The sequence below is a fragment of the Suillus fuscotomentosus genome, assembly GCF_016647785.1.
Source record: "Suillus fuscotomentosus strain FC203 chromosome Unknown F5891scaffold_20, whole genome shotgun sequence".
Classification (NCBI taxonomy): Eukaryota; Fungi; Basidiomycota; class Agaricomycetes; order Boletales; family Suillaceae; genus Suillus; species Suillus fuscotomentosus.
The window spans coordinates 11,297-138,265 of NW_024539532.1; the positions used below are offsets into that span (position 1 = coordinate 11,297).

Genomic DNA, 126,969 nt, shown 5'->3' on the forward strand with positions numbered 1-126,969 from the left:
CACGGAGTATTGTCAGTGCAGTATCATGAGTGCTCGATAATGGGCGGCTCCTCGCAGGCAATAATGCGGCAGTGCTCATTATTGGCTGAACTACACATCAATCTTAACATGTATTACATAAGTGTTGTGCCGCCTGAGGCTTTGCTATTTTTTTCTATAAGTCACTGCAGTTCTTCAGTACCTCGGGATGTCAATGTGTAATAGTCAAGAGGCTAACACCAACACCCAGGGATGAAATGCTGAAAGCGGGTCTCCTACTGCTGTCCCTGCTATTTTTGTGCATACAGTACCATCTAGAGCGCCAGTGGTGACAGAACCAAGATGGAACTTTCTCAACAAGATCTACGTACACTCAATTTTCTCCAAGTCCTTTGTTTTCGCCAGGGAGTTGAAAGGAACCAATGCTGGTGACATTGAGACTCAAGGTATGTTTTGACTTTTTATCATTTTTCTATATTCTTACTGCGAAGCATCTTGCACTCCTGCAGTTACTATCTCTTGCGCCTACCTGTTCTCTCGTGAACCAATCAATGTCTATGGACCTATACTTCTGGTCCCTCGCGCCCATTCTCATGCTCACTCTAACTCTTTTGTTTGTGCTCGCTCTCTTGCACCCGTTCATGCTTGCTCTCTCATACCTGTTCTCTCGTGCTAACTCTCTCCCACTTGTTCTCTCATTCCGTGCCTCATCTCTCATGCCCTCCTACTTCTCGATGTCGCTCGGTATTGATACCATTAACTGCGGCACCATAACAAGCGCCTGCCACGTCACCTGCATCTTTGCGCACTGTCCACCAGCCGGTCCTTAAAAAGGTTCGAGGCTTTGCTCTCAATGCTGGCGACTTCGGTGCGTTTTGTTTGCCCTTGGACTCTACTTGCTTTGCGCTTATAGAAACCTTCATCATCGCTCTGAGACCTACTCACTTCTCATCGCTCCATCTCGTCCACCGGCCAGGCCTTGAAAAGATTCGAGGCTTTGCTGCCAATGCTGGCGGCTTCGGTGCATTTTATTTGCCCCTTGGACTCTACAGTTCTTCATTGGGGACCTTGTCTGCAATACAATTTGATTATTGAATCATGTCAGATCTAGTAGTGCAGTACTAATTTTTCTACGATACAAGAGTATGTATGCGAAGGAGTGATTATGTGTGTGCGTCTCATTTTGTGTGTGTCGCGTCTGTGCAGTGTGTGTGAGTTTTGTGTGTGAAGAATAGTTGAACAGATCCAGTGCCATAATCCAGCGCCCATCAACAAGAGACCCACACACCGGCAGTTTGCAATGTTCTTACTATAGATTTTGACACAATAAAAATATCACTAACAATTCGAAACAAATCTTGCATAGTGAAAAACTCCCAAACCGCCAGTGTGCCATAATTTTCACTTGTCAAAGTTTGATGCTCACCGTGAGCTTACGGCACTGGTGATCTCAGAACTTGAACATTGTGTTTGGACTAATACTGCATTTAGACTAGGATTTAGACTATCACGCTAAAAATAACACCCCCTCGGAGGTTCATATCCAGTGAAAATCGACAAGAATGATGTGAATACATGTAGATATAGATCGAAAAAAATATGAGGGAATGAAATTTTTCGTTATGTTTCGACCTCTTTAGAAAAGTGGGACTTTTCGAGACAAAAAACGATAGAGACCGAAACGAGCTTCAATACGATTTTAGTTGGCTTTAGATGGGTTTTAGATGCAAACATGTGCTGAAAATGTTCCAATTAGATGAGATGAATAGGTATCGCTATGGTTAGGTAGTGGTATTGCTGTGCCTGCGCCCGCCTCCGCCATCCCGACATCCCGCCATCCCGCCTCGTATCCATCCGCTACTCCTCGTCTGCATCATCGCCGGCGCCGTTCCTTTCAGTTGGTCCAGCTGAGCCGAGCTAGCAGGCAAATCATTGTTAGTATGAAGATACTCGCGGATATCATGAATACCATGCACCTGTAGAGCCACTTTGTGCTTGTATACCTTCAATAATCGTGCTAGTCAGTAGATAGATGACATCAATACAAAAACGACATACCTCTTTGTCAGTCTTCGATAGACCGTTCCAGTAGGTTGCAAAGACACTTGCTGGTTCTTTCTGATGGCTGTTCGATTGCCATTCGAGGGCACAAAGATTCCTATAATAATAATAGTGTTAGCCTTACTTGCTGTGACTGCAATAGATAAATCTTACCGTGCCGTGATCTTCAAGCTCACACGCATGGGCTTTGTGCTCAGCTGACGCTTCTTTGCAGGTTGGGCCTTCGAGTTGATTGCACCAGGAATGGGCTCCGTGGGGGTCACTACCAGGAGTTCCATCTTGACAGTGAGGGAAGCTGCATTGGTATCCGATGGGTCATTGGATGGAGGGGTGATGATAGTTGGCTCGGCGTTAGTCGTTCCAGAAGTGGCAGAGTCAATGGAGGCAGGAGCTTTCTTTGGGATTGGCTTGGGGCGAGGTTTGAAGACAAGATTAGAACTAAATTAATAGTATCAGTAGAATGGAATGATCAATAGAGCGATCACTTACAGAGGATTGTTGACCTCCACAGTAATCACTTCCTTCTCTTTTCCTTTGTCAGTACGGGGAGGTGGGGTTGGTTCACGTTCTGGTGATGCGTGTCAGCGGGATTTCATTCTCAGTGCAGGGTGAGGCAGGTGGCATAATCTACAACAATTAATAAGTAAAACAGGAGGAAAATTTGACTTACCGGTGCAATATACAAATCATTATCAGGGCCAGTTAAAAGAGGTGAAGGTGAGAGGTCCTCCACTTCGACTCATTGTCTTTTCAACGCTGGTTCTGCGACAGGGTCGATATCAATGTTAACTCATTTCTGAGAAGTTGAAGATGAGGAAGGAGGGGTAGCCTGCAGGTGTTGAAGAAGATGAGGAAGGGGGGGTAACAGCAGGTGTTGCAGATGGTGAGGAAGAAGGAGGGATAACAGCGGGTGTCGCAGATGGTGAGGAAGAAGGAGGGGTAATGTTGTTGTCATCGTCGGCAGTCTCTATGTCTTCGGACTTGACATGACTGCTAGTTTGTTTCTTGATGACGTGGTAGTTGTACCATTGGGAATAGTTGTCGATCATTAATTTCATAGCTTTCCAATTGTCAGCGCATAGACGGAGTTCAATGTAATGTTTGCGTAGCATGTGAATAAGCCAATGTAGGACTTTGAGCGATGCTTAGCCGATGGATTCGGGCGCGAGACCTTGAGATTCGAGTTGTCAAAAAGATGACAGCATGAAAAGACGGATGGTTTTTGCCCATTGTGCAGACACCAGCTGGCCAGCTTGGTCTTGCAGGTAGGTACATGCTACATTGATGCCTCATGCCATGCGTGTGGCTCATCGCTTTTTCCCAGAGGATCCAGGATTGGCTGATGTACTTGACGGCATGTTCTCCTGCCAGTCTTTCTTCGTCCATGATCTGACCAGTGGGTAATCGATTGCATTGAGATCATGATCAGAATCTTCACGAGCGACGTCCAAAAGAGTAGGTTTTCGATCCGCAGTACTGTCACTTGCAACCGACAAAGAAGAACTTGATGCAGTCGAGCTGGCAGAACCTCGACTGTTAACAAGTATGGTCCTGAGAGAAGATATACCATGACATCATTGATCGCATCAGCAAACATGGTGCGCATATATGCGCATGATATAACTAGAACTTACTGCAATGTTTCGCATTTCATGTTCAGACACAAGTTTCATTGACGAGTTGTGTTTTCTCCGACTGGAGAAAGGTGACTGTGTGCTGGAGTTCCGATATCTCTCACCTCAATTGTGAGATCATGTTGACGTCAGGATCATTGGGAGATAAACGATCCTGATCAAGAAGAGCCCAGAGCCCTTCGTGCAACATGGTAGACTAATGACATGTGTATCTCATTAATGTAACAAGTTCTCTATCATAGAACTCACGGTATTATTGGTATCGCAATCACACCGGGTATTTTGAAAATTATGTGAGCCACCGGAATTAAGTTGTGAATTAAAAGAATGTTGTGGAGAAATTTGAGACATGAGGAGATTGGCATATCCTGTCAGGTGAAGTCGTTGTGTCGGGCATAATGATGGTATGATGAGAAGGGGCACTGCGGTACAAGTCAAGAAAGGAAACTTTGGACTAAGTCCAATTCATTCTATAGTATCATCAATTCATCCTACATCCACTCAACGAGTTTTAGATATGTCTTTTGATCAGGATATTGATGGCTATGATGCTGATACTAGGTATGTTCTCCATCACTTCTAACACTGTTATCACTAATGTATCTTAGCATATCTTTTTCAGACAGTCGTTCCAGCACACCGAAGATGACACCCTCAGATGATATGTTTGTCAACCCAGCATACTGGCATGCACATCCAGAGAAAGAACACTTGATCAGACAGCAACTGTTGTGAGTCACTATTATATGATTATATCTCGGTTCAACAACTTATATTGAAGGCATCACCCAAATACTATGCCTCCCTGGCCTGACGAGCCCGAAAGCGACCCACCCGAGCCAACACTGCAGCAAGTCTTCACCCCTCCTCGTGTGGATGATCCTGAAAGTGTTACCGAGCCTGAAAGCGACCCACCCGAGCCGACACTGCAGAAAGTCATCACCCCTCCCTCGTGTGGATGATCCTGAAAGCATCACCGAGCCCGAAAGCAACCCACCTGAGCCAACACCACAGCAAGTCATCACCCCTCCTTGTGTGAATAATCCTGAAAGCTGTCACTGAGCCTGAAAGTGACCCACCTGAGCCAATGGCACACTCGTCCACTATCACCAGACCAGTTCTCTCCACGCCCAAAAGTAATATGAAGTCTATATTTGCAATGCCAAGCCCACCACTGCCTGGATCAATTTACTGGAAGTACATGTCGAAGGAGGAGGATGAAGCATGGTACGATCGATTGCGTACAGACATGAATTTTCTTGTGGTTCGTGCAATGAAACGAGAACTTGAAGAAGCTCTTTAGTGATGCAGTAGTCAGATAAATAAACATGCTTGCATCTCGTATAAAAAAGTAATTGAACTCATTCTTCGTCAAGAATACCCTCCTCTTCCACACCACTCATTCTTATAATGTCCAACCCTGGTCGTTAGAAAAGAACACCATCAATACCCGGAAAATTATGAGGAATCATAGCCACCACAGACTGTATAGTATGAACCTCGACAAGTTTCAATGAAGTGTCTCCACAATAACGACAGGCAAAGACCATTTGCGACGAGTTTTCAAATAGATCTGTGTGCGGCTGGCTGAATTCAGATACGAAAGCAAAGGTCTTCTCTTTGTCGTGAAGCATCATATTGAAATAAAATAAGACTTCGGCAACAGTGGTCTTGCCGTCAATCGATAACTTTAGTGTACGTGTCAATGTATAATACTAATAGAGTGACCATGAAAAACATACCTTCACATTGTGTGCCATTCTTGGTTGCTTGGACATAGCATTTTCCTTCCATGCAGACCGTGTAACTTGCCCATTTGGAAGGCGAAGACAAGCCCATCGAGTGACGAGAGGGGCGGAGGTAACATGAACATTGTTGTTGGACAGGTAGCGAAGTAATACTTGAGCCTCACAGGGACGTACTGCATGAGCTGTTCTCTCTCTTCACCGCAGCAGTAAATATCCCTGGCCGATATCCAACGAGCCCTTCAGGGAAGCATTATCTGATGGTTCAATTGTTGGTATGATAGCCTTGATGGTGTTGACTTGACAATGACGGGCAGCACGTTGAGAGAGATTAGCGTAGACAGAGGAGTTGTGTAGTCATATCTCTTGAGCTAGGTTGCCAATGGTTCGCTCCATCGTCCATTGTGATGAACAAATCGGTGGTCCCTTGTTGACTGTCTCACCAGCGATATGTGTGATTGAGTGGAGCCATGGTCGTACAAAATGAAGCCGATCGATCCGGCGCTGGTAATAGAGCTCTTCGAATTCATCTGCGAAATTAAGAAGGTGATGGTGGCCTTCAATGAGATCAGATCTAGATATGTGGTATTGTTGCATTAGACGTAGTCCCCAGGCAAGATGGCAAAAATGTGACCAATAGGGCTCAGGCAGAATGCCATAGAGTGTAGCTGGTGCCATCCCATACAGGTAGAGAAGCCATTCCCAGGCCTTATACCCACTATTGATCTTCTCTGCAGGGTTATGAGGAGGTCGATCAAATGAACCTGGCAGAAAGGGTGTTGCATCTGTGATCAGAGATCCATGTGCCTTCCAAGTCGCCTTCGTCAGAACAGCCCAGGCCCATGTGGATTTATCATCCGTAGTCTCGGCTCTAAAGGTTCCTCTCCAGAGGGGTAGAAGGAGATCACCGGTATTGATGGCAGCGATGTGCATGATGTCAGAGCCAAAGCACAGCGGCACCAGCAAAATATGGTCAGTGTCGAAGCCGCAGAAGATGCTTGGTTTCATAATGCCTGTCTCGAGGCGTGCAAGCTCATATTCGGCCATGTTGGAACAGCGGATCACACGCTTGTGAGGTTCTGTTCATAATTGAATGATCCAGGAAGGGGAAGCCAATCAATGAAGAAGTCGGGGTGATTAGGTTGATCAGTACCTTCAGGTTGACGTAGGGCAGGATAGTATGTAGGTGCACCTGGTTTGTGTCTCCCTGGGAGTCCACAATAGAGATGACATGCGAATCTGCCATGGTGACCCACGAGGCCAGTAAGAAATGCCATGCCGGGGCCGTCAGCTGTTGCAACAAAGAGAAAGGGATTAGATTGAAATAGAGCCTTCTTTGCGCCATCCCAAATTGGAAGCCCTTCTGTCTGAATTGCGCGAAGATGGTGTAGGCCGGGGAAAATGAAAGAATCTAGATTTTTGGGTTTTTTGGGGCCAGGAATGATACCACCCGGGAGTATGTACTTCTTCTTGTACCGGACGTCTGGCGCATGATCGAAAATTACCCAAATATATATCCAACAGTCGGATTGTTTGGATTCATAGAGCTGGGCACCATCGATCGAGAACATAAGAACCGCATCACCATCTTTAATTTTGCCAGATTGGCACGCGTCCAGATATTGCTTCCCATGAAGAACATCTTCATATACCTCCGGAATGCCGTCGGTTGTCTTCAATTCGTCAATGATCTTGTTGGTGTACTCCTGGCGCCATCGCATCTTCTTTGCCTGGTCTGGATGGCGCCATAGGGCCTGAAGCTGCGGTCCAGCAGGAAATGTGTCAAACATTTTCTGAGCTACCTTCTTGTGAGGTGAGCTCTTTTTGGCGTCCCATCGATCTTCTCCACATTGAGGACAATGATCGAGCTCGGTGTATGGACCTGTGAATGCGAGACATGTGTTGGTACACATGTCATTAATGATCGGGACGACACCACTAAGTTCACAGACAGCTTGCTTAACCCGGTAATGACTATATACATCATCTTCGGGTGTCGTTCGATCGTGGCCTCGCGGATAAGATTGTAAGCAGCGATTGTTGTATTTGCAAAGTAATATTTTAATGTAAGGATAAGATCAGGATCTGACATATTGGGGAGTTCGCAGGGAGGGTTTCGAAGTCTGTCTAGTGCATCTGGAGGTAGTTTAGAGTGTGCGTCGTCTAGGGATGCTTTTCGGAGAGCAGTAATGAATGACATCGAATCCTGGGCATCTTCAAGGCATGCCATCTGCTGTAGCTCGTCCAAGTCCTCATCCGTCCAGCCCATGGTTCCCAAGTCAGTGTCCGCACCCTCGAGATCGACATCATCCAGGGGCATGTCTTGATTGAAGTTCTCAGGTATATTGTCCTCAACACGAGCTTCCTCTTCCTCCTCCCTGTCCTCGGGTCCCATATCACCAAAATTGGTGTCCTCGAGGTGATCAAAAGCTCCATCGAGTGCGTCAGGGCCTGGAATATTGTCAGCAGCCTCAGGTATATCAAAATCTTATTATTCATATCAGCAAATTGATATTGATCACAGGGTTATGAACACACCGTCTTCTGTGCCATCAATCCGATCATCCTTGTGCTTCGATATGGGTGGCTATTTGGGGTGATCAGAAGCATCCAGAGGACGCTTGCTAGACAATGGCACCGGTATAGGAGCTGGAGTTTGTGCAGGAAGTGGTGGGGGGAAAAATCTAGCGAGTCTGTTGGGTTTGTGCCGGAAGTAAGTAGTTCGGGGTACGCACTTGGGCTTGCCTTTGTTCTTCCCAAGGCAGGCATCACAATCGCATATGTAAGTATCAGTACCATTTGCAAGTCGATGTATGCCAGCCTCGAGGCTCTCGGAGGTTATAGAATTCATATAGCTGTGTGATCGCGATCAAGGAAGCATATATGCGCAATTGCAATGTTAATCTAGGCATAGCTTTGCAATTTGCAAAGTGTCGTTTGCAACATTTGCAGCAAATACACTGCAAATTTCTTGCAAGTTTGGACTTTGCATTTAATTTTACAATTTGCATTTTTCCATCTCGAATTATTTAGATTTCTATCTATATCATTTGGTACTTAGACGTGTATCGCTACCTATCTGCCTCATTCTTGTCAATTTTCACTGGGGTTCATCACTCCAGTCGTGTCTGGATGTCATTGACTTGCCAAAAGTTCAATGGCTCGCGCGAAGCTCTTTCTATTTACAAAATCGCAGCCGCCGAAGATGAGGATGATGAACTCATCGGGCATGTAATTGTTGTTGCCATTTGCTTTAGCCGAGGGCCTGAGAAAAAATGTGAGGGAGCAACAAGCTTTAGTATGGTGAATGTTTTCAACTCTAGCACCTTAAACTGTAACCAGTTACCGGTTACTGATAGTATGGAACCGACAAAGACCCTCCACTATTAATGCAGGGGACGAAGACCAGGGACTCATCAATTTACTGATGCGGAGAATGATGAGCCTGAGGAAGCATCTAACATGTGGTCTTCCGAGACTATACTAAACAGGACTTGTAAAACGATGCTTGAATTAATGGCACCATGACCGGTCACAGATTACCGATAGTATGGAACTGACAAAGACCCTCCTCCACTAACGCAGGACTGTTTTTTGTTTTTCTTGATGAAAAGTCTCGGAGTTGTCATAAAAGGAGAACCTTCGGAAGCAGGTAGGGTTGATGGTGCTATCAATATGCTAGTAGGTGTTACAGATGTTGCTGGTACAGGTGTTGGTGGTGTTGGTGAACTGGTGGACGAGCTCCCGCCTCCCCAAAGTTTGCGAACACCATTCATTTGTAGTATAATTGGCAGGTCGGCCTGCCTGCAGAGAGCAGTGCACAACTAGCCAGCGAGCCTTGGGAAATCCGGTATTCATTCATTAGGTATTGTTCCGGGGCGGTTGTTGATAATTGTTGAATTCAGAAGATTAGGACAAACTTTGACAAACAACCCATCGCATGTGACATGATGTGGTTCCGCTAGAAACTTGAATGCGGTCCGGAACTAGAATCCAGGTCAAGCCTTTCTCCTGCTAGTCGAATGACACTGAATTAGGAATTATGGCACACCGACGGTTTCACTATGCAAGATTTGTTTCGAAATGTTAACGATAAAGTTGACATTTCTACCGTGTCAAAATGTATAGTAAGAATGTTGCATAGTGAAACACTCCCAAACTGCCGGTGTGTGGGTCTCTTGTTGATCGACGCTGATAATCACTCAGACCTTCCTTCCTGAGTCAATCCCTGAAAAAACAAATACCCACATCGTTCATACTGACAAGACCCCGGACTCTTCCCTAGATGTTTTTACCTCCTTATTATGCTCATCTGTGTTTTTCTTCTGTCGTTGTCTCTTCTTTGTCACTGTTGTTATTACCAGGCCGCCCACTCGCGTTGCTGACATCTTTGGATGTCGTATTACCATCAATGCATTACATTAACGAATACATTCAATTGCCAATTTAAAAATATCACGAACAGTTTGAGAGCTTGGATGAAATCTAGTTGGCGCACTGGTTTATGTGAGGCACGAGATTTTGGAAACGGATCTAGTTTCTGAGGAGTCAAATGTATTCGAAAGCAATTCTCTTGTTCATTGTACAAACAAAGTCTACTCAGAATTCATCATTGCTCGGATCTGTCCTTCTCTTGCTGTGCTCACGATTTCAAAAGAGCAGTGAAATGGTTCAGGCTGACTTCGACAGAGTTAGCCCGCAGGTTATTGGATGTATACTAGGTCACTTACGCCGTTAAGCCGGTGGTGAACTTTGGCTTCACCTCAATCCTGTGTCCATTTGAGTCTTTGGCATGATCGATGCGCAAGACAGCGAGTATGGCAGCAATCGCAGTCCACAGACTGTACTCTGCAAACCAACGACCTACCAAGGGAATTTGTCATTCTCAGCACTGCCAAATCCAAATCATTGATCAGCCTACCAGGACAAATACGTCTGCAAGGTTTAGTGAGTGATTGAAAATGACAGCAAGTGTAGAATATTCACCTGCCGTGACCAAAGGCAAAATGGTTGGCGACAGGGCTCTTCAGCTTCCCGTCAGCAGTTAGATGGCGACTAGGGTCGAAGTGCGATGCATCGGGAAATATGTCTTCATCCCGAGACAGTGCCCTGAGAAATGTTCAGCTCAAACCATTACATGCACTCCACCCTGACATACCACTGATTGACTATTACTGTTGCACCTGAATGAACTACAGATGAGCCGACGGCAACCTTGACTCATACCACTTCGAACCTTTGGGTATAAAATGCCCGTCGTAAACATCATCATCTGAAGTTGCACGTGCAAATCCTATGCAAGGGGTAAATCATGCAAACACAAAGTTGTATTACTGCCGACAAACCTAGGGGGGCGGGAGGATACCATCTCATGACCTCGCGGAGAATGGCATCAATATAGGGCAAGGACGCCCTGTCATTAAGGCACGGCATTTTATTATGCCTCACAACTTGATCAATTTCTGCACGAGCCAGGGCTTGGACGTCAGGATAGAGCACCATAGCCAGCAGGAATGTGTGCAATACGGATGCAGTCTGCCGGACATCAAAGCAAGAATCAGGACTGCTCAAGTGGCGACTCACGGTTTCCATGCCAGCTAAGAAGCCGAATTCCCGTCAATAGATGAATTCTGTCCTGGTAAATAAAGATTCTTACCTATGTATCCTGTCAACGCAACAGCCTTCATTATATCTTCGTCGCCGTCATCGTGAGGTTGGCTGAGACAGTCAGTGAGTAATGAGTGTGAAGCAGTGCCATTTGCCTTCACGCAGACAGATCAGGCGAAATTTTCATCCATGACTGTGCGCAAACGTACCATCTGTGCCTTCACTTCGTTGAATGGCTCGTTCAAAAGCTGTTGAGATAATTCTTTACTGCGTCCCATCAGGGAATGTGCTCCACCGAAGCACCAAAACGGTAACTTTTCGACTGCAACCTCATGCTAAATATTCAAAATGATGTCGTCGACAAAGGCACTCACGGAAAGGGAAGGCTGTGAACATGGCAGCCTTCTCGGGAGTAAGAATCTGTTTTGCAATATCAACGAGTTCGTGCGCGCGGGTAAGATATGAGCCTTCATTGCCATGAGCAAGGTCTCCGTATGTCACGGCTATGATTACGGTTCCCGTGTATCTGTCACAAGGATTGATCGTCAACTGGACCATACGTCACAACGACACCAGTAGATTAGGTACGAACGTTTCAGCGTGGTGCTGTAGGTCATCAGTGGCACCTAAAAGATTGATGACTAGTCTATTTGCATGGCGAGAGTATATCTCCTGGTATGATGCCGAGACTTCGGCCTTGAGGACTTGATGGAAGATCTTGCGATGATGTCGTAAAGTCTCGCCGTACGGAAGCGCTATAGTAATGAAATTCAGTCCAGCTCTGCGTCATCAGTGGATGAAGAACAAATTGAATGAAAACCGGCAATGCATACAATTCGTTGGTGCGAAAAACGGGGCGAGCAGAGTAATTGAGAGAGCGTTTTTCCAGCAACTCTTGCGCGGTGATTTCGGAGTTTATGATGACCAAGTCGATCCCAAGTATGCGGCAGAAAATGATTTTTCCTATGATTAGGTATGAAATTGAATACAAGAAATTTGCAAAGAGGCCATTGGCCTACTACCAACCATATGTCTTTCCCCACGCAGTATATGTGAGCCAAGGTCGTTTAGTATCCAATTGTAGCACGTTGCCCAAAAATGGTATCGGACGAGGGCCAGGTGGCAGAGGTAAAGGGTGGACACGTCTGCGAATGAGACCCGAAGCGACACCCAGGGCAATAACGCACGATATCCCTAGAGTGAGAGTAGCAGTGGAGAGCATGGGAAGGGATTACAGCTAACATCATATCGATAGGCCAGAATCCATTTTGTTCATTCACCGCTTTTGTTTAGTTGTGGAGCTGGCCAAACAAAAGGGTCCTGCCTATTACAACTTCGTCGGGGCGAGATACCCCAGAATGTCACTGGACTGCGCAGCTTTCTCATTCCACACTGTCTTCCGACGCCATTCTCACTATAGTTGGAAACCGCCGTCACATTCCTGCAGCAGCCATGAAGCAACAATGGATCACTATGTCTGTCCAAATGTCATCGAAGGCAATAGTACAATTCACTAATACAAGCCGCCGAACTATCAACTGAGTTCTTCGGCTCTCTCGTCTCATAGGCTCTGTTGTCGGAATACAGCTACAAATCGTTACTTGACATCTACTGTACAGCTAGTGATAGACATTGGTATTGATGCTCATTGATGCTCCTTCAAATTTCGACGCTCTGCTCCCTTCTTTGCCTTTCCTCGCCCGCCGAATCAGTCGATATCAGTGTGCAGTCCAGTACCATTCTAGGGTATCTCAGCCGACAAAGTATCGTAATAGGCGGGACCCTTTTGTTTGGCCAGCTCCACAACTAAACAAAAGCGGTGAATGAACAAAAATGGATTCTGGCCTATCGATATGATGTTAGCTGTATAGCCGCACCCAAGACATGTTGGTTCGTCTTCATATAAGATCGGCAGTTTGCAAACGATGGACCATATCGAAGTGTCTTCGATAATTCCGTTATCTATGGAAAGTCCGGTAACCAGTCAGTCTATATAAGGCGGTACATTTAGAGTTGAAACTCTCGTCCAACGTTCAAGCTAAAGCATCATTTTACTATCCCTGAGTATAGTATAGTCTCTAACAATGTGTTGGATGCATTCTCGTACGTACGCTATCTTGGTTAGTGCTGCCGTAACACTTACGAGTATGTAGTGCCTCAGTGGCATAATCACCCAATGGAAATCGTTCATCGTGCGTAACTCAACTAAAGATTAGTGAGACTCTAAGTAGATTTTAGGATTTTCTGGCGGCCTCAGCTCGGTTAGAAGCTCGAAAGGCTCGGATAATAGCATTCACAGGAAATTCTTAGGCCATTCTGTCAGTGGTTAGTAATATAGTCTTACAACGTCTCGGAAATGCCCGACCATATGGGACGGAGAGCTCATTTCGAACTGGATAAGGACTCAGTCATGCAGGGCGAGTATACTAGAAACGAAGACTAACATTATCAAACGGAGTCGCGTCCTGTAGCGAGGCTGAGCGGCTGGGAGGCGAGGGCGACGTAGCAGGGAACTGAGAGACGGTCAAATCAACCCCAAAAAAACGAGATAAGTAGATATCAGACGAACATTCCATGGCTAGCGAGGTTGTAGAGGAGGAACTGAATTCGTTCAAAAAGTAAAGTGAAAGAGTTTGCGGACATGACGAAGGAAAACAGGTTGTTGATGGTCTATTGTAGGCGAATGGATTTGATGCCTGGGGAAAGATGATACAATGACAAGCCGTCTCGTTGGGGTTCTGCGTACGACGGCATGACGACGGGTTGTGTCAGACCGTTATGATTCACGTGAATTGGCGTAACGTGATAATAATGGGATACATACCTCAAGTAAATGCTGGAGAGGAGCATCAGTCTTCGAGAGAAGGTTAGTTCACAAAAGATGGATTCATGTGAGCCGATGCGTACTTTGGGGAGGGTAGACTGTATAGCAAGTAGAGCGGGGGTCGGGTTGTGTATATAGACATTGGATTCATCGTAAAACGTGCAAGCCAGTCGAAGTGAGTCAGGTGAGAACATGAGAGCTTCCAGGACAAGGTCGCCATCAAAGGAGGCAAAGAACTGTCGAAGCTAGAAGGTCCAAATATTCATGGTTTTGTCATAGGAAGCACTGTTGAGAACGTCGTCAAACAAGAGTGCAAGAGCAAGGTCAGTGTGCCCTTGGAAGGGAACTCCGACAGTCTTCAGCGTCGACGTGTCAAGTTCGTAGATAGATACATGGATCGTGGCTCTGAATGTTGAAGTCGATTATTAGCGCGCCTGACTTAGCATCCATAGGACCATAACAGTGCACGGCAAAGAATAGTCTGCACAGATCAGCACCAGATATTGGGTGCCATGCTACTGAGTTACCTCCTTGCTCTGTATCCTAATTCAGTGTCATTCGCATAGCAGGAGAAAAGCTTGACCTGGATTCTAGTTCCGGACCGCATTCAAGTTTCTAGCGGGAACCGCGGCATCATCATGGTCACATGCGATGGGTTGTTTGTCAAAGTTTGTCCTAATCTTCTGAATTCAACAATTATAAACAACCGCCCCGGAACAACACCTAATGAACGAACACCGGATTTCCCAAGGCTCGCTGGCTAGTTGCGCACTGCTCTCTGCAGGCAGGCCGATCTGCCAATTATACTACAAATGAATGGCGTTCGCAAACTTTGGGGAGGCGGGAGCTCGTCCACCAGTTCACCAACACCACCAACACCTGTACCAGCAACACCTGTAACACCTACTAGCATATCGATAGCACCGTCAACCCTGCCTGCTTCCGAAGGTTCTCCTCTTACGACAACTCCGGGACTTTTCATCAAGAAAAACAAGAAACAGTCATCAGTAGCATCCGTCACTGACGCTGGGAACGGTAACGACGCCAACGGCTCAGACCGCTCGGCATCGCCTGCTTCATCCCGAGTCACTTCTCCCTTACGAAAACCAGTCCCAACCCCAACCCCAGTCCCAGGTCCCTCATCTCCAAGAATTTTACCCCCCCTACAATCAAGAACGTCTACCGCTTCAGGATGGAAACGTACCTCAGGGTTACTCAATATAAGAGACGACCTCCTCATGAGTCTTCTCACAAGCGAAGCAATCGTAGAAAGTCGCGAATGTGAGATCTTAAGCGGGGAAGAAGTCGAAGAACTCAAAAAGGTTCGATTTCCATTCATCCACTCGATCTGCGCCTTTATATTTAATTTAAATAAACTGTTTCTTTAGGAACACCAAATTCTTAAGATTCGGCTCGCTGCAGCACAGAGGAAGCTCAAGTTAGAAACAAAGATCCGCGATGCAGCTCTATCTCTTTCAAAAGTGAACATTGCACACAAGAAAGTCTCAAAAGCTACAGACGACCAGCTAGATGCTGCAGAACGCAGAGTCAACAGCTGCGCAGACGGAACTATGGCGCGTTTCAGAACGTGCAAACGAAGTCGAACGAAAACTTTTGGAACATCGTACAGGCGTGCTTGGTTTCTCTGTCGCCAAGATGGAGAGAAAGATGACGCCTAGTGGAGATGCATCGGGTTTGAACACGCCCAATAGGAGTTCAGCCTTTAGTCCCGTTACGACTACTTCTCCACCACCGAAAGCGCGATTCGACGGCGCACACCTATTCGCGGGCCACGCCGACGCACAAATACCCAAAGCCCCACCATCCGTCAATGACGTTGTCGCGCTCGAAGACAAGCTCCGCGCTGCAACTGAAGCCCTCAGCATTGCGAACCAGAAACAAGCTGAGATGGCACGCGAATTATCTCACCTCCGTCTCGAGAAGGAACAGATTGAGACGACGATGGGTATGGAACTTCAGACTGCTGAGGAAACTGTCGCTGCGCTAGAGCAAGAGTTTCCGCGTCTCGAGGAGCTGAATGCGAAATGTCAGGGATTACTCGAGGAACGTGCGCAGTGGGAAAAGGACAAGACTCAGTTGGCTGCAAGGGAAAAGGAGGTGGAGAGGCTGGAGAGGCGGTTGGAGGTCTTAGAGGAGCAGAGCAGCGAAGCAACTGAAATGGAACGCGCACTCTCAGACATGCAGGCAAAGTGCGACGCGGAACTGCAGAAAAAGGATGAGGAAGTCGCAGCGCTGAAGACGGAGTGGGAGGATGCCAAAGAGGAATGGGAGGCGGAGAAAGCTGTGATGGAGGAAGATAAACTTGCAGAGCTTGGTGCCCTCCAGGATGAGCTCGAGGATGCAAGAGAGGAATGGGAGGCGGAGAGAACTATGTTGGAGGAGAACAAATTCACAGAGCTTGGTGCGTTGCAGGATGAGCTGGATAATGCGAGGGCTGGTGGTGAAGCACGAGCAGAGTTGGATGAAGCTACCGAGACTACTTCGGACTATCATGCAGCTGCATGGTATCCAGATGTCCCCCGATACATCCTTGCAGGGTCTAATTGCCTCGGTCGCGTCACATCTTGAAACGCTAGCAGCTGCGCTGCAGGGTCATAGTGATAGGCATGCACGCCTTGGAGATGATCTGCGAGTGCACGTGGAGAATAACGAAGCCCTCTCAAAGGATCTGGACGCCGTTCGCCTAGAAAGAGGACAACGCACAACTTGAAGTCCAATCCCTTGAGTCACGAGTCAAGGTAACATTTTATCATTTCCCAGCATGACAAGCGCTCATATTAAATACAGGAACTCATCGATACCTCGTCAACACCTTCCGAACCCCCAGTCGAATACACAGGGGAAGCAGCAGACATCATTGCCATTCTCCAACCCATCTGGAACATCCTCCCCGCGCCCGAACTTCGCGCCTCGAAACTCAACAGCAAACGACACCTTCGAAACCCTTCCATGGTCTCGAACACTGGCGGATCATCCCCATTGCCATCGCCATCCAAATCCACCCTTTCTGACATGGACGTACGCGCGCTTAAAACTCTCTATGACACACGCCCCCAACCTCCTACTCCTACTTCAGCAACCAGCCGTTCACCCCAAAAGCAGAATAAAGGCACATTCAGCGTCGAAGCGTTTGTCTCGCGCGTTCAAGCGCTTGTCATAGATGATCGAGCACTAATCGACAGACTGATCCGATTCGCTCAAGCACACGACCTACTCAAGAAGAACGCAGAACGGGCTCAAAAACTTGCACAAGAGAGTAATACAGCGCTAGAGACGTATCAGCGGCAGGTATTAACGCTTGAGCGGCAGAATGCTTCTTTGGTGTCGAAACAGAATGCATTGTGAGTCTTTGTTTGCTTATTTGATTTGAGTGGATTTTTGAACGGTTTTGTTTGGGTAGGATGGATGAGATACGTGACCTACAGGACGCTATCGAACGTGCGGTCTGTGAGACCCGCGAGATGGAGATGCATGCTGCGGATCAAGCAGAGACGTGTCGACAGCTCACAGAGGCTAATAGCTCCTTGAGCGCTAAAACGCTTACGCTCGCTGAAGAAGCTGCTGCAGCGCCTGAGAAGGTACGCAAGCAGCTTGAAGCCCAACTTGCGGAGTGCACAGAAGCTTTGAGGAAGGCGAGAGAGGAGGTAGATGGGATGAGGATGTCGGAGCAGACACAGAAGATTGCGTTGTTGGACGAGCTTAATTCGGTTCAGACGGAGAATGGGAATTTGAGGGCGCAGTTGAGGGCGAAGAAGTGAGTGGGTTGGGTTGACATGCATATCTATGAGTGTATGAATCGTTACGATTTGTTAAATTTCTCGATATAAGTAGATATAGTTCCAGTGCTCGTATAAACGAGCCTGAAGTTCCCGCGCTGGCATTTTTTCGGCCAACGCGCTACTTATATACCAACATCATTTGTATTACTACTACACCTTATCGAACCAAACCTCGGCTCGGTCTTTCACAGTCGTGTGCGTTCGCTCCCTCTCTGTGACTTGACCCACCAGCCCGAACAAGCCAAATCCAACAACCTTTCCATCTTCCACGATGAACTCAGCCGTAGCCTCAGAGGTCCCTATTTCCGCTGTCTCAAAGGGTGTACTGTCGCGCCCATATCCTTCCGGGAACAACGAGGTGTACTGAATCACGAATGTATTTCCAGACCGATGCACGCCTCGAATGTGGGACGACCATACACGAGGCCACGCTGCGAACAGCTGAGGCGACTGAGGAGCGCTTGACTTTCCTGCATCTACCGTAGTAAAGTCAGAGATCACGTCTTGACAATACAGGGAGCTGCCGGAAGGACTGCAAAAGGTGATGGGTGGGTATCCAGCGCCGGCGTAAGTGCCCGAGAACTCTTCGAGTGCAAGTTCCAAATCAACGACGTTTTCTTGGATTGGTTTCTCCTCAGGCGTGTCGGGTTTACTGGAATGGTGATAGGTGAGTAAAAGGGAAAGGTATTTTGCAATGAAAAAAACGAACATCGGTGGTGATGGTTTTGACCGCAGGTTCAAAGCTGCGTCCATTATACGGTGTGAGATATTCACTACAGGTGTTGCTTTATCGCCAGCCGTTGGCGAAAACGACGACTCCAACATCGTCATTTGGAAGGAACGAGACTCGCGTGGAGAATCCTGGAACCGAACCTGTATGGTATACGATCTAATAATCCGACATCAGTCATCATGCGCAATAACGGGATGAATGTTCGTTACATCATGGCCCAGGTAAGAGTATCGGAACCAACCCATCCCATACCCTTCAATGGAGAGCTCAGGATCATCTGAGGCGCTGATGGATAAGGAGTATGACTGCGATGCGTTTCCATACACAGACAGCGGTATAACTGCGACATTGTTGTGCACACCCTTGTTGAGCCACAATGCAACCCATTTTGACTGGATGACAACAAATGTCTTCAGTTGTAAATCGAACGAAGGCGAAAAGCACCTGCCATATCTACGGCGCTCGAAATCACACCGCCTGCACCGGCCATCAGCGCTACCATCTCTTCTGTGAAACACTCGGGCAAGAGTCTCCCAGTGCTGGTCCATCCCTGAGTGAATCTCCCGGTGTTTCCAGCCTTTGCGGGTGAGAACGTGGAGGAAGACATTCCTAGTGGCGTGAAGATGCGATCCTCTACAAAAGAGGTGTACGTTTGTGCGGAGTAGGTTTCAATGATGTGTGAGGCTGTCGTGAACATCTGTTTGGAACATTATAAAGATGTATTTAGCGCTTTTGCCAAGATCGCGTTACCTTGTTGTTGTACGACCACTGTTCCCGGAGTTCAAAAGCCGGCCTTAGATAGCGCATGCGCGATACGTCATCTTTCGGGGTGTCATGTGGTCCATACGAGTAGTCATGACTAGCTCGGGCTCAATAGAATCTTGTGCTGGAGCGAAGAGTTTGAGTCGAGCTTACCGAGGAAGGCCAGATACATGAGAGAGGATGTCCTTTATATTAGCTTTCTTGGACGCCCAGTCATCCATCAATTGCCATTCTCCCGGAAGGATATCTTGTACCAAAGTGTGCCAATTGAACTCCGAGAGAGCAGGGGGAAGCGGCGTAACATTTCTTCCATATTCGTAGTCATCCATCAAAATTCCAAGAGCGCTCACGCAGAAAGCCTTGGACACAGACGCCATGTGGAATAACGTCTGGAAATTGCAGTTTCAGAACTCATACAGGAAGAAGCTTGAACATTTCGCACGTCTTCTGTTGTCTTGTCGCCGTCCTCTGTCATGTTTCCCCATGAACGAAATTCCGGTTCGCCGTACTTTGGGACGATTGCGACAGAAAGTCCAGTGATGTTCCAAATATCGAGGGTTTCCTGGATAGAGCTGAAGAGCTCTGAAGTGATGATCTGACCATTGTTTGCTCCAGTATAATCAGTTAAGAACGATAGCTGGGGAGGATAGATGAATGGCTGGCTCAAGAAGCCTAGTACTACACTCAGCAGTTTAGCCATGATGATGAGAAGGGGGTAGCAGAATGGTTACTCGGTTGGTAAAAAGTTTTGCAAGGTCTTGCGCTCGCACGAGACTAGAATAGCAAACATTGTGGGAGAGAGCTGAAATAAAAGATAAGAGGAAGCCTACCAGCGTATAATTATCTTCATGCCTACCGGACCGTCTTGACTCGAAGTCGTTCAACGATGTGCAATATCTGAGTTTGATGATTCGTATAGCCAAGATAAGAAAGCTGACAGCTGATCTTGGACCTGTGACTAGGTGGGCACCACTGTCATGACCAAACTTTCCCTTGTCGAAGCTCATTTAAAGTCTAGAAGGGTGACATACATAGGCACTGAATGATGGATTTCGGCCTCTGCCTGCATACAGGAGCGAGATAACAAGTGGCTCACCTCGGTCGAACTGGAACAGCACCAGCTGGTCCCCGTTTCTTTTGCTGAAAGCCAAGAGGGCGTGGCTATTGATCTAGGGCTTACTGTGGCAGTGCTTGGCTATGATGTGACGATCACAAGGTAGTGTCAGGGCCTCTGCATCATGGGCTTATCGTCGACGCGAATAGACATTTTCAAAAGGGCCGATCGCAGGTTGGGAACATGCATAGCCTTTCCGATTGCAGGGGTGATCTAGATGGCCTTATCTTCAGCTCCAACGAGTGTGTATCATTCAAGTTTGTTGTACATTGGTGAGCGGGAAATATAATTTGACCGAGGAACGTTACTTGTAGCGGCGTGACTACATTAGGCAATCATGACATGCTCCCTACCGGCCTAACTTCTTGCTTGACCTCGGCAAGTTTGTATATCAATCAATCAATTGAGAGGCGCTCGCTTGAGTTGCTCACTCCATTCCTTAAACTTCTCTTCACCTTTTCACCCCACCATCGCTTTGCGGGTGCATTGTATCCTTGCCCTTTGTCCTACCCTTTTTTGTTTTTTTCAATTCGGATTCAGTTTAGCCTCCCATTTCCGCCTACAATAATTCGGCTTTACTTTCACCATGCCTGTCAATTATCTCCACAAGTACGACAACTTTTTTGTCTCTCCTTCTTTGCTCACAAAATTTTACAGGATATTGGCTGTACCTCGAGCAACTTCAAACTGCGAGCCTGCTGACCCATCCAATACCATTACGGATCGCCTAAACACACTTCTCAACTCTTCTGGTTCAGGTTTTGTCTTGAGCCTCTGTCCTAGCACCCAGTATTTCATACAGGCCCCCATTCTTTTCGCTGCTCCCAATCAAGAGATCAGCACCCTCGGTCATCCCACGGATGGCACCAGAGCTGTCTTAGTAGTTAGCGGCGCTGTCACAAATGGTACTGGCCAGACGACCGCCGTTGATGGCACTTGCGCTAATTGCGACGGTATCATATTACGAAACATTCAGGTAAAATCATTCACACTCCATTATTTTCCCTCGAACTAACTGTTATCCCACAGATCAACGGCACGCGGGCTGGCGCGCCTGCCATCAACGGCGGTGCAAATATTGAAATGGGCGGTCCAAACTCGGGCCAGCTTATCGAATATGTTCATTCTTATGACCCCAGGAGCTGGTCATGTCTCCATGTCAGCGAGGGAACTTTGAATTGCAACAATGCTACCGTCCAGAACAACGATATTGGACCCGCCGGATCAGATGACTTCCAGCAGTGGGCTGACGGAATTAGTGTGGCATGTTCAAACAGCGTTGTTCGTAACAACATGGTCAATAATCCGACGGATGGAGGTATTGTACTATTTGGCTCTCCAGGCACTCTCGTTGAGAACAACACGATCTGGGTCGAGAACGTAAGTGATATCCTCCATGCCTTTTTGTTGGCTTCTCACGGTAATGCAGAACACACTGCTTGGAGGAATCAACATGGTCGACGTAGTGCCCTTTAGCGGTGATTATAAGGGAACTGTGGTCACCAACAATACCATTATGGGTGGGTTCGCCACCAGTCCTGACACAGGGTCGGCCACCGATGGTACAAACAACCAAGATGTCATCATCAAGTACGCGCAACCACTTTTTTTCTCATGTCTCGGCAGGGTGCTGACAATAATAATTTAGAATCGGAATTGCAATTGGTCCCCGAACTTGGTTCGGGAATGAGTATCTCAACAACGTCAGCACTGGCGGGACAGTGCTTAATAACAAGCTCACTGGCGCATTCAGCTATGGCATTGCCATATCCTCTGCAACCAATTTTACAGTAGAAAATAATGCCCTCGTTGGAAACACTTCTTTTATTGGGGCACGGGGTCCCAACTGCACCACTGGTGACCCAACACCTTCTCCTGCAGCCTTTGTTATCGATATCAACAACACTGCGCAGAGCACGACTCAGTCAAACTTCCTGGACAACACCAATGGAGACGCGTTAACCTGTGTTCTCCCCCCTGCTGGTGGAGACTACTGGCCATTCGGTGGGAACCCATCGTCTTCAAGTTCGCCCACTAGCCCCGAACCGTCGACGAGTAGTCACTCTTCAACTGGTAAAATAGTCGGTATCGTACTAGGTGTCATCCTTGGTATCCTCCTTGTGGCCTTCGTTGCATGGTATATCCGTAGATGGGCCGTCAAGCGTGCGGATGATCGCAATCACCTCAAAGCTACGCGGCACAATCAGAAGGGATATATTCGAAGCACGGAACAATTCTGAACCTCTCGTGCATACATTCCTACTTCTATCCACGCTCTATTCACCTGTTCTGTTCATTGTAACGTGGTACTTTTTCACAAACATTCTTCTGACGATCGATAGGTCGCCAGGTATATCTGTTCCCTACCTGGATCAATCGGGACGCTACTCAACCTTCATATTGTATTGCTTATAGCGTGTATCACGTGCATATCCGCCAGTACCTTCGAGTTCTGGTAGTACATACCCTACTCTTACATGCTACCCCCTTAGGACTTAGAGCTTAGAGTTTTACCCAATTTATGCTTTGATGATATTGTGCCAGTCAAATGTTTGAGAATGACTAAGCAGGCTGCTGAAATGGTGGCGCGGGTGATTTCAGTTCCATTACCCGCAACTCAACACGATCAAGTCGCTCGACACAAGTTCAGCCGCAAGTTTGTTTCTCTCTCAAATTCACGCAATCATGACCACAGAGAAAGGGTAAATACAAGCTTTATCTGTCTAATCATTGAGCTGATAGTCGTTCTAGGTTTCTTGGGGTCACACCACCAATCTCGACGGCCGAATCGACCGAGAGGGAAAAGGAGGTCACAGCGACCTTGATGGAGGAGCTGAGAAGACAGAATACTTTCGAGAGTGTGGAGGAGGCCCGGCTCAGGTAGGATCAATACTTTTTTGCCTTCATTGAATGTCGATGCGCGGACGGCTCTCCGAGAACCTCGTGGGTGCTGCGCTATCGTTGAAGATCATTGGATGCGCACTTCATGGTTCTCGGGTTGTTCTTCGTGTCTGGCCTTTTCAAGTGCATCCTCTGGAGAGGCAGGCGATGCTGAGGTCGCTTTCGATTTTCGCAGGGAAACCGTGCTCGGACGTGTAGCTGCCGTCGTCAAAAAATTTGTGTATGAGGTGTCCCTATCTCGCGGACTTTCGGAGGCAGCAGCGAACGCTGCTGGGGGGAAAATATTTACCTTTGGTTCATACCGTCTCGGCGTTCATGGACCTGGGTCCGATATTGATACTCTTTGCGTTGTCCCTAAACATGTATCTCGCGAAGACTTTTTTGAAAAGTTCGAGCCGATGCTTAAAGAACTAGAGGGTGCTACGGAGGTATCGGTGAGTTTGATCTGACAGTACTGGTTTCTGCGACATGGACCGATGATGACGACGATGATTAGGGTGTGCCGGAAGCGTACGTTCCGATTATCAAGGCCAAAATCTCGGGGATACCATTAGATCTCCTGATGGCTCGTCTGGCGCTATCATCTATACCAGATGATCTGTCATTGAAGGACGATAACCTTTTGCGAAATCTAGACGAGCGATGTGTGCGAAGTCTTGGAGGTAAATCTTACTTTCCGTATTGTTCGCTCGTATTCATATGCGCATAGGTTCACGGGTGAATGATGAAGCTCTGCGTCTGGTACCTAATGTTGAGGTCTATCGAGACTCGCTTCGATGCATCAAGCTCTGGGCCCAACGTGAGTTATTCGCTGTGTGAGGTGCCTTGCTGATGTACCGTGTTCAGGGAGGGCCATCTACTCGAATGTAAACGGGTTTTTGGGCGGTGTCGCATGGGCAATCCTTGTCGCCCGAATATGTCAGTTATATCCCAATGCTACTGCGGGGGCGATCGTTAGCCGATTTTTCATTATCATGTACCAATGGTGCGCCTGTTCATGGAAGTGTTTGAGTGCGTGTATGCTATTTATATCCAGGTCGTGGCCCCAACCGGTGCTGCTGAAACAAATAGAAGAAGGACCATTACAAGTTCGCGTTTGGAATCCAAAAGTATGCTTCGTTCATTCTAAAAAATAAGACACTCTTTTTCATTTGCTTTCCACAGCTTTATCCTGCAGATCGATCACATAGGATGCCTATCATCACACCCGCATATCCTGCAATGTGCTCAACTCACAATGTAACAGCATCCACACAGATGATCGTCACCGAAGAGTTCAAGAAAGGTGAGTGTCCTCTTTGTAATTCTGTTTCTGTGGTATTCTCAAGGTCGTATAGGAGCAGACATCGTGGACAAGGTCATTGTCGGGACAGCAAGTTGGTCAGAACTTTTCCAGAAACACGACTTCTTCCACAAGTATCGATATTACCTTCAAGTTATCGCATCAACTGGCACTGCAGAACTGCAGATCAAATGGTAAGAGTTCCTTCCGATGTACGTTCGGCAAGTCTGCAAGTCACGTCCAGGGCAGGAACTGTCGAGTCTCGGATACGGCAGCTGGTCATGAAGCTTGAATACGTCGATTCACTGATTCTCGCGCATCCATTCATCAAAGGCTTTGATCAAGTTTCACATTGTATTACCGAAGAGGAAGTGAGACAGGTTGCACAAGGACAGATCTCAGATCTCATCGCCAAGCGAACAAAAGCTGACATCGAAGGCCTCGACGGTGCGAGCACAGTCCATTCGACGACCTTCTACATTGGACTTCTGATCGAACCAAAGCCTCGTGCGTCCTCGATTCCCACATGGTTTCCTTGCGGAATGTCTGCGGCTCATCATATTTTCTGTTTTCAAGTTGGCGCTGTGGGCCCGCGGAGGCTCGATATATCATATCCGACCACCGAGTTTACCAAACTTGTCAAGATGTGGGAGAAGTACGATGAGGATACGATGGGAATTGTAGTGCGGAACATCAAAAGGTCGTGCAATTTGATGCGGCAAGTCATCCCTTCCGATCTCATTCATTTCACTAGTTCTGCTCTTCCCGACTACGTGTTTGACGAAGGCGAGCGACAACCTAAACAGGCCCTGAAACGCCCCAAAACAGGCAAAGTGGGTGGTTTTGGTAGTTCCCTTGAGCATGACTGACCTGCATCGCGATGTATGTGAAGGGATCGGGCAAGTCAAGCAATACCTCGCCTGATATGCCCAACAAGAAGAGACGGTTGGTACACACTCTTTCACATGTTTTTACCATTGATCTCGCGTGGCTGCGCGCTCAGCAGATCGGAGACAACACAAGATAACGAGAATGGTATTCCAGGCTTGTCATTCTCCAGCGCAATGCTACATGGCGAAACCAATGGCCTATATGCTCCTATCAATCGGGCCGTCAGCGAAATCAAGTCCCCTCAGCTTCCTCTTGGTGAAAACGCTGTTGTCGCCACGGGAGCGAAATAGAAAGAAGGTCTTCTCGCAACGGTGCTGGTCCCTTGAACAATTCTACCAAGCTCTAGCTCTGCTCCAGCTTGCTCGTTCCGGGGGGCATAGACCAGCTGTCGTGGCACAACAGCCCAGTTTTCATTGGCATGACCGTCCTGCAAGTGTTTGGTTTATTTATCCATTTTTCTACAGGGACTGAAGCACACGGCGAGATACATTGGGCAAACCTTCAGACCTCAACAGTGCAATACAGTGGGATGAGTGCTACACTTATGTCCGTTGGCTTTTATTGTCGCATGTCCGCTCCCAGCATTCGCGCTACTTTTCACTTTAGTCTCTTTGCCTTGGCACTCAAGTTTGGCAACTTCGATATTTTCTCTTCGTATTTCAGCATTTTAAAAACCAGACAACACAATTTTGTATCGTAACTTACGCATGAACTATAAATTTTCTTCGATGTTAAACGTGGATGTAAGTGGATACAAGTAAATGAAATAAATATGGACGGCCGAAATGTCGTGATATGAGAAGCATACGTCAAGTGCATGATATAAGTAAAGTCCCGGGATCAACGAATATGGAACATAGAATTTCTTGACGAGCTACCAATTGCATTCGTAGGTGTCCGTGAGCTCCGGCGTCGACTAGGGTCTAAACACGGAAGATCACGCTCTATTCGCGGTGAATCTGGATCGCGGACGCCCATCACGAGTTTTGGTCCTAGTGCTTCAAAGTTGAGATTAGCACCTATCTTGAAATCGTCTGATTTCCATATGCGCTGGTAGATGTAGGATTCGGATTGGGAGTTTGTGGAAGAAGCGGGGGAATGCGATACGAAGGGTGTGCGGAGCCAGAAGCGGAGGCGGTGAGATGCGCCGGCGGGTGTTGAGGTTACAGGTATGACGCTGAGGGAAACCGGTGAGGTTGTGAATGGATGTTGTGCAAGGGGGACGTACTAGATCAGGAATGTGACGATTTGGGGTTCGCACTCTAGTCTCATGTAGCAGTCATCGAAGAGTGTTCGTCCGGCGCCTCCGGCTTCGTACTCTAGGGAGAGACTGTATAGGCCAACTTCTACGAGTTTCCATCTACGTAATTCATGTTGAACTTAAGTCTTATGTTACGGAGAAGCGACGAACCGTATTATGAAGCTAACGTGTGCACGACCTACCATGCCCTGGTATATCAGCATGTCTTGTGTTGCATTCCGCAATACGGCAAATGAAGCGTCTCCGACAGATCGAAAGTCGGGGTCTCTCCCAACCCAAAGGTCGTTATCGCTAAATATCCGGTGGTCGATGCCTGCAGTCTGGAGCCAAACGCGCAGGTTGTACAGACAGCCAGCTGGTAGACTCGTTCGTGGAGGAAAGATGCTGGCAAGGAGTGAGCCTTCCTGTTGAACTTGGCATGTTGTGACTTACAAAACAGAGAAATCCAACTGCCGGGGGTCTATTGATAGTCTCAGGGTGACTGGAGCACAGAGAGCTCTTTCAACATGACCAGCTTTCATTGAGAGGGACAGGGTGTAGTGATTTGGTTGATCTGCTTCAGGTTCAACGCTTCCCATTTCAGGTAAATCATGACGACGAGGAATGTGACAAGACGACGTACAGCACGGAGAATTGCAAGGGAGCAAACCCAGCTTGTAAGTTGTACGTATATACCACCGTCTCTTGTGTGTCCATCTGCAAAAATGACTCTGAGGGACTGAGGACTCTATTAGCAGCTACAAAATTAGAAAGACATATAATACGCACGCACTTTGAAGTACTTGATCTGGCCAGTGTGAGAGGCGGTCCCCGATATCTACTGTTAATGATCGACACCGCATAGATAAACAACGCCACGAAGGATAAGCAGCGGAGCAGAATAATTAGCGATGAAAGAAGCCATTTGGAGGCACAATGTTACACTTTGCTTCCCACACTAGGGGGTTCGTAAACTGGGAGGAAAGCCTCTTCATCTGGTTCATCCCCTCGGACAGTAGTGCTGATGCTATCTCGTCGGATCACCGACCAGAGGTTTGAATGAACATTTTCGGGCATAGCGCAACCGTGATGCAATGATAGATCCGTAGTATGTAAGATGAAGGGAAGTAAGTCAGAACGAGCGGCCCTTGGCGGTGACTACTAGGATGAGGATATCAGCGCTCCAGCCAGCTGCTACCTAAGAGAGAATCAGCTACGCACAGGTTTGAACAGCCTTGTTAAACGCGGTATATTTGGTTCAAGTCGTGACTGACACTGACAAGTCTGTGCTGATATGATGATATGATGATAAACTAGCAACTGCTGATGTGATTGAATGCCAGAAGTTTTCTTAGAAAGGAAAGTCATGATTTTAATGCTTGTTCGACGTTGTCCATGGCGCTCTATACAGCTGCACCAGCTCTGGTGCCCACGACAAATCCATACACGCGAAGCAATCCACGACAAGCGCTGGCCCGGCTGGCAAGTAATTATAGGTATCGAAGTGCATGCCCAGATCAAGTCTCGCCGCAAGCTTTTCTCAGGTGCGTCTCTCCCAGTCTAACGATCGCATTCTCGCATAATATAACATGCATAGAATCATCCACATCCCGTCCAGGTGAGATACCCAATACAACTGTGTCCACATTCGATTCCGCATTCCCTGGAACACTACCGGTTAGCCTACCTCATCCGTTCTCTTGGCGTGCAAGCTGACCTCACGTTTCAGACATTGAACCCAAAATGCGTGGAGTTAGCGGTTAGAACGGCGTTAGCATTAAACTCGAAAGTCCATCACCAATCGGCGTTCGATAGGAAACACTACTTTTACTCTGACCTCCCGGCAGGATATCAAATAACTCAGCGTTACTGTAAGTTCAACTCACAATATCGTAGAGTATGAACGCCGACAATCTGATCTGTCCACAAGCACCGCTGGCCTCGGGTGGTTATCTAAAGCTCTCCAAAGGCGATGTTTCAGTGGGAATCCAGCAAATCCAGCTTGAGCAGGTAAGACGGATAGAGTTTTGTGTATGAACCGAAGCCGAAATGTGCACAGGATACGGCAAAATCCACGTTTGATGGGCTTAGACGCACATCACTCATTGACCTAAATCGAGCTGGCTCAGGGTTGATGGAAATAGTTTCTGAGCCTCATATGCGGTGAGTTACTTTGATTCACATCACTCATGTGACAACTTAGTCCAATTATGTAGGTCCCCCGAAGAGGCCGCAGATTATGTTCGGACATTGCAGGCCGTTCTTCGTTGTGTTGGCTCTAGTGATGGCAACATGGAACAAGTGGGGCATCTGTTTCCTCTAAATGTGATTCACTGTTAACTCAATCTATTGCAGGGGTCCTTCCGCTGCGATGTGAATGTGTCTATCAACAAACACGGACAACCGCATGGCACTCGTTGCGAGATCAAAAACCTCAACAGCGTGAAGTTCATGACTGTAGCGATCAGTTAGTAGACTGTCTGCGTAGCCATTCCGAATCACTTCTAATGTTCGAACAGCTTCAGAGGTCTTTCGTCATATCGAACTGCTCCAAAGTGGCTACTCTGTATCGCAGGACACCAGAGGATTTGATGAAAATAAGGCCGAAACTTTCAAGCTCAGAAGCAAGGCAGATTCTCCTGATTATAGATACATGCCGGACCCGAATATCCCTCCATTGCTGTTATCTGAGGTAACAACCTGCTTGTAATCCCGCTCATGTCATCTGAAACTCCATATAGGAGTATATTGAGACCATCCGCAAGACCATGCCGGACCTCCCTGATACAACCCGTGTCCGTTTGCGGAATCTTGGGCTGTCTGAGCGTGATACAGATGTACTTATGGCCGTCGACTCGGGTCACGAGGTTGGATTTGATGGAGAACTTGGAAAAGGCGCTGTGACCTACTTTGACTCCCTCGCGCAACAGAGGGACCCGAGAGTCGTTGTCAATTGGTTTGTTTGGTTTCCTCCTTGCTATAGAAGCTTTATACATCAGTATTTACACCCAGGATGACGCACGAGCTCATAGGGCAATTGACTGCTCGGAAAGAAACCTTCAGCGATAATCCTGTATCTGTCGAGCAACTAGGCGAACTTATCGACCTGGTGCAGGATGGCAAAATTACTGGTAAGCCTTCTTTTCTGTCTAGCGCTATATCCATCAACTATCACTACCAGGGACTTCGGGAAAGTTGTTATTGAAGCATATCATAGCCAATCGTTCTTTGTCAGCTCCCTCTGTACTCGTACAGGAACTTTCTCTTGAGGCTGTATCAGAAGATGATAACGCCTCCACTCGAGCATGGTGTGTCGAAGCCATCGAAGCACTTCCTGAAGAGGCGGAAGCTGTGCGCCAAGGTAATCCTCGAGTCCTCAACAAGCTGGTGGGTAAAGTCATGCAGCTCAGCCGCGGGCGTGCCGATGCACAAAATGCACGTGTTGTGCTAGAAGATGTTTTACGAAAATAGTTTCCTTATGATATCAAATAATGCAACTTATGTGATCCTTCACTCAGCAAAGTTCAGCATGTTCAAGAGATTATCCAGCGCCAGAAACAACTAAGATGGCGCTACATAGCTTCTTCTCTTGAATTACGCCGTGATGGATAGTACAAAACCTGTGGTAGCCGAGTATCCCGACTCCTAGTTGGGACTCGACGGAAACATGTCAAAGGACATGTCATGGGAATATGCTGACGTATCTTGGCTGACGCCCGATTGCCCCGTATTCTTTGATTGCAAAAACACATCAGCCCTGATGCTAAGACTAAGAGCGTGGTATTTAGAGATACATGCAGTGGTCGTAGTTTCCGTTTTGGTCTGCACCCCACCATTCCGGGAAAAGGTGTGATGTTCCACCAGCCCCTTGAACCGCAAAGGAGAGAATGAATATCATGACCTGCGTTCCACCATCAAGGGCTATAGTATAGCGTTGTGTTGGTGGTCGAGATAGAAAGGCCACAGAGCTTACCTGCACCGACCAAATAGTTGTATTCCTTGAACCAACGCGGGTACCTAGTACGGAGCCACCACTGAGACAAGAACGCGATCGAGTAATACGACATAGCCGAGGAGTTTATTCCAACAGAAAGGCATGAGATGTATGCACTGTACACATAATGAACTTAGAATATCGATCATTGCTGAATTGAGAGCGTACCAGATGATAGGAGTGTAACAGTAATCCATGCGCAGTTTCGGCCAGTAACGGTGAATGATCCAAAAAGGAAGAGGCACAACCAGGCCAATGATATAGGATAAAGGAACCCACTGGTACCTTTGACCAGATGAAAAGAGTTCACGAGCAAGGCCACCCCACGCAATGGCTTGCGAGTTGTATGCTTGAGGTTGCTGGCCAGACCAGATATTTGTTCCTTGTACAGACAACAGTATTTCGCGTTGATTGTCGATGATAGAATCCATCAATTCTAAAAACAAGTCGAATATGGAGAATGAATAGGCAAGATGGCTCCTAACCATAGTTGAGACCAGCGCCGAGTAAGGTGCCAATGATCTGGGCTGTGAATGCAGCACGGGGAGGCAGTTTGGCGTCTAGGAATCCGCCAGTGAGAGACACCTTTCCCGACAAATAACGCGCACATACATTGAGCGATCTTCAGATCGCGTAGCAGCAGCATTGCTTGAGACACGGCATTCTAGGGAGAAAACAAATCAAAAGATCAAGGAGGCGAGAATGAAGATGCGTACATAGCTGTAAAGAACCTGTGAATATCAACATCAGTGGTGGTCAAAGACCGGAAATGATGGCAAAACGAACAAAGAACATATTCGCCATGGGTTTTCCGTTCTGTAGGTAGCCAGCAATCATCTGGACTAGGGTTTCTTCACTAAAAGATCAACTCGGGGCACCTATAGAGCAAAAACAATACTCGCGGATGGAAAGCGAAATGCCCGTGATAGCGTACAACGCAGTGAAGAACAAGATAGACACAACGGCCAAGAGTACTGCGATAATAAAGCCCCACCTTAAGGTACATGATATAAAATTTCGTCAGATGGAGAGCGAGAATGTTGCTCACCAGGGAAGCGTGGAATCTGTCTTGTATATGACGACCAATCCAAGAATGAAGGAGAAAACGAACGTCAAGAAGTACCAACTATTCGGAGCATCTGGATACTGCAGAGTAATATGTTAATAGTAAGGTCTCTATCGCATGTCAGGAGGACTAACCTTCAGCATCTCTCGGTAATGCGGGTCGAGGTCCCCAGTGTTAGCGGTGACTTCCCTTTTCCCACTGTGTTTCCACAACTTCCAATCGAAATTAGCACGCCAACTCCTCAATGTGTCCATGTTGATCCAAGTCCAGGCTGCACGAAGGTCATCTTTGTTCCACAGGAGTAAGTGAGTGAACGTTGCACCCAGTGACTGTGTTGGAACTATGAGCAAAGCATTTTACACCAGAAGTCATTCATCGCATACAAGATTGGTTGTCAGCAGGTTAACAACCCAGGTGCCGGCGTAGAATGGCAGCCCCTGTGCAGCCACTAAGGCAGGATCCACCTCATAGTTGGAATCCATAATCAAAGTCTGGTTGTAGATAGTCCCGTTCTCGTAAAAGAGGAGCTGAGCCAACTGATCGATGTATCATTAGCCTGGATATTGGAAAGCGCAATAAAAGAACATTACGTACAAACGGGAAGTTCTGAGATTCCCAAATATTGTTGTAGAATACGACGACGAAGACAATTCTTCACCTCCCTCAGTAATATTTTGGGATGCGACTGAAATCACATACATGCAGAGAAGATAACCAATGAAGCTGGAGAGCTAGGGCAGACGTTAGAAATGTTGTACGCACAGGTGTGCCAACTAACCTGAGCTTTCAGTGGGATAGACATCGGGTTCAAAGCAGCCGAGATGTACTAGACAAATTGAGTTCAACGCAAGTGTAACCCAAATCGAGATGGCGAGCACTACCTGCCAATCAAAGCACAGGGACAATAAACCGAGGCCCTCGTTTCCGTTGGAACCACCAAACACACGAGAGACAGTAGCATTGTTAGGAGCGGCGAGGCAGAATACCGAGAGACCGGTAAGCAGTGGGAACATCCATTCGGGAAAAATCTCCCATATAAAGATTCTGAAGTCAAGATAATTGAACATCAGATTATGATTTATCAATGAAGTTTAAACATACACAGTAAAAACGAAATAGAAGACCTTGAGCTTTCGACGTGCTTCGATTCCATCGCGATAGAAAGCGTCGAGCATGGAGAGCAACGGGAGAACGACGGGGTACAACATCTTCGATGGATAAAGGAGGATCCCTGATTCAGTGTCATGAGTTGAGATTCCAAGTATAGCTACTGCCGGATGCAAAAATACCTCGCATCAGACCGCCTATCCCATAGCTGTGATTTGCGGCTTCAGCGATAGGTGAAGTAAGGAGTCGACGCAACGCACCCGAGCAGTTGAGAAGAGAACAACAAAATGATTGATGAGCCAGTATTCGGTACGATGTTATAATACAAACTGATGGGTCGTCAGTCACCACCGACAGAAGAATTGGATTGAGAGCAGACCGTTGGACAGCGAGGACTTCCGTACCCAATGCAGAGTTCGCGGCTGCACTGGCCATGATGATAATGAACGCATTCTCCTTCTTATTGAAGGGCCTCTAATACGAATGAACTCCAGGGCCAGGGGCTACGTGAAAACTCGGACGTACTGGATTCAGGTATCGGAGCAATCCATGGCGGGGAATGAATGTTTCCATCGCAAGGCCAATCACATAGGATATGATGCCGAGGAACATCACAGATACAAGAACAGTTTGCTGAAGTGCCAACCCGAATGAGGCCTCCGAATTGATGTTTGATCAGGAAACTCTCACAGGTTTAAAGTAATAAATTTGGGCTAGGAAGCAGTGCAAGTGATCATGAGTAAGCCTCGATTGAATGATGTCGACTGCTTTACCTAGGGATCCACCAAAGGCGGAAAGGCCAATGCCGATGAAGAAAGCTCGAAAGGTCCAAGGGTTCAGATTAGGATCGTCGTCCACGGAAATGACGTGTGTTGCAATATCTCGCTCGTTCTGAAGGACAACAATCTCGTCTGTGTCTTCTCCGGTGGAGGTCTCGATATCCCCCTTGACGCAGTGAGGTTTCTCCTCCACGTGGAAGGATTTGTCGTCAGCGACACTGGTAATCCTTTCCGTAGTAGCCATGACTAGAGAGAGGGTACGAGGTGCCTAGGTAGATCAAGGTAGCGGAATGGTTGATATTTATCGATACGTAAATATGCCTCAAACTGATGAGGAACGGGCCAGTGGGCCGAGAGGGAACCGAGAGAGTCGGAACTGAAAGAAGGACAAGTCCTACTACTTGCTATTCTTGAAAGATAGCACATGATACACGCCCGTAGTTGCGGTAGAAGGCGCCAGCAGCGTTGATGGTGCACTGTCTCTCTCGCATGGTCCGTATGCATTCTAAAGATAACGGACTTTGAGACTAGACTAAATGAGTCAACAAGATTTGATTTGTGATGAATTATAATGATTCAACCTCCCGTCTTGACTCGTATGAGAATACTCAACACTTTGCCTGTTTTCTTTTCATTTGACTGCAGATAGTACCAGACAACACCTGCGCAGGCCCTATGACGCTACGCGTACAAGGACAGTTTGATTTGCCGCGACTTATTTGAAAGTCCGAGCGATGTATCGGAAATCTCCACGAGTGCCTTGCAAGTGTTCCTTATTGGGACATTAATTTGATGCCTGACAACTATCGTAGCGGCGCGTGCGCCAATCCCCGACTCGGCCGACAAACACCATTAGAGTCAGTTCGGCAACGAGATGTTGACCGAGGTTTGGCAAAGTTTTAGGTGAGAGCTATCGGCTTGAAGCATCGGACTTCTAATTTTGCATCTCCTACCTGTACATCTACCATGAATCCCTATCCCTATCTTATTGATTGTCATTATCAGCAAAGAATCTGTACTAGTGTTATTGCCCTTACTGCTATCTGTGCCAGCTTTACAACTGTTCTCATGGCCCAACCAGAAATCACACAACAAACCGACAACTCATCAAAGGCACATTGGCAAGATTCAGAGGTTGATGTCCTACTTCATCACCTTGTTGAGAACCGGGCAGCAGGTGGTGATGGTGGAAACTTCTCAATGCCTACCTACAACAGCGTAGTGGCTGCTATCAATGCTGATCATGCAATCCAAACAATAGGCCCACTAAAGACGGCCAAGATGGTTAAGACGAAATGGACTTTGGTACATGATTTCTTATCTTGATTAATCTTGAATTAACAAGATTGTTTTAGCTCAAGAAAACATTCAATCAAATCGAGATCTACTGTGGTGTATCAGGCTTCCATTGGGACAATGTTCGTGGGGCTGGGATTGAGGGAGTTGCTGTTGCGAGTGTCTGTGATGCATATGTGGCCCCAAAGGTATGTCATTATGATAAAATATACTGCGACACTATCAACTGATATTGAGTTAGTCACGAATTGCAATGCACCCCTTTTGCAACAAAGGGTGGCCTCCATACAATGACATGCAGGCCATCTTGGGGGAAAACAGCAGTGCTCATGGATGCCACTCCTTCCACCCTGCTACTGCAGCCCCCACCTTTATCGCTGTAGATGATGTACTCGATGGTCCAGATGGAGCCCTTGATCTTCTCAACATGGACATAGGGGGCAGCGTCTCTGGTGCCACTCCTGGTGGCTCCCAGTCCAGTAAGCGCCTGCGCACAAACACTTTGCCTGACTCTCTTGAGACCGCATTGTACAATTCTGGTGACATGTCCTGCCATCCTAATAGTCACGAGTCACCATCCCTCCCACTTTCAGCAACACTAGTAGTACCATTGGAGTGGGGGCCCCTAGGCAAGGGGACAGGCAGTAGGTGGAGGTTCACCGGTGTTTGGCAGTGTTTGTAGCATAGACATAGAGCTCAGATGTAGTAGAGTAGAACCCCATGTCTTTCTGTCTGTCCCATCGAGAGAGGTTTAGGCCACTCCAACTGGTGAACAGAGCGAGATCGTTTTCAACCAAGCTTCGTCTTGGTTCCCCCTCTGAGCCCAGAGCACAGCATTTAGAGCAGAGCCAGAGCCAGAGTACAGTGTTTAGAGCAGAGCCAGAGCCAGAGCCAGAGCCCAGAAGCAGAATCTAGAACAGAGTCCAGAACAGGACAACAGAAGTTCTAGAAATCGAAGACAAAAGAAATCTAGAAACAATGTCAATCCACGTGTCAATCCACGAGGAAGGAGTACAAAGCATAGCCTTTAATCAGTATAATGCCAGTTCTTCCACTGAAACCCACATTATAGCCCTGTCTACCCAGCGAGAACCCCCACCTAGAGATAAAAAAGGCCGATTCAAGAAGAAAACACACAGTAATGCAGAATCATCCGATACCACACTACCTTCTTCAGATTCATCGCCCCTGGACACACCAGAGATTGATCAATGAGAGCTAGAGCAAGAGCAAGAAGAGTCAGAACACGAAGTCATACGGCAGTTAGCAGACGACGAAGAATTGTTACCAGGCGCACCTGATCTGTCCTTGATAACTTTCTCATTTCTCAATGACGAGAGTATAGAGAAAGAAAGTCACGAAGAGACACAGAGCCTCCAATTTCCCCCAGTGGAACCACCGAGTCCACTGAGAGAGCCTTGGTCACCATTTGTGAAACCAAGGGCAACGCAAGCTATAACACCATTGCATAAACCTACCTCGCTATTCATAGCACCAATTGTCACACCACCCAACATTACACCTACACATACATCCCGCATATCTAACTCTACAGGCCCACCGGCTGTATTCCACGGACGAAGCGACAAGAACGCACAAAACTTCTTGCGTGCCACAGAGATGTATATCCTGGTCAATGGTATCAGAGATGAAGCAGTGAAAGTCAAACTGTTAGGCACCCTTATCTCAGCCGGATCTCAGGCAGACCTATGGTGGACGAACCTGGATACAAAGCACAAAGTCAGTTGGACAACGATTAGAGCGGCATTTATCACCAAATGGCCCGCAATAATCGCAGCAGACAAAACTAAGCTAGAGTATCAAAAGGAGTTAATGGCGCTATGAATAAAAGAAGAGGAAGTTGGAACACACATCACAATTGCAGGAATTGAAACATGGGCACATATACACTTTCACAGCACGCTGCAGAAGTTAGTACAGGATGCAGGAGTCGACAGCGCACCGATCCTAATCCAACCAGTTCGTGATGCACTTCCACGAACATTAAGGGACTTAACGTCACCAGCACCACCAGATTGGAACACATTCCTGACGGAGATCAAAGATGTGAACATTGACACACTGTTGGAAAAGGTGAAGTGGATGAAAGAAAGGAAGGAGGTGGAAAAGGCCCAGAACACTCGCATTGCTCGACTCGAGAATAGGCAAGGAGATCCAGTGGAGATCCTTCGTTTACAAATGCAGCAAGCAACTATTGGAACACCGGTCAATCAAGCAGCACCATATAACACACCTCATACACAAAACCCACAACCAAACCCCACATTTAATAACTCAGCTCATCGACAGATACACTATGTAACTGGGAATCAAACAGGAACAATTCAACGTCCTCGAGGCCAACCTCTGACGCAGGAAGAAAGGGACATGATGCGCACCTGCGTCAATGAGTTAACCCACCGACCGGACACGGCAACAGGACAAGCAGCATACGAAAAACAACTCCAGCAATGGAGAGCCAAGTGGGGAAATGGAGTGAGATGTAGTGAGCACACACCATTCCCACTGACCCCAGGAACAGTGCAAATATGTTCCAGGGAGTGTTTCAGATGTGGGACACATGGCCACATAAGCCCGGAATGCCAAGTACCGCACGATATGCAGCTGATGAAGAATGAGACAATTTGGAGGGGCATATGCTCAAGAATTCTGGGAACATATAATCGAGCATTAGCACCACAAGTCAACATCGTTTTCGATAATGCATATGCACCAGAAACAGAGATACAGGGAAAAGGGAACAGGTCGTCGGTGTAGAGGACCACATGACGACCCACCAACAGGATAGACCTCAGAGTAACGGACAATTAGTCCTCGTGTGTGAAGAGGAATCACACGAGGACCAATATGACGACCTCGCCAAATCTACTTCCAGTACCAACTATGTCATCAGTCATCTTGATATAAAGAAACATGACATTGTGAACCTGTATTCAATGGATGAAGAACGATCATGAACCAAATGTCTCCCCTTTCTACAAAACATATTGTTCACGGGGCTGCAGGGAGAAATCGTTAGGGTCAAAGCTTTATTTGACGAAGGTGCAATGATAAGCGCCATGAGTACTTTGGTATTCCAGAAAGTCAAGCACAGATTAGGAAACTGGGGACCGTCAAACAAGAGACTACGAATGGCGAATGGCGCAATAGTACCATCCCTAGTGGTGTGGAAAGGAGAAGTCACGATCACAGGCATATGAGCGCAAGGGGAATTTGAAGTTTTCGACAGCACGGGAGGGTGGAATTTCTTGTTCGGGAAGCCGATGTTACAAAGCTTCAAAGCCATACACAACTATGAAACAGATGAAGTCCACATCATGGGTATCGGAGGCAGCAAGACAATATATAATCAGAGTCAAGCTACACATCCGACAGTCGAAGAAACTCACGATGAAGAACAAGTTGTACAAGTCGAGAGGGAGGAAGCAAAGACCGGCAACAAGGAACCATCAATGCCTACACTGTCTTCTTAGATAGATGATCTATAGATAAACACCTACAAAAACAAATATCTCCATGGTCAGCAATTCAGACAAATACCAATGACTGATAACGTGGTTGTTCGTGGGTGGCTGTTTACACTTCCCCAAGCTACGCTCAGACAAAAGCACTTCTGTGAGGTCAGAACTGAAATGCAAATCACTCCAACAGTATGGCAGTGATTAAAGACAAAGAGAAAATCAGCCCAACAGTATGGTGCTGATGAAAAAAAAACAAAATGATAAGAGACACCTTTCCTTCAGTAACAATGCTTTTCATAATAAACTTATTACAGAAAGTCGTGCGAAGTGATAACAATCACCCCCTCAGCACAAATAGGTAGAATCAAAGGTCAGGACTAATCAATGCTCAGTAGAACTCTTAGTTCACTATTGAAACTGCTACCAAGGAACTCACGATGAGTATTAAACAGAATCAGGAACGGACGTCCTTGGCTTTCAGTACCAAGTCCCCTATTCAACAACTAAAGTCTAGCAGACAAAGAAAACCCTGGCTCAGTATCACTACTCCGATGAGTGAGGTCAAGCGTCACTATCAACTCCTGAAGTCTTCCCACTAAGCCTCTTGCTTAGATGAACGTAAAGACAACATGAAAATCCCGAAACAAATTCAGAACAATAACACCTAAACTTAAGAGAAGTGAAAAGAAAAAGACAAATACAGAAAAAGAAATAAAGAAAGAAAGCTAAAGATTCACCAGTAGAAAGTCAAAGAAAAAGCTTGCTCGCTGTTGAGCACAGTGAGCTCAAAGTATTCTTCAGTAGTTGATGATGATTTAAGGGTATTGCTGGCTGTTGTTCATGATGACCTCTCAGTTAGTTGCTTCACAGCTCTTGTCACTGTTGCTGACACTGATCACACTTCACACTTAGTTCTATGCTTTTTAAAGTGGGGCCTCTCCTTATTATTATGAGCAAAAATTGGGGTCTTATATAGACAAAAGGTGGTGGCTGTGCTACTATTTCCCACATTCCTAAGAGGGATGGGCTTATTCAGACTGTACCAGTAACTATTTACATGAGTCATTTGTATCATGATTGTGTCATTAGTCCTTAGTCATTTCAAGATATGACTTTGTCATAATTTGATGTTAGGTCATAGGTCACCTGACTGTTAGGATTCATAAGGCTTAGTCTCATGTGATCAAAGATCATGTGATAAGCTGATTATATCATGCAAAAGAAATATTCAAGATTTTGTTGGTTGGTGCTTTGTTCTGATGTTACATTGTTACCCGTAGAAATGACGTGAGCTGTGTATTTTAGGGTTTTTAAAGGAATTCTCACAGTGAGTTATGCGAGAATTATTTTTCATAGTTGCCTGACATGCGTGGAATTTATTCTGAGTCATCATTGAAGGTGACTAATCAAGTTTTATCACAAACATTACATATACAAAAATATTCAGCCCATCTTAGTCCTAGTGAAGTGGAATAATGTCTAAGCTGCCTTGTAACTTCAGAATAGAGAGAAATTGTTTCATAATGATTTCTTGGGTATTTAGGCTCATGAGAGAGCATTGGTTATTCATGCATCAAACCAGTTTGGTGCAGGTCAATGCAAACGACACAAAATGAAGACAAAGAATATTGTGAACGATGCCGAAGGTACAAGATCAGACACAGTACACACCTAGCGGGACATGAAGCTGCAAGACAGGTAGGCACTAAACGGTGCAAAGGCCAGACCTTGGGAAGGATAAGACAGTGGAAACACATAGTGGGGAGTAGCGAACTCCCCTCAAGGGAAGTCCAATCCTCTTCGCAAGAGAATCCACAAAGCCCCGCGATTGATCACTCGATGCCTGCAGAACAAGAAATACCAATCTGTGTGTTAACGGAAGATGGCGACATGCCCAAGGAATCATTGGAAGCAATACTCAATGAGATACCGGCTAACTTCTTAGAAAACGAAGCAGCCATATTCACGTGTCTCATGGACCCAATGAACCCGAGAAGAGTCACATTTGTCGTGAAGAAAGTCTAGTACAGCGATAACCTAACGGCAGATGAACGCAAACAGGCAGAAGCACTAGTAGGATTGTTTGTGGACGTCTTTGCAGGGTCGCTATTGGAGGTGCTCCCAGTACCAGGTGCAAAGCACGTACTCAATATACCAGAAGGCACAAGATTCAACCTAAGAGTTCATCAGCGAGCTCTCACGCCACCGCAACTCAAGTTCTTACATGGCAGAATAGACGAAATGTTAACAGCCAGGATCATAGAAAGAGCGCCCCCAGACCTCATCAAATGTGCCGCTACAACCATATTAGCAAAGAAAGTACACGAGCAACAAGGACTTACACTGTAAGAGTTACGACAACAAGTTACCATCTAATGTCAACAAGATGGGCTACCACCGGCATTCACGCTCCCTGAATGAGAAGTCCAGGAGGCAGGAGCACCACAACAACCAGAAGGACCTCAAAAGTGGAGAATATGTCAGAATTTCAATGAAGTTAATCAACACACCATCATAGCCCCAATGCCACAAGGTGACATCAGAGCCAAGCAGCAGCGTCTCAGCAGACACAAATATGTCTCAGTATTCGACTTCGCATCCAGATTCTATGCGGTTGAAGTACTAGAAGAATCATGGCCATTCACAGCATTCTATGTAGAAGGCAGAGGTTGGTTTTGGTACAAACAGATGTCCATGGGGCTTACCAGGGCACCATCCACATTCACGGATATGATGGCAACCCATCTACACAATCTGATCGCAGACGGAACCATGGAGCTATTTGTCAATGATGGAGGATGTTCAGCAGACATGTTCCAAGATATGATGGAAAAACTCACCCGAATATTCCAATGGTGCAGAGAAAAGAAACTTTCATTATCACCTTCGAAATGCAGGCTGTTTATGACCAACACGATGTTCGCAGGAGCCACAGTGGGTCCATAAGGAGTACAACCGGATCTAGAGAAGTTAACCACTATCGTAATTGGGAGAAACTAGCAGACACACTGAACTTAGAATCATTTTTAGGACTCACGGGCCATTTCAGAGACCTGGTGTGAGGATATGCGAAAAGGGAGGGCCCACTGAGGGACCTTGTGAAACTAGCGCCGCTAAGAATACCGTACTCAAAGGCCATGTACCATCGCACACTCCGAGATTTCAAGTTGGCAGAACGATGGGGCAACGAACATAATAAAGCCTTCTTAGACCTGAAGACAGCATTAGTATCAAGACCTATTTTGCAAGCTCCACGATACAATGGCTCACCATTTGTAGTAACTTCCGATGGCTGTCAAGAGGGCTTTGTGGCAGTCTTATCACAGAGGGTGTGGACAGAGAAACGAACAGGGAAAGTCGTAGAGAGACTCCTACCGATTGTGTTTGCTTCAAAACAGACATCAGCAGCTGAGCACAAATATAAACCATTCTTACTTGAATTTGTGGCACTAAAATTTGGGTTAGATAGATTTTCAGATATCGTTTGGGGCTTCCCAGTGGAAATCGAAACAGATTGTCAAGCACTACGAGACGTGCTCATCAACAACCACTTGAATGCAGTGCATGCACGTTGGTGTGATGGCATATTAGCGCACAACATCATCGATGTTCATCACATTCCGGGGAAGCTTAACATAGTCGCAGATGGGTTAAGTAGGCAGTGGGAAGGACAACCGCGGGACACTAATCTGCAAGACAGGAGCAATTGGACTGTCAGTGAGGATTGGGAAGCAGTGACAGGACTGACCAATGATATCCTGATGACAACGATGGAAACCCCAGGAATAACGGTAAGTCTATTAGAAAGATTCACTAACGAACCAGTTTTTACAGGAGTCATAAAAGCGATAGCAGAAATAGGATCAGATGCACCATTAAGAGACTGTAGAAGAGCAAAACACCAGGTGTCACAATATATGATCGAAGATGGGAAATTATGGAGATTGAAGGGTGGAACAACGGTAAGAGCTCGGAGCAGGGTGAAATGTATCACTAGAGAAGAGGCAAAGGTGTTAGCAACACAGCAGCATGTTGAGGGTGGACACTGGGGTAGGGATGCGATAAAAATGGCACTAACAGATAGAATTTACAGCCCCAAACTCAACAAGTCCATTATGACAGCTATAGGAAATTGCGCTAAGTGTAAAAACTTCGGCGTGGCCCACCTACACTCACTGTTAGAACCAATCACCCACAGGCACCCATTCGAACTGCTAATAGGAGATTACCTAACCTTACCCAAAGCAAAGGGCTACCATACACTGGGTGTCTATCTTGACACGTTCTCCCAACATGTTTGGGTCTTCAAATACAAAACGGCAGGAACGGCGAAAACAACAATTGATAGCCTATCGAGTATTTTTCATAACTTCATACCTTCTGAAACCTTTATGACAGATGGAGGGCGGCATTTCGACAATAACAAAGTCAAAGATTTCTGTGTGAAATGGGCGTGCAAACAACACGTAATTGCAGCATATGCGCCATGGATCAACGGCCTTGTAGAAGGGACTAACAAAATCTTACTACACATACTGAAACACCTATGCGCCCAAGACCTAGGTGAAGATGACTACAACGGCGCAACATGGGACAAATTGCCAAACAGCTGGCCCGATCACCTGGATGACGCAGTCACCGCACTCAACTATCGCATCCTACCAGCTCTCAAGTTCTTGCCAAAGGAGTTACTACTAGGTCAAGTTGTCAACACCCCACGTACTGACTTGTCCAACAGCACATCGGCAATACGACTCACGGACACAAGCATTCATATGGCATATGTAGCCCAGCAACAATTGGACGGCTACGATGCCACAGTAAGGCATGCCCTCAAGCAGAAAACGGTGTTTGACAAGTGAGTCCTTGCACAGTCACAAAGGGAAGTTCTGTTTTCACAAGGACAATTGGTTCAATATTTTCACAGTAACCTCAACACGACGCTCGAAGCGAAACACAAAATTCTACCACGTTGGTCACCCCCATGTCGCATCATAGAGAGACTATGAAACTCGTACAAGCTTGAAACACTGGCAGGCATACCAATGAACGGAGAATTTCACGCGCATCGTCTCAGAGCTTTCATGCTGAGACTGGGTACCCAATTAGCAGAAGAACAAGAAAGGAGAGAAAGAGAACGTACCGAGGGACAGATAGATGAATGGCCGGAGAATATAGACGACAAAAACACAGACATAGACGAGGATGAGGAAAACTTAGAAGACAAAGTGGAAGGAGGAAAAGAGCAAGGAAATCAGCAGCAAAGACACGAGATGCAAGACAGCGGGTAGAGAGAAGTGTGGCGACAAGGGTGTTGCTGTTTTCAAAGGGGGGCATGTGGAGTGGGGGCCCCTAGGCAAGGGGCCAGGCAGTAGGTGGAGGTTCACCAGTGCTTGGCAGTGTTTGTAGTGTAGACATAGAGCTCAGATGTAGTAGAGTAGAACCCCATGTCTTTCTATCTGTCCCATCGAGAGAGGTTTAGGCCACTCCACCATCATCCCAGGTACCTGCCTTCAAGAAGGCTTGAGTCTTGACACATGCCAGCAGCACACACACGGGCGTGAGCAGTGCTGCCAAGATCACCACAAAGATCACTCCAGCGGCTGCAGTGATGAATATGCAAGGTAGTATTAATCACCTGACTGACATGATCGAGAAAAACATGGCCCCTCCGCCTGACCCGCCAGCTCCTGTTGTACCAACCATGATCTCCTGTGGCCTGGCAATTATGCGCAGTGTAGATGGGAATCTGTTGGTTGATCAAAGAGCCAGCCTCCTGCAGATATTTTCCCATGCAGGAGGGGAGAACAATCTTGCTGTTTATGTTGGGCTGGACTCAGAGGATGACTTTGATGTGCTGTTACAACTGTATGGAAGACAGGACTGCCGCGCTCACTTAGTCATGTCACAATCACATATAAGGCAATAGGACTCCGTGCACTTCAATCTCAAATAAATAAGTTATTTATAAGTGTTCTTTCCAACTTGAAAGTGTCTCTGCCTGGCAGCGCTGGGATTACAAGGTCCATCATAACTCATCAAAATAAGTAACTCTCCTAAGCATATACTTCCAACTCAAATCCTGGCCACTTGCAATAGTGGTTACAGAGGTGCCTTGCCTTAAAGTTGTCCACCACACTTGCAATGTTCCCGTCACCGAAAAGATCAATTCCTTCATTGACTGAGCTAGAGAAGCAACACCAGTTAACAAAGGTCACCAACCATAGTAGCTGAAAATGCACATACCAGTGGGTCAAAATCTGAGGATCAGTCAGAAGCTCGGTGCTGCCTTGATAATCAGAAATGAACGCCAGACCCTCTGTCTTTTCATACTGGATGTGCTGAGTAAACAAGAGAAAGATGGCTAGGTCATAGCTGTATTCGTCCTCATCAAGTGAAGGTCCGTAGTCCTTGTTGTGGATGAACTTCATGAATGTCTGATCATTAGGAGTACCAGACGTCACCTGCTCCTCAAGGAGATAAACCGCCGAAAATATCCCCGCCTTAATGTCTGTCATGGGAGCTTGTTCGGAGGTGCCCTGAGTGTTTGACAAGTGTCGAGAAAACGCCAAAGCAATGCCCGCTGTAGAGACTCGTGTGTCTCATGGTCTGATATGACAGCTTTACACTAGGAAGTACATAGCATGAACTTGTAGTGTCACTCTGTGCGCTACCCGCAGCTATCTCTATATGAGGCGCAGCTTTCCCGCGCAACGCGCGCCATTCCCGCGCTTCATGATGTATGCGCGCCCTATAGCGCCAGCCATTCAGATGCATCCATCCACTGTCCACCAAGCTCCCTAGTATGTATATTTCCATTTCCTTTATTAGCATAGTTCCACCTTTATTTTTATCATAGTTTCTCACTCATATATATTTTTACATACCTACTCGGTAGCGCTTCGGCTCCGCATGACCGCGCTTAGGCGCACTATATAAGCGCCAGCAGTACATACTACACTTTACCTTACTTTACCTCCCATTTACTTATTACTACTTACTTACTACTTAGGAGAACATAGTAGAAACCTATTCCTTTAGATCTTGCGCTCTCACATCTCTTGCATCATATTATCACTTAAGTCTAGTCTATCTATCATTTCTGCATATGCGCGCGCGCTTTCCCACGCTTCGCGCTAATACGCGCGTGTGTTCCCGCGCCTTGCGCGCACCTGCGCTTTCTCGCGCTTCGCTGAAGCGCGTACCTCTAGATCTTCGCAGCACTTGCTTCCCCTAGGGTCGAACGCACTTGTCTCCTCAAGTAACGCAGACTAGGCAACGCGTGACCTCACAACTTTTTATAGATACTGTCAGGAGCATCATTTGTTCCACTCAGTATTGTTGTTTCTACAACCGGAGCCCACCGCAAGGGGAGCAGTCAGCAAGATCTAGTTCCGCGCATTTCGCGCATACAGGTCAATATCTTTGCATTTCAAAAGCTAATCATTTTCTAGTCACGCATTCTCGCGCCTTGCGTGCGCGCAATATTCCCACGCCTGTGCGCCTCGCGCGCGCACCTTTCTTGCACTTCACACTATTTAACGCATAAAGGTCAATCTCTTTGTATTTCAAAAGCTAACCAATTTCTAGTCACGCATTCTCGCGCCTTGTGCGCGCGCTTTCCCACGCCTTTGCGCCTCATGCGCGCACCTGTTATATGCCTCGCGCGCGCCTGCGCTTTTTCACGCTGCAATGCCTTATAGAATGCCCATCCGTTGTAGAAACAACTATACAATGAGGAACAAGGATGCTCCTAACTGTATCTATAAAACGTTGTGAGGTCGCGCGTTACCTAGTCTGCTATTCTTGAGGAGACAAGTGCGTTCGACCCTAGGGGAAGCGAGTGCTGCGAAGATCTAGAGGTACGCGCTTCAGCGAAGCGTGAGAAAGCGCAAGTGCGCGCAAGGTACGAAGGCGCGGGAACGCGCGCGCGTATTAGCGCGAAGCGCGGGAAAGCGCGCGCGCGTAAGCGGAAATAAAAGAGACTAAGCTTAAGTGATGATATAAAGCAATATAAGAAAAGATAGATGCAAAGTGTAGACCAATAGACTTCTACTATGTACTGCTAAGTAAATAGTGGGTGATAACTAGTAAGTTCCAGGGAAAAGTAGGTTTGTAATAGTATGTACTGCTGGCGCTTATATAGCGCGCCTAAGCGCGCTCATGCGGAGCCGAAGCGCTACCGAGTAGGTATGTAAAAATATATATGAGTGAGAAATAGGGAGCTTGGTGGACAGTGGATGGATGCATCTGGATGGCTGGCGCTATAGGGCGCGCAAGCGCGGGAACGCGCGCGCGCGTATACATCGTGAAGCGCGGGAATGGTGCGCGCATGGCGCGCGTTGCGCGGGAAAGCTGCGTGTCATATAGGAATCACTGTGGATGGTACACAGAGTGATGCTGCGAGTTGGTGCTGTATACTCCCTAGTGTAAAGCGCCATATCACACTATGAGATGCACGAGTCTCTACATCTCCCAGGGACTTAAATTCTGAGTGTCCCCACTCAGCGCGCGCATGGTGAGGATTTTGCGTGAGAGTATGTGTGCGCGATGCCTGTATGATGCTTGGGTCGTTGGGCGATGAATGCGCAAGTGCAGGAATTATTGCGTGGATGTGCGTGAAGCGTGGGAAGTTGCGCGCATGGTACGCGCAAGGCGCGAGAATGTGCGCGCGCTATGCGTGAAGGCGCGGGAATGAAGCGTAGCATGGCAAATTGCAAGGGTGACTCTGGTGTGAATAGTGTTCCCTGGGTGTGAGGCGATGATGTGAGAGTGATATGGATGTGGCGCGCATATGGCATAAAGCGCGAGAAAGTGCGCGCGCGCAAGGCGCGAGAAAGCGCGTGAGTGTCGCATGTGTTGTATTGTGCGTATGATGCGAAGTGGTGCGGTCCAAGAGCGATCCAATCCAAGTCCAAACCAAGTCCTGCTAGGCGCGCTAAATATTAGGTGGTAAGGTTTGAACAGTGTGAGTAAAACTATATGTGAAAATGCGAAGGAAAAAATGGTAAACTTTGCGGATGTCCTATCCGACTTGTCTTCTTCGTGCGGCTGTCGACATCTACACCTTCCTATGAGTGAGGCGCAGGAAGCGCGCATGTGTGCGCGCGCGAGGCGTATGGGCGCGTGAATATTGCGCGCGTATGTGCGCGTGAGCGTGGGAAGACTGCGCGCATATGTGCGCGTTCTAAGGTAAAAAGGGCATGGTGCCGCGTCATGCGTGCGAAGAGAAAATAATACTATTGAGCTACGCGGGCACAATCTAAGGTTGTTTTCTTGTTTTTGGCGACTCCTATGTGCATATATATCAGTAAGTTATTAGTTCTTTGGATGGCGTTATAATGAGAGAAAATAAAATGAAAGAGCGCTGGACGAAACCCAGGGTAAAACGAATGGTATCCTATGAAACAGCGATGGTATACGTTGTTCTTTGATGCGCAGCTGAGGCGCTTGATCCTCCTCCTTGAGTGCGTGCGAGTGCGCGTAATAGCGCACTTCGCGTCTCTTGCGAGCTAACGCGTTACCCAAGGTAGGGTTGGAATGTGTGAGGCTGGCGTGCTTGGGTGGGCTTGTGACTGGCAGAATGAATTCCTGCACAACGCGCTGCAGGTTGAAGGCGCGCCAATGGAAGGCGCTGCAAGGGGTGTAGGGGCACCCTACAAGCTGATAGGATGCGCGCGATGCGCGCGCCTTGGTGCGATTTCGCGCGAATTTGATTATATTGGCCGAACACGCGAGGAACGGCCACTTCTCTGTAAATGTGTTAGTGAGAAATGTATATAGTGAAGTATTAGGCGCAAATGTTGCGCCAATGGGCTGTAAGGGTGGTATATCAAGGCGCAATAGGCGCATAGGTGAAGGAGAATAGTGCGCATCAAGGCGCACAGGAATGAAATTGACATGGTAAGCAAAAGTGCGAAGAATGCGAATAAATGTGCGAAGTGCGAAGTTAAAGGTGATGATAGGGGGGTTAGGCGCATATGTATGTGTCAGGCGCGCGCCTATGTCGCGCCTGGATGTCTGATTGGAATATACCTTGTGTTGAATGATAGAAATACGATTTAGAAGGGGAGAAGCGATAGAAATGCGGTAGCGTGAAAACTCTGCTAAAATTATGAAAGCACGAGGCGCAGGAATGCGCGCACATATTGCGTGATGCGCGCGATCATGGCGCGTGAACAAGGGGTGGTGCGAAAATGAAATTACAGTGTTTGGAAGCGTCATATAGCTCCTTAAGAGCTTCAAACATGAAAAAGACAAAAAATGCGAAACAAGATGAGGAAAAATATACCGTGCCTCTAGGCGCGCGCATTGCGCGTCCTCAGGCGCAATATGGTGCGCCTGAGTCGCGCCAGGGTCGCCTGAGACATGCTCTGCTTGGTGGTTAGATGGCGTGATGCACGGATGCTTTACCGGCATGCGATAGTCACTGGAAGCAAAAAGTGCGATGTGCGCGTGATCGCGAGTGACATCTGGAATTTCCAGAGACAAACTCTGGTTGATGCAAGGTGCGACTTGAGCCTCTGATGCGGCAGAAGGCTCCTCTATAGGCGCGCCAAGGTGCAATGGATGTTTGGGGTCATCCCTGACCTCTGATGATGCAAGCGGTGGTAGCGGTGATGGTGATGGCATGATTGGCGAGATTTCTTCCTTAAGTGTTGCGATAGCGAGGGGCGAGCATGTTTCTAGCGGTGCATTAGTGTGCAATAGATGATTAGAGTCATCCCTGACTAATGGCGAGGTGATAGCAATAGGCGCGCGCGATGCGATAGCGATAGACACGCGCGATGCGATAGCAATAGGCGCGCGTGTTTCAACTGGCGCGTTAGTGTGCAATAGATGATTAGAGTCATCCCTGACTTCTGATGCGATTGATGGTGATGGAGATGATGCGGATTGTGAAGGAGATGATGCTGCTGAGGATGATAGTGAAGAGGCGCCTGCAGCGCGCTTTGCGAGCGCGCGTTCGAGTTCGTGATCTAAAGTAATGCAGTCTGATATAGCTTTGCATGCTGGCGCAGTTGATGCTTGAGGTGCGCGTGAATCGCGCGTAGGCGCGGGAAAGGCGCGCGCGCGAGGCACGTGAATAGGAACTGGTGGCTTTCTGTCAAGTACAACATCTGAGGGTGCGCGATAGAAGAGTCCAGCTGTTGCATTAGCGCTAATGGTCGTATCCTGCGTTGCGCGACGCGCGTGGTAGCGATCTTTGTACTTAGCTACCTTAGCTTGCACTGGTGTGCTTGGCGCTACCACAGGCGCGCTAACTGGTGCGCTTACTGGTGCGCTTGGCGCGGGAAAAGCGCGCGCAGGTAATAGGAACTGCGCAGCTGCGAAGACGTCCATGAATGGGTATGGGTCGTATGGGTGGTGGTCGGGGAACTTGATCATAAGGCGCAAGCGGATTTGCGCCTGAGCATCGCTAGGGATTCCTTCCATGAATAAGCGGTCGCGTTCGGCCTTTCCAATACGGTCTTCATCCATGAGTGGCTGCATAATCTTCCTGAATGCGCGCAGGTAATTGCTGAGTTCTGTGCAAGAGGGCATTGGTTTGTTAGCGTATTCGCGCGCGATGGCGCGCAAGTCTGCGAGCGCGTAGCGCCTTTTACCGTCCCATCCAGGATACATTACCTTCACCTCATCTAAGAAGGCGTCGTAATCGCTTACTTGCGCCTCGGGCATTCCGCCCCATAGTTCTCGATCGTCGCGCTCAAGGTAGCGGATAATACCTTTGATGCGGTCGAGTCCTTGGAGTCCTGCATCATCAGCGAGCTGCTCATAGGTGTCAATAAACTCGGCAAGGTTGTCTGTAGTGCCATCGAACTTGGGCGCGTTTGCTGTGCCACGGATGGGCATTCTGAAGGGCATTGAAGCGCGTGAAAGGTGCGCGCGCAAGGCGCACAGGGGTGGGAAAGCGCGCGCACAAGGCGCGAGAATGCGTGACTAGAAATTGGTTAGCTTTTGAATATGCAAAGAGATTGACCTTTATGCGTTAAAATAGCGTGAAGTGCGAAGATGCGCAAAAGTAGATCTTGCTGACTGCTCCCCTCGCGGTGGGCTCCAGTTGTAGAAACAACTATACAATGAGGAACAAGGATGCTCCTAACTGTATCTATAAAACGTTGTGAGGTCGCGCGTTACCTAGTCTGCTATTCTTGAGGAGACAAGTGCGTTCGACCCTAGGGGAAGCGAGTGCTGCGAAGATCTAGAGGTACGCGCTTCAGCGAAGCGTGAGAAAGCGCAAGTGCGCGCAAGGTACGAAGGCGCGGGAACGCGCGCGCGTATTAGCGCGAAGCGCGGGAAAGCGCGCGCGCGTAAGCGGAAATAAAAGAGACTAAGCTTAAGTGATGATATAAAGCAATATAAGAAAAGATAGATGCAAAGTGTAGACCAATAGACTTCTACTATGTACTGCTAAGTAAATAGTGGGTGATAACTAGTAAGTTCCAGGGAAAAGTAGGTTTGTAATAGTATGTACTGCTGGCGCTTATATAGCGCGCCTAAGCGCGCTCATGCGGAGCCGAAGCGCTACCGAGTAGGTATGTAAAAATATATATGAGTGAGAAATAGGGAGCTTGGTGGACAGTGGATGGATGCATCTGGATGGCTGGCGCTATAGGGCGCGCAAGCGCGGGAACGCGCGCGCGCGTATACATCGTGAAGCGCGGGAATGGTGCGCGCATGGCGCGCGTTGCACGGGAAAGCTGCGCGTCATATAGGAATCACTGTGGATGGTACACAGAGTGATGCTGCGAGTTGGTGCTGTATACTCCCTAGTGTAAAGCGCCATATCACACTATGAGATGCACGAGTCTCTACACCGTGGCACAGCAAACGCGCCCAAGTTCGATGGCACTACAGACAACCTCGCCGAGTTTATTGACACCTATGAGCAGCTCGCTGATGATGCAGGACTCCAAGGACTCAACCGCATCAAAGGTATTATTCGCTACCTTGAGCGCGATGATCGAGAACTATGGGGAGGCATGCCTGAAGCGGCAGTAGATGATTATGATGCATTCATGGCAGAAGTGAAGGTAATGTATCCTGGATGGGATGGTAAAAGGCGCTACGCGCTCGCAGACTTGCGCGCCATTGCGCGCTGTAGAAGAGGAATGGGAAGTGGGTGAAAATAGGTGGTGTGAGATAACTCAAGTAGTCCTCGGTGAGTGAGATATACGTCGGCCCAAGGGGATTGCTACTGAGAAGGTTCCTCTAGGTGTATAAACGGAGGGAAACACTGAACCGGGCGCTTGGTCAAGCCTGGTTAGGCGCGCGACAATGAGCGAAGCGCGAGCGAACGAAAGCGACGTGAGGCGCCGATGAGCGATAGCGGCCGACGACAGATATCGGTGCGCGACTTATACGGAAGCGCGCGCTTTAAGCAGAAGCGATGCGCGCGGGGGTGATAGAGCGCAGCGACTCTTAATGAGTCAGAATACTAATTTGACAGAGTTTCTAGTAGAGTACGGCGACGGCGCTCGTATTGTACTTTGATACCCTTTCTAGTTTTTAGAGGATAACTTTAGACTTATAGTCCAACGACGTGTGGGCAGGAAAAGATACCCTTACACAGTTTATGTACGTCTATATATACTAAGTAATGATAAGCGCTGTCAAGCGCTAAAGCGAGCCGAGAAGCGAAGCGGACACGAGATAATATGTAATAAGGGTTCATAACGGAAACATACGAAATATGACCATAAGCGCCGGAGATATGTTAAATCAATGAAAATAGAATCGGAATACGCACCGACGAACCGAACGGACATGGAATGGATGGACGGAGGACGTGCGACGGAACCAAGGATGTGCGCGCCGATGCGCGACTAAGAAGCGACCGGAGCGCTGGCGCTTGCGAGCGGCCGACAAAGCGCGGGGGCGCGCTGCGTGAGGTATGAGTCGCGCTATGTGAGGAAGTGGTAGTAAGAATGGGATTTTAGACCCCTGCAAGGCCACAGAGATATTAGTCTCTACACCGTTCCAATGTTTCTCGGTCTCATTCCGCATTCAACCTCACATCACTAATCAGGCTCTGCCACCAGCGTACCTATACCCTTTCCGTTTCCCCTTTGCCCTTACCTACAGTACGGTAGCCTTGCCCTTAACCCTTTCCACTTAGTATAAGTAGTCGGTCACCCTGTACTAGATTCCCTAACTTGAATCTACTCAATCTTCCCTCGAACATACTTCTTTCTGAAGCCCCCTCAGCTTCAGTCTCTAGTATCTTTTCTTAGGTGCTCATCGCAACTAAGTCTACCTCGACCGACTACTCATTGTTTGGACAAGACTGTCCTCACCTTGAGAACATCAGTAACTTCAAAGACATCTGTCTTAGAAGTCACGTGACACGCGCGTCTCTGATATCTTCCGACTCGTCGTCGCCAGTCTCAGTCGCCATACCGGACCCTTCCGGTTACATCACGAATGTTAGCGGACGACGCCCCTCTTAGGGCTCCGCATAACAGATCTATTTGAGTGCGTAACACCTTTAGGTGCACGCACAGCATCTACACTACCTCCACTTTTCAAGGCCTCTTTCAAATCATTACAATCAGGAAGGTGGAATACACCAGGTGCTGGCTTCTTGCGAGGAGGTGACACAGTACTATTTGTGGAGTCGCTCTCTCTGCGAACATGAGCCCGCTTTGCTGATGGACGTGTCGGATTATGTGCTGAGCTGTCAGTAACAGTGGAATTACGTCACACAGTAGATAAGGCATCTGGTCCTTTGAAGTCAAGACCAAATGGGCCTTCATCCTCTTGTTGTGTGGCCCATGGGTCTTCTGAGTTGGTGCCAGAAGTTCGTGGGTCTCGTTCTTCAGTAACAGTAATGATAGATCTGTGTCGTTGGAGCTGTTCACGCAAGATATTCTGAGAAATCTACGAGTTAGCAGAGTGACAATACATTGAATGAGCGGAATCTTACTTCTTCTTCAGTTTTATCCAGCCATGCCTCATACTCACTCCACTGCGCTGCAGGTACAACAACCATGAGTAAGAATTGCTTGGTCTTGAAAGTTGTCGTCTTTGGTCCGCATTGAGATTGGACTAAGCACTGAGCTAAGAAGTACGGAATGGCAGGCAAATGTCTAGATAGGTCAACCCAGGTAGCATCCCGGACAACAAATTCTTCTGTGCACCAAGGAAATCCCCTTCCAAATGTGAGGATTTTCGGTAGAATAGTATCTAAAGTGATTTGTATAAGCCCAGGGGCGTCCAAGCGAGCATCGATGTCCTTCTTTCCTTCACAAATATTCTGATTTATGAGCATCAGAAAAACAGCAACCTGGAGAGATAGAAAGAAAAACAAATGTACCCCAAAGTTGATGCCACACCCACTTTTCTTCCGTGAATTTCCCTCGTATACAGCTGATATCTCTAATGTGATGGTCTCTGCAGGGGGCGGAGCATATGCCAGTTTAGCCCATCGTTCACGCTCCAGACCATACTGAGCATGGTGCACAGAATACCCTGCAGCACCAGATACCATGTTCGGGTTGGAACTAGCTGGCAATTGTTGCCATGATAGAGGCACAGCGATATCTGGGCCTGAAATGCGGCCTATGTGCGCACTGCTACTGGAGGGCTGAGACAAGAAGGGTACTACACGGGGTGGATTGATAGTTGCTATTGACTTTCGCCATTCAGACATGTTTGATATGTAATAGAGAAATTTGACTTACACTTGCGTTGTGCTGCATTCATGGTCTGGCGTATGATATGAGGATTTGGAAGTAACTGTGATTGTGTGGCTGGATGTAATTAATAGTGTCATTGATCAAAAGCTATATAGGGGTTTCAAGTGTACTTACAAGAAGGGCGGACTGAAGAGGGTCGGACTGAAGTTGAAAGCTTCTGTGAGTATCGCAAGTAACATGCTTCACAAACGAAGCGACCAGGTTGGCCAGGCACAATGGTGGCAACATAATAGCATGGAGCGCCTTTGAGTATTATGCCACGGCAAGCAGGTCAACCACAGACACAGTCCTCCTTGGCAACAGCATCTTCGGTAAACTGAGAGACGAGTTCCATGATGCTAGTAGGTGCTTGTGTGATGAGTTGAAGGAATTGAAGGAATATAACAGTGGCCATACAACACTTCAGAGACAGGCTTTATATAAAGACTGTTTGGAAAAACTCACCGCTCTGAAGAGTTGCATCTAGTAAGTGGAGGGTCATTGATATCCCGCAGTACTGAGTTGCATCTAAGTCGAGAGTCAGCAAATTCTTCAGTGAGTTGGATCATTGTGCGCAACATGTGAGTCACCATGATCACGGTGTCTTCTTAGATAGATGATCTATAGATAAACACCTATAAAACAAATATCTCCACGGTCAGCGATTCAGACAAATACCAATGACTGATAACGTGGTCGTTCGTGGGTGGCTAGTTGTATACTATCCAAGGTATGTTCAGCTAAGGATACTTCTGCAAGATCAGTAATACGATGGTCAATCCAATCTATGGACTTTGACAGGAAAACAAACAAACAATGGTCAGCCCGACAGTATGGCGATGACCAAAAGAATATACGGGTTTCTTCCTCAAATTCCCTTTCAACAACAGTGCCTCGTGCCAACTATACTCCAAAAGAAATGGTGCGGAATTACAATGATAAACTCCCTCAGCACAAAACAGGTAGAATCAAAGGTCAAGACTAATCAGATGCTTTATTGTAGAACTCTTAGCTCAATATTGAACCTGCTGTCAAGGAACTCTTCTTTGAGTATTCAAACAGACTCAGGAACGGACGTCCTTGGGTTTACTACCAAGTCCCCTCTTCAACGGCTAAAGCCTAGCAGGCACAGAATATCTTGGCTCAGTATCGCTACTCAGATGAGTGAGGTCAAGCTTCACTATCAATTCCTAAAGTCTCCCCACTATGCTACTACTGAGTCTTAGGTGGACGTAGAGACAACACGAATATTTTGGATCAGTATTTTTGGACAAAGAACACCAAAGGTCAGTGAAAGTAAAAGAAAAGAAAAAGAATAATAGAAATCAGAATAAAAGTGTGGCTGTACCTTGCTTGCTGGTTGTTGCACACAGTGAGCTCACAGCGGGTCGTTCAGTATGATGAGCTTGCAGTATTACTGTCTCTTGAGAGTGTTCCTCTCAGTCTTGAAACAGTTCTTGACACTGGTACTGACACTTATCACACCTTACTTCACAACTTAGTGTTAGTTGGGCTGAGAAACACCCTACTACCTGCTGGTATCTGCTTTTTTTATTTCAAAAACTGAGGTCATTATATACACAATAAATGTGGCTGTGCTACTAGTGTATTCAAGAGTCATCAAGAGTCATAATGAGTCATATGTGCAAGGTGAGTCATAGTGAGTCATAGTAAGTATCTAGAGTGAGTCATAGTGAGTCATATATTCAGAGGGAGTCATAGTGAGTCATTGGGTATTTGCTAAGTCATGTGACCTGTCCAACCCCTGATGACAAATCCAGAAGGAGAGTAAGAAGTGTCACATGATATGAATCCTGTGCGTGGCTGTCTTTGCTTTGCTTTGTTTGAAGGGTGAGAATGATGCGAGCCTAGTATTTAGGGGTTTACTAATGTTTTTCCAGGACAACATATGTGGGAAATATTTTTCACAGTCACCTGACATGTGTGGGATTTTGTCTGGGTCATCACCATGGCTGACTAAGCAAAACTCATCGCAGAATTAAATGTACTAAAATATTCAGGCTGCTGGCATATAAACTTGAAAAAATAAAAAGAAAAGCAAAAAATATTCCCTTAGCCTCAGTCCAACTTCAGATAAAAGGGAAAAGGGTTTCATAGTGGTATTTCAGGGTATTTGACTCATGAGAGAGTATTGGTCGTCCATGCACCGAACCGGTTTGGTGCAGGTCAACGGTCAAAATGATGCACAGATTCACCATGTGGTCGAAACAGCACACAGATTCAACATATTAAAGTTATCTGCCACAGTGTATCCGAAAGTCTCCACATCAGACTTATCATGGCGGACTTTATTCAATTGTACTGACCTTTCAAGTCTAGCCATTTGTCGCATTCAACCTCAGGCTGCAACTCTATCGGTGCAGTCGCATTCAACCTGGTGTTCATTCAGCTAAATCTTATCTTGGTGTTCAAGTTGGTGCTCAGTGCACCTATTCCGCTGGCTCCACTCTTATCTTGGTGTTCATTTGGCTAACTCTTATCTTGCCAGTGGTGTTCAAGTTGGTGTTCAGTGCGCCTATTCTGCTGGCTCCACTCTTATCTTGGTGTTCCTATTCTGCTGACCAGTGCACCTATTCCGCTTATTGCTATCAGCACTTGCCATTGAAGCTTTTAAAGTGCGGCTATCATGGTGACCGTCATTCAAACTACTATGCCCAACCAAAACAAACAAACCCATATGCACCTCTCTATGTATTGTGATTACAAGGCTAACATGACTTGCAATATCAGCACCTCTTGAGGTGATTGCTCCTCACATCCTTCAGTACTGGAAAGCGCGTCAAACAGACAGGAAGATCGTAGAAAACTTGCAGAATCATTTCGACATGTCTCGTTATGGACTAGGGTGAGTCGATTTCCACTAATTGATACTATCTTCCTGATCTTTGTGTGTAGATACACGAAGTTCAGAGAGATCCACAATGACATGGGTCTCCTGCATACCCGCCAGCAGAGCCACACCATCGAATCTATCCGTGAAGCCATGATCAAGCTTCGCAAGGCATACCCAAATGCTGGTGCGCGGGAAATGGTGATTTTGCTATTTCACGAGAAAGAAATGAGTGTTTCAAGGTACTTAATTTGTTCGACGTTGATCTGTATCTGACTAGCTATCAAATAGAAATTTAGTGATAGCATACTGTGCCATCTATGAAGCTGACCTCGTACATCAGCGAAAAGCTCGCCGTCTCAAGCAGAGGCAGTTCTGGGCTGCCGGCATCAACGACCTATTTGCTGTTGATCAACATGATAAGTGGCTTCGATTCGGTCTTGCATTGCACACTGGAGTGGAGCCATTCTCAGGTCGCATCATGTGGATCCGAGTGTGGCATTCCAACCGCAACCCCCAGCTCATTCTCACTTACAGTGGCTCAAAAAAGTGTCTCAATGTTTCTGACTTTTCATGTAATTGCTTTAGTATGAGCCAGGGTGTGGGAATATGACTATGCTGTAGGGAGGTGTCATAATGCTATACTTCTCAGCCTCATTTATGCTCCCTGTAGCGTGGGAATCTGATGTCATCATGTGCAGATATGGCTATTTGAATTTGGTGACTCATTGAGACACTTTTTTGACTTTCAGTTTGATCAACACAATCTCTATAATTATGATACTTTATGTGACCTCCTGTTGCTCTAATCACTTCTGCCACTCCTCTAGCCATGCTATCTATCAATTTTGAATATTTCTTCTTAGTACTCCTTTCTCACTCTGCTGCAACTCTGTCCTACAGCTGAAATAGCCCCTATGATGAATTTTGATAGGCTGCAAGCAATTTCTTAGATATTTTTCAGTAATATTCAATAGGGCTAATGTATGGGGACTGTGCTAGACATGATAGAACATTGATATTATGGTCTTTGAGCTGCTAGTGACTGACTTGGACATATACTTAGGATCATTATTTTATTGCAACATGGTATCTTCCTCATTAATATATGATTTCTGTATGCTTCTTAGCAGACTCTCATCTAAAATAGAGATGTACCACTCTGTATTAGTTCTTCACTTCACTTCACACAGAGAATATACACTCTATTACATCTCATATAGCTCTATACCTCTATGTTTGTTACTCCACACTTGAGAGTTTACACAATTTTTTTTCTTTTAGTGGTTCACCTGTCATTTTATGGATGTATTCCCAGCCATCTGACTTCATTATATTTATCTTGGTCTTATCTCATAATATAATTCTCTTCCAGTCCTCTTTCAGTCCAGTACTGGTCTTTAAAGCTGAAGTTTACTTCCTATTTCTATAGGCTAGGGATAGGAGAATCCTCTTCTGATTGATTGTAACTTTAATATTTGTTGCCTTGCAAGTATTGTTGATGGTTTGAGTGGAAACAGTGCTGGAGATGATGAATTGATGAATTAGGTGGCCTGAGTAGCATTAGCAGCCTGCCCAGTTAGAATATGGTAAATGTGAGATCTTCATTCATGTGAAGTAAGATTTCAAGTCAGTCACTAGCAGCTCAAAGACCATAATATCAATGTTCTATCATGTCTAGCACAGTCCCCATACATTAGCCCTATTGAATATTACTGAAAAATATCTAAGAAATTGCTTGCAGCCTATCAAAATTCATCATAGGGGCTATTTCAGCTGTAGGACAGAGTTACAGCAGAGTGAGAAAGGAGTACTAAGAAGAAATATTCAAAATTGATAGATAGCATGGCTAGAGGAGTGGCAGAAGTGATTAGAGCAACAGGAGGTCACATAAAGTATCATAATTATAGAGATTGTGTTGATCAAACTGAAAGTCAAAAAAGTGTCTCAATGAGTCACCAAATTCAAATAGCCATATCTGCACATGATGACATCAGATTCCCACGCTACAGGGAGCATAAATGAGGCTGAGAAGTATAGCATTATGACACCTCCCTACAGCATAGTCATATTCCCACACCCTGGCTCATACTAAAGCAATTACATGAAAAGTCAGAAACATTGAGACACTTTTTTGAGCCACTGTACTATCTTGAGACCATCCAGAAACTGGGTTGTAAGTTCATTTTAATAACTATCTATTGCACTGTTACTCATTTAAGTTGCCTTGCCTGGGTATGACAGATATGCCACTAGTGACTCAGAGTGATCCCGGCACTGAAAACTATGGAATCGCCAATGCACACACTATGCTTCATCAAATGTATGATCCGGCACTGCAAGGTACATTACAACACCGCTGGATGTGGACCAAGAAGAATGTTAAACCGGAGATCACTTGGTCTCAGTTGCCGCGCCGGTTTACTCCTGGTTTTGAAACACTCTTGGATGAAGGAGTGGAGAACGGCTGGTATGATAGCGATAACACCCTTCAGGTGTAAGTGACTTTGGGCCTGGCTTTCCACCATTTCGACTTTGCTCACAGCAGTGTATTTAGCATGATCTTCCGCTGGATTTTTATTCCATGGCTTCAGTGTGAGCTAGATAGGTATCAGGACTGCGTTAATAACACCCTCAAGAGGCCAGATCATAACAAGGTATTTGATTGTTTGATAGTAGTCATTTACATTTGTTTAGCGCTTACAATCTAGGTGCTTCCACACGGTGTACCTAATCTAATATACGAGTCTCCAGAAGATTTTGGGGCCTTGAACTTTAAGGTGCGCTTCATTCAAATACTACTTGAACCGTGTTGTCACACTAACTGGCTTATTATTCTAGGTAACAGTCAAACAAGACGATATAGACTATGTCCGCTGTCTCTATGTGAACCCTGATCATCCGGTCTTCGATTTGGTTCCCCGAGCCCTCAACAACTTCATTCAAGGCTGTTATGAAGACCTAGGCCGTCCTACAATCACTTGTCAGTCTGTGTGGACGGTCTACTTAGATTTGTATGATTTGATGCAGCGCTCTGTGCAGGTGCCAGCTGTTGTCAGGTCTCTTACAGATGGCACTGACCCAGATGAAGAGCCTTTGCCTCTCCTCGAAAACCAAAATGACCTTTTTTTTCACGAGGATACTGATGGTGCTTACTATATGGGTGGCATTCACGGCGGACAAGGTCTTGGTACGTTTTCTCTGTTTGAATCAAGTTTGCACTAAATTACCGCACATTAGATGCATCTGATCATCACCAGCTGGATGAACTGGCTGAGTTGGACGAACCAGGTGCACACTTACTGCCTACAGCCCCAATCATAGAGGAAGAGGCATTAGTTATTGCAGGATTCTCTGATGAGGAGGACAACGACAAAACATTTGATTGGTGACTTAACTTAGTGTAGAGTTTGTCTTTTTTGTGTTAGTTGAACTAGCAGTGACATGTGGCTATGCCCCTCAGTCGTGTTTAAAATTTGCATATATTGTTTGCAATTTGCAATGAACCCTTTTGGCGTGCTTCATGAATTCATGATACAAACCAACCAACTTCCCATGTGATACTGTCACATGACTGGCAAAATGTGGCACTTTTTCCTCGACTTACATAATCTGTCGAGGACAAAATGCCACATTTTCTGGTCAGGTGACATTGTTGCAATAGTATAGTAGATGACACTAGAGGTGCATGGAGTCCCTGCATCACACCTGCCTGATATGAGTGTGGTCACGCTATGTAACGGAGCGTGGCAGTCCTGTCTTCCATACAACTGGAATAAGTTGAGCCATCTAAGTCCGAACGGACGATCTGCTAAACAGCAAGATGGACGTGGTTCTTCTCTCAGATGAGAGATCAAGGTTTCTGGCTAAGGCGAGTGTAGGTGACTCCCTTAGAATAGTAGTTCTTTAGATAGTAAGGTTGGAGACCTTACTAAAGGACAAGTTCCAGGTAAAACCCAGTAGATTAAAGTAAAGAGTACAATCGATGGACTACATGTCTATATAGTGAATGTTCAAGCGGAGCTTGTAAATGGTTATCAAGATAAGGAGATAGAAGGTGGACAGCCCGCTTGATAAGAGATGACGGATAGCAAACATAGTATGGACAGCCCGTTTGATGGAAGATAAGAGATAGCAAACATAGCGCGGACAGCCCGCTTAGGTAAGTGGTGAAAAAATGAATAGGAGCATAAATGTTATTGTAACATTACCCCGTTGTTATGGTCAAAGTCACCGACTATGACTTTAACTGTCCATGTTATCATAGTAGCAAGGGTCGGCTTCGGCATTATGAAATTGGATGTTGTTTTCTTTGGTGCATCCCCGCATCACCGTATATTCATGATGAGCACGCTCTAGTTCCTCATCAAGCTTCTGGTCCTCCCTGGCTTCCCATTCAGCCAGGGCGTCATAAAATCCCTCGTCGGTGTAGACCAACGGAAATTGCTCCTTCTTCGGAGTGTATGGACAGTAGATAGAAAAATGACCTGGCACTTGGGCCTGGCATACGTGGCAGTGGTATTGCGGACAGTTCTTATGGCGGTGTCCAAGTGCTTTGCACTGGTGACAGATGAAATTGTCTGCAGAGAGGTTGGGTTGTTTCATAGTAATGGTGGACATGGAGGGATCAAGGGTAAGGTCGATTACCTCCTGCTTCTTTCCCTTGGAGGACTTTGTTTTAGTCACTCCATGGATGACTGTTCCCTTACAGGTCTTTCTTGCGTAGATTCTGGTTGGTGGGGGAATGGGTAGGGGTTGAGAATCTTCTCTAACCGGACTTGGAGGAGGTACATCAATGGTGGTAATGCTAGCAACAGCGCTTGGCAGGTGACCGACTTGGGTCGTGTTTCGTTCTGCAACAACTCGTATAACTGCTTTGCAGACGTCACTAAAAGAACCAGGAAGAAGCTGAATCGTGAGAGAGCAAATGCGTCTCTGGATGTGTTGGCATGATAGTTTGAGGGCATTGTCCTCAATGTCGTTGAGCCTGAGCTCTAGCTTTGCGGTGCTTTGTATGATGTGGATTTGGGATAGGATGGGGGCAGCGATATGTGTGGGTTCCTTGGCTAGTTGGTTCTCTATTTCTTCCATGTGAGCAAGGGACGAGAGAGTGGTTTCTACAATGACGTTGTCTTCGACATTAATGATGTTTTGTTTATAGAATGTGTCACATAGGGAGAGGTGAGAAACGTTGGAGTCGGTAGGCAATGGTGTCTGAGGAGGAGTCATGCTTTGGTAGGTTTCAATAAGGCGGGAGCAGATGACTATTAGTTCAGTTTATGTCTCCTTTTATAGGCAACTAGGAGTTCTTTAGAACTCCGCAGGTTCTCTTCGGGAATCCACTCATTGCTGCCAGAGGAGTACCCGACCCAAGATACAAGATAGCATCTTTGTTTTCCCGTGCTTCTGTGGCTAAGAATAGCCTTGACTTCATATTCTTCTTCGCTGTTGACTATATCTGGAAGTGGTTCTGCATAGTTCGGTCCATGTATTTCTGTCTCCTGATAGGACGATAATTCGGAAGCGTGGAACGTGGGGTGAACTTTCCATTGTTCAGGGAATTTCAAGGAGAAAGTGATGGGAGATAAGACCGCTGTTACGGGAAATGGTCCGTAGCGTTTGGGTGCAAGCTTCCTGGATGGAAGTTTGGTCATGAGGTTGGTGGTGGTAAGCCACACCTTATCTCCTATCTTCCAGGGGGTGTACTTCTTTCTGTGCGACCTTTCTGCCATTCGTTGCATAGCGATGTTATGACAAGAGATCGCTTCTTCGCATATCTTCTGCAGGGTCCTTAGCCATTCTTCTGCTGTGGGCATGTCGGAGGATGGGAGGACATGAGGGATTCCTCTGGGTTCATATCCCATCATGAGGAAGAAGGGGGACTTATTCCTTGCGTCGTGTTTGCAATGATTATGGACGAATTCTGCGAGAGGGAGATGGTCGGACCATTCAAGGGGGTTAGTTCTGCAGTAGATTCACAGGTATGTTTCTAGTTCCTGATCGAGTCATTCATTTTGACCATCAGTCTGGAAGTGGTAAGCAGTAGAGGCGGCGATCTGATACCCGAGGAGGTGAGCTAGTTCTTTAGAGAATTTCGAGATAAATTGGTGTCCTCAATCAGAGATCACCTTCTCATGGAGTCTGAACCGTTTAAAAACATTTTTGAAGAAGAGTTTAGCTACTCCTTCCGAGGAAATGGTTTTACTGCAAGGAGTAATAATTACCCCCTTCATAAGGCCATGGTCTACCACGACCATGACAGAATTGGTTTTCTGTGCTAGCCTCGTGCCTCGGCTAGCGCAGAAATGAGTCTATGCTTGAGTAAGCAAAGTGGCACAATGCACCTTGCTCCGACTCACATCAGTAGTCGAGCTACAGTCTCTCATTATTAGAATTCTCTTATCATCTACTATACCCCGCTGCCTTTCTTTACTACGCTATCTACCATAATGCCAAACCTTGCAGAAAACCCTAATTTAGCTGTCATCCCAAATTTCCTGTCGCCCGAGCATGCAGAAGCTCGCGCACAACTCATCAGCAATGCAATAGACAACCAACAGGCAGCAGACCTGCTAGATAACCTCTGGTGCATCCAGAACAATGCAGACAAAATCTGATGGGCAGACAGACTGGAAGACGAAGAAGCCGAACACAGACAAGAAATAGAGGCAGAGGCGGAACGACAGCGAGTGCTTCTTGCAGAACAGGAAGCCGCTATCTTAGAAGACCGGAAAAAGAACAAGTCAAAGTACACCCCAATCCGTAACACTGACATCCCCTCCAACCCAGTCATCCTTCCATGCCAATACGCCATCCGAAAGATGAAGTCTGAAGACTATTGTGAACTGTTCTATTTCACAAACGCTGGCCTAGAAGAAACGTCCCGGGCCACCTTCACAGCAGATGAGGATGCCCTCGTTATGCTACCCACCTCAGACGGACTTCACAAATGGATCCCCGCCGGTGCAGCACGAGACCCCAAAGTGCACATGTTAAAAGATGAAAACCTCACATGGGAGCAGTTCAATGAGGCAGCCCCTTGCATGATTTCGGTAATGAGAGAGAATGATTGGCTGGACGACAGAATCGACATGCATGTAGCCTTCTGGTTGGCTCTGCAGAACCATCGCTGGTGGCATGACTTCAATGCCCATAAGCAACGAGCACTGCTGCTCTACCAAGCTCAACAGCAAAGGCGATGGCACCTGTCCATTGGCAGCTCGAACAGCTGGAGCTTAGCAAAAATCAACCAAGACCTCTTAAACAAAGCTTGAGAGGTGATCTTCGACCAGTTTAGGATCCAACAGCTTTCCATTCAGGTTCGTACACTTACAAAAATCTTAAATGAATGTACACTAAAATTAACTCTTCCCTATCCTCCTTTTCTTTCGTTTGGCGATCACCGCCCTTGCACAACGTTTGGCATCACGTCCAAACAACAACAACCCCTTCACCAAACCCTGGACATCGCATTCCACCCAACAAAACTGGCCATCATGGCTATGTCCTTCCCCGGACTTCCTACCCTTCCAAACCCTGGACATCATGTTCCTCCCCCCCCCTCCAAAACCCGGACATTATGTTCCTCCCCCCCCCCCAACCAAACCCAGACATCATGTTCCAACCCCCCCCACAAATCTGGCCATCACGGCTACGTCCCCTTCTGGACTACTCTTTGGCCACCGTGCGCCACCAAACCACCAACCTTCCAACCCCTCCCTCCTTTCCTTCTACATCACGACACTTAGCCTCGTGCCATCGCGGCTACATCCATGAGCAGAGTTCAACCACAGCACAATCACTTGGTTTCCAGTTCCCAAAAGTGTTCTCCACCTCCATCGCCAGACTCTAGGTTCACCAAGAAACCTAGAACCTTTCGAGACCCCAACGCGCCCCTGCCTTGTTGTGCCATCTGTCTCAGATGCAACCCGCACCGAACAATCGACTGCGCAGCAACCCTTACCTGGGATGGGAAACATGACACCATCTCAGAGCGCATCCATAAAGCCCTCTGGACAAAGGAAGGAAAACAACTCTGCACATCCTGGCAATGAGAAGAAGGATGCAACAGCAATAGACATGACTCCCGACACATCTGCTCAGGATGCGGAGCATTCACACATGGAGCCCAGTGCTGCCCTAGAGCGCAGAAGGCATAATCCCATCACACCTTACAAAGTGGACGCCTGGACTAACAAGCTCCACGACGCAGGACTCCTCCTGCGCTTTTCCAAAGTCCCTGAAGGTATTCGTTACAGTTTCAATTTAAATTTTCCTACTATCTCTTCTACACAATCCCCTCCTAATAAACCTTCCATCATTACTTACAAAGACCAATTTCTCGCCAGTATACAGAACAAATTTCAATCCACACGCTACATAGGACCCTTTTCTACTTATACCCTTTCCAGACTTATCGGACCCTTCCAGTCCTCCCCCCTTTCAATTATCCCGAAGCCCAGCAAGCCGGGCAAATTTAGATTAATTCAGAACTTCTCCTTCCCCCATTCCTTCGATCCCCAATTTCCAAACCCATCCATCAATTCATATATCAATGCTAATGATTTCCCCACTACCTGGGGAAAGTTTTCAGTTGTTTACCTACTTATATCGAGACTCCCTCCAGGTTCAGAGGCGGCCACGTGCAATGTCGCAGACGCCTATAGAACCATCCCCCTCCACCCCTCCCAGTGGCCTGCTGCTGTAGTACGCACATCGAATACCGAATTTTATGTTGACATGTGCACAGCTTTCAGAGCGACACCTTCTGCAGGCGCTTATGGACATGTGGCAGATGCGGGCGCCGAGATTTTCCAATTCAAAGGCCTAGGCCCATTAGATAAATGGGTAGATGACCACATCTTTTTTAGAATCCGAAGAGAATTTCGGGATGAATACAACCAAAAGCGGGCACAATGGCACCGTGACCTAGCCAAACGAGGCATGCATCAAACCGACAGTAGGATATGGTTTGGCGGCCACATTTTTGATGATGGTTTGACAGAAGAACTTAGCGAGGACTGCTCCCAGCCCATCAAAGACCTATCCGGCAACTCACCAAGATCAGATCACGATCTCCTTTTCTGCTCCAACTTACAGGACATTGACGACGCCTCCATCGATCTAGGCATCCTCTGGCAACTTGCCAAAGACCAGCCCTTTGCTCCCACCACCATCTATATCAGCTTCCTATGGGACCTCTCCCTCCATCTAGTCACGCTGTGTCTCACGAAGGTCGAAAAGTACCTAATGGCCATTCACCAATGGAGAAGGAAGCCGGCACACGTGCTACAAGAAGCACTCGAGCTTTATGGAAAACTGATGCACGCCTCCGCAGCAGTGATAAGGGGTAGAGCGTACCTTACGAGTCTCGAACGTATGATCGCCATCTGCCGGAAGAAGCCACTTCTCCCACATCGCCCCGATAAAGAGGTTGAACCGGACCTAAACTGGTGGGCAGAACTGCTACGATCAGGTGGAGTAGCCCGCCCAATCCACCAACCAGCACAGTTCTCGAAACCTCTCACCTTTTCTGATGCCAGTTCGAGCATTGGCATTGGCATTGTTGTCGGCGACCAATGGCACGCTTGGAGACTTGTACCAGGCTGGCAGACAGCCAACAATGCAAAGCGGGACATTGGCTGGGCCGAAGCCGTTGGCTTCGAGCTCCTGGTCTACACCCTCGCCTCTCTCCCTAACATTGGCAACCACATCATCGTCTACGGCGACAACACGGGCGTGGTGGAAGGCTGGTGGAAAGGAAGCCACAGAAACAAGGCCGTCAATGAAGTCTTCCGACGAATACACGAATTCATTCACGCTCTACCCAGATGTTTTGAAATCTGCACAGAGTATGTCCCCAGCAAATCTAACCCTGCCGACGACATCTCCAGAGGCGTATTCAGACCTAAGCGCCTTCTACTCCCTGAACCCCACCTTCCATCTCAAATCAGAGAACTCGTCATCGATGCTACAGCTCCCCTCACCCCAACAGAACTTCGCCTGTTCCGTAATGGGAAGTATGCCCCTGCTGCCACTAAAGTCATCGACATAACTCTCACTCGCCAACAAGCCTTTGAGCGAGCCAGAGCACTGCGCGCAGAAGAAGACGAAATCATATTCAATGCCATCTCTGACTAGTTCGACCACCCCACACACCTGTTTTAGCGCCCCGCTAGTACCCAATCCTCTTTCCCTGCCCAACACTCTTCCCCCCCAACGTTACAGACCTGACCTCGCTCCTCTTCCCTCACCCTTAAGGCCGCACTGCCTAGCTCATGAACGCCTCCATAAATGGCTACCGTCTGGTGGCAATGCGCGGCTCCCAACACGCGCAGCCCAAGAGGTACCAGATATCAATATCTTGGACGCACAGCTCAATCATATCCTAGAGGTTATGGGCGCATCTTGGGCACAATCCACCAAGGAAACTTACGGTGCGGGCCTATTAGTATTCCATGTATATTGCGACACTCTCAACATCCCAGAACAGCAACGCTGCCCAATTCCCCCTACCCTCCTTCTTGCATTTTTATCGAGCTGCACAGGCTCATACTCAGCATCAGCACTGGCCAACTATGCAGCAGGATTGAAAGCTTGGCATTTGTTACACGGCCGTCCATGGATTGTAGATGCCAAAGAACTTAAGGCTATTCTAGACGGAGCAGCCAAGCATGCCCCAACCTCTTCGAAGTGTTCCAAATGTGCCCCGTTCACAGTAGACATTCTCTCAGCCATTCGCTTGCACATCAATCTCAACGACCCTCAAGACACAGCCATTTTTGCTTGTATCACAACCACATTCTATTCCATAGCGCGACTCGGGGAGTTTACAGTACCTATGATCCAAGCCTTTGATCCCAACAAACACGTCACTTGAGATTGCTTTTCAGCTGCCGTTGATCGCAACGGACTACTGGTTACAAAATTCCATGTCCCGAGCACAAAAGCATCTCCGCTAGAAGGAGAGGACATTTATTGGGCGCAACAAGACCACCCATCAGACCCAAAAGCCGCTCTAGAGAACCACCTTCAAATCAATGCATCCGACAACAAAGCACACCTCTTCGCTTGGAAGCACCCCAAAGGCCTAAGGCCCCTCTCGAAGAAAGAACTCACCAAGAGACTCTCTTCCATTGCACATACCACCAACCTTCCAAACCTTAAGGGACACGGACTGCGAATAGGTGGTACCCTAGAGTATCTTCTAAGAGGAGTCCTGTTCGATGTGGTTAAATCTATGGGAATATGGTCAAGCGACACATTTACCCTATACCTCCGAGAACACACAGTCATCATCGCACCATACATTCAAGCTTCTCCATCGTTAGAGCCTTTCACGTGCCATACAATGCCTCCAGTGCGTACCCAATCAGCTTCCCAAACTTTTGTTAATTCAAATCGCTATTGCATTTGTACCTAGTCCATATCCAATCCAACTTGCTCCGTTTCTCCACTAACTGCACGTTGAAAGGCATGGACAAAGCCATTAGAAGGCGGAAGATCAGTGATCAGGTCAACAGAGACCTGACTAAATGGGTGAGTGGCAGAGGAGGGAATGGGACACAATGGCGGTGTGGTTGGATGAGTGTCAGCTTTCATTTGCTGACATAAGGTGCAGCCAGCAACATAGTTGTGAATAAAGGAACCCATGGCAGGCCACCAATAATCCCACTTGATCAATTCCTCCATTTTGAAGCGACTGGGGTGACCAGCAGTGGGGTGATCATGGTGTCGTCGGAGGATGTCAGATCGTTGTGCAACAGGCACATACACTCGGTCTTTGTAGAACAGTACACCATTAACAAGTCTTCAGTCAGAAAGAGCAGATTTCATAGGAGGAAGACAGACACCATTCAAGGCATCAGAGGCGGTAGCAAATAGAGGATCATCAAGTGAATTGAGAGATATAGCAGTGCTAAGCTCATCATCCAGAAGTCGAATAAACATAGAGTCAGGCAGCAAGATGCGGTCTTCATTATCATCTTTGCTGAGACTATGATCAGGTCTGCAGGAGAAAGCATCTGGTGTGGCAAGTTTGGTACTGGGGACATGGTGGAGTTGAATATCATAGTTGGACAGAGTCAATTGCCAATGTGCCTGCTGTCTAGACAGTTTCTGGGCCTGCCGGAAATACAGGAGGTTCATATGATCAGTGAAAACGATTATTGGATGAGGACTTCCTTCGAGGTAATGACGCCACTCATTGAGGGCACGGATTACTGCAAGGAGTTCATGGTCGAAGATTTCGTAATTCCTTTCAGCAGGATTAAACGACTGAGGGAGATACCTGCATGGATGGTATGCCCCGTTTTCATCGGTCTGAAGGAGGACTGCACCAGTGGCGGCAAGCGAAGCATCAGTAGCTAGCGCAAACTGTCAAGTGGGATCGGGGTTGCGTAGGACTGGCTGAGATAGGAAGCACTGCTTTAGAGAATCAAATGATTCTTGGCAGGCAGCAGTCCACTCAAAGGTGTGGTCTTTCTTGGTAAGATCTATCAAGGGTCGCGCGATGTCGGAGTAGTGAGCTACAAATGCATGGTAAAAGTTGCAGAACCCGATGTAAAGATTTAACAATGCTTGATACTATACGAAGTAAGTGTCAGCACTATACAATGTTGTAGTGGTCTTGCACAGCCTAGTCTGCTATACTTGCTAGACAAGTGTGTTCGACCCAAGGGGTTTGCTATTGGAATAAGTCTATAGTTAGTCAATTGAGAAACCGTCAAAAGTCCGAGTGTGAGAAACAGAATCCGAAGGTATAATTACAAGTCTGATGCCAAAGCGTCGGCCGATGTTTTTGGGTTTAGTGGGTTAGCGGGTGTCGGGTACGGGTTCGGCGGGTTAGCATCAGGTTAGGGAAATGATTGTCGGGTATAGTGAGCGGTATGCAGAATATCGATAATGACAGGTGTTTCAGATAGAAAGTGTGGTAATATTCACAATGTCAACTAAGAACTACAAAAATATCAGGTTTGACCACAAAGTGTCGGGAAACGGCTACCTACTACTTGGATGATGAATATGCTATGTGGAAACCAATATATATATAAGTACATAGAAATCCGGAACCCTATAGGCGAAAGTAGCGGCCGAAGAATTTCGGGTCCGATGTACATGTAAATAAACACGAGGTGCTGCGGATTATGGGAAAACATGTAATAGTGCTGGCTACGATGTGAGTAATGTGTGAAATAATCAACTACGCACCTAGTGGGGCTAGCTGACAAGACAAGACACGGATAGGACAAGTGCGCGTGAAAAACGTCGGGTCCGCTGGTCAAAGTGTCAGGTTCGGCGGGTATGCGTCGGGTTGCATCGGGAAGTGAATATCGTGCGACAGTCATTTGACGTGATACGTGAAATGGCTGAATATGAGCCTAGCGCAAGCTCGAGTGCTACACCAAGGAATGAACGGGTTTCTTTCACATTAGCGGGCACTGGCCAATGCTTAATGCCCTCCACTTTAGCCTGTTCCATCCCTACACTGGGGGCAGGGACCAATTTGCCCACAGATCAAAAATTGAACCCAGTGTGATCTCAGACAGACTTGGATCACCTTGAATTCTAACAGAAAATGATAACAACAATTTAATTTTTGTGTGCATTTTTCTTAGTTTATATCAGCTTGAGCTATATTGTCACATATGAATTTTGTTCAATATATACACACATTTTCACCACACATCACATTTACTCTGTCATATCTTTTTGTTCTGATTTTTCCCTGGGGTCACATGATGACCACATTTTCAATAAGTTATAAACTTACAGTTTGAATAAATTCAAACTGTAATTATTTTATGTCTATTCTTTTGTCATTGGAAGCAAGCTGAGATATTTTTGTCTGTAAATGCAAGCAAGATAGTACTTTAATTTTGATCACATTCTAAACAACTATTAATTTATATCACCCTATGTTCTTCCTATGTCTATACTGTTGTTTCCCTTATTTATAATAACAAACACAGTATCAGTCAGGAGAAGAAAAATTAACAAAATGTGAGGATAATACATACTGTGTACTGTAAACAAAATTGGTGATAAGATAAAATCAGACTTATCTTTGTTGGTGAATCAAATTTTGACCAAAGTCAACATCGACAGTCGACAGTTAACAGTCAACAGATAAATCAACTGTTGACTGTTGACTGTCGACTGTCGATGTCGAATTTGGTCAAAATTTGATTCACCAACAAAGATAAGTCTGATTTTATCTTATTATCAATTTTGTTTACAGTGCAAAGTATACACCATGACTACATAGGACATGCCAAAGTTTTGGCAAAATCAGCTGCAATGTCAAACTTGCAGCAATCCAACCTGTTCCGGCCCAAGCCAGGTCTAAATAAGCTGAGCCAAGCCCAGGCCCAGGTCACTGCCCTTGGGCTGCAAAGCTGAAGCCAGTGGCTCAAGCTGCAACTTGCAATTCATTTGCACTTGCTACCTGCATGGAGATGATTGAGATATGACTCGGAGCTGTCCAGGCCGTCAGTACTAAAGTATTTGCACAGTGGTGGTAATTGAAGCTGATGGAAATGAAAATTGGAGGAATGACGAGACAAGTAAGTTTTGATCTGGAAGAATAATAGATTGCACGGAGGCAGGAACAAGGAGAACATTAGTATCTGAGGCTTTTGTGTCGGCCATTTTGAGTGCTCAACTGGTGTGAGAAAGAGGGAAAACAAGTTGAAATTTTCATTGCAAGAGACTCAAATCCCATGTCAGACAATGGCTTGCTTCTCTGAAAGAGTTGCATTGCAAACTTCTAAGTTAATGATCAATGATCAGTGAGGAACGGCAGAAGATTAGAATGCGACCCACTAAGACCATGGGGGTCAACAGACTTATTAGCACCATGTCACCACCCCATGGCCATGCGCCTGTTAATAACACACCTTTTTTAGCACCTCCTTTGACCTATTGGTCGCAGGCAGGGAGATCGTGTTGGCCTTCCAGTCGATATTGGGCATCATGGCGCTAAGCCAAGGTTTTCCAAAAAGTAGATCATCATGCTTGGAAAGTTTCGTTATATTGAACTTCCCATACATAAGTCTCCGATCGAGACAAATGAATAGCATGCAGTAGTGGGTCACCTGTCCTGCCGAGGACGGGCTCCCATCTACTGTGGTGATCCGGAAGGGTTTCTTGAGTAGGTGGGTCCAGATCCCATTTCGCTTGATGAAGTCATAGCTAATGAAAGTCCCACCTGCCCCTGAGTCGATGATTGCGGTCGACTGAATGGTTTTGGCACTGCAAGAAGAGAAAAGTGTCACCGGGACACAAAACTCATTGGATTTACCAACAGCTTTAGTATACAATGCACAGATAGAGGGAATTGACCGTTCGACAAGCCCTCTCTTTAAAAATCCTTTCTTTTGACAAGGTTGACTTCCATGTCTTCCTCGTCAGAAGACTCGTCAAGCTGGCGGACGCCAGACTTGCTTGGCTTCTTGCCTTTGTCTTCTTCGTCGTTCTTGTCTCCTCGGCGCACCTTCGGGTGGAACTGGGAGTCGTTTGCTCAATGGCCCTTCTCTTTGCATTTGAAGCAAAGGCCTTTATCGAAGCACTTCTGTCGTTCCTCAGGCGTGAGGGTACGATCAACGTCCATTGCGTCAGGATCGCGTTGGCGGACCTGAGGTTTGGGGACATGCTGGTGAGCGGAAGGGCGTACCGATCTGTTGTTGGACACAACTGCTCTTGATCGCTTGTAGTTGGATTCCAACTGTGTCGCAGCAGTGTACCATTTGTCAATGGTAGTTGGGACGATTTCCTTCGCATAGATGGCGGTCCGAAGTCCTGGTTTCAACCCTCGTTCGAAGAAGTGGATGAGGGCGACGTCCTGCTTGAGACTAGCAGTGGACGACAGGGTCTTGAACGTCGCAATGTAGGGCATCACGTTGCCGGTTTGACTCAAACTGTGGAGCTTGGTTAGAGCCTCAGTCATCCGATTGACCGGGTGGAAGGATTCAGTGAAGGCCTTCTTGAAGTCCTTCCAGGAACCGAAGTCAGTGGTAGGTTTGGTGAAGGCTTCACGGTAGAAGGTGTCGGCCCAGATGCGTGCGTCCCCAGCATTCATATACTGGAGTGCAACAGCGACCTTGGTTTGGTCGGAGTTATAGATCGTCAGGTTGATGAGGAAGTATGTCTCCACCGAGTACATCCAGCGCTCGGAATCATCGATGCTTCCATCATAGTTCTGTGGTACTCCAGCCTTTAGTTCAGGCCTGGATACGACCACTGTCAGTTGTTGGGTGGGGCCTCCGGACATTCTTGTTCCAGGGTTCGAGTTGAGATTACTGTACGGTTGTTCGTCGGGAAACTCATCGGAGGACGTATGGTCTTCTTCCGATTCTTCTTGTTCTTGTTCGGAGTCCAGAGTGTTGGGATCACGTTCCCAAGGGTACTTCAGGATCCAGGTAGTCGTGGTGTCTGTTGGTCAGGGGGCCGTGCAGATGGCAGGGCGCCAAAAAGGAATCTTGAATCTTTTGTTATGCACTCAAATAGATCTGTTATGCGGAGCCCTAAGAGGGGCGTCGTCCGCTAACGTTCGTGACGTAACCGGAAGGGTCCGGTGTAGCGACTGAGACTGGCAACGACAAGTCGGCAGATATCAGAGACGCACGTGTCACGTGACTTCTAAGACGGATGTCTTCGAAGTTACTGACGTTCTCAAGGTAAGGACAGTCTTGTCCAAACGATGAGTAGTCAATCGAGGTAGACTTAGGCGTGATGAGCACCTAAGAAAAGATACTAGAGACTGAAGCTGAGGGGGCTTCAGAGGGAAGTATGTTCCAGGGAAGATTGAGTAGATTCAAGTTAGGGAATCTAGTACAGGGTGACCGACTACTTATACTAAGTGGAAAGGGTTAAGGGCAAGGCTACCGTACTGTAGGTAAGGGCAAAGGGGAAATGGAAAGGGTATAGGTACGCTGGTAGCAGAGCCTGATTAGTGATGTGAGGTCGAATGCGGAATGAGACTGAGAAACGTTGGAATGAGCCAACGGTAAGTGATACAATGCGCAGCACGCATGAGTCAGAGGAAAGATAAGACAAGATAAGGGAAGCCACATTGGTGGCACGAGTCAGAACGAGTCATAGCCCGAGGGCATGTGCGCACGTTGGTGCGATAAGAGGGGGACGAGGGATGGGAACGGTCCCAAGGATCCGGTCAACGGATAGTCGGTAGAGAAGTACGAGCCGGAGGCATACGAGGGCGAGGATGAAGGGGAAAAATGATAGGGGGGCCATGTAGCTGATGTTACTTGTAACAATAATCCCACTTGTGTTTCAGGGTTCAGTGCATTTCAGTGGGCATCCACAATTGTTTTTTCCTGTTCCTTGATCTCATTCTTCCATTTCTTTAGTCGATGACTCAAACTCTCCCCATGGGTGGTGTAGCACTTGAGCTTGTGCTAGGCTCATATTCAGCCATTTCATGCATCACATCAAATGTCTGTTGCTCGATATTCACTTCCCGATGCAACTGGTCGCATATCTGCCGAACCCGACACTTTGACCAGCAGACCCGATGTTTTCCCACGCACTTGTCCTATCCATGTCTTGTCTTGTCAGCTAGCCCCACTAGGTGCGTAGTTGATTATTTCGCACATTACTCACATCGTAGCCAGCACTATTACATGTTTTCCCATAATCCACAGCACCTCATGTTTATTTACATGTACATCGGACCCGAAATTCTTCGGCCACTACTTTCACCTATAGGGTTCCGGATTTCTATGTACTTATATATATATTGGTTTCTACATAGCATATTCATCATCCAAGTAGTAGGGAGCCGTTTCCCAACACTTTGTGGTCAAACCCGATATTTCGTAGTTCTTAGTTGACATTGCGAATATTACCGCTCTTTCTATCTGAAACACCTGTCATTATCGATATTCTGCATACTGCTCGCTATACCCGACAATCATTTCCTGAACCCGACATTAACCCACCAAACCCACACCCGAAACCCACTAAACCTGAAAACATCGGCCGACGCCTTGGCATCAGACTTGTAATTATACCTTTGGATTCCATTTCTCGCACTCGGACTTTTGACGGTTTATCAATTGACTAACTATAGACTTATTCCAATAGCAAACCCCTCGGGTCAAACACACTTGTCTAGCAAGTATAGCAGACTAGGCTGTGCAAGACAACTACAACATTTTCATATTGCTGACACTTACTTTGTATAGTATCAAGCATTGTTGTATCTTTACAGCGGTCACCACAAACTCATCCTCACAAGTAGGGGGAGGGACTACACTCTGTTAGTCTGTGTGACATTTGCGGGAAGCAAGCCATCCTGCTTGCTACATCATCAGGACCATTTGCTGCAGGTAAAAGTCATCCTCTGCTCATGGTGAACCTACATACATTGGCAAGCATAATATCAAGGTCATCATCTCCAAGTCCCAGGGCTGATGTCAAAACCTTACTCTCTGCAACCATTTTTGCCTGTTTACTCAGTCTATCTGCATCCCTTTCATCCTCACATTCGTGGACAGCTTTTCAATTTGCCATAATTTGGAGTGATTGAGGCAAGAAAGCAAATCAGTGAAAGGCTCCTACTGCACATTGCTGAAGTTTGAGAAGACATGAAGTCGCATAACACAGCTTCATTGTGGGTTTTATGGTCTTCTTCGGCTTGGAGAGTTAGTAGTGCCAGATGATGTAATTTTGAGGGACATGTCAAAAATCACTCAATGAGCTTCTGTTGGTTTATCCAACAATGAGCTCTCATTCCTTATCCAGCGTGACAAGACCGATTCATGGAATCGGGTGTTAATCCAATGTTGGTTGGTTGGTTCAGACCCTCTCCCTCTCTTCACGCAGTTCTTGGTTGCGTGGGACTCTCATTTTCCTCTGCATCCATTTCTGTGGCTGCACTCTAATGGCAAACCTCCTACATGTCCATTGTTCATTCGGAGACTGCATACATTCTTCGGACCAATGATATTTAGTCACTCGATGCAGGCAGGGGGTGCCACGTCCCTTGCTGGTGCAGGTTACTCTTTCATGGTCGGCCAGCGCACGACCTGCTGTTTGCGGATGTGTAATGTTGTGTGCATCATCTTTGTATTACTACCTTTTGTATTAGCATTCATCTCTTCAGTTTATATCTTTGGGGGGCTCTACTACTTATCTTCGTGTCATACTATTGGTCAATAATTGCAGCCAGTTTCCTCCACATCTGGAGGAACTGTTTCTTGGCTATACCGGTGCACGGATGCCTTCTGAAATTGTGTGAGGCCCATTAGTTGGGTGTAATTTTATTTATACTAAGCTAATGGGCTGCGTGATATCTAGCATCATCGTGAGCGACATATCTTCCATTTGAGCTTGACTCAAATACTCTCCACTCTCAGTGGACGTGTTCGGTGCTGATCGTGTTTAGTGGTCCCGCCTTTCACATGTCTTTCAGGATTGAGTCAATCCTCTTTCAGGCTCTGTCCTCCTATGGTGGAGCTATGCTTACTTAGCAGGCGGTGTGATGTTATATTGAGCTTGTCCCCTTTCTTACCTTTACCATCACCTCACTTGGTGAGCTCGTTCTTAGTTCATTTGTATATCTCTTTCTTACCTTTACTGTCACCTCGCTAGCTAGATTTTGATCACCCACCACACCCTCCTACTTGGTACATAGTTCAGCATTCATTTTGGGGGGCTCTACTACTTATCTTCACGTCATACTATTGGTCAATAATTGCAGCTGGTTTCCTCTGCATCTGGAGGAACTGTTTCTTTTAATGTTTGACAAAACTTTGACCGCCAAAATTTCAAGTTAAGCTAGACATCTATGCCAATTTATATATTTGTTACTTAATTTGTTACTTAATCAAGGTGATAATGTCTACAAATACATGAAGTTTTCGACCGCCCAAAGTTTGAAGTATTGTCTTCGCATTTTGTACAACATGTAAAGCACTCTTAGATATTGCTGACCCCGATGTGTCACTCACTATTCAGACTGAGCTTGAATTTCGGTAGTGTGTGCCGACCAATAATGTCTGGTTTGGCGAAATGTTCTTTCAAACAACAGTTGCTGAATGGGCTCATGGTATATATGTTAGTTTAAATTTCAAGAATGTTCTTTGCATTCCAGATAACATTAAAACCTGTCTTAAATATTTTTAACCCTGCTGTATGATTACAAAAACACATCAACCTGATGTAATAGACTAAGAGCGTGGTATTTAGAGATACAAGCAGTGGTCGTAGTTTCCGTTTTGGTCTGCACCCCACCATTCCGGGAAAAGGTGCGATGTTCCAGCAGCCCCTTGGACCGCAAAGGAGAGAATGAATACCATGACCTGCGTTCCACCATCAAGGGCTATAGTATAGCGTTATGTTACTGGTCGAGATAAAAAGGCCACAGAGCTTACCTGCACCAACCAGATAGTTGTATTCCTTGAACCAACGCGGGTACCTAGTGCGGAGCCACCACTGAGACAAGAACGCGATCGCGAAATACGACAAAACCGAGGAGTTTATTCCAACACAAAGAGTTCCGAGATACGCACTGTTCATATAATGAGCTTCGAATAATGGTGATTGATGAATTGAGAACGTACCAGATGATAGGAGTGTAATAGTAATCCATGCGCAGTTTCGGCCAGTAACGGTGAATGATCCAGAAAGGAAGAGGAACAACCAGGCCGATGACATAGGATAAAGGAACCCACTGGTATCTTTGACCAGACGAAAAGAGTTCATGAGCAAGGCCACCCCACGCAATGGCTTGCGAGTTGTATGCTTGAGGTTGCTGGCCAGACCAGATATTCGTTCCTTGTACAGACAACAGTATTTCGCGTTGATTATTGATGATAGAATCCATTAATTCTAAAACAAGTCAAATATGGAGAATGAATAGGCAAGATGGCTCCCTAACCATAGTTGAGACCAGCGCCGAGTAAGGTGCCAATGATCTGGGCTGTGAATGCAGCACGGGGAGGCAGTTTGGCGTCTAGGAATCCGCCAGTGAGAGACGCCTTTCCCGACAAATAACGCGCACATACATTGAGCGATCTTCAGATCGCTTAGGAGCAGCATTGCTTGAGACACGGCATTCTAGGGAGAAAATAAATCAAAAGGTCGAGGAGGTGAAAATGAAGATGCGTACATAGCTGTAAAGAACCTGTGAATACCAACATCAGTTTGGTCAAAGACTAGAAATGATGGCAAAACGAACAAAGAACATGTTCGCCATGGGTTTTCCTTTGTGTAGGTAGCCAGCAATCATCTGGACTAGGGTTTCTTCACTAAAAGATCAACTCAGGGCACCTATAGAGCAAAAACAATACTCGCGGATGGAAAGCGAAATGCCCGTGATAGCGTACAACGCGGTGAAGAACAAGATAGACACAGCGGCCAAGAGTACTGCGACAATGAAGCCCCACCTTGAGGGACATGATATAAAATTTCGTCAGATGGAGAGTGAGAATGTTGCTCACCAGGGAAGCGTGGAATCTGTCTTGTATATGACGACCAATCCAAGAATGAAGGAGATAACGAACGTCAAGAAGTACCAACTATTCGGAGCATCTGGATACTGCAGAGTAATATGTTAATAGTAAGGTCTCTATCGCATGTCAGGAGGACTAACCTTCAGCATCTCTCGGTAATGCGGGTCGAGGTCCTCAGTGTTAGCGGTGACTTCCCTTTTCCCACTGTGTTTCCACAACTTCCAATCGAAATTAGCACGCCAACTCCTCAATGTGTCCATGTTGATCCAAGTCCAGGCTGCACGAAGGTCATCTTTGTTCCACAGGAGTAAGTGAGTGAACGTTGCACCCAATGCCTGCGTTGGAACTATGAGCAAAGCATTTTACACCAGCAGTCATTCATCGCATACGAGATTGGTTGTCAGCAGGTTAACAACCCAGGTGCCGGCGTAGAATGGCAGCCCCTGTGCTGCCACTAAGGTAGGATCCACCTCATAGTTGGAATCCATAATCAAAGTCTGGTTGTAGACAGTCCCGTTCTCGTAAAAGAGGAGCTGCGCCAACTAATTGGTGTATTGTTAGCCTGGAGGTTGAAAAGCGCAACGAGAATATTACGTACAAACGGGAAGTTCTGAGATTCCCAAATATTGTTGTAGAATACGGCGACAAAGACAACCCTTCACCTCCCTCAGTGATATTTTGGGATGTGACTGAAATTACATACATGCAGAGAAGATAACCAATGAAGCTGGAGAGCTAGGGTAAACGTTAGAAACGTCGTACGCACCGGTGTGCCAACTAACCTGAGCTTTCAGTGGGATAGACATCGGGTTCAAACCACCCGAGATGTACTAAACAAATTGAGTTCAACACAAGTGTTCCCAAGATCGAGATGGCAGCACTACCTGCCAGTCGAAGCACAGGGACAATAAACCGAGGCCCTCGTTTCCGTTGGAACCACCAAACACACGAGAGACAGTAGCATTGTTAGGAGCAGCGAGGCAGAATATCGAGAGACCGGTAAGCAGTGGGAATATCCATTCGGGAAAAATCTCCCATATAAAGATTCTGAAGTCAAGATGATTAAAAATTGAACATCAGATCATGAAGTTTAAACATACGCAGTAAAGACAAGATAGAAGACCGTAAGCTTTCGACGTGCTTTGATGCCATCGTGATAGAAAGCGTCGAGCATGGAGAGCAACGGGAGAACGACAGGGTACAACATCTTCGATGGATAGAGGAGGATCCCTGATTCAGTGTCATGAGTTGAGATTCCAAGTATAGCTACTGCCGGATGCAAAAATACCTCGCATCAGACCGCCTATCCCATAGCTGTGGTTCGCGGCTTCAGCGATAGGTGAAGTAAGGAGTACATCGACGCAACGCACCCGAGCAGTTGAGAAGAGAACAACAAAATGATTGATGAGCCAGTATTCGGTACGATGTTATAATACAAACTGATGGGTCGTCAGTCACTACCGACAGAAGAATTGGATTGAGAGCGGACCGTTGGACAGCGAGGACTTCCGTACCCAATGCAGAGTTCGCGGCTGCACTGGCCATGATGATGACGAACGCATTCTCCTTCTTATTGAAGGGCCCCTAATACGAATGAACTCCAAGATCAGGGGCTACGTGGAAGACTCGGACGCACTGGATTCAGGTATCGGAGCAATCCATGGCGGGGAATGAATGTTTCCATAGCAAGGCCAATCACATAGGATATGATGCCGAGGAACATCAGAGATACAAGGACAGTTTGCTGGAGTGTCAACCCGAATGAGGCCTCCGAATTGACGTTTGATCAAGAAACTCTCACAGGTTTAAAGTAATAAATTTGGGCTAGGAAGCAGTGCAAGTGAGTAAGAGCCTCGATTGAATGATGTCGACTGCTTTACCTAGGGATCCACCAAAGGCGGAAAGGCCGAGGCCGATGAAGAAAGCTCGAAGGGTCCAAGGGCTCAGATTAGGATCGTCGTCCACGGAAATGACGTGCGTTGCAATATCTCGCTCGTTCTCAAGGACAACAATCTCGTCTGTGTCTTCTCCAGTGGGTGTCTCAATATCCTCCTTGATGCAGTGAGGTTTCTCCTTCACGTGGAAGGATTTCTCGTCAGTAGCACTTTCCGTAGTTGCCATGGCTAGAGAGAGGGTACGAGATGCCTAGGTAGCCCAAGGTAGAATGGGTGATATTTATCGATACGTAAATAAGCCTCAAACCTAGTGAGGAACGGGCCAGTGAGCCGAGAGCGAACCGAGAAAGCACCGAAAGAGGGCTTATTCTTGAAAGATAATACAAGCCCGTAGTTGCGGCAGAAGGCGCCAGCAGGGTTGGTAGTGCACCATCTCTCTCGCACGGCCCATATGGATTCAAAAAATATCGATAACGGACTTTGAGTGACTCGGCGATTAACACCAGACTAAATGAGTCAAGAAGTTAGAACCCATTTGATTTGTGATAATGATAGTCAACCTCCCGTCTTACATAACTCGTATGAGAATACTCAACACTTTGCCTGTTTGTTTTGACTGATAGTACCATACATACCTGCGCAGGCCCTATATGCAACGCTGGACAGTTCGACTTATTTGAAAATCCGCGATCTGAGTCAAAAATAGTACCTCAACATAAATAAATTGAGGTAAGCTGACTCAGCGACTGTGCATTGTCAGGAGAATCACGTGACGTGGCGATCACCGAACGCGGCGGGCTGGTATACTCAGTTTGTTCCGTCAACCAGAGGTGGCTTGACGCCGCTTTTCTCAATAATATCTGTGCAGTCAGGTTTGTTGTATACTGCAGAGTAACTGGAGTCATGGGTAAGTCTTTTGCTCACAGTCAAATTATTACTTGACATTGTCTTGCAGACACTACTGTGGCAAAACAGCTTGTAGACAAGATTTATGAGAAGAGAAAGGCAGCCGCTCTTGAATTAGAGAAGTAGTAATACTCACTTGCAGTCAATATTAATGCGTTGATCGTTCTCAGGCAGATTCGGGAATGCCACCAGCAAAGTGACCAGCGTCGTATAACCCAGATCATTGAACAGTTGGTGGACATGTTCAGCAATCCGTCAAATCCACTTCACATCAGGAACGGAGGTCTCATTGGCCTAGCTGGTACAGCCATTGCCCTCGGTGTGGACGTCGCCCCTTACATGGAGAAATTCGTCGAACCTGTTCTGGCATGCTTTACGGATCCTGAGAACAGAATACGATATTTCTCCGCCGAATGTCTGTACAACATCGCCAAGGTCTCCAAGGGCGAAGTTCTTGTTTATTTCAACCCTATATTTGACGCCCTCAGTAAAGTGCGGTAGCTCCTCGTCAAGTTTTGCATTACGACTGAGCCGAACTTCTCAGCTAGCCGCTGATTCAGAACTATCAGTCAAGAATGGAGCGGAGCTGCTTGATCGACTCTTGAAGGATATCGTGGCAGAGACAGCTTCGGTGTATATTCCGCAGTATCCAGAGACGGAGAGGATTCGTGACCTGTTCGATTCTCAGGAGCAGAGTATACTTGTTACTTACCCCGATGACCGATCCCTAGGAGAAAACGTCTCTGTGCAGAAGAAGGCATTCTCCCTCGCGCGCTTTATTCCACTTCTGCAAGACAGGATATATGTTATCAGTCCATTCACAAGGAGCTACTTAGTATCATGGATAACGGTGCTTGACTCGGTTCCGGAGCTCGAACTTATAACATACCTCCCAGAGTTTTTAGACGGCCTCCTGTGAGTCGGAAGGTTTGTGGCTCGAGGTCCTCGCTGATGCATCTGTCCAGGAAGTACTTATCAGACCCAACCGAGGATGTGCGCGTAGCCACGGAAAACATTCTTGCCGATTTCCTACGTGAAATCAGAGACGTCAGCATGGTTCGTCAACGCAAAGAAGAACATGATGAATCCTCCGATCTACGACGGCCAGATGAGAAGCTTCCTGACATCACGATGTCTCACTCTGAACGCGCACTTTTCATCCCTGAGAGTGACTTTGGTCACGATCATGATGGAGAGTTCAGTTTAAAGGATGAGCACAAATCAGAAGACTATCGTGGCACTGGGGGTAGGTGTTGTTTAAATGCGTTCGTTGAAAGTGCTCACTGCTCGCGCAGCCTTGGTTCCGGGGCAGGGTGTACGGATAGACTATGCAGCCATAATAGAAATTCTCATACAACAACTCGACAACCAACGTGAGCTGTTTCCATCGAAGCTAACATTGCACGGTACTTACCTTGCATGCAGATGACGAAATTCAACAATCTACGGCCCTTCGTTGGCTTGCCGAGTTCTTGACATTTGTGCCCGATGTTATGGTGCCTTTCACGCCTCGTCTTATTCCTGCCATACTCCCGAATCTAGCACACCATGTTCCTATGATCCAGTCGGCTGCGCTCCGGACCAACAAGCTACTTATGAACGTCATTCAAAACCTACCCGGACCAGTGGAGAGCCTACCCCGACAGAACACAACGGAGAAGCCAGTTGCGCCAGCAAGCTCACCAGCCCCAAATCCCCAACCTTCACGGCAAATAACCGTCCAGCCACCGTCCAGAGACGCCTCTTCTCCCGAGTCAATGGCCGATAACCAGCCGTCGTCTTCAACCGATAAGACCACCCTGACACAGCGTCCTCGCTCAGGGACAATGCAAACTACCGTCACGGAGTCTTCGAGCAGGCCTCAATCACGCATGTCATCCAATAGTGTATCGGGTGCTCCACCACCTCCGCCAGCTCCAGCTCCAACGCCCCCTTCGCCCGTGCAGGAGGAAGCAGACCAGTTTAATTATCAGGCGACGGTTAATGAACTGACGATACAGTTTTTGAGTGAACATGAGCAAACTAGGGTTACTGCACTGAAGTGGCTTATAATGCTGCACCAGAAAGCACCCAAGAAGGTGTGATTGAATCCGTCTGGAGAATGTACAAACTGAGAAGATTGTCAGATTCTTGCGATGGATGATGGTACTTTTCCGGCGTTGCTGAAGACGCTGTCAGATTCGTCCGAAGAGGTACTCAAATATGCATCGACTTGCATCGCGTGACTCATATTTTTGTTAGGTTATCAAGCACGACCTGCAGCTCCTCGCGCAAATATCGTCCTCCTCGGAAGAGAGCTATTTCAAGGTTTTCATGATGAATCTTCTCGAACTCTTCAGCACAGATAGGAAGCTTCTTGAGGCCCGTGGCAGTCTCATCATTCGCCAGTTGTGTCTTAATCTCAATACGGAGAGGATATATAAAACGTTTGCAGAGATTTTAGAGAAAGAAGAGGTTGCTTGTTTTTCGTGGTCCCTATTGCAATATTAGCTGACTGTTATTATACAGGATCTGGAGTTTGCAAGCGACATCGTACAGAAGTTGAATATGATCTTGATTACTTCGCCTGAACTGGCGGAGTTTCGCAAACGGCTGAAGAGCCTTGAGACAAGGGTTGGTTCGTCGCATTCTCGTTTGATTTCTTGACTGATGTGACATGTGCAGCAAGATGGCCAAGCACTGTTTACCACGCTTTACAGGTCATGGTGTCATAATCCGGTTGCAGTGTTTTCGTTGTGCCTGCTTGCGCAGGCTTACGAGCATGCATCAAATTTGCTATCAATCTTGTGGGTTTGTTTTATGTGACGTATTTGTTTGTTACTAATAAATGTCACGCCAGTGCTGATTTGGAGATCACCGTTCCACTGCTGGTCCAGGTCGACAAATTGGTGCAGCTGATTGAATCTCCTGTGTTCACTTGTGAGTTATCTATTAATGAGATGAATCAGAGATTGATGATGTTTCGGAAGACCTACGCCTTCAACTCCTGGAGCCTGAACGTTACCCCTACTTGTTCAAGTGTCTATATGGGTTACTCATGCTGCTCCCACAATCTACCGCTTTCGTCTCACTCCGTAACCGTCTTAACGCAGTCAACTCCGCCGGCTTCCTTCATATTGCTCCAAAAGCGTGAGTTTATGCATTCTCATTTCATCATGCGCTGATGATAACCAAATTCTAGGATACCCAATCCCATCACCTCACGCTCCAAGCTCGGCCGCGATGAGATCAAATGGCAAGAACTTCTCAATCATTTCCGCGCACTGCAAAGCAAGCACGAGAAAGCGCGACGTCAGGATCTTGGGAACGCCTCATCTCAGGATGATATCACTATTACACCGCTCTCGCCGCCCGTATCCGCCAAACCCCCGATGCGGCGGCGAGTGACAGGCGACCTCCCGGTGCCACCGATTATTCCGCAGAAGCCTGCGCTGAGCCCGCTCAATCCAAAGGCAAGGCAGAATGGGCTGCTGGCGAGCACGTTACATGGTGCGACAGCACCAGGGGTAATGCAACAGAGGACGAGGCGGACTCTGGGCTTACCTGTGGTGGGACCCAGGAAGGGGTGATTAGGTTTGATTTTGACTGGCTCGATTTGCAGCGGACTTCTCGGTACATACATGCACATAATACTTTAATGGTGAATAACATGAAAAAATGATGGGCAGTGGCGATGGGCGTCGGTCATATGATGTAAAGTAAGTGACAAGAGATCAAGATATCTACATCCGGGACTTTGTTGTGACGACGAGGTTTGAACGAATGGCTTTCAGGTCTTGGTCTGTTAGCTCGGTATAGGTCTTGACATACGTCTCTACGCCGCCATACTTCTCCTCCAAGAGATTGAAGAAGGCTCGCATGGTCTCGTATCTAAGGAAATGCGCTGAGGATCAGTGTTGGAGGATTTGTATTTTGCATACCGAGATGTCAGCATGCGCATTGCAGCTTCAGAGTTGGCAGCGAACAAAGGCTCTTTCGAGAGTCTTCCTAGGACCTTTGCGCGGTCTGGTTCGCGCCCTACTCGTGTAAGGGAATAATCTTGTGAGATAAAGTGATTGTCCACGCCTGCTAGCTAGAAGGGATGAGTTTATGATGCTGAAAGAGACCGACGGTAGCGATTACCTTGAGAAGGATGGCAGCGATGACTCCTGTCCGATCTTTCCCAGCTAACAAAAATTAAGAAACTACCGAGATGAGAGGAAGTATGAACGAACCTGTGCAGTGAAAGATGAAAGGAGAGTTTGGTTTGTCCCTGACATGGCGCAGAATGGTACCAAATGCGGGCCCGCCATGTTCTAGTATTTGGGAGTAAAGGATCATAAAAGACTGCAGGAGCTCGATTACATAACAAAATATTTGATCAGGTCGCATACCTCTGTTGTTCCGGTTGCGTAGAGTTCAAACTTTCTTGAGGAAGGTCAGTGATAAATGGGGCGGTACGGTGGCAGCACGTACGCACTTGGCGAGCTTTTCTGGACTGTAATCCTCGTTCTTGAACACAGGCGTGGGGACTACATCTACACCCTCAATGGTAGGTATCGGAGAGCTGTACTTCCTCATCTCCGGATCTGATCGTAGATCAAAAACGGTCAAAATTCCGAGCGAGACCATTTTCCGTGCACCTTGCATTGGAGTGAGTTTTCGTATATTAAGCAGACTTGAAGAATGAACCTTCTTCGGTGATGCTGGAGAGCTCTGCTGAACGATAGGCATAACCAAGCTTTGTAACTACGTCTGGAGTCGCAGTAGGATATGAACCTAGATCGCGAACGTTGCACACGCCTGGGATCTGAACAAAAGGAGGTCTGGAAAGCACATCTGCCACATATGCAGGATCGAGAGGCTCTAGTTCGGAATCCGTGGCGGTCATCTGTGACAGTAATGAAGCGTTCGTTTGAAGCCTTGAGTGAGGACAAACAGAGTATGACCCGCAGTGATATTCGCAAATAAAGGCTAATCTTGCATCATACCAGTTCATACAAAGCTGATACCCTAATTTACCTGCATTACAACAGCACTGCTGGTACTAAGCTAAAAACATAGACTGAGATAGAGTACTGAATTTTGCATGCTTCCAAGCAGCTGCTGCATACAAGACTAATTAGGTGAGTCATGGTCACGCGAGTATTAAGCTTGACTGCATCACGTGTCAGTGTCACAGATGTGACACCTCGCGCTTGAGGGCAGGCAAACTCGTGTTTTAACGCGTCGCGATCAAAGTAATTGTATTCATCAACTTTCGATCGATTTGCCATTTTCTTCCTTCAATTCAGTAACATGGATATCGACGAACCACCATCTCCACCAGCACCTAGGTCGTCGTTGCCACCAAGCAGCGCTCCCATGGCCGCCATGTCCTCTTCTAATGGAACACCCAGATCTGCAGGCAGGAGACCGGCGTCTGATGCACTTGCATTTAACGACGATGAAGCTGAGGAGGCAGAAGAAGACGGTGCTACAGCGAGACGGAGAAGGCGACCCAGAAATCAACAAAACGGTGATGTCCCACTTGTTAGAGATGCTGTTGGCGAGAGCGTGTCAGAGAGCTTTGAGTCTTTCTTGAAGACGTAGGTCACATCAAATATATCTTTTGTGTCTTCTGATTTGTTTTTTGCAGGTTTACTGAAGAAGTTGCATTGGCCTCAACGCCCGCATCCGATGGCGACCTTCCTGAGGTCATCGAGGGCGAATTGATCTACATCCAGCAAATCCACACTATGCGTGAATACGAGATAACCACCCTTTATGTCGACTTTACACATCTCCTCCAAAAAGACGACGTCCTTGCAGACGCTATTCAGAAGCAGTACTATCGTTTCCTTTCCTACCTCCGTCGCGCCCTGCACAATCTTGTCGCAGAATATGAGCCCGAGTACCTCAAGATAAATCCTACAGCCGCTACAACCGACTCTGCAAACCTCCAGTCACGAGAATTCAATATCGCATTCTACCATCTACCTCTAGTATCCGGCATCCGCGATCTAAGAACCGATAAGATAGGCACCCTCATGAGTATCAGCGGCACTGTCACTCGCACTAGCGAAGTGAGGCCTGAACTCCTGTACGGTAGCTTCATCTGTGAAGTCTGCGGTGGTCTCGTCAACGAAATAGAGCAGCAATTCAAATACACCGAGGTAAAGTTACGTCCCTCAAAAATACATTGATGTGGGCGCTTATATACGTCCAGCCAAGTCTCTGTCCTAACCCTACATGTGGAAACCGCGTCGCATGGCAGCTTCAAATCGATACTTCCAAATTCACGGATTGGCAGAAGGTCCGCATACAGGAGAATCCATCCGAGATACCCACCGGTTCCATGCCTCGATCTCTGGACGTCATCCTTCGTTCTGAACTTGTCGAACGTGCCAAGGCAGGAGATAAATGTGTTTTCACTGGGACCTTTATTGTTGTCCCAGATGTCAGCCAGCTCGGGCTGCCAGGTGGAAACAAAGCGGAGCTAATGCGTGAAGCGAGTAAGGGTGGGGCAAACGCGTCAACAGGTGGTGTAGGTGGAAGTGGTGTGACGGGGCTCAAGAGTCTTGGTGTGCGGGACATGCAGTACAAGACTGCATTCCTAGCCTGCATGGTACATGACGCTGATGGCAGGGTATGTATGTGTGCTTGTGATCACGTTAAAGAATCTTAATTTTTCCTCTAGGGTGGCACTAATGTTCGCGGAGAGGAGGAGGAGGGTGAAGAAGATGGACAGGCATTCCTCCGCTCACTGACAGAGCCTGAGTTTGATGAGCTCAAGAGCATGATCGACTCGGATCACATATACTCTCGGCTGGTGGAGAGCATTGCACCCACCGTGTACGGTCACGAAATTGTCAAAAAAGGACTCCTTCTGCAGCTAATGGGCGGTGTCCACAAACAAACAGCTGAGGGCATGCACCTCCGTGGGGACATTAACATCTGCATTGTCGGCGATCCTTCCACCTCAAAATCACAATTCTTGAAGTGCGTTTTAGCTGCTGATAAGAAGCATACTAAACCAACTGCTAATGCACCAACAGATACATTTGCTCTTTTCTCCCGCGAGCAGTCTATACATCCGGCAAAGCCTCGTCGGCAGCAGGTCTGACAGCTGCCGTCGTCAAAGACGAAGAGACCGGTGACTTCACGATCGAAGCTGGTGCACTCATGCTTGCAGACAATGGCATTTGCGCTATCGATGAATTCGACAAGATGGACATTTCCGACCAAGTTGCTATTCACGAGGCGATGGAACAACAGACAATCTCTATTGCGAAGGCAGGCATCCATGCGACCCTCAATGCTCGCACGAGCATCCTCGCTGCAGCTAATCCCATCGGTGGACGCTACGATCGCAAGCGGACGTTAAGAGCCAACGTCGCTATGAGCGCTCCGATTATGAGCAGGTTCGATCTGTTCTTTGTTGTACTAGACGAGTGCGATGAGAAGACGGATTTGAACATCGCTAAGCACATTGTAAACGTGCATCGGTTCCAGGATGAAGCTATTAATCCGGAGTTCAGTACGGAAGCTCTGCAGCGGTACATCCGGTATGCCAGGACGTTTAACCCCAAAGTAGGATACAACTTGATGTCTGTCGGATATTACTGATTTTTGTGCAGCTGACTCCAGAGGCCGCCGATATTCTTGTAGAGAAGTACCGTATCCTCCGACAGGATGACGCAACAGGAGCAGGGCGTCATTCCTACAGGATCACTGTTCGTCAACTCGAATCAATGATCCGCTTGAGCGAAGCCATCGCGCGTGCCAACTGCACAGCAGAAATCACGCCAGTTTTCGTGCGAGAAGCATACACTCTTCTGCGCCAAAGTATCATCCACGTCGAACAAGACGATATCGACTTCGATGAGGAAGAAATAGAGGGCGAGCGCGAGGCGCGGAACATTCCTGCCAATGAGACCTCAGATGCAATTGAAGAAAGCCAAGATATCGAGATGAGTGCAGCAGAGATAGAAGCGATGGACCAGATGGAGGAGGAAAGCTCTCTGGGCATGGCCCTGAACCGCACTGCTACGAGCAGTGGTGGTGCTGGACCATCGTCAACGTCGCGCGCGGCCAGCATGGTGCCTGATGTTGCACCACCGCCTGCCCCCGCCCCAAAGAGAAGGATGATCATAACGCACGACAAATACATGACACTACAGAGCCTTGTAGTTTTGCATCTGTCTGCAGTTGAGCGTGAGACTGGGCGGGGAGTTGACCGTGATGAGCTGATTGATTGGTATTTGGAGCTGAAGGAATCGGAGATTCAGGATGTGGATGAACTGGAGTATGAGAAGGAGCTCATTTCAAAACTACTGAGGAAGTTAGTGAAGGTGAGATATTTCTGGTGGTCTTGCCCTGTCGTTCTATGCTCATAACTTGTAGGACAACTACCTCATCGAGGTGCGTGGCGACGTTCAAGACTCGCTGCCAGAGTCTATGACGGATGAGTCTGCGCCGGCTCAGTCATCCAGCACTCAATATGGAGAAAATGTAAGAGTGTATTATATGGTGCATCCGTCGGTGGACACGGAGGGCACTTCGTCTGTGGCATGATATTGTCGCCAATTTTTCCCAGTATCTGTTGGGCTCTCTTGTACAGTCTCGCCCACTTGTTGTCTTGTTTGTTGTATTTATTCCATTCCACTCACTCGGATCCGACATTTTATGATACGATGGAAAGATATTGGTTGGGGTAGTGGTGAACTTGGACAAGTGTCTGTTGCCCGACAGTGAGGATCGATCGAAGACGGACTGCTCGCCATGAGCGCTTGAGCACTTTACCCCTTGTGCATTATAATAGCGAGTCGAGTCGCGGTGTTTGCCTCACTCTCCGGAACCTAGAATAAATATCTTATTCCCATGACCTGTTTTCCCAGTCCGGAATTCATCTGCAGAATAGGCAGGACCTGGCAGGCCTAGACTCTAGTAACTGAGACGAGCTCAAGTAACATAACTTCTGACTTCCACTGGCCATCATCGGGTGATCGAACTGGATGAAGTTAGCATTGTCACGATTGTAAAATACGTAAACTGCTATGGCAGACGACTCGCTCATTGTACCTGTCCTGCTGGCTAACGGATCTCTTCACCACCCTAGCGTGTCATCTGATGCACTCGCGCAGGACCTTATCGGAGTACTGACTGCTCAAGAGGAAGTGATATCTAGTGTCCTCGGGGAGCTACATGATACTGGTTGGGCCCTGCAGCACGTTTGTAGTCAACCGAATGGTCGTAAGTGGGAAGAGGCGGAACTCGAGGCTCTCGGGGATGGTACGCAATCTCGCGCACATGTATTGCTTGTATTTCTTGGTCTTGAAACTTACCGCTTCGTCTTCCGAATGACTTAGGCATAATCGACCCATCGACTCCCATCGCTCCTCTACTGAAACAATCAAACTATCCAGTGATAAATTCATCTCAGAGGCACTTCTCCACGTTTCCTCTGACGTCCCATTTGCATTCCCCAACACTACGCTTGGTTTCGCTACACGCGGCTCTCTCCTTGTCTCTCTCGTTTGCGCGTGTGCCCGAGATTCATGACGGGTTTACTTGGACGGTATATTATGCTCGGAGCTCGATCGTAGAGGATGTCATTCGTTTTGTGGTCGAGGACTTGGGTCTTACTAAGAGTTTGCCCATGGCTGGGGGAGGTAACCTTGAATATATCATTCAGGATGGCGGTGAGGCTGATGTGTTGTTTTATAATGTAATGCTCATCCATCATACCGTATACTTCCTTATTAGCTTCGAGGATCTCATCCTCGTCAGTATTGTCCGACCTCGTCCAGTCATATTTGGCAAATTCCTGCCAAAAACCTACATTGCAGTTCTGCGTACCAGAGGAATGGTACCTTCGCCCGCGAGCTCTTTTACCATTTTCTGTACAGCCTTCCGAGGACACCCTGAAGCGCTTTGAGGACATACAAGCAGAATCGGACGATGCGGAGGGTACTACAAAGCAGAAGAAGTCTACCCTCGATGCACTGACGGCGAATACTAGCACCGCTCGATCAGCCTCTCCAGATTGGCGTGGTTCAATTACGAGTCTCTTTGCGTGGCAGCAGCCGGCACCTCCTGCCTCGCCGTCGCCGGCACCTCCTGCCTCGCCGTCGCCGTCGTTGTCAAAGAAGCGCATGAGCGTGAGCGATCCAGTCTTTGTCGAGCAACGGACTGGCGGAAGCATCATGTCGGTAACGCAATCGAGTATTCTAGAAGATGAGATATTAGAGATCGATCAAGCCGAGTTCGAACGTTGCCTCGTAAGAAAGCCTGTACTTATCTGTCTATGACCACGGTTTCATTTTATCAACAGGACCACATGGGATTGAAAGGAGATGCAAGGGACAAGATGTATATATTACCAGCTGCTAAGAAACGTCAAATTATTGACCAAGCACGGGCTTTCCATTCGACTCTCGACGGAAGGACTCCTCGACCATCTCAGTCTACACAGTCCACATTGGCAGTTTCTGGCGGGGGAGCTTACCTTCCTCGTCTTGTTCCACAGCTAACAGGCGACTCAGGAATACTGAAGCGTTTATCAATGGTGACTTGGAGTACAAGCGCCGCTGTGCCACCGGTTATGACCCCCGCTCTCAATCGATCTAGTGGCGAATTTGACAAAGTCGCGGAGACGACGCAACCCCTGCCAGCACAGACTACTGGCAGTATGTTTGGTAACTGGTGGGCGTCTTCAGGTGGAGAGAAGAATGCCGAAGCAGAGAGTACGATATCTGCAAAGCGATATGTTGACGGCTTGCGCAGCATGAAGACGGATGCTAGGGTTGTCAAGCATCTGATTTCCCTCCGAGTACATCTGTCTACTGCAAAGTTACCGTGGATCGAGGAATTTATCACGGAAGATGGCATGAACGCAATAGGTAGCGCGCTTGCGGCACTCGTTGGTAAGGGCGGGAAGAGGACAGTTCTTGCGGACATAGAAAGCACAGTACTGCTAGAGATCATCAAATGCCTCAGGGTACTCCTCAACACTCAGGTAAACGTGATCTTCGTTTGACTAGGCCTCATGATGGACCTGATCCGTTCGTAGGCTGGATTTGACAGCGTTTTGTCGTCTCCCACAATCATTACTCATATAGCGTATTCTTTCTACGGTGCCTCTCTGAAGACACGCATGCTTGCTGCCGAACTTCTCGCCGCAATATGCGTACTCTCGCCCAATCAGGGTCACAAGGCCGTCATAGCTGCATCATCAGAATATCGCATCGCCTATGATGAACAGTACCGCTTCGAGTTTCTGGTTGCTGCTTTGGGTATATCAGACCAGAGTAACGACACTGCAGCCAACAATACATCCTCACATGATGAAGATGGTATATGGGAGGCACGAACTGCTTTCATGGCCCTCGTAAATGCCCTCACTAACTGTCCTGAATCCCTGGAAGACCGCATCTTATTGCGCGAAGAGTTCGGACGGCGTGGCTTAAATGAAGTCATAGTGGTAAGAAATGATCTGGCTCATCATCATGCCACTTTGTACGATAACTAGAGCCATCTTCTAGACTCTCCGCTATACAAAACCGCCAGACTCTCTACTGACCCAACTGGATCTTTATACGGAGGAGAAGTACGAGGATGAAGAGGATCTACGAGAGCGAACACGAAACGCCGTGCGAGGCGGTCAGGGGTACGGAAGGGAACGCTCTGAATCAGACATTTTCCTGGATGATCTTCTACAAAGCGCGAACAACGTGGGGCTCGGGTCTATATCAATGAGTATTTTGCACCACTTATCTTCTATCATGAAGAGTGATGCTGAATTGTAAGTCCTCTTCCAGAAGGTTGATGACATGATTTGACAGAGTAACAGGAACGTCAAAGTTGATCAACTAGCTATAGTGGATACATTTTTGGATCAGATTTTTACTGCAGATGATATGTAAGCGTTGGTTCGTGGTGTGTCTTGAAGCGCACTTACCCTCCACGTAGTGACTTGGGCTGGATCCCTCTGATTACGAGGTTTCTGGATGCAATCCGGCCCATTATTGGCCAGGATATAATTATAGATGCCGTCGATAGTGGGACGAAGCGCGAGCTGGAAAACCTTCGTGTCCAAATAGATGATCTGATCCAGACGGTGCGTGCATCCAAGCTCGTTTTTGTTAATAATCTCATATATACAACAAAGAACTCGGCACTCAAGACAAGGCTTGAACAACGCACAGGATCAAATCAGCAGAAGCCGAATACTTCTAGCAAAGGGGGAAATGAGGTGCGAATACTGTTATATCAGTGGTAATGGTCAAACCGATTCTGCGACAGAACAAACTTGTTCAACGGCTGATGCAGAAGGAGAAGGAAGCTACCCAACTACAGGCGGAACTTGAGCGCTTGAACTCTCAAATTTCGAATAACGCGCGCGATGTTGTGGGTTATATTAATTCACTTCGCTGAACAACTGTTTATCCATTTGATTTAGGAGGACCAAGCAAGGAAAGAGCGCGAAAGGGCAAGGCTTCACTCGCTCCATGAAGAAATGAATAAATTGCAGCTTCAGGCATGTTACTCATCCATAACCTATGTGGCGCAGCTGATTATGAATCAGCTGAGTAAAATGAGTGATGCTCTTTCCACCAAAGACAAGGAGGTTGTGTACCTCAAACGAGCTCTTGAATCAGTCTACTCACGTTTTCAAACGAGGCAAGAGGAAAGAGCTTCCGACATGGACGCCCAACTCATTGCGACCCGCACCATTGAGAATCTTGCCAAGCGAGACAACGAACTAATAGCACTGAAGACAGAGGTTTCAAATCTCAGGCAGCTATTGGCTGCGACCTCGACATCTATGTCAGAAATCGAGTTCAAGTCAAGGAATGCGCCCCCTCCACCTCCGCCACAAGGTTTCAAATCTAGAGCGATTTTTGTGCGAACGCCCGAAGAAATAGATGTAAGCACAACATTGAACGCGACCGGCGTTCCTCCACCCCCTCCACCTCCACCACCTCTTTCTCCGTGGGCTGTTCCAAATCGGAAAGAGCCCCTCACCATTGAGTCGAAGGACATCAGTCAGATGACCTTTCATTCTCCCCCTCCTCCCCCTCCCCCTCCTCCTCCTCCGCCACCACCACTCCTATCATTCCCTTCTTCAGGTTCCGCAATTTCGTCACCTCCACCTCCACCACCTCCACCCCCGCTGCCTCCTCCGCTCAACGCTTCATCATTCCAGTTTCCACCAAGACCCCCAGGAGTTCCACCTCCGCCCCCACCGAGTGGATCTGCAATCAGGATAGGAAATAAAGCAAAACCCACTGGGCCAAGACTGAAGCCCTTCTTCTGGACCAAAATCAATGATCAGAATTGCAGCGCCACAGTATGGGAGGAACCGTCAAACTCACTGGATTTCAAGCTAGATGATCTTGAAGCAACGTTCACAATTGATAATACACCAACCTCGCATTCCAAAGCCGCAAATCCCACTCGAAAACAAAGTGTTACAACTCTTCTTGATATTACTCGCGCTAATAACATCGGTTGGTTTATATTACAACCGTCATAAGGCAACTGACAACTTGCGTTCGCTAGCTATCATGCTTTCGCGGTTTAAAATGACCTCTTTTGAAATCAGCCAAGCTCTGCTGAGACTCAATGACAAACTGTCTATCGATGACTTGAAAGCCATCAGCAAGCAGCTACCATCTCCGGAAGAGGTCCGTCATCACTGACTGCCTTTTCGCTCTACCGTGACTCTTAAATGTCTTTGAAAAGGTTGCTCGTATGAAAGATTTTCAAGATGTGAGCAAGCTAGCGAAGGCCGATCAATATTTAAGTGCCGTGAGTGCTGCTTATGACTCCATGACTTGCAACTCAAGTCAGCGTCTTAGATTATGACGATTCCAAGACTCCCGCAGCGGCTGGAGTGCATGATATATCGCCAAAAGCTGGAACTCGAGATCGAGGAAATCCGTCCGGATCTAAAAACCGTTCATGATGCGTGTAAAGAATTACGAGCATCTGTGCGTTTCAAGCTGACATTACGGGTGCGTTCGTTGCCGAATCCACCACTCAGTCGTGATGACAAGGATTCTAGGCAATACTCGCAGTTGGGAACGCATTGAATGGGTCTAGCTTTCGTGGAGGTGCCTGTGGGTTTCGCCTGGAGGCGCTCGTAAAGGTAAGTCGGCGACACGCTTTCTTGACGATGTTGTCGATGTGCATTACGTCGCAGATGAAGGAAACGAGGACTGCGAAAGGCACCTCGGAATGCCCTACTCTCTTGCATTATGTTGCACGAGTCCTCATTCGCACTGATCCGTCGCTTACACTTTTTATCGATGAGATGCCTAGTGTGGAATCTGCTGCTCGCAGTAAGTGATGATTTCATCCGATATCTTTGGGGATAATCTTATGCTGTGCCTTAGTCTCCTTCCCCACGTTACAACAGAACGTCCAATCTTTACTTACGTCGCTCGACAAGGTTAAAGAAGAAATAAGTCTGCTAAAGCAGATTCGCACACCCTCCGATAATGACCAATTCGTGACAATCATGCAGGTGAATACTACTCAATTCTAAAGGAGCTCGCGTGCTGATGCCTGATAAACACTAGCCATTTACGCTTGAAGTAGCACAACGCGTCGACGCGCTCAATAACATGGCTGTGCTCGTCGAAACAGACCTACGAGCTCTGTTCTCTTACTATGGCGAAGACCTGAATTCACCAGAAGGACCGAAGCCAGATGACTTCTTTGGGATGATCTGTTCATTTTCATCATCATTACAGGTACGCGTCGTTTATAGATCCGGTGGAGTTATGATTCAATTTACCGGCCAGAAAGCCGCTTTGGAAATTCACGATAGACAGAAGAAGGTCCCCGCCTTGGCTCAGGGGAAGGTGTCGCAAAGTAGCTCCGAAGAGGTAAGAGGACCTACGTTGTACAGCTCTGCATTTCCACGGATTATTGACATGCAGATCGTCAAGGCACGACATGATCCCTCACACGACTTACCCATACCCTCTACCGAGCATTCGGCATCTATTGGACGCGGTAACCTGGAAGAAGCGATGCGCAGTTTGAGAGAAGGTCGTAAGAGATGTAGACCTCCTCGTTCCATCACGGGTGCGAACAAGATATTTCTTGATGGACGACCCGAGCTCTCGTAATAGTTGGCTTGGCGCTTTAATTCAATTTACGCGCCACTGGGATTGGATTGATGATGATATGTACAGGGAATATATCATTTAATTGAGCTACTTCTACCCATATATACTAGATACACGAGGTGTAGAATGATTAATTCACAAATAAGGATCTTGATCGATGTGATGGTTCGCTGTCAACCGCTCTGGCTTCCTTCATCAGCAGCCGTGGGATGGAGTGCTGAGATCAAGCTGCATTTTTCACAGCGTCTGACGAGTTCAACAACATGCTCTTTGATCTGCCCACCCAAGAGATGCGACGTGGGTGGTGCACGATATTGATACATCGAGGCAAGACTCAATTGTCCCGTCCCTGAGGCCGCTCAGTAGCGAGGTGATCAGTGTCGATTGTTAATCAATATGAGGCGTACGTATCATGCCTGCATGGCAGTACGACTTATTCATAGCCCGCAATGAGTTGACTACAGTCAAACAATGATGATTGCTGTGATCAAAATAATGATGAGATGGGGAAAAGACAGTAATTCAAGCAACGGACGCGGCCCATATTCAATCTTTGCCACTGATGCCTGCCGAGGTCACGGATATGGTAGTCCGAGTAGCAGAAAAGAATCACTACATCACCTGGACTTCCATCTTCCGAGAAGTATCAGCCTTCATAATGAGGTTTCTGTGTTGAGTCTTGGCAAAATGTGAAATACCACATGGTCTGTAACATGAGTGCCTGCAGAGTTTCGACAACTTGAAAGGACTCCAATATGTGGCCAGTGTCCGTGTACCAGAATCAAAGTCGGATATCTTGGAGGTTGCCGACACTACGGCATCAAGGTAAGGTTGTGTCAGATCAGGCTGTGACGCGGTCGACAATCACTGAAGCACTGACATGAGTGATATGTTACGGTCGATGATGGCATGATGAACCAAAGCTATTGCCAGCACAACCGGATTTCATCAATGAGCGTCGAACTAGCTCGGTTCTGGAGCCGGTCTTTTTAGCCCTGGCATGGACCCCAAGGACGTTTGACTGGCGGCTACGTAACTCGATTACTCTTTTTCCTCTCGTTGTCAAACCATGTCCCTGTCCCTGTCGGACCTCCCGTCGTTCGCGGCTCTGACATCCAAGCAACCCTCCGCAACATCCTGCAGTGACGATGTGACGTTGCCATCGACGCAACTAGTACCTGCGCCCTAGGACAACCTCTGCCACCTCATACTACACGCCAAGTTCCAACACAAGACCTTCCCCACCCTTGCTCCTTGCTCCACATATCCAATCGGGACCTTCCTCGTGCTCCCGCTAACCTGGTGCGGCCTGTTACAGTCTTCCACTTCTCACTTTGACCTCTTGTACTTCCACGCTCCGAGGGCAACGTCGTGAACCCTCTCTCTATCCTGGCACGCCAACACGGAGTCACGGACCCATGAACCTGGTGTTGTACACCCGACCATGACTTTCTCGTGCTACCACTAACCTCAGGCTGGCGCTGCCGCCTGCGATATCCCTGGTTGGCATCTTGGTTCTGCGTTCTTCATCTCTTCCCTTTACACTACCCATACCTATATACGTTTGATCTATTTTATCGCATATGATATGGTTAAACGTTTTTTTTTTTTGAATATAATGACATTGTTAACTCGAGCAACGACTGGAATCGAGTGTTAAACGTCGAGCGCTGTTGGTTCCTGAGGCCTAAGCACCGCCCTCAAGCACACGGATTCTTCACCGAGGGTTAGACTGAAACTTATAGTTAGACAGATACGTATATTTCATCACTCATGTATGGCAATTCACAAAAAACAATACATGATATGAAAGACGGCGGGAGGAAACATCACAGGCGGTAAGAGAAAGGTGGGGAGGGGGCCATAGATGTCTGTCGAGATGATGCATGATAGATGTCGGTGGAGCTTCCTCGCTGCCGGACGGTCCGACAGATTGATAACAAAAGGAAGAATGTTGTAGTAGAGTGTCCTGGGGTCTTGAACTCTGTTAACGCCATGAGGCAGTGTTCGAACTTTTTTGCAGGAAAGAAGCGAGCTAGCTCAGACTCAGGGTGCTGCTACGAATTCTATATGAAGGAGAGCGGCTGCGCGCGAGGACGTCTTCACAAATCATCATGCCCCCAGTTACGATAAACACTGATCATTTCAGCCTCGATGTCGGTGGCTTCGCAGGGTTTTTTGGAGGTGATGAGGCGGTCTCCGCGATGGAGACCGTGCATCTCTATAGAGCAAGGCGGTGGACAGGCTGGTTCAATTCCCCGGGCAGCTACAGTGTCGGGAGGCACTATGGCCGACTTGCCAATTCTCGTTTTTGGGACGGAATGTTTCCAGGAGCCCATATAGAGCCCACCACGTACATAGGGCTGGATGGAAAGTCCGGTCCTATGTATGTCGCATCCCAGTCCGGCACATTCCTAAAACAAACGGGTCACCTCGCATATCTGTTGATGCAGAAATGCAAAGACCAACGAGCCGTGATAGTAGAGGGACGAAAGACGAGGGCAAATAAAGTTACCATCTTGGATATGCCAGATATCAAGTTCGACGCTGGTACCGAAAATAGCTTGGTCATCCATGCCCGAGATGGCTTCCACAAACACGTCGCATTGATCCCTATCGCTACCAGCGTCGCAACATGCATACTTTGTGCGTGGGGCGATGACTGGTATTGCTTCTCTTTGATCCTCCTCGGCATTCTCGTCAACGGCATCTCGTGTTTTGTCATCGGCTCTGCGTCCATAGTCCTCCAGAGTGCCGCCTCTTCTAAAAATGCACCGCCAGGCGATGGCATGCTGATGGACGGAAATCATGTGATCGTCGTCCGTGGAAAAGAGAAGAATGTACTTGCCATCACGCAGGGCAAGTTTCACTTGGAGTACGAGCCCTGGGTCCGTAAGCGAGCTAGGAAGGAGAGGAGGAAACGCGGGATTATAGGGGATGGGATCCGTGACTTCCACCATATGTTTGGGAGAAAAGATGCAGAGAGTGGCCCCGGGCCAGAGACACTGGATCATGATGAAGACGCCGAAACCAACGACGAATACGCAGCGATCGGGTTCTGCTCGCTCCTCCTGGTCATTCAATTTCTGACGCAGTTGCTCCTGATACCACAAGGCAAACTGTTTGGGCAGGTCATGTTCCTAACGTCCTTCGCTGTGTCATGGGCGTACAATCTCTTCTTGTCGTCCATGGACGGGGAATACCTGCAGGAGGAACAGCTCGTCCAAGCGTTGACTCTGTCGGAGGATCGCATGAAGACGTACAAACTGGGCACAAGAACGGCCGCAGCTGTTTTCGCTTGCCTAACCCTTCAGCCCGACTGCGAGCACAAAGATTGGGGGAACAGAGGGTTTAAACCACAAGAGATCCTTCGACAGTTCATCCCGAACGACACGCACGTATGGACGGTCTGGAGAGAACAGGTTTTGGAGCAGATGAGAAGCAGCAAGCAGGGCGGCTTGCAATCACTTGACCTCGAGGCTTGCGGTAACCGCATAGCTGCGTTCAACGATGTCGATAAGAGCTTGTTGGGCGACTTGCTCTCGGATGCTCGCACTGCATACCAACAATATTTGGTATTGCAGGTTCGGAGTCGCAGCTTGATTGGCAGCGTGTCGAGTAGTGTAAAAACGGAGGCATGATGGAAAGCTTGTCTTACGAGTTATGTCGGTCCGCCGCCGCCGCGTGTACAAGCGGTGCCTCTGTTCTGTTTGTTCCCATGCGTCGTGACAGTCGTGGTTAACGTTGATACGTTGTCTTACTTGACAAGGTTCTGGGACCCCCTAATGCCTCGCCTTCCCCCTAGTGACCCGAGATTACCAATCAGGAGCCTGGCATGGAGATTGACACTGAATTGACACTGGACGTTTCTCAATCTAGCATACACTGTACAGTAGAGTCCAAGTAATTTGATACAGTACCATAGTTTCATGAGAGTTCGTGATCGTAGCTGTAAAATATAGACAACACAGTCATAGGGGTATTAGCGAGCAGGGACACAGTAGTGAAGTTTTAGTGCACGATAACATTTTCGGGAGCCCTGAAATTAATGGACCCAGAGGATGCGTGAGCAATGACGCGGATGGTGGTTCCAACCCTCCGCCAAGGCTGCTTGTCACCAGGCGAACAAAGCAGCTGAGCAACAAACGGCTCTTGCAGCCGCCGAATAAATGCAGCAGCAGTGCTGTTGGTGACCATGTCGGCCACAAAGTCGGCGACGAGATCCTTGGATCTGCCGACCCAACTTTCCTTATCCTTGTCCTTATCTTTTTCCTTATCTTTTCCCTTATCTTTGTCCTTCTCTTTCCCCTTCTCTTTCCCCTTCTCCTTTTCCTTTTCCTGCTTCGGGGAGTCCTCTGTCGTAAGTGGCTCCGGAGACTCAGGGTTATCAACAATCGAGGCATCAGCAGCCTCGATGCTCATGCTTCCAGGACGTTGAATAAGACTCGCGTCCCACATTCGTACGACACGGTATTTGTGACTTGGGTTCTTGCCGTATAAAGGAACTAGCCGCTGTGTGACGATGATCTCGAGCTCCGAGAGTCCCTCAGCTTTGACGAGATAGCTGAGCATTCCGGGTTTGTCTTGGTTTGGAATGAGGGTGACCACTTCGTGAACGAAAAAGGGCATGCTCATTCTCCCATTCGCAATGAAACGTCCATGAGGCGGGTTGCTCAAAACGTCCTTGACAATTTTGAGAGCCGAAGAAGACAAGCCACTGGTGATGCGCTTCGAAGTTTTGAGTAGCCTGAATTCGAATTTCGATGAAGTGGAGTCCTGTCGAGCGTCGTAAGATGGAGTCATGAAACACCTCGGATGCGCAGCAAAGTAACTGTGAAGGGTCGATGACTCTCCCAACCAGTCAAAGAGTGAGAGGTCGTCGGTAAGCGCCATGATCTCCTTCTGAAGCCGCACAAAGGCGTTATGTTTCTCCCCGTACATGACAGGCATGTGGATGCCGAAAATACCTAGCAAGGGCGTTAGAACAATTCATTAGCTATGGCGACGCTTACCCATGAGGCAATAGGCAATGTCTTCGATCTTTTTAGTCGTCCTGCTGCCCACCCAACTCAACCGCTTCTTGACATTGTCGACGCCAGGTACGAATGTCTTCAAAACATCGACATCGATGTGAGTAATGTCGTGGAGAATGGATAGAAGTTCAACTTTGTGATTCTTATCGGAATCGATGAGCGGCTGCCAATCCTGCTTGTAGAATCGAATAGACTGAGGTGCAAGGAGCTCCTGCAACGTCCAGCCTCTCTTAAACCACTGACTGTCTTTCAACTGCGAAATATCGGAGACGTCTGCAAGGTAAACGATAGTGATTGCCGAATCCTTGTACCAAGCAAACATGGAGATGATGGATTCCTGAAGCTCAGCGTTGTTCGTCTTATCGATACAACACGTATCGCTCCACGCCCATCGGTAGCCTTCTCTCTTCGAGGTGGTACAGAATTGTTGCAGCTTGCGAATTTCCAGCGGGGCATCCATCTCGTAGACGCTGCCCTTGATCTGCCAATACTGGGGCTCGTCCTTCGCACTTGCCCACTTGTGGGAAAGCATGGCATATCGAAAGAATTCGTTAACTCTGCGCTGAAGCTTCGACACGGAGGTGGTCAGGAGATTTTCGTAGAGTTGTTGATACTCCTCCGACTCTTTGAAAATTCCCTCGAGGTCATTGCTGGTGTATAGGATGCCGCTGTGGGTGTCTATCAAGCGAAGGGGTATGTTCGCTAATTTATCGTCGATTATGTTCTGAAAAGTCTCCTGTAGGTTCTTGAGAATAACCTCGGGATCTTCGACAGGGCTGTCGGCTCTGTCAACCTCCGCAATGCTGGCAAACTCTTGGGCGGGGGAGTCAGAAGTTGGGAACATGGATTGCATTTCTGCATCCTCTTGCGGAGATTCTGTCACCACTATGGGCAAGGAATCTTGGTGAAGCGATTCGTCTTGTAGGGATTCTGTGGGTAAGGAATCTTGACCAGGTAAATCGTCTTGTGCGTTTGTTTCGTCTTGCGTGTTTGTCTCATCTTGCGTATTTGTTTCATCTTGCGTATCTGGTTCATCTTGCGTGTCTCCCGCCTCTTCCCCTTCCGGGGCGGGTGTCGAGTCATCCTCGATGCCGTCTACGGGGGCTTCAAGTTCCTACATTGAAACATTAGCAACGACACGTACACAAGCAGCAGGGATAACACCTGGGTAGTGCTGTCATCAGCAGTTCGTAATGTCGACTTGCGAATGAAGTTGAAACGACTAGGGGATAAATCAGAATCGCAGTATCTATAACGCGCAAAACCGTGACAGACCTTGTTTTTTTGCCACTGAAAGTCACAGTTAGTTGAAATAGGCTTGTATGCTGGAACCATGACACTCACGCTTTGTCGACGCCCATAGCGAGTAGCACAAGGCAAATTTGTCAGGGATGAGAGGTGCGTCTGTCTAGTAACAGGGCGTGATGACATGTATTTATACATCGTTCGTCTGGCCTAACGGCATCACGCCCCCATCTAGCAGCACCCACGGACGTCAAGGAACAAAGTTTTCGGACGAAAATGATTGTCATGGAGTCGTAATTGGTAACTGGAACCTATCTGATATCTAATGAATTGATGATCCTGGCTCGGGTGGCAATGACAACGTGTTTGCGTAGCGGCCATCAGAACAACCATTCAATGTCTTGTAAAAGGCGGCCAGCAGATCCACACGATCACTAACTTTACCCAATTCCTATGAGATGTTGATTTGACAGGGATTCTGTGACAGACACCAGGCTATGATGGTAAGCGTGTATGCACAGCATGCGGGACGTAATTACTAACCAAGAACAACCTTATTGAAAGCGCTCGACTGTTATGGGGTCTTCAACTTAATACAATAGGTGCGGCAGGGTCTTGGCAGAAATGGTATCTTACATGTACTGGTCATAAGGCGCATCGCGTTTGAATACACGAAAAGAATAAATCTTCAGCAATGGTAGTAGAGCGTGAGTAGATGTAGAGAACGGTCGCAAGTCGATCAGAAGTGTGAGGGTGCTGTAAATTATCATTGTTGTTGTACGTTGAGCGGAGATATGGCATCACATCGGGAGACGCATTCCAAAAGCAATTCAAAAAATTGGTCGACCTAGGGACATTGATATTGTGAGAAGAGAGGGTTTACTGTACGTTCGAATACACACCTGAACTGACTGGGCGACAACGCAATTCTTCCCATTAGAGCCCCATGAGTCATCACATATCCGATAATTCCAGACGTCGATGACTGTTTCTCCCGCCGTGTGCTTACCATGTAACTCCACATCCACTCTGAAACGTTGAGCTCTAAAGAACTCGGGATGGGACACATATGTGATGGTCAATGCATCATGGAGAGGAGGACCTTGATCGAAACCAAATGTTGACTTGTACGTTCCTGCAAAGAAACTAATGACAGAAGACAGAGTGCCTCGGAGATTGGTGGACGGATGTGCCAACACGCCATCCAGGAAAGGTAGATGGGGTGATCTCAGGCGGGAATGGATAGCCGAGGTGACAATCGCCGTGTGTGTGACATTTATGGGTATCATGACAGTCTTGACTGGAGCATCGAGGACAATCTGAGCCGCCTCAGCTAATAGAGGATCAAGACAGGCACCGTAACATATTTCAATAAGACACGCACGGTCACACATAATATTGAACTCTGCACTGTCATTGTAAAGATTGGTTCTTCGAGTACCACATGTTACATACCTGCGACGGCAGATCTATTTCCAACGCCCACACCTCCGCCCATAAATACAAACTGCTCCACTGCTTCCATGAGGTTGGGATAGACGCTGACAAATAGGGCAATATTCGTCATTGGTCCAGAGGAAACAACTGATACTTGATGTCCAGTACCATTGCGCCATGCGTCCTTGATGGCTGTTGCCATTCCCTCGATGGCATGGATCAATGACCCATCGACTTTCCGAGCGAATCGTGCCTTAACTTCAGGACTATCAGCTGAAGGGAGCCCTACAACACCTCCTAGGCCATCTTCTCCATGAATTTCAGGGTCGTGTTTTGTGGGTCGAAGTAACGGCTTGCATGCGCCAGGATATACAAGAACATCGGAAGGTGCAGCAAATGCGTGCAGACACCTTGCAGTGTTATTGGCAGTGCAATCAGCGGACGCATTGCCGTGAACCTAAGCAACTTGCTTGAAAAGGACCTGTGCAGGAGACAGCCGCTTTACACACACTGGATACTCCAAGAAGCTTGATATTCTCTAATTGACAGGCCATCATAAGTGCAGTGGCATCATCATGTCCCTGAATGAAGCGTTTCATCAGCACATCTCCACCAAACGAGAGCAAATCGTCAATTGCGCACCGGATCTACATCTAACCAGACATATTTCAACGTCATTTTCTTCTAGTTTCAGTCAGACTGAACTGGATCGATTGTAAGGGCAACAACGGTGATCAGTAATCTGATTGATGAGAAGCAAAGTTAATTGGTGTACGTCCATATCCAAAACCCGGACGGAACGAACATCGTCGATAATGATATACCATAAATCAAAGGTCGTAACTGGGTGCAGACCTTCCTGTGAGTTGCATAAAAAAATGGCGCAATTGAAAAGGTGAAGACTCTGAGACTTGGATTAAAGATGATCTTGGTTGTTCCTTTGTCGGTCCTAACAGTGGCAAACAACGTCTGCAAGTCCGGCTCCGAGTCAAAACACCATACGCTCAGTCGCATCATCAATGTCAAGTCAAGTAAACAGCAAGGAGGAAGAAGAAGTAGCACCCCTTCAACGGCCACCATCTCCCCCTCTTCATACAACATTCGCTGCTCGCGGTCTACATGTGCGTATAGAGGACTTGCACATCTCAAAGAACCTCGCATTGTTAATGCAGTCCATTGATTCAGGCACAAAACTTTCCTGCGCATAAACCGCGTGATCTACGTATACCCTCGCCTCAAGCTATAACTCATGTAGCATGGAGTTGCGACGGGAAGCGTTTAGCTGGCGTTGGTATCGACAAAATTACTCGGATCTGGACTCCAGAAACTAGCGTACGTACCATATATTGTATCTCATCAGGAGCCACACTCCTTACCACAATCATAGATGGAATCAAGAGCTGCAACTCATTTCTCTGGCGGTCACTCCGATGATGTTGACTATATATCATGGAATCCCACTCATCCAGAGTTATTTTGCACGTCGAGTCAGAAGGACAGAAGGATTGTATTTTGGGATGCACGACGTAAGTTTTATATGCCTTGCGCGCATTGTGAATAACCCTTACAGAACTCAAGAAAGTCGGCACACGCAGCAAATAATTCTGAAAATCTCACCCGTACAGACAAATTATTCTCCAGACGGCCGGGCTTTGATATTTACTTCGGCCGGGCACCAGCTCTTTTTCTTAACATACGGAAAAGATGGTGATGCAACAAAGGCGCAGTGGCATCTCTCAGATAAGGACGGGGTTTGTTCCACATTGTCTCCATCATGTAACAAGTTATCGACATCTTTCGACAGAGCATTGTCGCATCCACCGCCATGTTCAATCATGTCGGCGATGGTATAATTCTGACGCATCATTCTGAGCATAGCGTTCGGGTCATGGACTACCCAACACTAACCCTTAGAGAAAGCCCCGCCGCTCATGTCGGAGGTTGTGTTGCAGTAGCACTCGATCCTCGGGGGAGGTGCGTATTAACGGTCACATGCTCTAATCGACATGCATTAACGTTGTGTTCAGATATCTTGCATCTGGTGGCTATGACTCAATTGTTAACATGTTCGATCTGAGTGAATGGATATGCGCTCGGACAATCTCCACTTGCGAGTGAGTAGATTCAAACACACCACTCTCTCCACTGACTTGATTCCTTCAGAAATGCGATCAATGCATTGAGCTTCTCGTATGATGGAGAGTACCTCGCTATTGCAAATACAGGACCCTACATCGACATAGTAAGGACTCAGTTTCTAGCTATTTATCTGCTTTTAACACGATCTGGGCACAATAGTGTGCAACAGAGACGGGTGCCCCATTGCATCGTGTTCCCGCATTGGCACCGTCACCTACAGTGACCTGGCATCCCTCAAAATACGTCTTTGCTTATTGTGGGCAAACAAAGCTCCGGGAGGGTGGACCTCCTCCTGTGGCTATTATCAGCCTATTTGGGGGTGGGATTTGATAGGCGAGCTTTGGAATTATTATCACTCATGTCGTTAAATCGCCACACTTGTTCGAGTTCATTCGATTCTGTACGAAAATTCGATGGATTGTGACAACTACAGGTTTGAAAGGCCCATCAGCGTGTTCCAAAAAGTTGGCGTCTAATGGTATCCTGTGGGCGCAATGATTTTCTTCTCCTGAGAAACTTGCGCCCGATCGGATTACTTTCTGATGGATGGTCTTTGTAGTTGCACAAGAACTTTCGCAAATGGGGCGAGTGTCCTTGGTAATTGCGACAGAACTAGTAGTCCATCAAAGATGCGGTGTTTCAGCGCTCGGTTATATATTAGTTCGCAGTGCCTTTCGGGGCCCTGGGGTCAGATGATCAATATACTTATTTCGTAAGGCTGCCTCGAGGACGATTCGAGTTCTCCCAGGACTACAGCTCTTAGTAAGTTAACGCAGGGCTGATATTTGAAGACCTACCCAGCATGCTGTGGATTCACCGTTATCTACAACATCCACAACAATGCACCTGCAGATCCCATTTCATGGCTCACCATTCTCACTAGATTCAGCAGGTGTTGCCGGCTTTTTCGGCGGTGATGAAACACTATCAGCCATGGGTACCGTACACTTGTACCGCGGCCGAAGATGGCTGGGGTGGTACAACTCTCCAGGGAGCTATACGGTCGCCAAAAGATACGGCCAGTTAGCTAACTCCCGATTTTGGGATGGATTATTCCCAGGTCCAAATTCCGAACCAGCTGAAACGTTTGGCCTGGATGGCAAGGCTGGGCCGCGATACGTCGCTTCGCTGTCTGGTACAGATATGACGACGGGGCACCTCGGATACCTCACAATACAGATGAGCAAGGAGGTGGAAGATATGGCGGTTCAGGGAAAAGCCAGCACGGAGACATTACCTGCATCAGTGACCGTCGTTCGCGTCGGAGAGGTCATGGATATGGATGAAGTGGGGATGATGAGCACCCATCACGCACTACTAGCTACAATACCCATAACCATCAGCATCATGACATGCTTCTCATGTGCTATCTTTGCCGACTGGTATGCCTTCAGCCTCATCCTTCTCGGCATCGTTTCAAGTGGCATAACCTGCTTCGTGATCGGTACTGCGAGGCTCCATCTCCGGGGACCCAAAACTGTGACCCCGGGGGTCCCCCCAGGGGATGGTCTACTTCTGACTCCGCGCGATGTCGTCGTTCTGATAGGGTCAGAGAAAGATGTGAATGTAATAACGAAGGGTCATTTCTTGCTGAACATGCATGGTGGACGAGAGTACCGGAGCGTTGGACTGTGTTCACTCCTTCTACTAGCACAATTCTTGCTACAGCTCCTCTTGATACCCCAAGCGACACTCTTCGGTCAAATGATGTTTCTCGCCTCGTGTGCGGCATCTTGGGTCTACAACTCGTTCCTCTCTTCACTTGAGAGCGAAAAGATACAAGGAGACCTGCTTTGCAAGGCGCTGCAGGTTGAAGGACGCGCGATACAGAAGTATTGCCTCCATAATAGGAGGAGCCAAGCTGTTTTCGCCTGCTCTATTCTCAGCGATGGAAACGAGACAAACGAAGACTTTGACGCGGAGCGTATGTTATCGTTGTTCGTGCCGAACAAGACAAGGGTTTGGAATCTCTGGAGAAAAAAGGTTGCAGCGCAATTGAAATCTACCTGTCCAGACAAAAAATTCCATGTGACAGCAGAGGAGAAGGAAAGTTTATGCGAAGAACACTGCAGATTGCTGAAGACCTTCCTAGATGATGCCGAACTTGCGTTTAAGGCTTACTACGAGCGCATTCGTTATCCGCGTTCCATAGACAACTGGGAAGAAAAGATTGTATGAATAACCGATATGCATGGCTAGAGTTATCGCTTAGAAGGTCTCCTGAATTATGATCGCAATCGTTGACACTCATCATACTGTAAACATCGAAGAATTGACTGTCAAACAAAATGCGGGCTCGTCACGTCACGATCCGAAGGGCGAATCGTAGGTTGGAATACCGATATGTCCAGTAGTGCGCAGGCGCGCGAAGCTAGATATAAAGCAAGGAGGTCCAGGCGACTTTGAGTATCAAGGTGCGCATATTGCCATGTGTATGAGTGGCGCACAAGATTGAAGGCGTGGGTGCAGGACAAAATGTTCTACGGCTACAGTAGATATGCTCATAATGCATAATGCATAAAAAATTATAACAAATCAGGATCCAATCTTTTCGAGACGCACCAAGTCATCCATTCGTAGAAATGAGCTTGGTCCATATATTGCTGTTAATGGATAATTTTTTGCACCCAAGAATGATTTTCTAGTGATTTGTTTGTATTTTATTTATTTATGCATTATGAGCATGTCTACTGTATATGTTTCTTCCTCGCTTTCAAGTCTGAGGTTGCCAAGATCAAAATCGGGTCACCCAGTGACTTTATGGGACCACGTGATGTACGTTCCATTTCCATGCATCAGGCTGCGCATTGATTACTGAATAATGTCGCAGAGGTCGTCCGACTTATAACGAAATAATTGGTTTTCATCCAGGAAGCCAAGGATGCGGGAGGGGAGGTTCTTATCGGAGGCACGGGTAAGGCAGATACTATGATTCACCTGCGACTTTTCTCATGATCCTACAGGTGATGACTCCAAGGGCTACTTCATACAGCCCACCATCATTCTAACCAAAGATCTTGAATCAATCACGATGAAAGAAGAAATCTTTGGTCCTGTCATCACTGTAATGGTTTTTCGTTCACAAATGCGGCCACTTTCCAAGTTTATGTGTACGGCGACGCGAATCATGAGCAGACTCTGGAACTCATCTGACATCGACAACACCTCGCCTTATGCCCTGACTCTGGCTCTATGTAAGTCGCAACGTCTCTGTGATTTGCATTAACCGACAACTTCTTTTCCAGCTTTGTCGCAAAGCACAAGGCCCTCCTGACTGCCACAAACAAGCTGCGCAACGCTGTCGGCAACGTCTATTACAACGAGAAATGCACTGGCATGGTTGTGGGTCAGCAACCCTTTGGAGGAGGACGAGCGAGTGGGACCAATGACAAAGCTGGGAGTATTAGCATCTTTTACCGGTTCGTTTCGGCGAGAAGCATAAAGGAGAATCTCGTGGGCCTGGAGGACTTCCAATACCCGTCCAACTTGATTTAAGATAATTAGAATCGGGATAACAACGCTAGTGATCGATGTTGTATCGATCAAAGAATGACGTTACTTGTATCGGACGAGAAACATCTATGGAGAACGAATTTGAAAATATCCTGAAGAGCACTCTATCAGCAAACCTCATCGCCCCATGTTACTCTACGGTAATTGTGGCGCACGCTAGATTTTGGAACCTTGCGCTGTGCTGTTGCTGAAGCGTCCACTCTGTGACCATGACGATAGCGAACAGCTCCAAATTAATTCCCGGAAGGATGCGTGAAGGGGTCGGATGGCGCTAGATGAGTTGGTGGTCCCACTGAGCAGCAATCCCATGTCTCCTACCACGAGTTCCACTCCGTAATGCTCGCTTTTATCTGGAAAATGGCACCGCATGGCATTCAGGGCATCTAAAGAGAGCGGTTTGGCCGAGCCAAGTACTTGTCCCATCACGGAATGAAACTTGGCTAGAGCTCGCTGATAACCAGCTTCTGTGACGTGTTTCTCCCTCCGCATGTTTTGTCCTAGAATGAAGTTATACATGCCATATAACAAGTTTTCCTGCTCTCCATCATTGTGGGACACGACGTCGTTGAGGCGATCAATTGCGGGTGAGCCAGTAGCGATGTCTCGGATGTAGTTGCATGCAAGACACGCCCACTCGAATAGTCCCCCAGCTCTGTTAGCGAGGACTGCGAACTCTTTGTCTCCGAGACCAGACACCTTTTTCAGCTCGTGAGACACAAATGTGCGTATGTCTCTCTTAGGGTCTTTTTCTGAGATGTCGTCCATGGATAACCGTTGGACTAGGACGAAAGCAGTGAGGGGAGAGCTCTATGATGCGTGATGATGTGTTACACTATGAACAGAGTTTGGCTATGTGCGCGTGTCGCTGACTAAGCTATGGCTATCGCCGAAGGACCAACTGCCTCTTGTCTATGTCTCTTCCTTTGGTCTATGCCTTGGGACCCCCGGTCCATGCACCCCCCTAAAAAACAACCAACGCCATCCTCGGCGTTCTTCCTACTATCACTTCTATTGTCCTATTCGTTCTCTTCTTCATCCGCTTCGTCTCTTGTCTGGTCGTTCTCTTCTTCTTCATGTCCCTTCTGTTTCTCTGATTCTTTCTCCGTTCTATCTTCTGTATCTGCTTCCGTGTCGTCGTCTCCTCTCTCTCTGATTCTGCGTTCATGCTCTTCTTGTTCTCTTGCTAACTTCGTTCCCGTTCTCGGGGTGAATGCTCTGAGTCGTCTTGCACTAAACTCTCCTTGAACTGGGATTCCGTTCAGCGCTTCAAGCTTGTACGAGTTTAGGATCTTCTCTCGTATACGCCTTGGGATTGACCATTTTGGTATGAGCTTTCGTTCCGCTTTGAACGTATAATCTAAATCATTGCGATATACTTGAACTAGTTGTCCGATTCGAAATATAACCTCACCTGGCGCTCGTTGTAGCAACTTTTTATCAAATGCTGCCTTCCTCTTGATTGCATGTCGCACTACTTCATCGTATCCGTCCAACCGTTGTTGTTCGACGTATGCTATTTGAGTTAGTGGGTCTGAAGTGCGTGTCGCTGACGCGCTTTCTTCTACATTCGTCTTCGGTGTGTTGACTACTAATCCTAAAAGAAGTTCCTTTGGAGAAAATTTCAGCGCTGGCAATAATCGATAGTTAAGAGCGTGCACCGCATCCTCCAGATGGTCTGGCCACGATTGTGTCAAGCCGCTTTCTGTCGTTTTTTGTCCTTGACTTTGATCTTCTCCTAAACTTGGTGCGCATAAGCATTTTAAAACGTGTAGTAAAAGCTTATTTGTTCCTTCTACAAGGCCGTTGATCCACGGGGAGTACACCGCTACGATGTGTACTTTGCATTTCTTCGATTCGCAGAAGTCCTTCACTGCTTCGTTGTTGAAGTGCTTGCCACCGTCCGCCATGAATGTTTCCGGTGTTGTGAATGCGTTGAAGATGTTCTTGAGTCCTTCAATCGTCGTTTTTGCACTACCTGATGTTTTATATTTAAACACCCAGATATGCTGCGAAAACGTGTCCAAGTACACGCCGAGCGTATTGTATCCTCCTTTCCCTTTCGGGAGGGTGAGATAGTCTCCAACTAACAGTTCGAATGGGTGCCGCCTGGTTATTGGCTCTAGTAGCGAATTTATGTGCGTCGGTCCGAAGTTCTTGCATTTTGCGCAGTCTTTGATGGCATCTAGGATTGACGCGTCTAGCTTGGGGCTGCATATTTGGTCCAGTAATGCGATTTTGATCGCATCTCGTCCCCAGTGGCCTCCTTCTGCATGCTCTTGTGCTGCTAGTACCTTGGCTTCTCCTCTCGAGACACATTCTACTCTTGTCCTGGCTCTCGTCGTTGTGCCACCTCGTAGCTTCCAGAGCCTCCCTTCTTCTATAACGTACTGTTCTGCTCTGTGTCTTGCTCGCCGTTTCTCTCTGATCTCCGTGGCTTGATCTAGGTTACATATAGCTTCTACGACTTCCTTGAATACTGGCTCGTTCTCGAATCGTGTGCGAAGCTTGTCTACTTGTGCGTCCACCGTCGTAACGTTCATGATGTCGTTAATTAGTCCTATCCTTGCTTCCCAGTCTTCGCTTACCGTCCACTCGTTTCCGTCTCCTGCTACTGGAGCGGTGTTTTCCCATTTTCTGCTAAGGCCATCAGCAACGACATTCAGCTTTCCTGGTACGTGCCTTATGTCCACTATATGATACGCTAATATTCCCTCTCTCCATCTTGCGTGTACTACGTTCAGATGCGGATTCAGCAGCGTGTCTCTCATCGCCCTGCAGTCTGTTTCAATCTCGACCGGAAATCCCCAGATGATGCTCGAGAATTTATCCAACCCGAATTTGAGCGCTGCGAATTCTAGTAAGTACGATTTGTACTTCTTTTCTGTCGCTGATGTCCGTTTTGATGCGAAGCCTAGAGGATATAGACGTTCGACCCATTTCCCTGCTGATGTTCGCGTCTTGATTCTCTGTGCTAGGACCGCTGCGAAGCCTTCTATACATCCGTCCGATGTCACTATGAAGTGCGACCCATCGTATCTTGGTGCGTGTAATACTGGTCTTGATGTAATCGCCGTTTTTAGATCTAAAAATGCTTTAGTATGTTCCTGCGTCCAAATAGTACTTAACTTGAAGCCGCTCATGGCTCGTCGATACGCTGTTTTGGACATTGTGCTGTCTATGGGTGCTTGCAGTAGTAAATCTCTTAGTGGGCCTTCTCTTTTCGCGTATGCATTGATTAACGTTCTGTAGAATCCTGTTAGTCCTAAAAACGAGGCTAAGTTCTGTGCGTCTTCGGGTTGTCGCCAGTCTACAATGGCTGTCAGCTTTGTTAGATCTGGTTTCACTCCTTCTCTTCCTATTGTTCCTCCTGCGAACTCGGTCTCTGACATGCAAAGCTTTGTCTTGCTCGGAGCTATTGAAAATCGACATTCTCGAAAACGTTGGAACAAAACTGTTAGCTTATCCATCATTTCTCTAAACGTACCTGTCGCGCATCCTCCGTCATCCATGAACAATTCCATATAGTGCGTCACTAGGAAATCGTGTAGCCTTTCTGCTAATGTATCGCAGAACGCTGTCGGTGCTCCTGTAATTCCCATCGGCATTCGTCGATATTGAAAGTACCCTCTTCCTTCGATGTAGAACGCTAAATATGGACGCCACTTCTCCGGCACTTCTATCGCATAATACCCTGATGCGAAGTCAAAAATTGAGATGTAACGTTGACCACTTAACCTCTGTTGTTTTGCTAATATATCCCCCTGCGGCATTGGGACTACTTCCGTTATTTTGTTAAGCTGCGCGAAATTCTGACAGATCCTCCATTTTTTCGGTCCTTTTTCTCTTGTTTCTTCTAAGGTAGGATTCTGTATCTCTCGTGGCGGTAACTCATAGGCTGGTTGTAGTCCCGCTGCTCTATGTTGGTCGTTGATTCGTTGCTTTAGCTCGTCCCATGGTAGACCGCCCGTTTCGTGTGCTCTTTGCGCTATAACTGTGGTTGCTACACATCGAATCAGTTCTGGGGATGCTCTCTCTACTATACCTGCTTCCAACATGTCCGTTACTCGCTCATTGTAAAACTTCGCTTGTTCGGGCGTTAAAGGGCGTTGATGTATCCGTAGGTTGAATATTGCGTTATCTGGAACGTTTAAATTCAGCGCTGCTCCAGGAATAGGGACTACTTCTCTTAGCGTTAGTGCAAAACTGTCTGTGTTTTCCGCTATAAACTGTTCTAACTCCTTTTTCTCGTCTACTGTCAGGTCGTTCCCGAACGTGATCTGTCGGAGAATTTCTTTGACTCTTGCCGGATTAAATGGATTCGTTTGTCTTGAGTATATTGACGCGTCGTTCCTCATCGGTTCTAACTCTGGAAGTTCTTCTAATAGTTGCTCTCCTCCTTCGTCTGGTCCTTCTTGTGCGTTTAATATGTTGATGCTCGTTGTTTCTTCTGTTAGATTATGTGTGTCAGTGCTTGATTGTTCTCTCGATACTCTGGCCGCTGTCACTCCCTTTGATGTGTTATTCTCTTTTTCTGCTGTTCTTTCTTTTGACGCGCTCTCTCTCTTCTTTCTGATCCAGTATCCTGTCGGCTTCCATTGGCCCATTGGGATGTTTGATGGTTTTGTTTTGTTTTCTAACGTCCTTTGTTGTTTCTCGTCTAGCGTGAGACTGACTGCATCTGCTCTCTGTAACATCCGCTTGTCCGCTATCTGGTTTTCTATTGCGACTGTTTTGATTCCGTCGGTTATCACGATCGTGTCCGTTTCGTATTCGTGAATTGCTGCGAATGTTTGAAGTGTCGGTTTTCCTAGTAAGAAGCCCCAGCTTCCGCCACTGTCAAAGACTTCAAACGTGCTCCGCACTCCGACTTCTTCAATCCTAATCATTCCCGTCCACTTTGCGATTGCTTTGACTATATTTCCATTTGCCATCCTTAATCGTTTGTCTGATGCGCTCCAGTTTCCCAATCTGTGCTTGATCTTCTCGAAGATCGACGTGCACATTGCACTGGTCATTGCGCCGTCATCGAATATCGCTCGTACTCTGACTCTTTCTCCTTGTGGACCTTCTAGCTCTATTCGGTGAGCGAACGGAACTGCCTCTCCATTTTTTAACTGAGTTTTTGTGACGACCGGGTGTCCAACCGAATACAAGTCATCGGTTTCGATTGCGTCGTGAAGTTCGGTAGTACATGCGATATCCTTAGCTACGCGCTCAGCAGAAACTTTGGGGCTAATGGTCCTAGAGTTGTCCTCGCATGTTGCCTCTTCGCATGCGAGGACTTCGACTCCGGCTTGAATGTGTTTGAGACTTTGGGTCGACGTAATGTTCTTTTTTACGTCGACCCGTCCGCTTTTCCCTGTTGTTCGGGAATCTCTTCAATCCACGCTTCTAACTGTGTCTCCTCGTAGCCGTTACTCATGACTAGTGATATCGGTGTGGCCGTTGCTCTGTTGTATGCGCCCAGCGTCTTGCTCACAATTGCTCTCCATGCTGCTTCTTTGCGCGTTAGCCTCTCTTCGTGGTTTGGCGGTAACGGGCAATCCCGTCCGTTGTGTCCATGTGTCCCACACGCGAAGCATTCGCTGGATGCGATGGCTGCCGTGCCCGGCTTTAGTGGGTATCCTGTCTCTTGTGTGACTCTCGCGTTCTCTCCCCATCTCGTGTTCCACTGTGCGAGCTGCGCTCTATATGCTGCTTTTCCTGCTGCGCTATCCGGGTGTTGCGGCATCGTTTGGACTAACTGCCTGACCATTGTTTTCATCTCCTCCGTTACTACTAATGGCTGTTGCGTTGTGGCCGGTTGCCGATTATACATTGGTTGTGCGTTCTGACGATTGGTTGCTGCTGGTACCCGGTTATATGTGTTGTTCGCTGTCGGAAGCGTTGGCGGTGTCGTGGGGTTAATCGACATTCTATTGAATTGACTTTGTAATGCTGCAATTGGGTTTTGCTGCGGTGCTCGTGTCTGGACTCGAGCTAGGTCTGCGCGTAGCGCTTTGAGCTCGTGTGATTGCTTGAGGTATTGTTCTTGTTTCTCTACAAGCCGACTTCCCTTGAGCTCTGTCACTGCTTTCGTGAACTCCTCCCACTTGGTATATTCTTCGTCTTTCAATAGATCCTTTACGATGTCCGGCAGTTTACTGCGGACTTGCCATATCATCGACGTGCTCTGTTCGATGCCTGCGTCTGTTGCAAGTTGAAGCGTCTTCATCGCCCATGCTACGTGCGTCCAGCATTCTCTATCGTAGAGCGTCTTCTTCTTTCCTACGTCTTCTTCTCGTAGTATATGCTCTAACAATTCTTTCTCGTACTCTGCTCTTGTCTTTTCCGCTATCTGGACTGGCGGCCAGCGTTTCTCGAATGCTATCACAAATGCATTCCATGTCGCTTTGTCTTTCGACTGCAACACTTTGAACCATCGTTCTGCTTGTGAACTTGTTCCGAGGTAATCACCAAAAGCGTCTAATTTGTCGGTGCTGTCTGTTATTGTCTGCTGACGCATTGCTCGATTGAAGGATTTCAGGAAATCCGCCGGATTTTCTGATGCTCTTCCATCGCCGTGAAATATCTGCGGGGTCTCTACAGGCATGACAGCTTTTAACTGTGCAAGTGCAAAGAATTCGGCTAGATTGTAATTCGGTACTGTGGAGATGGATGTGAGCTGCTCTGTCTTCGTGCGACGACGTGGTTGTTGGACTTCGGACGATGGTATGTAGATGTCTAATTTTTGGACTTCTAGTTCTGGGAAGGGGACTTGATTGTTCTGCTGTTCGTCTTCTTCCGAGAGGCTGCTTAGTGACGATGTGCTACAGTGACTTGGTGTGTTGTGTCCTGATGGATCTGGTGTATCGAGAGGAGATGATGCTGCTGATGTCTTTTCTGACCAGAGTTCCCAGTTCGTTTTTAAACGAACGTTGGTTACCGCTTGTCCTTTTGCTGTTCTGGGTCTCAATTTGTTAGCTTTGGGCATCAAATATAAACGTAAATGCGAGTAAGATGAACACTGCTCTTTTTTGTAATTGGTGTTGTTTTTGATGTGAGTTGCGACGTAATAAGACTGTATGTTTCTGTAAATGGTTCGTTAGCTTCTATTTGGGAGCTTCTATGTTCTATTCTATGACTAAAATCTAGACCGCGAGCTAATGCTTCTTTCTTCTGCGTGCTTTTTTGTGTGATAGGTGTGTGATGCAATATCGCGCTGGTTCGGATTCTCTCTGTTCACCACGATGGACTAGGACGAAAGCAGTGAGGGGAGAGCTCTATGATGCGTGATGATGTGTTACACTATGAACAGAGTTTGGCTATGTGCGCGTGTCGCTGACTAAGCTATGGCTATCGCCGAAGGACCAACTGCCTCTTGTCTATGTCTCTTCCTTTGGTCTATGCCTTGGGACCCCCGGTCCACCGTTGAATATGTGGAGCATCCTGAAATTCAGAATTGATATCAGGAAGCGCGCGAGAAGTGACGAGAATCCGAAAGTTGGATGGGAGTTCGGTGATTTTGGGAAGACCTTCTCCCTCGAGGGTACCCGCAAGTATGCGGAGAAGGTTGCGCCGTGTCTCGACTTCCCCGCTCTCGTCCAGCGCTTCGATTACGATCAAGACAGGCCCCACGCTCGACCCAGAAGACTTCTTTAGTGATTCTATCAACAACTTGCGCCACTGCTGGACGATGTCTGTCGTGCTCTTGAGCGCATTTGCACGTTCGACTACATTCGCTAATGCGTGTCTCATCTCCGGATCACGATCGGCGAGGTCGCGAGCGATGGTGGAGAAGACTTTTTCATGACGTTTGTCGGTTTGATTCCGGTCGAAGCAGAAACACGAACCGAGCCCTCCCAAGTCGTTGAACCAGTTGGCTATTGTATGAGCGATGGCTGACTTGCCCGTGCCCGCAGGGCCAGATAGCCACAGCACCCGCTGAGCAGTATCTCCGCTGTCGTTGATCCATGCAGTGATCCGGGAGAGAACATTCGTGCGCGTCCCTGGTAGGCATAGTTTCGTGGTATTTAGTCCCGCGCCTGCTGCGTAAGGCATCCCGCTGAGATCCAGTTTGTCACCCAGTTTGTCACCTAAAGAGGTATTATGAGTGGACGGGAATTCAGAAGCATGTTCGAATCCTTACTAGTACACCGAACAAGATCGGCTATGTCTCGAAGAGCTTGGTCCCGAAATTGTTGCATGAAGTCGTCCAAAGCGTTATTGTACCGTGAAATCAGATCATCCGTCTCTGAGATGACATTTTTCCCGAGTCTCTTCCCTGTGATGATGGCATAAGGTTCAAATTATGGAAAGTGTGATGGCTAGAAGACTCACAAAAGCTCTTTTTCTCCGAATAATCCCTGATGAAATACGCGTACTCTAGAGTCTGCTGCGCGATTCGTCCAGCAATGCTGCGCTTGGATGAAATCTGGCCCAGAGTGTCCTTTTGCGACATGAAGCCGTAAACTTGTTCCAATTTGTTGAGAAGAGATTGCACCGATTTGTCGCGTTCTGTTTGAGCGAGAAATAGAGTCAACAACTGCTGAACAGGAAGGTGAAAACCACACGTACTTTGGATGCAGCGGACAGCATGCCCAGCACCATCTTTGCATAAGGATGTACCTATACAATTTGATTAGCTCGCTTCCAACCAAGAAGAGCACCCATACGTTCGCAAGATTCTCTATGACAGTGTCGAAAATTTTGAGTTGTTGAAGATATGTGGTCGGGATATCGTCTGCGGCAGCGAGATCTTTTGGGCCATCCTCGGCTTTGGATACCACAGAAGTGACACGTCCCCCGAGTGGTCTCATACTTTCTGTAACCTTACGGGCACCCTAAAGTCCAGCATCAACTGATTGGGAATCAGGAAACCCTTTCACGTCAGGAGGTGCGTCGAGGACCTGCACGACCACCAGAATTTAGATATGAAAAATAGATCGTTTGGCGTAAATACCTTCGAAGCAGGTTCTCCGGGCGCTCCTTGATTCCCACGGCCACTGAGATTCTCAGATGTGACGGGCTTGTCGCCATCGGAAGGATGCAGACTCGATGCATGCTTGGTTGACCTTAGACAAGTTCAAGATGAAAACAATGACTACTTACCTCAGCATTCTGATTCGACAAAACACTTTCATGATCGGTGTTCTGGACAACGGGGACTTGGTGGCGGGAACGCTTGAAGCGTTTCTGTAAAATATCAGCTATATTCTAGTCCCTTCAGCATTCAGGCCGACGTACGGAAACTTTTTAGTCACATTCTTCTTAACTTTCCGCAGGGCCTGACCGAGACCGCAGCCGCTACGGTGCTGGCTCTGGATTAAGGATGCGTAGGAGGCAGGGAAATGTCATTAGCGCTCATCGACAGCGGTCTAATGAGGGCACGTACGGAGCTCTCGCCAGCAGTTGCCTCTCTGGATTGAGAAGCCTCCGGAAGAGGTTCCTGCCTGTGGTCTTTGAGTCAAAGATTGGAATCAGCCTGAGGAAAATAGATGCAAGAATTAGAGGTAGGGAAGAGTATTTGGTGGAACCAGAATTTAAATAACAAGCACCCCAATAACGTGGTTCATGCAAGCACTAGGGAACCTTTAGCATGCATCGTTCATCATGTAACAAGCTTGACATTGATGGGTAAGTAAACACATACGTATGTATGGGCACAACGAAATTCTTAACAATCGTTAAGCTGAACATTTCGGTAGTATCGCGGAGTGTGTCACTGTGACAGGCACGAGAATCTTAGTAGTGTCGGGGCCCGATCAACCACCTGGGTTGCCCTATTAATAAGCCTTATTATACTTGGTAGTTACGTGTCTCGCCAACTATAATTAGGCTTGGTTTCATCAAATCCCTACACCAGCGTTAAATAGTGCCCCAGCTCCTCAAAATACCTTCAAAAAAACTATGTACACCTCACTATGGTGGGCGCGCGCGCGCGCATAGGCTATATTCGGTAAGCATCCCACCCCGCCTTAATTGCGTCATATTCCTATTTTAATTCGGCACGCTCGGCAACGCCTACTACGCTTCCTAATTCGAACCAAGGGGCCCTTCTCACGCTTCCTAGCTCTCCTCATCACTGTGCTCATCGTCCCTGCCGTTCCCTGCCTCCATCGTGCCCCCATTGTTCCGCCTTTGTCGTCGTCGTCAACCTCCTTCGTTCCTGCCGTTTCCCACCTCCCTCGTGCCTTCTCAACCTCCTTCGTACCTTCGTCGTCGTCGTCCTTCGTACCTGCCGTTTCCCAACTCCCTCGTGCTTTCGTCGTTGCCCTCCTTTGTGCCTTCATCGTTGTCGTCCTTCGTACCTGCCATTTCCCAACTCCCTCGTGCTTTCGTCGTTGCCCTCCTTTGTATCTGCTGTTTCCCGCCTCCCTCGTGCTTTCGTTGTCGCCCTCCTTTGTGCCTTTGTCGTTGCCCTCCTTCGTACCTGCCATTTCCCGCCTCCCTCGTACTTTCGTCGTCGCCCTCCTTTGTAGCTTTGTTGTTCTCCTTTGTCCCTTTGTAGTTTGTCGCACCTCATTGCACTGGGTTATGTCATATTCTACTTGCACTGTGATATTGTAGATCAAACTAAGATGTCATTGCACTTTTATAAAAACAAACTAAGTCTATCACGAGCGATTCCATCAAGAAATGAGTTATAGCGCAGGAATAATGAAACTAGGGACATTGCTCAAAGGGGACAGGATGGCTGAGTGTCACAACCCCTTAAACGAATTAACGCAGGGCAGAGACTAGGACTCAAACAACAAGATAATCACAAAGAGGATAAGGCAGCAGGTACGTCTTGGATTGCTCACTTGGAGATACAAGAGGTTTGAACTAAAGAACTACTGACTACGACGAGCTACCTATATACACATATTGAAACTGAGACTGAAACTGAGTATGAACTAACTAACCAATCAGAATAATTAAAGGTATCGTACGATTCTATATATAACTATGATGTCATAACATGTGCCGCAGCCGCAGTAAGACTCTGGAACATTCCAAGAGTGTCGCGAGGCATGACATCAATATCTTCGGCATTGTCCAATAGGTCACGTGATTCTGGTAATTCTACAATAGACGCAATAATAGGAACTTCTTCAACAGTAAACTCATTCTTAGGAACAGGCGCTGTGACTGGGCGCTTAAAGGACTTAGAATTTAGGAACGAATAATGGTTTGTATTTGGAACTCGTGACATTACCCCCTCTCTAGGATGAGCGTCATCGCGAATGAAACTAGGACGAATAAACTTCTTGCGCCATTCCAAAAACTCTTGGGTTTCGAACACCGATTTGTTAATTTTGCGGGGATTCAATGCCTTCGGATTTTGCCGGTGAAATTCTTGAACTTTCAACCGTGCATTCTCAAGGTTTTCCTCAGGTTCCCATGTCGCTTCTTCTATCGGATATCCTTCCCATTCTACTAGGTATTGGAGTTTTGATCTGTGCAGTCTCGAGTCTAGGACTTTTCGTACTATCCATTCGGAATCGCCTTCTGATAAGATCTCTGGCGGTGGACGATGATGTGGAAGTCTTTGGACTAAGGTCGAGGGGGAATGCGGAGTGAGTAATTCTACGTGGAATACCGGATGAATCTGATATTTTGCTGGAAGGTTCAGGCGGTAATTTACATCACCCGTCTTCTCTAGCACTTCAAACGGACCAAGTCGTCGATCGGAGAGTTTCTTATTTGGTCTTTTCTGACGGATATTTTTGGCATTGAGCCAGACCAGATCTCCTTTCTTGAATTGTGGTGCGTCTTTTACTCCTCTATCGTAGAATCTCTTCATCCGCTCATTCGCCATTCGCAGCATACTTTCTGCGTCTTCCTTCGCCTCTTTCATTACATCCACTCGTTCATCAGCTGCAGGTACTTTAGAATTGGAAATTGGTGAAAAAGTAAACTCTGGATCGTATCCGTAGAGTACTTTGAATGGACTATGACCCGTTACAGTGACAGAGTTATTGTGAGCGAATTCTGCTATCGGAAGCCAGTCTACCCAATCATTTTGGCGGTAAGACGTGAACATTCTCAGATATTGCTCTACTTCTTGGTTGATTCTCTCTGTTTGTCCGTCTGTCTGAGGATGATAAGCCGTTGACATGTTCCATTTTATGCCTAGGCGTTTCGACACTTGTCCCATAAACTTGGAGACGAATTGTGTTCCTCTGTCCGATATCACCTGTTTCGGAGTTCCATGGTGTTTCCATACGTTATCTAGGAAAAGTTTCGCGATTCCTCGAGCGTCAACTTCCTTTTTCGTAGGCATGATATGCGTTTGTTTCGTGTATCGATCAACGACAACAAAAATAGAATCGAACCCTTCGCTTTTAGGCAAATCTACTATCAAATCACAAGTGATTGATTGCCAAGGTCCCGCTGGTATTTCATTTGGTTTAAGCGGACCATGTGGTTGCGTTGGGTGAATCTTCGTTGCTCTGCATCTATCACAGCCATCTACGTAATCGTGGACATACTTCGTCATTGAAGGCCACCAATAATTTCTGGAAATCAATTCTAAGGTTTTGGCACGTCCAGGGTGTCCAGCCGGTGGAGAGTCGTGAAACAACTCCAATATCTCTCGGCGGATCTCTTTATCATTTGGAACGTAAACCAGTCCTCGGAATAACACCAATCCATCCTCCACATTCCACTCTTCGACTCCTCTACGCAATTGTACCGGTGCTGCTTTTAGCGTTTGTAGCGCTTTAGCGACTTCGGGTTCTCGTTCTGTGCATTGCCTTATCTTTCTCAGCAATTGTTTTTCTCCTTGCACTAGAACTTGACCTCTTTTAGCAGCTTTTACAGTAAAAAACTCCGGTTTTAACAAAATACGATCAGAATTGTCGTTTTCTACCCCCCCTCTGTGGTCTTCTCTCCGAGAAAGCTTATCGGCCTTATCATTGACTACACCAGGCTTATGTTGGAGCGTAAATTCATACTCCGCCAGGAACAGACTCCATCTGGCTTGCCTTCTTGTCAACTTTTGGCTCGTCATAAAGTACTCGAGATTCTTATGATCTGTCCAGATCTCCACATGGTGAGGTTTTCCCTGCACATAGTGCCTCCACTCCTCCAACGCTCGAATGATTGCGAGTAACTCTTTGTCATGGATGTCATAATTTCTTTCTGCATCGTTCATTGACTTAGAGTAATACGCCACGGGGTGCCATAGGTCATCTTCCATCAGTTGAGATAGAACCGCTCCAGTTGCGTAATCGGAAGCATCGGTTTCTATTTTCATTTTCTTCTCAACGTCAGGCATTACTAGGATCGGAGCTGATGTAAACCTTGACTTCAGTTCATCAAAAGCATCTTGCTGTTTCTCCGTCCAGTCCCATTTGACATCCTTCCGTAATAAATCATTCATTGGTCTGGCAATGTCCGAAAACCCGAAGATAAATCTTCTGTAGAAGTTGGCAAAGCCCATAAATGCTTGAATATCTTTGACGCATTTGGGTACAGGCCATTTCATTACTCCTTCTACTTTCACAGGGTCCATTCGAACACCACCCTTTTCCACTATCAACCCGAGGAACTCGACTTCTGTCTGTTCGAAGCTACACTTTTCAGGCTTCAGATACAGATCATTTTCTTTTAGTCGTTTCAGTACCTCTCGTACAACTTTTCGGTGTTGCTCCTTATTGCCATTTGTGAACACGAGGATATCATCGATATAGACAACTACAGTCTTTCCATCAATTAAATCTCTGAATATCTCGTTCATCATGGTTTGAAACGTGGCAGGGGAGTTTGTTAAACCGAAGTACATCACGGTTGGTTCATGGTGACCAAACGGCGTTTTGAAGGCCACCTTCCACTCATCTCCTTCTTTCATGCGAATATTATTGTACCCCCATCTTACATCCATTTTGGAGTACATTGTGGCACCGGTTAAAGCATCAATCAAATCTTGAGATCTCGGTAGCGGATATGCATTTTTAACCGTCTTCTCATTGAGCTTTCTATAGTCCATCACCGGTCTTAACTTGCCATCTTTTTTGGCCACAAAGAAGAAAGGTGCTGCCACTGGAGATTGTGAATTTCTTATACGTCCCAGTGCAGTCTCGGCTTTTAACCAATCTTTCAAAGTGTCCATCTCTTTGGGTGATAAAGGATAGGGTTTCGCATTCGGCGGAAGATCGCCATCATCTTTAAGATCTATCGCATGATCCCATTTCTTTCTTTCAGGGAAGCGCTTAGATTCTTCTTCTGAGAAAACTCCCAGGTACTCGTGAAGCCAATCGGGAACCATCTCTTCGACCGATTTCTTCACTTTCGTTGCTTCTTCTGCAACCTTCTGCTCCATGGCAACCGAGGCTTTATATTTGATCCATTCTCCAGGATACTCTTCGTCTTCTATTTCCTCAACTGTCGCCCTCTTCATCGCCATGTCTTCTTCGTCATCCTCTTCTGTGGGAATCAGATCTGGCACTTCTTCTATCTTTTTTTGTTCTTTTCTTTTTTCTTTAATTTTTTTTTCTTTGTTCTTTTTTAGTAATACATTTAACCGGGCAACGAGAAAGTGCAAAACGTCCAGCGTTCCAATCTATTTCTGGGTTGTGATATCTTAGCCAATCTATGCCAATAATAACATCATCGCTTCCTAAGTCCGTAACCATGAAGGCTGCTTGGTCTTCAACATGGTCACCAATCTTTAGACCTAATTCAGCGTAATGAGTCATCGATCCAGCGGCATTTAACGAGCCATCAATATTTTTAACCGGAATGGGCCTCAATAATTTATGGCACCGGACTTCGTTTTTCTTCACAAACTTCTCGCTAATAAATAGTGTCGATGCACCGCAATCTACCAGTGCTTTCACATCTGCTTGTCGATTCTTTCCCTTCAACGTGATCGGAATGTAAAAATGCTCAGATTTGGATTTAATATATACTTCTGATACATCCGAGAACGTAGATAGGATAGAGAAATGATTGTTCGGGTCTAAGTTCGCAGACTTTGACTTCGACCCTTCTAAAAACCCTTGCCTTCCTTGGAGCTGACCCAGGCTTTGAACCAACTCGGAATAGGGTCTTCTTCTTTTGGCACTGTAGTAGCCTTCACCTGCACCTTTGGTGCGACTGCGTCTTTGCAGTTTCTAGCCATATGGCCTTCGCCTCCACAGCGGTAGCATTTGAAGGATCCAGTCCTTCCTTGAGGTTTTGGAGCACCTCGCTGCTTGTTGGCGTCGACGTCCATAGCGTCGCTTTCCCTGCTCGGACCAGGTTTGTATTCAGGGGTCCTGGGGCCTTGTTTAGGGGTCCACCAGGTCGTCTTCTTTTTGTCCACGTCCAGCTCTTCGAAGTTGCGTCCAATTTGGATCGCATGTTCCACCAGTTTCTTCATGGTGTTTTTGTCCTCGTAACGGACATGAGCAAGCTGTATCTTGACACGGTCTTGAAGTCCCATTCTGAACTTCTGTCTCTGGTCATAGTCGGAAAATGAAGTGTGTGCGGCCTTTTGTCTGAAAGCGGCCGCGTACTCTGGAACCGAGGAAGCTCCTTGTCTAAGGGATTCTAGTTCCCTAATCGCTTTTCCTTCGCGATCCTCTTGCCCCCACATGGCTTCTAAGTCTTCCAGGAATTTCTCCACGGTCAACTTCTCGTCTCCGGTCTTTCCAAGTTTAGCGATGTAAGGTTGCGCCCATTTGGCTGCAGTACCTTTCATGAAGGAGAGCATTACTCCTATTCTTTGGCCTTCTTGGATGTTGGGCCATTGCGCCGTGTATAGCGCTACTTGGGATATCCAGACCATGAGTTCTATGGAGTCTTTTTCTCCAGTGAAGTCTTGGGGTTTCGAATATTTGATGGAGGGGGAAGAGTTCGATGAAAGTAAGCTAGCTCCTGCAGAGCCGAAGGATGGTTGTTGTGACTGTATTTTCACAGTCTCGTCTTCTTGCATTTCCAGGCGTACGCCCAGGAGTCTGTTTGCTTCTTCTAGAGCCGCATTCTTGGCTTCTAGTTCCGCTATTCTGACCCTGAAGCTGTCTGCTTGGTTCGCAAGTGACATGTGAATGTAATCAACAATCTCCTGTGGACTAGACGGTAATATCACCGTCTGTGCAGATTGCGTGGGAGAGTTTGGTAACTCAGACATAGTGCCAGTTGTGTTCTGGAACCCGATTCACTGATGTCTGTTGAAGAGCTGCTCGTAAGGGCTCTTCCGAAAGGGAATGATGGTGAAAAGATGAAAGTTATGTAATGGAAAACTGAAGCGGTCCCCGATATCTGATCGGATCTACCACGTACTTCAGGATCGAAGGGTTCTTTAATCAACCCAACCGATGCTTCCCTAATACCAACTAAGAAGAATACGTAACTATACTCGATCGAGTGGGAAAAACTAGGGACAATGCAATCTCCGTTCTGAGGGTACAAGCCTAGGACAAGTTATCACTCTTCCAGCCGAAGCTTACAAGTGCGAGTCTCACTAGGGTATGTCGCTAAATCCTCGTAGGTCGAAAGCACGGTTTGTCGTCTAGACAGTTCCGCTATTGACTCGAAACGAATGCCTACGTGCGTATGAAGAAAGGAATAGGTAAAATGAAACTATAGTAACGTTGAGCAGGCAGGGTTTTGGGCCAGCACTCAAAGTTGCAGTGACACGCCTAATGTCGTGAACACCTCCGTATACTGGCGGCTGCGGTAAGACAGGGCCTGGTATAGGACTACTAACTACGAAAGATGATAGGTATGAAAATGCGCTCAAATGAGCAAAGGGATGAAACAAAGGATCGCGGCGGTTAAGCCGGGCAAAAGTATAACGGTTCTGTTTCGGCTAATGGTGTGGTGACTACCAACACGACCAGGCGAAAGAGAAAGAGATGCGAGAGTGTAACGCGGGAGTCGGAGTCTCCTATAGTTCAAACCTAATGTCACAACCCCTTAAACGAATTAACGCAGGGCAGAGACTAGGACTCAAACAACAAGATAATCACAAAGAGGATAAGGCAGCAGGTACGTCTTGGATTGCTCACTTGGAGATACAAGAGGTTTGAACTAAAGAACTACTGACTACGACGAGCTACCTATATACACATATTGAAACTGAGACTGAAACTGAGTATGAACTAACTAACCAATCAGAATAATTAAAGGTATCGTACGATTCTATATATAACTATGATGTCATAACATGTGCCGCAGCCGCAGTAAGACTCTGGAACATTCCAAGAGTGTCGCGAGGCATGACATCAATATCTTCGGCATTGTCCAATAGGTCACGTGATTCTGGTAATTCTACAATAGACGCAATAATAGGAACTTCTTCAACAGTAAACTCATTCTTAGGAACAGGCGCTGTGACTGGGCGCTTAAAGGACTTAGAATTTAGGAACGAATAATGGTTTGTATTTGGAACTCGTGACACTGAGTCTGGGATATTGTTATGGTACTGGGGTGCTGCTCGAAGGGGAAAGGAT

General features: G+C 47.2%; 31 protein-coding genes across 31 annotated transcripts; 17 read left to right on the plus strand and 14 right to left on the minus strand.

The window, feature by feature from the left end:
- Window positions 1–530: 530 nt before the first annotated feature.
- F5891DRAFT_1221105 (uncharacterized protein) lies at window positions 531–1,074 on the plus strand (the record flags this gene model as incomplete). The annotated part of the gene is made up of 2 exons (XM_041369421.1): window positions 531–723; window positions 758–1,074. 2 exons carry the CDS (start codon window positions 531–533, stop codon window positions 1,072–1,074), a joined length of 510 nt encoding a protein of 169 aa, XP_041227229.1.
- Window positions 1,075–1,836: 762 nt separating this feature from the next.
- F5891DRAFT_1187106 (uncharacterized protein) lies at window positions 1,837–3,152 on the minus strand (the record flags this gene model as incomplete). Its single annotated transcript, XM_041366783.1, has 6 exons — window positions 1,837–1,896; window positions 1,956–1,982; window positions 2,038–2,137; window positions 2,194–2,478; window positions 2,530–2,608; window positions 2,831–3,152. The coding sequence occupies 6 exons, from the start codon at window positions 3,150–3,152 to the stop codon at window positions 1,837–1,839; spliced, it is 873 nt and encodes a 290-aa protein (XP_041227230.1).
- A 1,039-nt stretch (window positions 3,153–4,191) lies between these two features.
- On the plus strand, window positions 4,192–4,636 carry F5891DRAFT_1187107 (uncharacterized protein; the record flags this gene model as incomplete). Its single annotated transcript, XM_041366784.1, has 3 exons — window positions 4,192–4,235; window positions 4,283–4,405; window positions 4,456–4,636. 3 exons carry the CDS (start codon window positions 4,192–4,194, stop codon window positions 4,634–4,636), a joined length of 348 nt encoding a protein of 115 aa, XP_041227231.1.
- Window positions 4,637–9,859: 5,223 nt separating this feature from the next.
- On the minus strand, window positions 9,860–12,271 carry F5891DRAFT_1107731 (cytochrome P450). Its single transcript, XM_041363676.1, has 13 exons — window positions 12,053–12,271; window positions 11,860–11,989; window positions 11,619–11,807; window positions 11,401–11,552; window positions 11,236–11,348; window positions 11,076–11,181; window positions 10,765–11,016; window positions 10,656–10,712; window positions 10,578–10,602; window positions 10,406–10,528; window positions 10,341–10,354; window positions 10,150–10,282; window positions 9,860–10,099 (listed from the first exon to the last, which is right to left on the minus strand). Exons 1-13 carry the CDS (start codon window positions 12,246–12,248, stop codon window positions 10,015–10,017), a joined length of 1,575 nt encoding a protein of 524 aa, XP_041227232.1. The 5' UTR covers window positions 12,249–12,271; the 3' UTR covers window positions 9,860–10,014.
- Window positions 12,272–14,662: 2,391 nt separating this feature from the next.
- F5891DRAFT_1221126 (uncharacterized protein) lies at window positions 14,663–18,015 on the plus strand (the record flags this gene model as incomplete). Its single annotated transcript, XM_041369422.1, has 7 exons — window positions 14,663–15,172; window positions 15,239–15,331; window positions 15,381–16,422; window positions 16,451–16,503; window positions 16,559–16,609; window positions 16,659–17,212; window positions 17,272–18,015. The coding sequence occupies 7 exons, from the start codon at window positions 14,663–14,665 to the stop codon at window positions 17,627–17,629; spliced, it is 2,661 nt and encodes an 886-aa protein (XP_041227233.1). The 3' UTR covers window positions 17,630–18,015.
- F5891DRAFT_1187110 (beta-lactamase/transpeptidase-like protein) lies at window positions 17,801–19,845 on the minus strand (the record flags this gene model as incomplete). The annotated part of the gene is made up of 7 exons (XM_041366785.1): window positions 17,801–18,302; window positions 18,360–18,523; window positions 18,593–18,775; window positions 18,841–19,080; window positions 19,134–19,242; window positions 19,299–19,534; window positions 19,588–19,845. 7 exons carry the CDS (start codon window positions 19,843–19,845, stop codon window positions 17,801–17,803), a joined length of 1,692 nt encoding a protein of 563 aa, XP_041227234.1.
- Window positions 19,846–20,498: 653 nt separating this feature from the next.
- F5891DRAFT_1144197 (uncharacterized protein) lies at window positions 20,499–22,808 on the plus strand. Its single transcript, XM_041364967.1, has 5 exons — window positions 20,499–20,868; window positions 20,917–21,235; window positions 21,289–21,639; window positions 21,689–21,849; window positions 21,908–22,808. Exons 1-5 carry the CDS (start codon window positions 20,846–20,848, stop codon window positions 22,497–22,499), a joined length of 1,446 nt encoding a protein of 481 aa, XP_041227235.1. The 5' UTR covers window positions 20,499–20,845; the 3' UTR covers window positions 22,500–22,808.
- Window positions 22,809–22,944: 136 nt separating this feature from the next.
- Window positions 22,945–25,623, plus strand: F5891DRAFT_1187112 (Poly(A) polymerase; the record flags this gene model as incomplete). The annotated part of the gene is made up of 12 exons (XM_041366786.1): window positions 22,945–22,961; window positions 23,011–23,139; window positions 23,285–23,594; window positions 23,657–23,822; window positions 23,870–23,959; window positions 24,007–24,145; window positions 24,197–24,269; window positions 24,325–24,445; window positions 24,498–24,636; window positions 24,687–25,275; window positions 25,335–25,387; window positions 25,449–25,623. The coding sequence occupies 12 exons, from the start codon at window positions 22,945–22,947 to the stop codon at window positions 25,621–25,623; spliced, it is 2,001 nt and encodes a 666-aa protein (XP_041227236.1).
- Window positions 25,624–25,988: 365 nt separating this feature from the next.
- F5891DRAFT_227102 (uncharacterized protein) lies at window positions 25,989–27,780 on the minus strand. Its single transcript, XM_041371002.1, has 6 exons — window positions 27,367–27,780; window positions 27,217–27,312; window positions 27,027–27,164; window positions 26,745–26,978; window positions 26,562–26,693; window positions 25,989–26,510 (listed from the first exon to the last, which is right to left on the minus strand). Exons 2-6 carry the CDS (start codon window positions 27,288–27,290, stop codon window positions 26,174–26,176), a joined length of 915 nt encoding a protein of 304 aa, XP_041227237.1. The 5' UTR covers window positions 27,291–27,312; window positions 27,367–27,780; the 3' UTR covers window positions 25,989–26,173.
- Window positions 27,781–27,910: 130 nt separating this feature from the next.
- Window positions 27,911–30,066, plus strand: F5891DRAFT_1027385 (GatB/GatE catalytic domain-containing protein). The gene is made up of 11 exons (XM_041361436.1): window positions 27,911–28,117; window positions 28,171–28,250; window positions 28,303–28,444; window positions 28,504–28,583; window positions 28,633–28,736; window positions 28,790–28,874; window positions 28,929–29,040; window positions 29,093–29,265; window positions 29,315–29,529; window positions 29,586–29,704; window positions 29,755–30,066. The coding sequence occupies exons 1-11, from the start codon at window positions 27,949–27,951 to the stop codon at window positions 30,042–30,044; spliced, it is 1,569 nt and encodes a 522-aa protein (XP_041227238.1). The 5' UTR covers window positions 27,911–27,948; the 3' UTR covers window positions 30,045–30,066.
- A 23-nt stretch (window positions 30,067–30,089) lies between these two features.
- On the minus strand, window positions 30,090–34,002 carry F5891DRAFT_1172443 (OPT oligopeptide transporter protein-domain-containing protein). Its single transcript, XM_041365587.1, has 22 exons — window positions 33,514–34,002; window positions 33,431–33,453; window positions 33,265–33,373; window positions 33,120–33,213; window positions 33,001–33,069; window positions 32,923–32,948; window positions 32,735–32,864; window positions 32,515–32,677; window positions 32,412–32,459; window positions 32,333–32,364; window positions 32,228–32,285; window positions 32,017–32,169; window positions 31,768–31,962; window positions 31,616–31,713; window positions 31,470–31,561; window positions 31,354–31,418; window positions 31,284–31,298; window positions 31,180–31,231; window positions 31,053–31,127; window positions 30,736–31,003; window positions 30,547–30,683; window positions 30,090–30,494 (listed from the first exon to the last, which is right to left on the minus strand). Exons 1-22 carry the CDS (start codon window positions 33,761–33,763, stop codon window positions 30,358–30,360), a joined length of 2,289 nt encoding a protein of 762 aa, XP_041227239.1. The 5' UTR covers window positions 33,764–34,002; the 3' UTR covers window positions 30,090–30,357.
- A 478-nt stretch (window positions 34,003–34,480) lies between these two features.
- On the plus strand, window positions 34,481–37,186 carry F5891DRAFT_1172444 (uncharacterized protein; the record flags this gene model as incomplete). Its single annotated transcript, XM_041365588.1, is given in 8 exon segments — window positions 34,481–34,824; window positions 34,875–35,003; window positions 35,057–35,294; window positions 35,409–35,459; window positions 35,888–35,953; window positions 36,032–36,632; window positions 36,735–37,134; window positions 37,154–37,186. 8 exon segments carry the CDS (start codon window positions 34,486–34,488, stop codon window positions 37,184–37,186), a joined length of 1,857 nt encoding a protein of 618 aa, XP_041227240.1. The 5' UTR covers window positions 34,481–34,485.
- A 7,191-nt stretch (window positions 37,187–44,377) lies between these two features.
- Window positions 44,378–44,788, minus strand: F5891DRAFT_935073 (uncharacterized protein; the record flags this gene model as incomplete). Its single annotated transcript, XM_041374037.1, has 2 exons — window positions 44,378–44,483; window positions 44,544–44,788. Coding segments are annotated over 2 exons (351 nt in total), but the record flags the coding sequence as incomplete, so codon positions are not given.
- Window positions 44,789–52,997: 8,209 nt separating this feature from the next.
- On the minus strand, window positions 52,998–53,949 carry F5891DRAFT_1187121 (uncharacterized protein; the record flags this gene model as incomplete). Its single annotated transcript, XM_041366787.1, has 3 exons — window positions 52,998–53,168; window positions 53,224–53,553; window positions 53,614–53,949. 3 exons carry the CDS (start codon window positions 53,947–53,949, stop codon window positions 52,998–53,000), a joined length of 837 nt encoding a protein of 278 aa, XP_041227242.1.
- A 2,871-nt stretch (window positions 53,950–56,820) lies between these two features.
- On the plus strand, window positions 56,821–57,438 carry F5891DRAFT_1187122 (uncharacterized protein; the record flags this gene model as incomplete). Its single annotated transcript, XM_041366788.1, has 3 exons — window positions 56,821–56,840; window positions 56,891–57,067; window positions 57,117–57,438. The coding sequence occupies 3 exons, from the start codon at window positions 56,821–56,823 to the stop codon at window positions 57,436–57,438; spliced, it is 519 nt and encodes a 172-aa protein (XP_041227243.1).
- Window positions 57,439–59,071: 1,633 nt separating this feature from the next.
- On the plus strand, window positions 59,072–60,217 carry F5891DRAFT_1187123 (uncharacterized protein; the record flags this gene model as incomplete). Its single annotated transcript, XM_041366789.1, has 5 exons — window positions 59,072–59,322; window positions 59,383–59,482; window positions 59,537–59,605; window positions 59,667–60,015; window positions 60,066–60,217. The coding sequence occupies 5 exons, from the start codon at window positions 59,072–59,074 to the stop codon at window positions 60,215–60,217; spliced, it is 921 nt and encodes a 306-aa protein (XP_041227244.1).
- Window positions 60,218–61,070: 853 nt separating this feature from the next.
- F5891DRAFT_1187124 (uncharacterized protein) lies at window positions 61,071–62,054 on the minus strand (the record flags this gene model as incomplete). The annotated part of the gene is made up of 1 exon (XM_041366790.1): window positions 61,071–62,054. One exon carries the CDS (start codon window positions 62,052–62,054, stop codon window positions 61,071–61,073), a length of 984 nt encoding a protein of 327 aa, XP_041227245.1.
- Window positions 62,055–62,737: 683 nt separating this feature from the next.
- F5891DRAFT_1187126 (uncharacterized protein) lies at window positions 62,738–64,099 on the plus strand (the record flags this gene model as incomplete). Its single annotated transcript, XM_041366791.1, has 3 exons — window positions 62,738–62,806; window positions 62,851–62,860; window positions 63,450–64,099. 3 exons carry the CDS (start codon window positions 62,738–62,740, stop codon window positions 64,097–64,099), a joined length of 729 nt encoding a protein of 242 aa, XP_041227246.1.
- A 12,930-nt stretch (window positions 64,100–77,029) lies between these two features.
- On the minus strand, window positions 77,030–80,810 carry F5891DRAFT_1144208 (OPT oligopeptide transporter protein-domain-containing protein; the record flags this gene model as incomplete). The annotated part of the gene is made up of 22 exons (XM_041364968.1): window positions 80,179–80,810; window positions 80,100–80,122; window positions 79,935–80,042; window positions 79,788–79,882; window positions 79,669–79,737; window positions 79,587–79,612; window positions 79,399–79,528; window positions 79,183–79,345; window positions 79,081–79,128; window positions 79,002–79,033; window positions 78,897–78,954; window positions 78,688–78,840; window positions 78,439–78,633; window positions 78,287–78,384; window positions 78,141–78,232; window positions 78,025–78,089; window positions 77,956–77,970; window positions 77,852–77,903; window positions 77,725–77,799; window positions 77,408–77,675; window positions 77,219–77,355; window positions 77,030–77,166 (listed from the first exon to the last, which is right to left on the minus strand). The coding sequence occupies exons 1-22, from the start codon at window positions 80,417–80,419 to the stop codon at window positions 77,030–77,032; spliced, it is 2,280 nt and encodes a 759-aa protein (XP_041227247.1). The 5' UTR covers window positions 80,420–80,810.
- A 197-nt stretch (window positions 80,811–81,007) lies between these two features.
- On the plus strand, window positions 81,008–84,763 carry F5891DRAFT_1027438 (vacuolar protein 14 C-terminal Fig4p binding-domain-containing protein). Its single transcript, XM_041361437.1, has 14 exons — window positions 81,008–81,100; window positions 81,149–81,221; window positions 81,270–81,591; window positions 81,644–82,014; window positions 82,065–82,345; window positions 82,395–82,472; window positions 82,525–83,177; window positions 83,226–83,291; window positions 83,341–83,553; window positions 83,608–83,712; window positions 83,764–83,885; window positions 83,939–84,018; window positions 84,069–84,228; window positions 84,281–84,763. Exons 1-14 carry the CDS (start codon window positions 81,097–81,099, stop codon window positions 84,666–84,668), a joined length of 2,916 nt encoding a protein of 971 aa, XP_041227248.1. The 5' UTR covers window positions 81,008–81,096; the 3' UTR covers window positions 84,669–84,763.
- On the minus strand, window positions 84,764–86,215 carry F5891DRAFT_1027440 (protein-tyrosine phosphatase-like protein). The gene is made up of 7 exons (XM_041361438.1): window positions 85,771–86,215; window positions 85,559–85,721; window positions 85,473–85,506; window positions 85,314–85,425; window positions 85,222–85,265; window positions 85,020–85,171; window positions 84,764–84,969 (listed from the first exon to the last, which is right to left on the minus strand). The coding sequence occupies exons 1-7, from the start codon at window positions 86,075–86,077 to the stop codon at window positions 84,822–84,824; spliced, it is 960 nt and encodes a 319-aa protein (XP_041227249.1). The 5' UTR covers window positions 86,078–86,215; the 3' UTR covers window positions 84,764–84,821.
- Window positions 86,216–86,288: 73 nt separating this feature from the next.
- F5891DRAFT_227589 (MCM2/3/5 family-domain-containing protein) lies at window positions 86,289–89,942 on the plus strand. The gene is made up of 7 exons (XM_041371003.1): window positions 86,289–86,666; window positions 86,717–87,233; window positions 87,287–87,706; window positions 87,758–88,059; window positions 88,116–88,650; window positions 88,698–89,411; window positions 89,464–89,942. The coding sequence occupies exons 1-7, from the start codon at window positions 86,377–86,379 to the stop codon at window positions 89,632–89,634; spliced, it is 2,949 nt and encodes a 982-aa protein (XP_041227250.1). The 5' UTR covers window positions 86,289–86,376; the 3' UTR covers window positions 89,635–89,942.
- Window position 89,943: 1 nt separating this feature from the next.
- Window positions 89,944–96,436, plus strand: F5891DRAFT_227633 (uncharacterized protein). Its single transcript, XM_041371004.1, has 22 exons — window positions 89,944–90,351; window positions 90,429–90,761; window positions 90,826–91,340; window positions 91,394–92,077; window positions 92,132–92,542; window positions 92,604–92,728; window positions 92,783–92,863; window positions 92,912–92,980; window positions 93,031–93,178; window positions 93,230–93,313; window positions 93,364–93,468; window positions 93,521–93,598; window positions 93,647–94,571; window positions 94,624–94,748; window positions 94,807–94,872; window positions 94,923–95,078; window positions 95,129–95,212; window positions 95,267–95,405; window positions 95,460–95,590; window positions 95,646–95,819; window positions 95,871–95,954; window positions 96,018–96,436. Exons 1-22 carry the CDS (start codon window positions 90,117–90,119, stop codon window positions 96,198–96,200), a joined length of 4,935 nt encoding a protein of 1,644 aa, XP_041227251.1. The 5' UTR covers window positions 89,944–90,116; the 3' UTR covers window positions 96,201–96,436.
- Window positions 96,437–98,314: 1,878 nt separating this feature from the next.
- Window positions 98,315–99,841, plus strand: F5891DRAFT_950101 (uncharacterized protein; the record flags this gene model as incomplete). Its single annotated transcript, XM_041374927.1, has 2 exons — window positions 98,315–99,092; window positions 99,222–99,841. The coding sequence occupies 2 exons, from the start codon at window positions 98,315–98,317 to the stop codon at window positions 99,839–99,841; spliced, it is 1,398 nt and encodes a 465-aa protein (XP_041227252.1).
- An 83-nt stretch (window positions 99,842–99,924) lies between these two features.
- On the minus strand, window positions 99,925–102,862 carry F5891DRAFT_227743 (uncharacterized protein). Its single transcript, XM_041371005.1, has 5 exons — window positions 102,578–102,862; window positions 102,509–102,523; window positions 102,398–102,455; window positions 101,213–102,347; window positions 99,925–101,167 (listed from the first exon to the last, which is right to left on the minus strand). Exons 1-5 carry the CDS (start codon window positions 102,592–102,594, stop codon window positions 100,212–100,214), a joined length of 2,181 nt encoding a protein of 726 aa, XP_041227253.1. The 5' UTR covers window positions 102,595–102,862; the 3' UTR covers window positions 99,925–100,211.
- A 72-nt stretch (window positions 102,863–102,934) lies between these two features.
- F5891DRAFT_1027465 (Inosine/uridine-preferring nucleoside hydrolase domain-containing protein) lies at window positions 102,935–104,860 on the minus strand. Its single transcript, XM_041361439.1, has 7 exons — window positions 104,558–104,860; window positions 104,425–104,496; window positions 103,934–104,372; window positions 103,381–103,883; window positions 103,115–103,325; window positions 103,022–103,061; window positions 102,935–102,956 (listed from the first exon to the last, which is right to left on the minus strand). The coding sequence occupies exons 1-5, from the start codon at window positions 104,591–104,593 to the stop codon at window positions 103,245–103,247; spliced, it is 1,131 nt and encodes a 376-aa protein (XP_041227254.1). The 5' UTR covers window positions 104,594–104,860; the 3' UTR covers window positions 102,935–102,956; window positions 103,022–103,061; window positions 103,115–103,244.
- Window positions 104,861–104,869: 9 nt separating this feature from the next.
- Window positions 104,870–106,778, plus strand: F5891DRAFT_1027471 (WD40-repeat-containing domain protein). Its single transcript, XM_041361440.1, has 8 exons — window positions 104,870–105,036; window positions 105,101–105,247; window positions 105,303–105,441; window positions 105,494–105,666; window positions 105,720–105,889; window positions 105,943–106,029; window positions 106,079–106,157; window positions 106,214–106,778. The coding sequence occupies exons 1-8, from the start codon at window positions 104,935–104,937 to the stop codon at window positions 106,382–106,384; spliced, it is 1,068 nt and encodes a 355-aa protein (XP_041227255.1). The 5' UTR covers window positions 104,870–104,934; the 3' UTR covers window positions 106,385–106,778.
- A 21-nt stretch (window positions 106,779–106,799) lies between these two features.
- F5891DRAFT_1144226 (uncharacterized protein) lies at window positions 106,800–108,530 on the plus strand. Its single transcript, XM_041364969.1, has one exon. It carries the CDS (start codon window positions 106,895–106,897, stop codon window positions 108,230–108,232), a length of 1,338 nt encoding a protein of 445 aa, XP_041227256.1. The 5' UTR covers window positions 106,800–106,894; the 3' UTR covers window positions 108,233–108,530.
- Window positions 108,531–108,724: 194 nt separating this feature from the next.
- Window positions 108,725–109,549, plus strand: F5891DRAFT_1127963 (soluble diacylglycerol acyltransferase; the record flags this gene model as incomplete). The annotated part of the gene is made up of 6 exons (XM_041364232.1): window positions 108,725–108,829; window positions 108,926–108,968; window positions 109,018–109,131; window positions 109,158–109,164; window positions 109,190–109,252; window positions 109,300–109,549. 6 exons carry the CDS (start codon window positions 108,725–108,727, stop codon window positions 109,547–109,549), a joined length of 582 nt encoding a protein of 193 aa, XP_041227257.1.
- On the minus strand, window positions 109,401–110,420 carry F5891DRAFT_1027480 (uncharacterized protein). The gene is made up of 2 exons (XM_041361441.1): window positions 109,723–110,420; window positions 109,401–109,659 (listed from the first exon to the last, which is right to left on the minus strand). Exon 1 carries the CDS (start codon window positions 110,330–110,332, stop codon window positions 109,724–109,726), a length of 609 nt encoding a protein of 202 aa, XP_041227258.1. The 5' UTR covers window positions 110,333–110,420; the 3' UTR covers window positions 109,401–109,659; window position 109,723.
- A 6,455-nt stretch (window positions 110,421–116,875) lies between these two features.
- On the minus strand, window positions 116,876–118,606 carry F5891DRAFT_1107771 (uncharacterized protein). Its single transcript, XM_041363677.1, has 6 exons — window positions 118,509–118,606; window positions 118,222–118,455; window positions 118,120–118,174; window positions 117,887–118,078; window positions 117,696–117,830; window positions 116,876–117,642 (listed from the first exon to the last, which is right to left on the minus strand). Exons 2-6 carry the CDS (start codon window positions 118,363–118,365, stop codon window positions 116,951–116,953), a joined length of 1,218 nt encoding a protein of 405 aa, XP_041227259.1. The 5' UTR covers window positions 118,366–118,455; window positions 118,509–118,606; the 3' UTR covers window positions 116,876–116,950.
- Window positions 118,607–126,969: the final 8,363 nt, after the last annotated feature.

What these genes read in the sequence shown, in the direction of transcription:
- F5891DRAFT_1107771 (XM_041363677.1), bottom strand. Translation starts at nt 118,365, where the DNA reads ATGAGACCACTCGGGGGACGTGTCACTTCTGTGGTATCCAAAGCCGAG. An exon ending in TTCGGAGAAAAAGAGCTTTT is followed by an intron (nt 117,831 to 117,886) that starts GTGAGTCTTCTA and finishes CCATCATCACAG; the next exon opens with GGAAGAGACTCGGGAAAAAT. An exon ending in CGATCTTGTTCGGTGTACTA is followed by an intron (nt 117,643 to 117,695) that starts GTAAGGATTCGA and finishes ATACCTCTTTAG; the next exon opens with GTGACAAACTGGGTGACAAA.
- F5891DRAFT_1144197 (XM_041364967.1), top strand. Translation starts at nt 20,846, where the DNA reads ATGCCTGTCAATTATCTCCACAA. An exon ending in CCTGTCAATTATCTCCACAA is followed by an intron (nt 20,869 to 20,916) that starts GTACGACAACTT and finishes AAAATTTTACAG; the next exon opens with GATATTGGCTGTACCTCGAG. An exon ending in TCATATTACGAAACATTCAG is followed by an intron (nt 21,236 to 21,288) that starts GTAAAATCATTC and finishes GTTATCCCACAG; the next exon opens with ATCAACGGCACGCGGGCTGG.
- F5891DRAFT_227743 (XM_041371005.1), bottom strand. An exon ending in CTGATGACAGCACTACCCAG is followed by an intron (nt 102,348 to 102,397) that starts GTGTTATCCCTG and finishes GTTTCAATGTAG; the next exon opens with GAACTTGAAGCCCCCGTAGA. An exon ending in CATTGCCTATTGCCTCATGG is followed by an intron (nt 101,168 to 101,212) that starts GTAAGCGTCGCC and finishes CGCCCTTGCTAG; the next exon opens with GTATTTTCGGCATCCACATG.
- F5891DRAFT_1172443 (XM_041365587.1), bottom strand. Translation starts at nt 33,763, where the DNA reads ATGGCTACTACGGAAAGGATTACCAGTGTCGCTGACGACAAATCCTTC. An exon ending in GCTCCGATACCTGAATCCAG is followed by an intron (nt 33,214 to 33,264) that starts TACGTCCGAGTT and finishes ATTCGTATTAGA; the next exon opens with GGCCCTTCAATAAGAAGGAG. An exon ending in CGGCGCTGGTCTCAACTATG is followed by an intron (nt 31,004 to 31,052) that starts GTTAGGAGCCAT and finishes ACTTGTTTTTAG; the next exon opens with AATTGATGGATTCTATCATC.
- F5891DRAFT_1107731 (XM_041363676.1), bottom strand. Translation starts at nt 12,248, where the DNA reads ATGCTCTCCACTGCTACTCTCACTCTAGGGATATCGTGCGTTATTGCC. An exon ending in GTTTTTCGCACCAACGAATT is followed by an intron (nt 11,808 to 11,859) that starts GTATGCATTGCC and finishes CTGATGACGCAG; the next exon opens with AGCTGGACTGAATTTCATTA. An exon ending in GTATCCTCCCGCCCCCCTAG is followed by an intron (nt 10,713 to 10,764) that starts GTTTGTCGGCAG and finishes CCCCTTGCATAG; the next exon opens with GATTTGCACGTGCAACTTCA.
- F5891DRAFT_227633 (XM_041371004.1), top strand. Translation starts at nt 90,117, where the DNA reads ATGGCAGACGACTCGCTCATTGTACCTGTCCTGCTGGCTAACGGATCT. An exon ending in TGAATAAATTGCAGCTTCAG is followed by an intron (nt 93,599 to 93,646) that starts GCATGTTACTCA and finishes ATTATGAATCAG; the next exon opens with CTGAGTAAAATGAGTGATGC. An exon ending in GTTTCAAGCTGACATTACGG is followed by an intron (nt 95,079 to 95,128) that starts GTGCGTTCGTTG and finishes CAAGGATTCTAG; the next exon opens with GCAATACTCGCAGTTGGGAA.
- F5891DRAFT_227102 (XM_041371002.1), bottom strand. Translation starts at nt 27,290, where the DNA reads ATGGACACACAAGAGACGGTGGTATATACGTACAACTTACAAGCTGGG. An exon ending in CCCTTGCAATTCTCCGTGCT is followed by an intron (nt 27,165 to 27,216) that starts GTACGTCGTCTT and finishes TGAAATGGGAAG; the next exon opens with CGTTGAACCTGAAGCAGATC. An exon ending in CACGTTAGCTTCATAATACG is followed by an intron (nt 26,694 to 26,744) that starts GTTCGTCGCTTC and finishes TGAATTACGTAG; the next exon opens with ATGGAAACTCGTAGAAGTTG.
- F5891DRAFT_1144226 (XM_041364969.1), top strand. Translation starts at nt 106,895, where the DNA reads ATGCACCTGCAGATCCCATTTCATGGCTCACCATTCTCACTAGATTCA.
- F5891DRAFT_227589 (XM_041371003.1), top strand. Translation starts at nt 86,377, where the DNA reads ATGGATATCGACGAACCACCATCTCCACCAGCACCTAGGTCGTCGTTG. An exon ending in TTTGAGTCTTTCTTGAAGAC is followed by an intron (nt 86,667 to 86,716) that starts GTAGGTCACATC and finishes TGTTTTTTGCAG; the next exon opens with GTTTACTGAAGAAGTTGCAT. An exon ending in TACTGAGGAAGTTAGTGAAG is followed by an intron (nt 89,412 to 89,463) that starts GTGAGATATTTC and finishes CATAACTTGTAG; the next exon opens with GACAACTACCTCATCGAGGT.
- F5891DRAFT_1027471 (XM_041361440.1), top strand. Translation starts at nt 104,935, where the DNA reads ATGTCAAGTCAAGTAAACAGCAAGGAGGAAGAAGAAGTAGCACCCCTT. An exon ending in ATCTCTCAGATAAGGACGGG is followed by an intron (nt 105,667 to 105,719) that starts GTTTGTTCCACA and finishes ATCTTTCGACAG; the next exon opens with AGCATTGTCGCATCCACCGC. An exon ending in GCACTCGATCCTCGGGGGAG is followed by an intron (nt 105,890 to 105,942) that starts GTGCGTATTAAC and finishes CGTTGTGTTCAG; the next exon opens with ATATCTTGCATCTGGTGGCT.
- F5891DRAFT_1027385 (XM_041361436.1), top strand. Translation starts at nt 27,949, where the DNA reads ATGCTTGTTCGACGTTGTCCATGGCGCTCTATACAGCTGCACCAGCTC. An exon ending in CATTCCCTGGAACACTACCG is followed by an intron (nt 28,251 to 28,302) that starts GTTAGCCTACCT and finishes CTCACGTTTCAG; the next exon opens with ACATTGAACCCAAAATGCGT. An exon ending in GTTTCTGAGCCTCATATGCG is followed by an intron (nt 28,737 to 28,789) that starts GTGAGTTACTTT and finishes CCAATTATGTAG; the next exon opens with GTCCCCCGAAGAGGCCGCAG.
- F5891DRAFT_1027465 (XM_041361439.1), bottom strand. Translation starts at nt 104,593, where the DNA reads ATGACGTTGAAATATGTCTGGTTAGATGTAGATCCG. An exon ending in TCTGGTTAGATGTAGATCCG is followed by an intron (nt 104,497 to 104,557) that starts GTGCGCAATTGA and finishes CGCTTCATTCAG; the next exon opens with GGACATGATGATGCCACTGC. An exon ending in AAATAGATCTGCCGTCGCAG is followed by an intron (nt 103,884 to 103,933) that starts GTATGTAACATG and finishes ATGACAGTGCAG; the next exon opens with AGTTCAATATTATGTGTGAC.
- F5891DRAFT_1027480 (XM_041361441.1), bottom strand. Translation starts at nt 110,332, where the DNA reads ATGGACGACATCTCAGAAAAAGACCCTAAGAGAGACATACGCACATTT.
- F5891DRAFT_1027440 (XM_041361438.1), bottom strand. Translation starts at nt 86,077, where the DNA reads ATGAACTGGTATGATGCAAGATTAGCCTTTATTTGCGAATATCACTGC. An exon ending in ACGCAACCGGAACAACAGAG is followed by an intron (nt 85,426 to 85,472) that starts GTATGCGACCTG and finishes GAGCTCCTGCAG; the next exon opens with TCTTTTATGATCCTTTACTC. An exon ending in ATGCGCATGCTGACATCTCG is followed by an intron (nt 84,970 to 85,019) that starts GTATGCAAAATA and finishes GCATTTCCTTAG; the next exon opens with ATACGAGACCATGCGAGCCT.
- F5891DRAFT_1027438 (XM_041361437.1), top strand. An exon ending in GCCGCTCTTGAATTAGAGAA is followed by an intron (nt 81,222 to 81,269) that starts GTAGTAATACTC and finishes GATCGTTCTCAG; the next exon opens with GCAGATTCGGGAATGCCACC. An exon ending in CTTCATATTGCTCCAAAAGC is followed by an intron (nt 84,229 to 84,280) that starts GTGAGTTTATGC and finishes ACCAAATTCTAG; the next exon opens with GATACCCAATCCCATCACCT.